General features: G+C 35.5%; 9 protein-coding genes and 2 pseudogenes across 11 annotated transcripts; 6 read left to right on the top strand and 5 right to left on the bottom strand.

The window, feature by feature from the left end:
* The first annotated feature begins 1482 nt into the window (after positions 1 to 1482).
* Positions 1483 to 3137, top strand: LOC145605186 (2-(3-amino-3-carboxypropyl)histidine synthase subunit 1 pseudogene; annotated as a pseudogene).
* Positions 3138 to 20007: 16870 nt separating this feature from the next.
* LOC145606271 (auxin response factor 8-like) lies at positions 20008 to 30374 on the top strand. 2 transcript variants are annotated; one of them, XM_081662297.1, is made up of 14 exons: positions 20008 to 20765; positions 20969 to 21084; positions 21165 to 21263; positions 21401 to 21457; positions 21567 to 21722; positions 21813 to 21897; positions 24798 to 24888; positions 24999 to 25163; positions 25290 to 25412; positions 26095 to 26170; positions 26830 to 26980; positions 28301 to 29298; positions 29386 to 29576; positions 29923 to 30374. In XM_081662297.1, exons 1-14 carry the CDS (start codon positions 20723 to 20725, stop codon positions 30011 to 30013), a joined length of 2442 nt encoding a protein of 813 aa, XP_081518423.1. In that variant the 5' UTR covers positions 20008 to 20722; the 3' UTR covers positions 30014 to 30374. The 2 variants fall into 2 exon arrangements, with proteins under 2 accessions (XP_081518423.1, XP_081518424.1); XM_081662298.1 differs by having other exon boundaries at positions 20009 to 20765; positions 26830 to 26977.
* Positions 30375 to 32335: 1961 nt separating this feature from the next.
* On the top strand, positions 32336 to 33550 carry LOC145605594 (psbQ-like protein 3, chloroplastic). Of its 2 annotated transcripts, XM_081661666.1 has the most exons (3): positions 32336 to 32412; positions 32771 to 33292; positions 33381 to 33550. In XM_081661666.1, the coding sequence occupies exons 2-3, from the start codon at positions 32837 to 32839 to the stop codon at positions 33474 to 33476; spliced, it is 552 nt and encodes a 183-aa protein (XP_081517792.1). In that variant the 5' UTR covers positions 32336 to 32412; positions 32771 to 32836; the 3' UTR covers positions 33477 to 33550. The 2 variants fall into 2 exon arrangements, with proteins under 2 accessions (XP_081517792.1, XP_081517793.1); XM_081661667.1 differs by lacking the exon at positions 32336 to 32412 and having other exon boundaries at positions 32551 to 33292.
* Positions 33551 to 33750: 200 nt separating this feature from the next.
* LOC145605595 (uncharacterized) lies at positions 33751 to 37859 on the bottom strand. The gene is made up of 4 exons (XM_081661668.1): positions 37685 to 37859; positions 37140 to 37215; positions 36860 to 37032; positions 33751 to 34075 (listed from the first exon to the last, which is right to left on the bottom strand). The coding sequence occupies exons 1-4, from the start codon at positions 37813 to 37815 to the stop codon at positions 34000 to 34002; spliced, it is 456 nt and encodes a 151-aa protein (XP_081517794.1). The 5' UTR covers positions 37816 to 37859; the 3' UTR covers positions 33751 to 33999.
* An 8877-nt stretch (positions 37860 to 46736) lies between these two features.
* On the bottom strand, positions 46737 to 62593 carry LOC145605479 (protein EMBRYO SAC DEVELOPMENT ARREST 30-like). The gene is made up of 10 exons (XM_081661538.1): positions 62286 to 62593; positions 62057 to 62141; positions 61400 to 61467; positions 61190 to 61278; positions 60829 to 61072; positions 54337 to 54449; positions 53821 to 53911; positions 53064 to 53192; positions 48130 to 48683; positions 46737 to 47721 (listed from the first exon to the last, which is right to left on the bottom strand). Exons 1-10 carry the CDS (start codon positions 62448 to 62450, stop codon positions 47313 to 47315), a joined length of 1947 nt encoding a protein of 648 aa, XP_081517664.1. The 5' UTR covers positions 62451 to 62593; the 3' UTR covers positions 46737 to 47312.
* Positions 62594 to 64015: 1422 nt separating this feature from the next.
* Positions 64016 to 65149, bottom strand: LOC145605125 (uncharacterized). The gene has a single exon (XM_081661148.1). The coding sequence runs from the start codon at positions 65064 to 65066 to the stop codon at positions 64275 to 64277; it is 792 nt and encodes a 263-aa protein (XP_081517274.1). The 5' UTR covers positions 65067 to 65149; the 3' UTR covers positions 64016 to 64274.
* A 6392-nt stretch (positions 65150 to 71541) lies between these two features.
* On the bottom strand, positions 71542 to 78366 carry LOC145604545 (uncharacterized). The gene is made up of 8 exons (XM_081660432.1): positions 77216 to 78366; positions 75931 to 76015; positions 73964 to 74060; positions 73794 to 73857; positions 73661 to 73717; positions 72589 to 72626; positions 72425 to 72506; positions 71542 to 71907 (listed from the first exon to the last, which is right to left on the bottom strand). The coding sequence occupies exons 1-8, from the start codon at positions 78305 to 78307 to the stop codon at positions 71818 to 71820; spliced, it is 1605 nt and encodes a 534-aa protein (XP_081516558.1). The 5' UTR covers positions 78308 to 78366; the 3' UTR covers positions 71542 to 71817.
* Positions 78367 to 85070: 6704 nt separating this feature from the next.
* On the bottom strand, positions 85071 to 86993 carry LOC145605810 (cytochrome P450 736A117-like). Its single transcript, XM_081661873.1, has 2 exons — positions 86076 to 86993; positions 85071 to 85982 (listed from the first exon to the last, which is right to left on the bottom strand). The coding sequence occupies exons 1-2, from the start codon at positions 86991 to 86993 to the stop codon at positions 85362 to 85364; spliced, it is 1539 nt and encodes a 512-aa protein (XP_081517999.1). The 3' UTR covers positions 85071 to 85361.
* Positions 86994 to 90907: 3914 nt separating this feature from the next.
* Positions 90908 to 95625, top strand: LOC145605376 (protein DJ-1 homolog D-like). Its single transcript, XM_081661421.1, has 5 exons — positions 90908 to 91064; positions 91167 to 91283; positions 92779 to 93219; positions 93808 to 94170; positions 95218 to 95625. Exons 1-5 carry the CDS (start codon positions 90993 to 90995, stop codon positions 95404 to 95406), a joined length of 1182 nt encoding a protein of 393 aa, XP_081517547.1. The 5' UTR covers positions 90908 to 90992; the 3' UTR covers positions 95407 to 95625.
* Positions 95626 to 97007: 1382 nt separating this feature from the next.
* On the top strand, positions 97008 to 97871 carry LOC145603980 (flavonol sulfotransferase-like pseudogene; annotated as a pseudogene).
* A 6993-nt stretch (positions 97872 to 104864) lies between these two features.
* Positions 104865 to 110262, top strand: LOC145605068 (polyamine oxidase 5-like). The gene is made up of 10 exons (XM_081661083.1): positions 104865 to 105337; positions 106558 to 106673; positions 106766 to 106854; positions 107200 to 107313; positions 107654 to 107741; positions 107841 to 107926; positions 108012 to 108114; positions 108368 to 108465; positions 108824 to 109250; positions 109742 to 110262. The coding sequence occupies exons 1-10, from the start codon at positions 105301 to 105303 to the stop codon at positions 110057 to 110059; spliced, it is 1476 nt and encodes a 491-aa protein (XP_081517209.1). The 5' UTR covers positions 104865 to 105300; the 3' UTR covers positions 110060 to 110262.
* The last annotated feature ends 5636 nt before the right edge of the window (positions 110263 to 115898 follow it).

Raw genomic sequence — 115898 nt, 5'->3', positions numbered from 1 at the left:
ACAGTCGTTGGATGAAGTGTCCATGTATCTTAGCTCGCTAGTCATAGCCAATAGCGGATCCAAGGGCGGGATTACTTAGTTCAAGGCTCGCCCCATGCCCAAAACTTTGTATTAGTTTTATACATTAAGTTGATGCACTTGATAAGCATAAAAAAGCTAGTTGAGTTGTTTTTTTTTTAAAAAAAATATATATATATATTTTCTAGTCATAAATTCATAATATCATCCTAGTTTCTTAGGTAATGAGTTCAAATCCCACAACTTGCAATTTTGTTTGTATCTTTTTTTCAAATTCTTTTACTTCATAGTTCATACGGCCCGTATGATATATAGTTCTTGGATCCATCTTTGGTCCAGTATACTATAAGTCAATGATCACATTGGTATAAAGTTAGCACCTTAGTGACACATTGGTACATAAGTTATTGCAGGTAACAAATTAGTTTAAAGATTAAAAGGTTGCAACGAATTGATATAAAAATTAAACAAATTGCGACCTTTAACCTTTTTTTTCCCTTATTAGAGCATCGACAAATTATGTTTTTATTTTAAATTTTTACATCATTTTATGTACATTTTATAAATCTCTCCTTTTTGTTCAAATTTACTACTTATAAGCCAATTTCATTTTTTTTTGAGACATTATAATGTCCTAAGATTTTTTTTTTTCGAGAATTTTGTTTGCTCATATATTTTTTTTTTCTTTTTTGTTAATATTTGTTGATAATCTTGGGTGGGCATGGAGGATAAAAGTATTTGGCCTTAAATGCGTATTAGCAACAAACAAAATTATATTACAAAATAGCGCTTTTGTGCTGACACGCACCAAAATACTAATCGGAAAACTCATGACTGACCAAATAATTCCTGATCGATCCAGTAAACCCTCACCGATCGAGTAATCCTTGATAACATAACCCCGACCACAAATTATTTTTTTTTAGTATTCCAAATCCTTGCACGATACCAAGGTAAGAAATTAATTGCAATGCTTGGATTGGAGGTAATATATTAAGGGGGTAATAAAAGTCAAACTAAGCAAAATGAATGTGAAAATAGGGAGAAGGAGATAGTGATGGTGTGATTGTAAGAAGATTATGTAGTGATGGTATGGTGTGAGGTGAAGAAAGAGGAATCAATAACCTCATCTTCGAGGTAATAGTTACACTAGAGGGAGGGTGGGTAACTATTACCCTCATTATGAGGGTAATAATTCCTCCATCTCTCTCTTTTCCTCGTGGCACAACTAGTTTATTTCATTTGTAAGCAACATGTCTCCTACATTAATACCTTTCTTGTTTTTTCAAGTTTGACTTTTATTACCCACTTAATGTTTTACCCTCAATCAAGCAGGGTACGAGAATTACCCAACTTGTTAGTACGGAGTAGTTGTTTGTGCCCGCAGAAATGCCTGCAAAGTGCAAACTTATAAACAGTTGAACATCTCCCTACCAACGCCAAAACTAAACCTCAAACCAACCAAAAATGGAGAAAAACTCCGACAACCCATCACCGGGAAACCACTCACTACCGGAAAACCACCAACAAATACCACCTTCCGCCATAACCACAACCCAGAAAACCACCCAAAAACCCCAACCAAAACGCTTCATACGCAACCAAATCCCATCCTCAATCCTCAACAATCCCTCCTTAAACGCCGCAATCTCTCTCCTCCCCTCCAATTACAATTTCGAAATCCACAAATCCGTTCATCGAATCCTCTCTCTCTCCTCCTCTTCACCGCGCATCGCGCTTCAACTCCCCGAAGGGTTGCTCATGTACTCCCTCTCTCTCTCCGACATCTTCCGCACCTTCGCTTCTGCTTCCGACGTGTTCGTCCTTGCTGACGTCACTTACGGCGCTTGTTGCGTCGACGACCTCTCTGCTGCTGCGCTTGGGGCTGATCTTCTCATTCATTACGGTCATAGCTGCCTTGTTCCGGTGGATAATACGGTAATCCCTTGTTTGTATGTTTTTGTTGAAATTGGGATTGATGTTTCGAAACTTGTTAAGACGATTGAAATGAATGAATTGGGTAGTAGGAATTTGGCTGTTGCTGGGACTATTCAGTTTGCTGGGGCAATTAGGGGGGTTAAGGTTGAGCTTGAGAGATTAGGGTTTAGGGTTTTGGTTCCGCAATCGAAACCGTTGTCTGCTGGGGAGGTTTTGGGGTGTACTGCACCTAAGGTGTCAATGAAGGATTTTGGGTGTGTTGGGGTTGGTGGGGATGATGGGGATTTGGTGATTGTGTTTGTTGCTGATGGGAGGTTTCATTTAGAGGCGTTTATGATTGCGAATCCCGGGGTTAAGGCGTTTCGATATGATCCCTATTTGGGGAGGTTGTTTTTGGAGGAGTATGATCATAAGGGGATGAAGGATTCGAGAATGAGGGCGGTTTTGAAGGCGAAAGAGGCTAAGAATTGGGGTGTTGTGTTGGGGACACTTGGGAGGCAGGGGAACCCGAAGAGTCTTGAGAGGTTGGAGAGGAAGATGGAGGAGAAAGGGATGTCGTGGACGGTTGTTTTAATGTCGGAGATTTCACCTTCTAGGATTGAGTTGTTTGAGGATTCGATTGATGCTTGGATTCAGATTGCTTGTCCCCGGTTATCGATTGATTGGGGGGAGGCTTTCCATAGGCCTTTGTTGAATCCGTTTGAGGCTGAGATTGCGCTTGGCTTGATTCGTGGTTGGTGGGAGAGAGATGATAGCGTTGTTGGTGTTGATTGTGGGAGTTGTGGTTGTGATAATGAAAATAACAAAGGTGGGGTTGATCATGGAGGTGATTATCCTATGGATTACTATGCTCAGGATGGAGGAGATTGGAATTCAAGTTACATGAAGGGGAAAAATCGCCCTACTAGAAGAAATCTTCGATCAAATGTTGCTGATGGGAGAGTCTCCTGATTTATTATGTTTATATACCATGTGCATTTGTCTCGTGGTTTTGCGGCTTCTAGCGACCGTCCTTCAAGCAGAAGGCTGGGCAATTTTGCAGTCCAAGTGGAAGAGCCAACATGACTTGTAATACTCTTTCTCCTGTCTTTGTTCGTTTATGTGGATCTTCTTGTTCTTAACTGATTGAATGTACGATATTAGTTTACATGAAATGAAAGGGATGTACCACTTTTTCCTTATTTCTTTCCTTTGTTTATTATAATTTTTTTTCTGAACGATTTTTATGATTTTCCATAGGCAAAGATACTATTGTTCTTTGATTGAAATGCAAAATACAATTATACACTTGGTTGTTAAGGAATCCCGTAACCCAAAATTATAAAACTCAAAAGAAGAAATGAGGATTTGGGATGGGAGTAGGGGAAGTAAGGTAAATGAGATGGAAATAGGGGATGGATGATAAATGATAGAATTTGGTGAAACAAAGAGAACGAAGAAAAATAAATGAGAGGGAGAGAATGCAAAAGAAGAACAGCATATACAGAAACAACTGACTAGAACTTTTGGGTTATTGTATACCATACGTTGGTCTCTTGGAAAGTTTTGATTTTCATATGAAGTCAAGGGAAGGATTGATATGCTAGGGTAGCTTGATGTGCTTTCTGATAAACTGATACCTATTGTTAAAAAGTTGTAATAGGAAAAACGGTAATGAAGGACGCCCTAAGTAAATAGAACCCGATGATCTTTGGGTTCACATTTACCATATTAATAGACTGAGGAAAGATCATATGAAGTAATCAGAAGGCTTGCTAGAAGCATTTTGGGGATGGCATTAAATGTCTATTGAATTTACCAGACAACTAAGCATGTAATGGTTCTTTATAGCTGGCAAGAAATATTTTGTGCTGCCCTGCATACATAGTAACAATTATGCATATTATCTTTCTTATGTCATGCTCTATATGAGGCAATTTTTCTAATTTGAATATTCGAAAGGAATCTGTTAGCAACATTGGTTTGAGGTGTGATAAATTGTAGGTGTTGGGTGTAAAAAGGAAGTCTCGTTACAGGAAATTAATATTAAGAGATAGCAAATCAAGGAAATAAATTGAATGATGAGAACAAAATTGAAAGTTTTGTCACACTTGTTAAGTTAATTACTGTATGGAAGAGTAGTATGGAAAATGGACTGGAAGAGATGGTATGAGCATTAACACGTTTTCAGTAGGAAGAGATGTAACCAACTTACCCATGGCTTAAATAGGCGAAGATGTGTATTGAATTTTGGAAAGCAGTGTAGAGCTTTTCCTCTGATTGTATGTGGTCATGTGGCCAATGGAAAAAGGGTTCATTATTGGTGACGCCTGCTGCTAGAGTAAATTGGCCCTCTAGAAATAATTGTGGTCCATTAAGATGAATGACTATGGAGTTAGTTGGAATTAGAATGTGTACAAAGCTGGATTGTCAAGGGTGAAATTCATCAGAACTGAAGTTGGATATCAAGTTAGAAAAAGCTTGGTTAGAGCTTAAAATTCTGTCATCTTGTCTAGGCTACTTAGGTTTTAATAAGCTGAACAATAGGCTTCGAAAAGTTCAAATCAGGGATAATAAGGTCACATATTTTTAGATAAGGTTGTATAATTTTGAATCATTTATACAGTACAATTGTACAAAGTAAAGGTCTTTTAAAGTTTGATACAAATATGGTGTGCTTTGTTAGCATTTGGGTTGGTATGTTTAGATAAGTTGGTCTATGGTGTGCTTTCTTAGCATTTGGGTTGGTATGTTTAGATAAGTTGGTCTATGGTGTGCTTTGTTAGCATTTGGGCTTGTATGTTTAGATAAGTTCAAGTAAGGTCTATCAAGTTCAGCTTAAGATGTGTATGGGGTTTTCCGGTGAAAAGAGCATAGTCGGACTGATGAAGTTCGTGTTCTGGTTTCAGACTCTGGTTTTTTATGGAAGTAATGGGGTGATGTTAGTTCAAATTGAAGTTTCTGTGTCTATAGTTATTACTTAATGTTGAATAACGGGCCCAAATTTTCAAGATAGTTAGGTGAAGAGTTTGGTTGTTCGAGCACCATATTCTGGGCAGCTGCTTGAGTGGATGATAGGCAATCTTGTGCTGCAGTTAGATACTGATTGGTATGAAATATCATGGTAAAAATCCTGTTCCATTTTCTGGCTGAGGCTTGTTCAAACTTTTATTTGATATTGAGCGTATGATGGCAACTGATATTCATCTGGCTTAGACACTTAGATGGAAACAGCTATAGGGGAAGATACTCTGAACAGAAGATTGCTACTGGTCAAATTTTTGTTGTCAAAATAGTAAAATTGATCTGTTCTTTATTACTTGTGTAGCTGTCTATAGGCAGATACAGAATCGGGTGGATTGATTCTGAATTAGGGGGCCATCGGCAGTCAGTTGAGCTGTCAATGAGGTGGGGCCCCATCGAAAGGCCCTGACCCGGCTGGGTATACTAAGACAGGTCCTACTCGGGCTTACCATTTATGTGAAATATAGGTCAGTTTACTCGTGAAAGTTCTTATACCTTCTGTTCTGCTATCTATAATGTATCTGCAGAATTTCCGGCGAACCCTTTCTACTAGATGTCTTGCTTGGTTGTATAGGCAATTAGTCAATTTCTGAATTGATTTACAAGCAAATGTATAGGTTGAGTGGCCTGTTGCTGTCATGAAGCAGAAGATTTGCTCAAAACTTACAATGGAAAAAAAATAGTTGGATCATAAACTTGCATGTGCTTATCCACATCTTTTTTCTATTTTAGGCAGAAGCATAACATGATCTACTGTAGTTTTACTTTTTTCTTCCCTCGAATTTGTTGGATATAAGATCCATTGGTTTTAGTGATAGACTTACATGGGGTATGGCTGGTTAAATGGACCATACCATGAACTTTTTACTTTTTTCTTCAATGAATGGTGCTCGTTTGGTAATTTGGTACACTTGTTGTGATAGTTTGCAGTTCAGTACAGTTTAACACTGATTCGTTAGGTTGTTCTTGCGTTAGGATGCTCTCCTAAAAATAAAATTTAAGTGGTACAGACTCTACAGATTATTCCGGAACAAAATACTTTATGCTTATAAACAGGTGGAATTCAGTGTTCACCTCTGTTCGTGTATCTATGTTCAAAATACTTGAAGCTCTTGAAAATTGGCTAGCTATATAAATGTACAATCCTTTTTTTTTTTTTTGTTGAGCTTTAATTTTCCTTGGTGCCTGCAACAAATCTAACGATTATAATCCCTGGTTCTCTTCCAGAGATAATGACTTTCAAAGGACAGTAACTGTAGTTGCTATTTTGCTAATCACTGTGGAGGTGGCAAATGAGTGGCGTAGGTCAGGTTGAGTAAGTACGGGTCAACTTCTTGGGGCTATAGTGAGGTAGAAGTAGCTTATTATGATAAATCAATCATTATCGTTTATCTTAGTTTTTAAATCAGGTCCAGTTATGTTCGGGTCAAAACCGTGTACTGTCATATGGGGTTAAGTTTGGGTGATGAAAATCTTGCCAGATCTAACTAGTTTAGAAGGTACAGAGTGGCTGATGAGATTGTCATGTACCTGAGTATCAAATATCCCAAATTAAAGACACCAACAAGATTTGGAGATGACCAATTACTTAATTCTTGCTATGGAGAAAAAGCAGATCCTGAGGATAAGCCATGAAGGCATCAACTGTGGACGTGTGGTGTTCCGTACCTTATAAAATCACTGCTATTTTTTCATGTCCTATTGATGTCCATAATGTCAATCAACCTCCTCCTGACAGAGATGGACCTTGATCGAGGGTATTCTCGTCAATTCATATGGATTGGAATTTGGAAACCTACGTCGAGTCTTTTAAGTTGTAACAAAAGAAATACGAAGTACTGTGGATTACTATACTTCAGAAGTAACTCGTCATATGAATTCTTATAGTTAGTGAAATCTACTTGTTAAAACTTACCTAAACTTATTGTAGCTGTAAATCTCTTTTTATGTAACGAGTGTTTTAGATGATTACAAGCTTGATAAACCGAGGAGTCGTCCGATAATTTTACTATAAGGGTCATTCCGAAGGGTCAATATTTAACATGACCCTAAAATCTCTCGAAAATGGGATCAATAAGGACAGAAGGTTACGTGAATAACACAATTCAATCAAAGAAATCTAGAAAATGCAAAAACTTTATATCTTGAGAAATCAGAAAGACGAAAATGGGTGCCCCTATGAGTAAGTAGGGAAAATAATGGTAGTGTAATTGGTAGCAGTAGTTTGTCAGAGCATGTAACACATCTTTGTCATGGAATCTCCTTTTACTTGAATGAAAACGACTGTTTAGAGTGCCATTATAACTCATGCCTATTTTTCTTTCCTTTTTTTTTCAATATTACTCATGACTTTTTTTTTTTTTTTTTTTTTTTCCTTTTTCTTTTAATAATAATATCCTTGTTCCAATTTAAAGTAAATACATTTACTTCTTTCAAAAAAAAAAAAAAAAAAAAAAAGTAAATACATTAACTTGATTAAAATCTACAAAAGAAAATTTTTTATCTCACAAATAATATCTCTTTGTTGCAAATAATAATACATGGAGATAATATAAAAAGGTTAAGTTGTTGATAATAAGCATAAAGATAATCTAAAACGTCTTATAAATAAGCAAACTAAATAACCAACTAAACAACTAATGCATTTATCTTGAAACGGTGGGAGTATAATAATTCACTACTAATGCGAATAATTCGAAAAAAAAAAAAAAAAAGGGAAAAAAGTGAAGCCGTGTGGTACTGTATTGGCAGGTACAGGTTATTAGAGTGGGCACTTGAAGAAAAGAAAGGAAAGGAACCCCAAAAGCCAATAAATATAGGGCCATGTAGGCCATTTAGTCATTAATAGTAGATATTATCAACCTTTGAGGGTCCTTCTTTCAACACTCTTTTTTTCTCATCTCATAAATATTTTGATAGACACATATAATGCAATCATTTTTCTTTTTTTCTTTTTTTTTTTTTTTTTTTGCCTTTAGAAAAATATTTAAAGATTATTGTTACATGTTATACTAACTTGACTCGAAACAACATGGCACCGTCTTGAATATATTTAGTTTTAAGCTTCCAAAATTGATTTGGCACAACTTGATTTTAGCAACTTGAAATAAACCATACAACCATACTTGATTCAAATTGCACATTTGTCAGAATTGTCACCTCAAGGTAAAAATGAGTCATAATTGATTACAAGACCAAAAATTGACCAAACCATCTTTCCAACCTGAATCAGCCGAACTTGAACATTATTATTATTATGGAGTAATGACAGTAATAACCAATGTATGTACTAATTGACAATACAAACTCGAAATAAACCCAAAATCGGCGCAAAATCGACCTTTACATATGACTCATCATCTGAAAATGACCCAAAACTGAACCTAATTCCGATTCGTCAGTAAATAATACCACAATCTCCTTGTAGAGCAAGTGTAATCTTTTTTATTTTGTTATCCAATGGCTCTTTCATATATACATCCTTTAAATTTCTCTCTCTATCTTTCTATTTATGTGTCTTTTAAGGTATAATTTTTCTTTTGCACCAGGGCAGTAACAGTGGTCCTAAATCATGTATAGAAAGGCAACCTTTGAACTTTGAGACATTCTCTGTCGGAGGAAGCATCATACATCAGTCCATCCAACTGTATGTTTCAGCATGCTTCCTTGGGGACACAAAAGCTTCCCAATAACTTACATCATTTTTTTTTTTTTTTTTTTTTTTGGCACTACTTACTCTCTATTCATTAATCATATATATATAATCATGCATATTTATATACTTAATTTGTAACATATTATATTATATAGTTTTATACCATATATTATAACCTTTAATTATTGCATGACTTCATTTGACATAACATAACCTAGTCTTTTTTTCTTCTTCTGTCTAATAATATTATCATGCTAAAACCTTTTCCCTTATATTATTATGATTGTTGGTTGACATTTCTTCATTATTTATTTTATTTTTTACTAAATTTGGACAGTATGATTGGTTTTAAATGATGGGGTTTCAACTCAATTGTCATTGTTTTTAACCAGGAGATTTTATGGTACTAACTGTAGGGCATCAAGTATGTTTAAGATTAATCATTTCCGCGGTTCGATTTCGAGTTTATTTGTTTTTAGGGTTTGAGGATGATCTAAGAAAAAAAGAATATATATGATGAATACTATGTATAAGCAGGTGTAATAATATTTCATAATATATGATGTTTCCTAATACCTTGTTTATGAAGTGGAAGGTGTAATAATTTTGTGGTTCATTAATTATATGATCTTTAACTTTAGTAATCAATCATTAATATTGTCCTTGTGTTGTTTAACATTGTTAAGCATAATTTATTAAGGAGTGACTAAACATCATTATCAATTTGGATCTTAATGAAGCATGGTGATTGGTGCTTTCATTCTCTTATTCTTTCTTGTTTCTTGTGGCTTTAATTTGTTTATCTTTTTTTTTTTTTCTTAGTTAGCTTTTGTGGGTCCTATACTTAACCTGGATAGATGGAATTTTACTGATCATGTTCATGATCCGTCTGTTGTTTTCCAACAGCCACTCCTCACCCTTTACGACTCATTAAATATTGCAATTTTCAGATATGGAATAATACTTGTATATGATTAAGGAAAAATGGAAACGGAGTGGAAAGAAAATTAATAAGGGGAAGGAAAGGAATCACGTAATTATTACTTTAACATTTATTTGGTTTAACTATGCAATGGAATCAATTTATGTTTGAAGAGGGTAAGAGTATTTATTATCTTAGGTTTTAGAGCGGTAACAAATGGATGGAATCCCTTATCCTTAGGTAAAGGTAATTGTTACCAAATCTCCTAAACAAATATTCAATAACGGTAATGGTTTAACCGAATCCGTTTCCATCCTTAAAAATACACTAACCAAACATGCTCTAAAAGTTCATTTTAAGTTAATTCAGGTTCAACCTTCTAGACACCTAACAGTTTAATTGAAATCTAACATCGAGTGAAACTTGCAATACTAATTTGGCCCTTTAAATTTGTCGTATTTTCTTTTTATGTCGCCCTTTTAAGTTTGTCTAACAACTACCCCTTACCCTTTATAACACATCAAATATTGCAATTTTAGGATATTGGATATATAATTAAAAATTCATTTTAGGCTAATCAAACATTTAAGACCTTGTTCACTTCACTTATTTTTGCTGAACTGAAATTATTTTTACTGAAATAAAATTATATTTGCTGAATTGAAATTATTTTTACTGAACTCAAATTATTTCTACTTAATATTATTTTTTTAAGGTGAAGTGAACAGGGCCTAACATTACAGTTTAATTGAAAAATAGCTAGTATTGTGAAAATTATAATATTCATTTATCCCTATAAATTTGTCTTATTTTTCTTGATATGGAGTCTTTTTAAGTTTGTCTTATACTCCTTTCGTTTTTGAATACTTGCTCCACTTTCCTTTTGCGGCCGTTTTTAAATACTTGCTCCATTACCTTATTTGGAAACCTTTTATAATATTTAATTCATTTTTTCTCTGCTAGTGGACCCAATGTTATGACTTTTTAGATTCACTCTCCTCTAATTTACCTTTCACCAACCCCACTATCCCCATATTTTAATACTTTCTCTAATTTCTCCTAAAACTCCGCATATGGAGAAATGGAGCAAGAATTTAAAAACAGAAGGAGTCATACTATAAAGATTTATCAACACTTTACTTTCGTATTCACTATCTTTTACTGGGCGCATAATCTTACATGATTGATGTTTATCCATTCCCTACCATATAGGGGGTGTTGATGGTTGGTAAGAGGCTAGAATATATAGTACCTAACTTCCACTCGATGAGTTAATGTTGACTTAGATCGAAATGTGAAAAGAAGTCATGTGGTTAGGATTTAGGAGCTCATCATCTCTTGATCCCACCATACTAGCTAGGGATCACATACGCATGAGGGGGTAAGCTCTGAGGTTTGCCAAATGTAAAATCTTGCTGCCTATCTCAAAGTCTGCCACACATCAATTTTAGTCTCTGATTAAATAAACGTTGCGTCAACACTCACCGCACATTCCCAAGCACAAAAGATGCAACTACACTTTTGAATGCAAATTGGTAATTTGATTTGAAAAATAATTAATGATCTGATAGAGAGTGTCAAATAGCATGTAAACTTCTTTAGAAGCTTCTTTCTAATGTATAAGTATAGATATAGATATAATTTTGAACATAGATTAAAATTAAACTAGAGAAAGACAGAAAAATAATTAGAAAAATTTGTCATAAACAACCTTTTAAAGTGTCCACTTTACTTAAAACAACCTTTTAAATTTTTTTTGCAACTTCAGACCACATTATAAATTTTTTTTATTAAAGACAACCAAATGCTACTTTCCGGCCTTGATTCTATTTTCCCCGATGTTGACCACTAGTGTGCAACGCACATGACCTCATGTATTGCTTAATACACCAATTTTCCCTCCAATTCACTCGTACTAAAAGAGGGATGAAAGAGAAGCAGGGGTTTTGATAGGAGTTAATTGGAGGGAAAGGGGTGTATTAAGCAATATAGGAGGTCACGTGACTCGCACACTCGTGGTCAACGTAGAGAAAAATAGAGTCGACGCCGGAAAGTAACATTTGGTTGTTTTTGATAAAAAAATTTTAAAATGTGGTCTGAAATTGCAAAAAAAAAAAATAAAAGGTTGTTTTAAATAAAGTAGACACTTTAAAAGGTTGTTTCTGACAAATTTTCCAAATAATTAACATATATTTGATGCTCGCCTATCTTAAAGTCTGCGACGCGATAATTTTAGTGTCACTCACCACACATTTCTAAGAGCATAGAAGATGCAATTAACCTTTGAATGTAAATTAATGGTATGGATTGAGAAATAATAAATAGGGGCTTGTTTGGTTCGCCTTATTTTGCCTATCTAAATTATCTGATCTAATCTGATCTGGTCTTTTCTGATCTAGTGTGATATGATCTTAATGTCAAATTTGACCAAACTTTGACCTTAAATATACGATATCTATATGGAAAAATATAGCAATTGGAGTCTTGTTAAATTTGTAATAATGTATATTTTATTAATATGTGATTTCCATAATTTTTTCACTACGAAATTAAAGATATTTAATTAGATACTCCCTCCGTTTTTTTTATATGCATCACTTGGTGATGCGCGGAGTTTTAGGAGGGTAATACAATATTGTGACTGTAGGGATGGCAATGGGTCGGATCTGGACCGGGTCCGGATGGACCCGGATCCAGATCCGTTTTTGTATCTAGGATCCAGATCCGACCCGGATCCGTCGGGTCCGAAAAATGAAGACCCGGATCCAGATCCGACGGGTCCACGGATCCGGGTCCGGAACCGGGTCCAATATATTTTGCCTAATTTTTTGCAATTAATGTAATGTTTGGTCAAAAAATTTATTTTAAACTTCCGTTGGGGGTTATTAATTTCAACCTTAATTAATGTTATACACCTAATCTAAAAACACAAAGTAAATATATAACTTATACACTTATATTTTGTAATAAAAATTATAAACAACGGACTAAAGTACGATGCTACATATACGATGATATATTCAATATGAGCATCCAAAATTCATCTCTTGAAAGGGCTAATCTTTATCACTACTAACAGCATCAACATTTTAAATAAAGAAACAAACAAATTTTTTTTTTAATATGTAAAATAAAAAACGGGTAAACGGATCTGGATCCGGGTCTGGGGCTAGACCCGGATCCAGATCCGTTTTTTGTCAGCAGGACCCGGATCCGACCCGGATCCGTCGGGTTCAAAATTTGAAGACCCAGATCCGTGAAAAACGGATCTGGATCCACGAATCCGGGTCGGGTCCAGATCCATTGCCATCCCTAATTGTGAGTGGATGAATAATTTATTATAGTATAAGTAAATGGGGACCATGAGAGAGAAAGAATGTGAGGAAGAGTAGATATTTTTATTATATAAGTGGAGACCATAGAGGAGAGAGAAATGATAAAATAATTTAAGTGGGGTTTAAAGTAAGAGATAGAATTGATAAAATTTAGTATGAAGTTTCTAAATAAGGAAGTGATGGATTTAAAAAAAAAACACCCATAAAAGGGAAGTGATGCATATAAAAAAACGGAGGAAGTAAAAAACTAGACATAAAACGATGATCTAATCTGAACTTAATTTTTTTAATCTGATCTGATCTAAACTGAACTTATTTTTTCTGAGCTGAAACGGGTTCAAAAGTTCTCGGTGACTCAAGAAGATATCGCGGTTCGTGATGCTGCTCATATTTATTTTTACTAGGATAGGCTTTTCTAAAGCTAGAGGAGAGAGTGCCCAGATTATATCTCGACTTCCCACTAATTTTCTATAGGTTATATAACTTTATCTGTTTTTGAGATGTAATAATAATATAGGAGTATAACTTATTCATGTGTCTTTTTTTTTTTTTTTTTGCATGTATATGTCAGACATAAATATGGGTCCTTATGATGACTGGAGATTTGACTAGAAATATAACTGCTTATAGAAACAACCAACAATAAGGTTTGCCAAATGTAAACATTTTCCATCTATCTCAACGTCTCGGACGTAGTGTTTGTGACGTTTTATACATACTCACCACACATTTCTAATAGCACAAAACAAGCAACTAAACCTCTGAATATAAATTGGTGATATGAAATGAAAAATAATTAATTATGGAGAGCGTTACATGACACTTAAACTTTCTTTAAAAATCTTTTTAATACAAAATAATAAAGTATATATTGCTATAGATATAGATTACAAACACAAAAAAGACTGTACCAAGAAAGCATATTTTGTATGGTGCAATAATTATAAGTATAAATATATATGAATTGTGTCACACCTAAATACATTTCCTATTTAGGTCAATAAATGCAACAACATTATAAGACTTTTGTATGTGTATGTCACTTTTTAAAAATGTATGTGTCATACATGAATATGGGTTCTAAAGTATGGTTGAAGATTGACCGGAGATATAAAAGTTTACAGAATTACTAACAAATTGATTTGCCAAGTGTTAAAATTAGTTGTCTATCTATCTCAAAATTATCGACACATGCATCAGTTTCAGCATCTGAGCAAATCCACGTTGCGTACATACTTACCACACATTTCTAAAAGCACAAAACATGCAACGAATCTTTTAATGTAACTAGTGTGTGACCCGGATGATGCACCGGGTTTTACTTTGAATGTCAATAAATATTATTTGAGCTATAATACAAATATATAAACTATATATAAATTCTATAAGAAATTGAACAATATTAACAACTAATGAAACTAAATAACTCTTCTGAAGTTGATATTTTATACAAAGTATTAGTCTATTTTAAAATGAAATATAATTAAAAGATGGTACGAATGCGTTTCAAAAAAAAAAAAGATGGTAATTAATGTTGATTCATATTTTATTGATATTGAGTTTAAATCTTGTGATAAACATTTTATTTTTCCATTTACATGAGAAAGGTATTACGGTGAGGTGTCATATTTCTAATACATGTGAAGGGTGTCACATACTCACATTTCATTTTAAGAACACTTTTTCGTGGATATTAAAGTGTAGATTGATGGTATGGTGGTATGGAATGAGAAATAAATAATGATGGGGAGTCTCAACAATGTGGCACATAAACTTTTTTTATAAAAAAAAAAATTATCCCTACCTTATAAAAAGTATTAGATAACTCTTAGGAAGTTTGCTCCAAAAAAAAAAAAAAAAAAAAAAACTCTTAGGAAGAGTGTGTTACTAATAGGGGTGTTCAAAATTTGGTCCGAACTGAAAAAAATGGACATGACTAGTCCGGACCGCCCCTGAACCGGACTGGACCAAACTAATCGGTCCGATTTACGGGTCGCGAAAATTATTTTCCAGCTTTTTTGATTGGTCCAGTCCAAAACACTCTAAAAAAGGGTCTTGGTCCGAATTTTTTTCCTTAAAATTTTACATAAAACTTTTAATATTGATTAAGATTATCCTTAATAAGCTTGAAAAAATTTAATTGTATGAGATTTTTTGTACTAAACATACAAAAAAAAAAGTTAAAATATTGTTTTCCGTTATTTTTTTTTCGAATTTTCCGAAAATTGTTTAAAATTTAGATTTTTTGTTTTATAAAAATTCCAAAATCAGTCCAAAACGGTCTGGTCCGGGTTTTGAACCAAATTTTTCAGTCCGATCCCGGTTTGCTCCTAGCTTAATCAGTTTGGTCTTCGGTTCTTGAACTTCAATTTTTCGGTCTTCGGTCCGGTCTTGGACCAATGAATAATCCTAGTTACTAACTATACCCTCAAAAATGTGTATTAAAAAATCTTGGGAAAATATGTATGCATATCTATGATCATTAATTGCCATTATACTTCTTGTAGTCTAGTGATATGTTATTGTTTATATATATTATTCTCTTTGTTTTCACAAGTAGGTGTAATTTCCTTATTTCCTTTTTTTTTAGAAATAAAACCATTAAAAATATTCAAAACTTTTAATTTAGTGCCCTCTCCATAATAAGGTCCCTTGCTTCCTTCAAAAAAAAAAAAAAAAGGTCCCTTGAAATCCCTTCACCACCACTACCTTTTCTTTCTCTAAATTACCAAGAGATTGTTTATTTGAAATTTCTATCAAAATAATTCGGTCACGATTAACCCATTTATCTTCTGATTGAATTGCCTACAACGAGGTGCCATTTAAGCCAATTGATCTAGGGCTTGAGGCTTGAGGCTTGAGTATCGATGTTCTCCATGCACACCGAGCTATGGCGCATACCAAAACCCCTAGGTTAGTGTTAATTTGATTATGTAAAACATTTCAATAAATTAATTTTTAGTAATTTAGGGGAATTTGATTAATTAATAATACTAATATAAGCAATTACTTAAGTCCTAACACACTATATAATTTTCCTGCTAATTGTGTAAACTAATCAATATTAATTTTAGCAATTTACGGGAATTAGATAAACAATATTAGTGATGTGTTTAATTATGTTTCACTATTAAGCTAACTTGCCGTTTTAATGCTACTTATGTAAGCTAACCAAAACTAATTACGTAATTTAGTCAAATATGGTGTACACCAATACGAAGTATGTTAAATTTTATTGTATTTCATTAGCTTATTAAATGATTCTTTTGGGGAATTTGGTGAACAATGCAATACCTACTGTGTTTAACGAGGTTATGCTTTAATTGCTTGGAAAATTAGCATTTTAGCTACTCATATTAATTGGTCGGTCTTTTTTACAATTGTAACGCATAATTAATCAGGTAACGAAAAGGTAATCGGTGCTTTTGTATTCCAAGGGCCAATGTGGGTGTTTGAGCATTTCATATCAACCCTGGCCTTTTCTCAAGTTCTCAACCTTTAATCATGCTTGGTTCATGATGATACATTTGTTTGATGGCACATAAACGTCATTGAATTGTGATGGAGTCATATTAAATACAATAGTTATATTTGAACAGATGTTATCAAGAGGTATAACGTATGAGGAACTTAAATTTCCTAAAATCAAAGGAAGTCAATAATAGAAAAAAAAATTGTGGTATTGATTTTTGGATGGAAAATGAAGGAAAAATATCTATATTAGATGGTAGCAGCACATTAAAGAATTTACATCATTAAGTTTTTAGCTGCAGCATTTCACATATTATTACTCCGTATGACCTAAGTTCACGAACAATCATCTGAAAAAAAACCACGCTAGAAATATTATACGAAGTACTATTCAAAGATGCAAATAAATTAAGAGTTCATTCTAAACTGACAATTGGTCCTTAATATATGAAAAGGAAAATAATATGATATGAAAGGATGCAAATCAATTAAAGATTATACAATAATAATGTTGGAATAATACTGTCAAACTTTAGAAAGTTCTAAAAAATAATCGTCATAGAAGATTTTGGTGACTGATTTTTAATCCCTACTACAAAGCCACCACATAGACATATAAACCAATAGTACGTATTAAAACTACCATGCAAACCAAGGGTTTAAAGACAAGCCAATAACTTCTACACAAGAGCTAGTATTGCGCGCGTAGCCACCCTAATTTGATATATAAGTATTGATAAATAAAGATATAGACATGAATTAAACTAAAAGACCAAAAAAAGAAAATAAAAATTTTGAATGGTGCATTTATAAGATATATGAGTTATGGCATTCCTAAATAGCTAATACAACACCTATTTGGGTCAACAAATTCAAAAACATTGTAAGAGTTTAATTCTTTCATGTGTTTGCCACGTGTCTATGCTTGTAAATGTCGGACTTGAATATGGGTTATAAACTATGAATAAAAATTTGACTAGAGATATAACTGTTTACAGAAGCACCAACAAATTAGTTTGCCAAATGTAAAGTGTTGCCTCTCAAAGTCTGCGACGTGTCTGTTTTAGTGTCTAGTTAAATACACGTTGCGTAAACATTGACCAGACATTTCTAAAAGCACGGTACAAAACATGCATGTAACTAACCTTTGTAGTATGTAAAATTATAAATTGGTAATTTGAAATGAAAAATAATTAATGATGTAGAGTGTCACATGTCATATAAACTTTTATTTTTATATATAAATATGTTAAATATATATAAGTATATGTATAGATAAAGATGTAAAGAGCATCCCCTCAAAAAAAAAAAAAGAAAAATAAAAGATGTAAATAGCAAATTAGGAAAAAAGTCCAATCAAATGATTTTTTTTTTTTTTTTTTTTATTTATTTCATATTGTGTGTTTATAGGGAATATGGATTGTGGCATTCCTAAATACAATCCCTAGGCCAACAAATGCATAATCATTACTCCCTTTGTTTTTGTTAAATTATTAACATAGATATTAGTACATTTTTTATCATAAAATATGTTACTAGATATAGATGTTGATATAAAATTTTATAATATAAATTTTTCTATAATTTTTCCATTAATATTTACTAAAAATAAAGTGAAACTAGTTGTTTAAATTATTATGGGACAAATGAAGTATTAATTTGTTATTGTTATAGCTTATATGGAATACATAGTTATTAATAATAATAAAATATTACGATGTATTAGTTTAAAATTTGTAGCTAGCACCATATTTTCCTAGCCTGGAGAAATAGAGAACTTTATTTTTTTAAAAAAAAAAAAAAAAACAGAAGAGGCGAGTATATAATTTTTGTTTTTTTTTTTTTATCATGTGTTTGTCACAATTCGGTGCATGTAAGTGTCAAACATGAATATGAGTTCTAAAGTATGACTGGACATTGACTTGAAATATAATTATTTATAAAATTACCAACAAATTGATTTGCCAAATGTAAAAGTTAGTGGTCAATAATCTCAAATCATCCAATATGTCAGTTTCAGCGTCTGGTCAAATCCACGTTGCGTACATACTCACCACACATTTAAAAAAAGAAAAAAAACCCACAAAAGCATACAATTAAGCATACATTAGACCACTAAATTGAATCTTTCCCATCATCATTAACATAATCTTTCTTTAGATTTATAGAATCTGGTGAAGGAAGAATATAAATTTAGAAATAATTTAAGATGGAAAGACAAAAAATGTAGTACTAGTTACTAGGAAATAAAGGGGGAAAATGCTTAAAAACAAAGGAAGGTTTGGGATAGCTTTCAAATTGAAAATGACAACAGTAAAAGGGATTGATAAAAGGAAAATATAAAAAAAGTAAAGAAAAGAATGCAATATGGAGGGGAGGAGGGAAAGGTTTAGACTAATGAAGACCATCTTTTCTTTCTTTCTCTTTCATACACTCATTCAATTCAACCAATTATTACTTTATTTTTTGTCATTCTAATTTCAATTTTTTTTTTTTTTTTTAATATAATGTACACAATACAAGTAGGAAGGGCTTTAAAGAGAAGTGTCATCAACCTATGGAGCCCCATACGGCCATACGAGTCAAGAAGAATTAGGATCCGTTCCATGTCTTAATTTCCAATGTCAAATACTAAACTGACCTATAATAACCCAACTTAGTCTAATTCAAAATTTAATCTTTATGGGCATACTAATACAACATGTCCCACATTCAAAGTAATCCGTTCTAATCCGGATAAATAACCATAAATAACACTCGTAATTCTTAAGATACAAACCCTGATCACAACTGACACAATAATATTAGGATTGTCCCACCTCCCAAGTAATCCGACCTAATCCTGACAATTGACAATAACAGACACTCGTAACTCTTAAGAAACTCTGACCATAACTAATAAATATCCCACATTCAAAATAATCCGGCGAGAAACATGACAATACCATAACACAGTCACTCATAAATCTCAAGAAACCTTGAGCACAACTGATGACAGATGTCCCACAAACATGACAATACCATAACAGACACTCACAACTTTTAAGAAACTCTGACCACAACTAACATATTTCCAACATCCAAAACAATCTGATGAGAAACATGACAATACCATAAATAGTCACTCGTAAATCTTAAGAAACCTTGAGCACAACTAACGACAGATGTCCCACATCCAAAACAATCCAGCGAGAAACATGACAATACCATAATAGACACCCGTAACTCATAATTCTGAAGATACAAAACCTTGTCCGCCAGATCGAGCAGGTGAATACATGTATACTCGATATAAATTAAATACTCCATAGAGCTCATTTAATTAATCAAACAAACAATTCTTAATTATGTGTGTATTTCTCTTTATTATACTCATCTAAACACAATCTACCTTTAAGAAGAAGAGGGGTTCAATAATTTGATAATATTTTGATGGGCAAAAATCCGTACCCTCATTCTGACAACGACCACTGAAGGATGGGGGCACATGCCTGCTGTCATATCAGTGCGGAAGCATCAGCAACCCAACGCACGGTCACGATTTACTGCGTACGGCTTTTCCTACGGTTCTGATTTCCCCTTTTTCCATAAACATGCACCCTCTCTTTCTCTCTCTTCTTCATTTTTTTTCAAATGAATTTGTGAAAATCTATTTATTTTTGTTAATTATTACATAAAATTAAAATTAAATACTACCAAAAATATCCTCCTCTTCTTCTCTCTTTCTTTTCCTGCTTCTTCTTCATACCCAATTTTCTCTCTCCTCTGCTCATACTACTGCCTGCTCAGGTCGACTTCTGGTCGGGTGGTTGCTCTGTAATATTGTTCTTGGTTTATTAATTAATAAAAAACCCAAAAAAATTAGGAAAAACCCAGAAAAATAAAAAAAAAGAGGGAGGTTTTTGGTTTCTGTTTGATGGGGTTTTAAGTTCATCATGCCTTGAAACTCGAGCTTTCATTGTATTAAGCTAGTTAACAAGGAAAAAAATAAATAAAATAAAATACCCTGTTTATTTAATAAGAAAAAGTGAAGAAAAATTGTTTAGTTTTGGTGATTGTTACTAATTTGATGAAGTGGGTTTTTGGTAAAAAGAGGTTTAATTAGTGGGTTTTGTAAAATTTGATGTGGGTTTGGTTTAGTTTGGTGAAATGTGGGGTTTTTGACCCAAATTTGGGGGATTTATGTAGTTTTAGGGTAGTGAAATTTGAAGTGTACTAATGAAGGAATGGAATGTGGTTGTAATTAGAAGAAAAAGGGTTTTTATGGGAAGTAAGGGTTTTGAATTATTGGATATGTTGAAGTGGGAGATTATTAAGTTATTGCATATTAGTACAGATTGTTTGAGTTAGCTTTTTACCCAGATTAGTATTAAGTGGGATATGAAGCTTTCAACTTCAGGTTTGGGTCAGCAAGGTCATGAAGGTATTGTCATAATCTGTTCTCAATTTATTAAATGTATTTTTTGTTTAATCTGAAATTTATGCATGTTTTTATGTAACTTTATTAGATTTTAGTGATTTCTAGATGTATTTATGGTTGCATAGAGATCTTTATAGGGGATATAGAAAGTGTTATTATTGTTACTGTATTTGTATTGATCATGTGTTTGAATGGGACTGTGATAGGGGGTGAGAAGAAGTGTTTGAATTCAGAACTATGGCATGCTTGTGCGGGCCCTCTTGTGTGCCTACCGACTGCCGGAAGCCGTGTTGTGTACTTCCCACAGGGTCATAGTGAGCAGGTTTGGCTGCAACCATTTATGTGGGTTTTGTGTTTGAGATAATTTGTTTGCTGCTTGTAACTTTGGTTATTGAAATTTAGGTTGCTGCTACTACCAACAGAGATGTTGATGGGCAGATACCGAATTACCCGAGTTTGCCTGCACAGTTGATCTGCCAACTTCACAATGTCACAATGCATGTTTGTCCTTCACTCCTGAACTTGAATTTTATGTTTTACTCTGATCAAAGAAGAATGTATTGCCTTTGTGGCGGAGCAAGAAGCTCTGTGTTGGAAAACAAGAGCTAGACTGAAGTTTTAAATGTTTGGGATTTCAGGCTGATGTCGAGACAGATGAAGTCTATGCTCAAATGACTTTACAGCCATTGAGTCCGGTAATTCTTGTATTATGATGGTTAAATTTGATTGAGTTGCAATGTTGCTTGATCTGCTTAATCATCTGTTTAGCAAAGCCATTAATCTCTTTATGGTTCATGTGTGCAGCAAGAGCAAAAGGACATTTATCTTCCTGCAGATTTTGGGATCCCTAGCAGGCAGCCCACCAATTACTTTTGCAAAACATTGACAGCTAGTGACACAAGTACACATGGAGGATTTTCTGTTCCTCGTCGTGCGGCTGAGAAAGTTTTCCCCCCACTGGTAACGTCTTCGGTTCCTATTATGCTCTATTTATTAAAATTTTGTCCCCTTCTTTTATCTTATAGATTTTGCTTTTAAAAATTCCTGCAGGACTATTCTCAGCAGCCACCTGCTCAAGAGCTGATTGCTAGGGATCTGCATGATGTTGAGTGGAAGTTTCGGCATATTTTTCGAGGTATATGCTTCCTGATTTTATTTAGTGTCTATAACTTGTAAGTTTGATATTTTAATAATAATTATTATCATTCAAGATGTACGGTGAGCTTCTTGTATTGTGCTTTTGAACCAAACTGTGCCAAAATCAGCAGAGAACTGTTAGCCCATTTCAACTCTTTCTTTCCTTAGAAAAGGAAATTTGAGAATTTCAATCAGTACTTCCTATAACTGACCTTAATCAACTATCTGTAAATGATATCTTAATTAGATTGTTGCTGTTTTCAATCAAGGGAAGACGGATAGAGAAAAGTGCTCATAGCCTCTTTCTTGTCCCCTGTAATTCATCAAATGAATTTCAGAAGTATAGAAACCTTTCATCATGCTTTAGCATACATGTATCTGTTAGAATAAAATTTTTTTGACGCAGTTTTGTTATGCTGCCTGAAACATTAGTCATTGCTATGTTGTGCCAGACATTGTGTTCAGCATCTGAATTGTGGGAAGGAAGAGTGGTGTATGGGTACAAGGTGTTAGACTGATAGTAGAACCGAGTAATCATGCTCTATGACGGAGCTCTAGCATAAGATCTTCGTTTGTAGCAGTTGACCTGGGATTCCTTTCATTCCTTGGGCTACAACTATATAGTGACCTGCAGTTGGAAAAATAAATAATATGTATCTTCTTTCCAAGATTAGGGCTATACTTGTGGGATTAAAATTGTCAATTTGTACCAGGGATGAAGCCAGAAAATTATTTCAACTGGGGCCAATTTTGCAAAAAGAATATGGAAGAAAAAAGTAGTTCTATGAAAAAAAAGCAAATGCTGCTTGTGAAAAATAATAAAGATAGCTAAAAATATATGTTGGTGTTGATATAACTAATAACTATTGAGATTTGATCACTAGACTCTAGTCCCCTTACATTCATAAGAGGTTCCAAAAATACACTTAACAGTTAACACTGAAGCAAAGCCCAAATTTTAGTGGTAGTATTGAAAATAATCTTATACAAATAGTGACAAGGCCTCCTTAGGCCCGAGGCAGCTCCTCCCCTTCTTGTAACTGTGATATCTGTAAAGTAGATGCCATTTTCCTGTAATTTTTGGTTGCTCCTGGCATAAGAAGGTTCTCTGATATAGGAGCAGAAAATTTATAATTACATATGTGAGTGCTTCATGTGTTAGCTATCAGCCTATCACCAGTATTGAGTGTCTCGTACATATCCACAAATGATGTGATGCTTATCTAGCCATGTTTCAATGACTTCTGCTGAACTAAATTTGATTATCATAAATGCCTCTAAGGACAAATAGTTTTTAATGGATTCTTTGTGGCGAGATCTGGTTAAGTTTTCAGATCTTCAGAGTGTGAATTTCTTCCACAAGTTTCAACTTGTTTTTTTAATTTATTTTTTTATTCAACATGTTGCTTATATGAGCATGAGTTCAAAGTTGGGGTCCAGTTTTTAATGCAAGGGGTAATATATGCAGAACTAGTATTACGACTGGTCTAGCCAGATTTGATTAGTTGAATTGATATTGGGTGGAATGTGGAATCATGCTAACAAAGTAACAAGTATATGTTAGGTGATTGGGTGCTGAATATCTTCCATTCTTTTTGGTTGTACCATCTTAATTTTCATTTTTGCCAAATGACAGTTTTGACCATCAGTATAATAGTACCTTTTAAGTATATTAATAAAATTTGTTTAAAATGATGATTTGGAAATATATATAGACATAAATGCAATGACCTTTTACTTGAAAGCTTTTGTTTTTATATACAAGTAAAAACAATATGGTCAAAGTGTGGTTTGGGAATAGTGCAGAAGTCGTGGTAAATGCTGTGTATTTAGGTCCGGCCTGAAAATTACGTGATAGTTTCATTATACATGCAAAAGCTGTTTTTCTAAGTCAAAAATCAGGTTCTTTCTTGTGTAATCACTTGGTTTTTAGGGAGATGATTATGAAACTCTCTCCTAAAGGCTAATACTTTGGGTACATCGATAACTTGATAAGTCTTGTTCTCCTATACAACTGTTACTTAGAAAAATGAAACATTGTCTTGTTCTCCTATACAGCTTCAGATTCTAATTGTACATGTAAACAGCTACCTTTTATTTTTTCTCAGAATCTGCCTTTTGTTTCCTTGTTACCATACTTATCCCATGGGATCTTATGCCTTGTCCAGTATATATAATGAACTCTCTATGTAGGATTGCTATCCATGATGTTTTCTGAGCATGTACAATATTTTTTTTCTTAAATTTTTTTTTTTTTTATGTCTATGTCATCCCATAGGCATGTTTATGTTAGCTTCCTTTAGTTTGCTAGTCTTGGCAATTTGTTCAACAACCGTTGCCAAGCAACACAATGCTTTGCTGGAGTAATTTGGAAGATCGTGATAATATTTGCTTCTACCTTTATTGAGAAAATAGTTGAGAGACTATTTCTGGAAGAACTTTCAATAATTTTACCTAGTTTGAGAAAATAGTTGAGAGACTGTTTCTGATAGAACATTCAGTAATTTGTTAAGTTATGTTCTCCAAGATTGGAGGACAGGAATGCACATCTAGTTGGTGCTTGAATTGTATATATGGTATCTGTTTCCATTTGGGTTTATTATAGTTATATTTGCTGATGCTTAATTCATCTCATGACATACCAAAAATAATTTTGTGTGTGTGTGCGTGCGTGCGTGTGTGTGTGTGTGTGTGTGTGTGTGTGTGTGTGTGTGTGTGTTTGTGTGTGTGTGTTTGTGTGTGTGTGTTTGTGTGTGTCCAGTATTCTGATACCTTGTTTGTCTTATTTGTATGACCTTCTAGTTATATCTTTATTTAACAATTCACTCTTTATTTGTCTTATTTGTATGACCTTCTAGTTATATCTTTATTTAACAATTCACTCTTTATCTTATGCAGGACAGCCCAAAAGGCACCTTCTTACTACAGGGTGGAGTGTCTTTGTCAGTGCTAAAAGGCTAGTTGCTGGAGATTCTGTTCTGTTTATATGGTAATCTAATTTTTTTTTTTTAATTCTTTTATTTTCCTTGGAGAATTCATGATTGATTAGTTGAATGCCTTAATTTTATCTGGAATTCATGGATTTACATCTGAACTTAGGAATGAGAAGAACCAACTGCTTCTGGGAATTCGCCGGGCCACTCGACCTCAAACTGTGATGCCTTCATCTGTTTTATCAAGTGACAGTATGCATATAGGACTTCTGGCAGCTGCAGCTCATGCTGCTAATACTAATAGTTGTTTTACTGTCTTCTTTAACCCAAGGTCAGTACCTTATTGTAATTGTCTTGTTCTCCTTACTCTTGGTTTTCCATGGTTGGTTTCTTGGATTTCTTTGACTATTTGGTTTTCTTTCCCCTTCTAACTCATTGTGTTTATTGTTGTTTTCAGGGCAAGCCCATCTGAGTTCATCATACCTTTGTCAAAATATGTTAAAGCTGTGTATCACACACGTGTTTCTGTGGGGATGAGATTTCGTATGCTGTTTGAGACTGAAGAATCAAGTGTTCGTCGGTATAATCCCCATACAAATTACTGATAGCTGTTGTTCTTTCCCATGAATATATGTGGATTAATCTATGGCTAGAATGAATACCTAGGGTTCTATCATCTGTGACACACCTTCCCCCGTTCTTTTATAATTGACCTGTTTCATATATCTTTTCTTGTGTGTATATCTTTAAAACGGTCAAAAGAGAGTCTGTTCAAACTGTGTGTATATCAAGTATAATAGATCGTAAGAAGTATTAAGTTCCTTGATGGTATCTTAGAATACCTCTGACATGCCTTCATTCTGAATCACTGTCACCTGGGTCATGCTTACAACAATTCAACATGTTTTTGAAATGAATAGTCTCATTTCCTGCACTTTGTGCTTTCTATGACTTGCACAAGCATCGGTTCATCCTTCCCCCCGCCACCCCCCCCCCCCCCTCTTTTTTTTTCCCTATGTGATTACTTTCAATCTCCATTCTAAAGTTCTTTATTACAATACTGTGATTATGAATTGCAAATATGTCATGATGTCTTTATGGAGAAGTATTTTCCACTGCGATTCTAAAGTATTTGTGAATCTAAACTCTATCATCTTATCTGTAGAACCATATGGCTACTTCGCTGAAAATTTGACTCCTATCATTTTATTATATGTTTGTGTTGCTCATTATAGTAATTGCTTCACTCTCATAATTTGCAGATACATGGGCACCATCACTGGTATTAGTGACTTAGATTCTGTTCGTTGGCCAAATTCTCACTGGAGATCTGTGAAGGTATCATCGATATGCAGTTTTATTCATTAGTTAATATTCTGCATCTTAACCTTGTGTTAGATTTTTACTTCCCATCCATTCATGCCCACTTCAAATATTTTTGATTGAGGAGTGAGGAAAAAAATAATTCTGCAAATTATCAAAATTGCTTGTCTCATGAAATTGATATTCTGAGTAGTTTTATACTGATTGTTGCATGCTAATGCAGAAAAGCCCCCACATCGTAACATTTTGTTGGATAGTTAAAATGGGTTTTTCCCTGTTTTTCTATATTTCAGCATCACTGTAAAAAAAAAAAAAAGTTAAATGAATTGTGCATATGGGTCTGGCAGATGACTAAACCTACTTATCTAGAGTTCATGCAAATCCTGAATTACAGTTGTGTTTGTCAACCTTTATCATAGCTCTAGCTCTCCTCATAATTTTATTAGATGATTTTTCTTTGTGCTGTCACCCTTTCTGTTACAGTTCTCAAAATCTATTGCCACTTTACCATACTTACTCTCAAAATTGACTTAGTTCTAAGTCAAAAGCTCAATTTTATTAAAAAAAAAAAAGAAAAAAAAATAGTAAAAAGCTCAATAAAACATGGTATTACCTTTCACATACAACTTGTATTAGATTATCTTATTGTGTTTCAATTCGATGATTTTGTGCAGGTTGGTTGGGATGAATCAACTGCTGGTGAGAGACAACCACGAGTGTCGTTATGGGAGATTGAGCCGTTGACAACCTTCCCCATGTATCCATCTCTTTTTCCATTAAGGCTCAAAAGACCTTGGCATGCTGGCACTTCATCATTGTCAGGTAGTAGTATTGATTTCTCTTTAACTCTTTCTTTCTAGTGTTATTTTCTCTTTTTCATTATTTGTGTGGCAACAAGAAACCTAAACAAATTTAAGTATACTACTATACTAGTAGAAGTTAGCAATGGCTGGCAGGCTGGTGGTTACAATTGATAAGAGAAAGGAAAATGGACAGACACAATTTACAAATTCTATTTGTCTTGTTTGGTGTAAGGTAATAATAGTTTAAGGACATAGTAATAAATTTTGTGTATAATGCAGAAGAAAATACTCCATTCGAATGTTCATGTTAATGTATCTCCATTTACAAGTATGCATATATCTTCTTTAGTTTTCATTATCATTCATGCCTACATATCTTTGAAGTTATGAATGGTATTGACAATTGTAAAAGAAAAATACATGTTTTACTGGTGGTGATGCATTTTTCTGACAAAATCTTACAAAATTAGCATTCCATAATTTATTACTCCTCTCACACTTCCTTGATATGGAGTATGGATGCACCAAATTGCTTTTTAAAAACACCTATTTCGTTCCCTACAATACCTTTTTGGGCACAAATTGCAGATGATGCTTTCATCATTCTTCTCTTTAGAACTTTATGTTTATGTCTGACCTAAATTCTAGATTTCTAGCCTTAATTTATTTGCTACCTTATTGTCAAAAATAACAAGGGATGGAAGGTCTAGGTGTATGGTATACCCAACTTGGCCTTAGAATTGATTTTTTTTTATAAACTTCAGAGATCTGCTGGGGAAAGAAACTAAATGCAAATACTTTCTTTAAAGTTTTCATTGGTTAATTAAAAAATCAAGTATTGTGTGTTCTTTATTGTATATTTGTAGGCTTGAAGCTAATTCTCAAGCTCATATAATGTCAAATGTAGCCTCATTGGTGCAATAGCATCAAAGTTTTACAGTTCAATGTTTTCGTATCTGGCAGTGTAAGGTTTTAGTTACAGATATCTTGATACTTTGTACTTGATATGGGCAATTAAATATTTTAAAATGAGGCATGTGGGATTGAATCCACCATTCTGAAAAGTTTATGCTACTGATCTTTCTCACACCTTTATTCGCATATAACCTATAGATATTCAGAATTCCAAACAATTTGCCTTGTGCTTCCCTTCGAATTATCTTTGGGCTTTATGGCTCTTATCCATTCCTCTTGAAGGGGAAATTATTTTTGCTAGGGTTATGGTATCTCTTCCTGTTTTAACATGGGTGGTTTTCTTCATAACTATCATAGGATCTACTGACTAATGAAAAGGCTTTGGTTAAATATTTGCCAAATTTATCTGTTTAATTTCATGTTGCAGATAATATAGATGATGCTGCGAACAGCTTAATGTGGTTGAGAGGACAAGGTGGAGAACAAGGTCTTAATTCCATGAATTTCCAATCCCTTGGAATGTTTCCTTGGATGCAGACAAGAGTTGACAATATGCTTCCACTTGGCAATCAGAACCAGCAATATCAAGCCTTGTTGTCATCCAATTTTCAAAATTTAAGAGGTGGTGGTGACGTTCTAAATCCCCAGATGATGCAATTTCAACAGCCTATGCAATACCTTCCGCAATCAACCAGTCAACTTCCCATGTTGCAACAGCAGCAACAAATGATTCATCCGTCAATTGCCCAACAGTTCATGCAAGGGCAGTCCCAAGTTTCCAAGGATAACCTTCCTCAGCGTGTTCTCCCACAGGAGTACTTCAAACATAATGAGGGACTAGCAAATCAGCAGTTATGTGGCCCTGAAGCATTTTCACTTTCGAATAATGGAATGCAAAGCAGGCAGCAACATACTATGTCATCATCACTTGGAAAAGCAGACACTAGCACTGCAAATGCTGAGCTATCCACTCATTCTCCTGTACAAAACATTATGTCGTCCACATGTACTGAAGGGATTAGTAATTTGTCTGACATGTCGAATGTAAATCATACGATGTTAAATGAACAGACATCCCAACATCCCTTAGTATCATTGAATTCGTATACACCCACTAACGCCTTTGGGGATACTGTCTCACTACCTCCATACCCTGGAAAAGAGGCTTCCTTGGAGACAGGAAATTGTAGCTTAGATGTGCAGAATCACAACGTATTTGGTGCTAATCTTGATTCTTCTGGGCTGGTGTTGCCGATGACAATGCCGACCACTTATCGTACTTCTTCAAATGATACAGATCTGTGTTCAATACCATCTGGTGCTTCAGGGTTTCAACTCTCAATGTATGGTTGTAATAGCAACTCCCCTGAGTTGCACAGTGAAGGGCAGGGTGACCTGTCAACCCCAACAAGAACATTTGTCAAGGTACATGCTCTGGATATTACAAAGAATAACTGTTTTTGCCATTTATCCATAGTATCATAGAGTAATAATAGTATTTCTTGGATTCAGGTGTATAAATCTGGATCAGTTGGGCGTTCGTTAGACATCTCCCGGTTCAGCAGTTATCATGAGCTGCGCGAGGAGCTGGGTCAGATGTTTGGAATTGAGGGAAAGCTCGATGACCCTCTGAGATCAGGCTGGCAGCTTGTATTTGTCGACAGGGAGAACGATGTGCTTCTCCTTGGAGACGATCCATGGGAGTAAGTAATCATTGTTTCCACTTATTTGATGAACACACATTTTGCTGCTAACTTCATTTATTCTAGTATTGTTGAGTCTGTTCTTTGTTGCATGCCTTATATTATGCATGATTTTTGTTGAGTTGTTCCTTGGTCTCTTGTATACCTCTATCCACCCTCGTCTTTGGTGTTAGCTTGCCGCCCTTGTTCTGCTTTCGTTTCTGTGTATTCTATTGGAATTTTTTTCATACTTTATCTGTTGAATTACTTTTCTTTTTTTATTTTCCCTGCTCTTGCTTGCTATAGATATTTGCTTCTTTCCCTTCCTGGATTTTTGTAACAAGCTACTTATAATTTTCTCTTACAGGGCATTTGTGTACAATGTCTCCTATATTAAAATACTTTCACCTGAGGATGTTCAGAAGTTGGGGAAGCACGGGACTGAGACGTACTCATAGATTTGCCGTAAGAAAGATGCAGATTGAAGTTACAGTATAGTCCTCGCTCCATGTCTACCCTCTTCCATATATCAAGCAAGTGAAGATAAAATCTTTTTATTAATTTACTACAGCATGTCCTGAGTACTACTAACTCAGCTTCTGAGAGGCATCATGCCGTAAATTCTAAACATCAAATTAGTAGCTTTTGTTCAGATACACATTTTGTAGCTCACCTGAAGTTTATATTCTGAGCTCTCGCAGGATCTATGTAGAAACTGTTATAATTCGTAGCCATTTTGGGTGAGTAAGATTTCCATGGCCAGGTTCTTAAACAACCGGTCATGAAATTGTTGTTATGATAGTAGAATTTGAGAATCTATTGCTATAATGTCGCTTTTTTTTTATGTTTCTTCCTCTAATTTCTTAAATTGTTGCGAAATATGAGTTTCATTTGCCTGCAAATTCTTACTAGCTTGAAGATGAATATATTCATCAGAAAAGTCTGCTGTTTATGTTATTTTTGATTTACTGCAGATGACAGAAAAAGATTTGGACATAATCCAGTAATTTAGGATATTGAACAGGAACTTGTCGGTATGATATCTAAAATCCTGTCCAGAATATCCAGAAAACAAGCAAATGATTACAACTAACCTTATCCAAATTTGTAATTAACTTATGCAAAGGTTGACCAATCCATTTGATAAGTCTAATTAATAGAATTATCTTAATCAATGTCATGAGTCAATATTGCTTTGACTATTGGTTGAACCAGTGCTGAAGTGTTTTCTGGTTTGCATTCAACCTAAAGATTTTTGAAATGATAGAAAAATATCAATAAAATCCTTGTGTTTGATTAATTAAGATTCATTACTATCAATTTATTTTTGTTGAGCTAAAAGTTTTATTTTTTCTGATAGGACTTCCAAATTGTGATAGTTCTCAAAATTATTTCTTTGACCAATATTAGTGTTGATGATGGATCTTAAAATTCAATTGAAAGTACTGGCATAAATAAACTTATCAATATTATTCAACAAACAATACTCTTACCCTTTTTTACTATTGATATTTTTAAATTCTTTTGAAAACTTTGTTCATTTACTCCCTCCGTGTTTTTTTAAGTGTTACACTTTCTAATTTCAGCCGTGTTTTTTAAGTGTTACACTTCCTTTTTAGGCAAAAAGCTACATTAAAATATTATATCTCTCTCCTCTCATGGTCCCCACCCAAACCCACTACTACTTTTTTTATTATATCTTTCTACTCACATTCATTACTTTTCAATAAATTATTAACCATACTATCTTTCTTTTACAATTTTTTATTACTCCAACTACCCCACTTACCTCTTATTTTATTTACTAGGGCAGCTAACCATATCTTGAAGGTTTTTTTGTTTGACTTTTAAATCACAAATTTAGTTAAATTAACAATAAGAGAAAATTTTCCTTAAAAAAAAACAATAAGAGAAAATATATAAATAACTATATTTAGGTGGTATAAAATATAAATGTTCAAGACAACTAACATTAATGAAAGCATAAAAGTACATAAATATTTTAGAGGGTATAGTTGTCTAAAAACTATTTATTAAAAATAGCATGTACATATTAATGAGGGTATGCATGTAAATACACATTTTAAAGGGTATAATTGGTATTACACTATTTATAAGAGTAGCTTTCTACTTTTTATAAGGTAGGGAAGTCAATTAAATTGCCTAAAATTATGTGTCAGTCAAACTGTAACACTTAAAAAAACACGGAGGGAGTACCTTTCTCAAAATGTGTGTCATAACAAACCTTGACCATAATTGACACAACAAACAGATGTCCCACATCCAAACTAATCTAACGAGAACATGACAATACCATAAACTAACACTCGTAAATCTTAAGAAACCCTGACCACAAACGACAGATGTCTCACATCCAAAATAATCCGGCGAGAAACATGACAATATCATAACATACACTCACAACTCTTAATTCTTAAGATACAAAACCTTCACCACCAAATCGAGCAAGTGAATACATTTATACTCGATATAAAAACTCCATAAAATTCACTTAATCAATTAAACATTCCTTGATTATGACTGTATTTCTCTTTATAATATGAATCTAAACACAACCTATTTTTAAGAAGAAGAGGGTTCAATAATTTGAGTTCAATAATAATTAGAAAATTCCGAAAAAAAGAGAGAAAATAATTAGTCATGATTATAATGTACACATATAGTAATTGAACATAGTAATAGTAGTAGATAATTTGGGTTGAAAAAGGACAAGCTGACAATATGAAATTGGGTCCCTATTATCTCACCACATATTATCACTTTCTCTGTTTTTCTTCATCACCAAAATTTGAGGAGCTCCAGCTCTCAACTCTCACTCTTCTCCCAATTTTCTAAGGTAATACTCTCACTTTCTCTCTGCTCAATACGCCACTGCTCGGTGACAACTGGTTTGGTTGGTTGTTTCGTCGATTTGGATTCTTTATAATGTTCCATAACCCCATTAGTTTCCACTTTCTTGTACTTGCTGTAATTGAAGAAACTATATATGAAATGGGGTTATGTAACAGTCAATGTATTCACACTGATATTCTATCCCATTTGTGCTCGGACCGTGTTATTATTTGTATCTTGACATATGCTTTTATACGTGCTACTGCATCCACTGTTATACTTCAGTTTATGATTTCATGTAATCAAATGTAATGAAAAGTCAAGTTATCCTGACAATAACAAATGTTCTGTGGTTTTTTCAGAGGGAAAGGAAGCATGAATGAACTGGTAGTTTAGTGTAGTCTGATCATCAGATATCTTTCTACTCTATGGCGCTTGCATCGTTGGTCATCGGAGCACGTATGCAATATGTTACTCCTGTATTCACCTGCTGCACAATGTCCTCTCCGATTGTCAAGGTGAACCCTCCAAAACTTGTGCCCTGTATTAGCAGAAGAGTGGGAGCTGTAGCAGTAATGACTTCATTATTCTTAACAACAGAAGCAATTATGAATGATAAAACTGCAAAGAGTCTTGACTTCAGAATAACAGTCCCTGACCAAACAGTTGAGGAGGCTCAGAGCGTAGTCAGAGAACACGCACAAGCGTTATTAGATGTCAAGTTGCTTTTAGACTCGGAATATTGGAGAGATGCACAACAAGAATTACGAAAGAATTCATCATACTTGAAACAAGACTTCTACACGATTATCCAGAGCAAAGAGGGCAGCGCCAGGCCTCTTCTGAGGAGGCTCTATGCTAACTTATTCAATAATGTTACCAAGGTACCGTGTTAGCAGCCTATTTGAACTTATCTAAACTTGTTGGGTCTGATTTTAATCTGTCCGAACTTATTATGTATGCATAATGCAGTTGGATTATGCTGCAAGAGACAAGGATGTTGCACGAGTCCAGGAATATTACAACAATGTTGCAGCTGCTCTGAAAGACTTTATGTCTAGAATATGAAAATTATTGCTGTAATTCTACAACCCCTTTTCTTGATATGAGTAATGGCATTTTAACCCTGTAGCTATTCTCAATCTTCCTGTGAAAGAGAGCAGAAGCACATATACTGACGTTGGAGATTATGGTGGCCTCGAAAATGTGTTCAAGTTTACATCACAAATTAATGCTTGTAAATCCGACAATTGTTAATACTACGTACATTACATTTGAGGAATGTGCAAAGATGCAATCTAATAAAGGAGAATTGCAATGGTTTGACAGCACAAATTCTATCTGTTGCTCAAAGAGATACGAATATTGAATTAGTTCTCTCATATGTTTTTTTTCACTTTAAACAACTGCTCAAGTGCGACTAGTATCACAGGGGATTTATTAGAAGCCTTAGTCTGTAAACTCATAAAGTTAACTAATGTTTACTCAAAAGTTCTGCAAGGTACAACAGAAATCTATCAAAAAGAAGATGCAAGGAAAAAGCATTGGAGTGTGTGTGTGTGCTTCGAAGCTTGCATGAAAGACCAACTTCTCAAGCAATAAGAAGCTTGACTCCGAAAGAAATTGAGCAGATCATCAGACCCAACATGGCAAAGAAACCATATTTCCTGCAAGCAAAATATAGAAACAGTTAGTTTCTAGCAGTACAATTTACTTGGAAGCAAGTCAAGCAACAGTCTCCTTTTGAAAGGAAGGGGAAATAAAACAAATATAAGATCTGACAGTTTATGAAGAAATTTGAACTCGAGACCTAAAGGAAGGCCTAGCTAATTTTTTTTACATGTAATCATCAGTTAACATACTAGGAAGTAGGAACATGACAATATTGTACTATACTACTCAGATTATGATATTTGTATTGGACAAATGCCAGCTTAAGTAAGCTAAACAAAATCAACACCAATAAGGCAACAATTAATGCCTAATATTTTTCATGATGATCTTTATCAAATGCAATTCAGAGTGGTCAGCCAATTCATGAGAATTTCTATGTTGGCTCAAAATACAGGATCAGATATCCAAATCCTCATACCTGTATGAGAATGTGGAGAGCATAATGAGTACTTGAGATATAGATATTCTCAATGCAGACTAAAAGTCTTAAATGTCATGTTCAAGTAACATACATATCCTCAATGCAGTCCTCTCACGGTAAAATAGTTCAGACCAATTTTTGACACTGAAAGTTATCCCTAGATATAGTGAAAATCAACCCTTAACATAGCAATAGTCACCCCAATCTCATAATCAGTTATTGTGCATTTGTGCGACTGTCTCACATACAAGGTGTACCCCATAAATAAACCATTGTACTTGCAGCCATGCAGAAAGATTATTTCTGTTATGCAGCTGAATATTTGAATGTGGAAACTTTAACTACCCTGACAATTCTTCACAAACATGGAGTTTAAGACATTTCAATAATTTTTTTAACAAATCAGGATGAAGAATTCCTCTTCCATTCATTTTTGGTTCTTATCTAAAACTACGTTGTCTCCAACAGAACGGTCCATAAGCCAGCCATTAAATATGGTTCAAAATTTTCAAGCCTAAAACTCGTCTCCACAAAATTCCCTACAATCTACTTCATGCAATCTAAACTTTATAAGGTGAAATTATATGGAAAGAAACAGGATAACACAGGATTAGACTATTTATCATTTTTCGATAGAACTGTTCAATAGTAAAACGTCTGATTTTTTTTTGGTACTTCATAAGGTGACATAAAGGATAATAATGTGAAAATAAATAAATAAATAAAATCAAAACTGCACCCATGTTATGAGTAACACCACATAGAGACCAACTAAGCTAACTGATATCTGCCAATTGGCTAATCAATGAGTTGCAAGCTCCTTCCTTAAGCGTGGTCACAATAAGACTTGAAACAAATCTAAAGCTTCATATAAATCAATCATACAATTGCCACATGAGTAAGCTAAATTGGTTGAACAATCAACACAAGGATCAAAACTTAAGATAAAGGACATCATAAACAAAAATCTTTTGTCTAATTGCAAATGAGCAGGCCAAAAATAAAAAAAGGTCTTCGCCAACATTATATTCATCAGCTAGCAGTGTCACATGGTAAAAGCCCTCAAATACTACCCAAACAATTCTGGCTATTCAGTTCCAAAAGTGAATTAAATAAATAGGTTGTGGTCTTGTGGAAGGTTTGAAGATCCTGCCGTTTTCTTTCTTAATTATATATATATATATATGGAAGTGCAATCGCTACACTTTTTGTCCCAAAAAGACAAAAACAAAAAATATAAATATATTTAAACAAATGTCACAATACATCCAATAAATAAATAAAATAAGCCAAGGAGATATATTGTAACCTCGTAATATAAACAATATGATGATAAAGACGGCAACGTATGCTCATAAGAATTGATATATAGTCACGTGCCATACTAGTATCCCAGACAAGCATGGATAGAGGTTATAAATTATTAAGGAGCACAAATAGTTGTGGCAAAACACATTTGATGGTTCAAAAATCCAAGTTCATGACCCAAAAGGAGTGGAACTTCTTGGGAAGAGTTGTGGAGGAAAGAAGCAAATTTTAAGGAAAGCCTAAACGAAAACAAATAAAGGTAGTGAAGAAAAATACTCGTTGACTCAAAAAGCTACTGTTACAGCAAGGGCTAATGTGAAGGCTAAGGTCAAGGCTAGTGCTCTTTGGTTTATTCTGTATCATCATTGATAAAAACAGAGCATCTTCATCTTTGAGGGGGTATATAATCAGGAGAGCTAACTTCAGTCTCACATATCTCAACAACGAAAGGTTAAAGCTCCCCTATGAAAGACTATATGAGATCAATTTGTCAAGATGTACCAACAATTCAACATACAATCAGAAAATTGAGTACAAAGCCAGTGGCAATATAGGAATTAGGAAAACTAGCAAAACTAATCGTTCCATTGTCAAATTAATGAATTGTCCTATACTTTTCCCTAGAATGGTTACCATATTACCATCGATATGTGCTTCCAAATTTACTTAGTAAATTCTTTACAAAACTGTATACAAAGGGTCAATTTTTACAAAGACACATACAACATGACTTAATACAATAATCAAAATGCATTAAAATTAAAAAAAAAAATAAAAAAAAATTGACATGATATCTGTGGAGCATGACATGTGCTTCTTTTTTCGGGCAATTATAGTGTGATCCTGAACCAAAACTCTTCTCATTCACATGTTCACCAATATCAATTTATAATGGGTTAGTTCCTAATTGTTATATCGTTACGAGTAGTTGTCTTGCCCGAGACCATACAATAATACTCCCATCCGCTAAACCATGACTTGCCCAAAAGGCTTCTACCTCAATCTCAAAATGAGACACACATGAAATGGCAAAAGAAAAGAGACATACCCAACAGTTAGACGTTTCTCAGGATCACCAGATGAGTAGCCAGTGAAGTAGAAATAGCGAGAAATAATGTAAACAACACCAAGCCCAGCACAAATACAAGGATGCCTCATTCCACCCAAAATCATCAATATGAAAAACATTGGCATCATTTCCAATGAATTCTGGTGCCCTCTCTGCAATAATCATCATTTATTTACACAGATTATGATTAATTTCTTTCTAAATAGTAGTTGATCAACATTAACACAAAACCAAAAATTCAATATTTTGTAAGAAATACCTGGACACAGTTGAAGAGTTTGGCATCCTTGCTCTCAGATTCTAATGCATATAGAGTTGGATAAAAAACCTTATACCTGGAAAAAAAAAACATAATTTTTTAAAAACAGCAAAATCCCAGAATAATTGATGTCAAAATAATCAAGATTAAAGAGCATATACTGTTAAAACACAAAATCATAATAATAAAAATTACCACAAAAATTAAGGAAAAATTAATCAAAATGCAGACGAATACTATATAACCATTAGAAAATACAAACAATATCATAGAATTAAAAACAACAAAAACCCATAATAACAGTCAAAAAAAAACATCATAAATTTAATAAAAACAAAAACCCACAACAATTGAGGTCAGAATAATCAAAATGTTAATTAGAAACAACAAAACATCACATGCAATTAAAGTCAAAATATTTAAAATGTTAATGAGCATATACTATTAATTAAAATAACAAATAGAACCCGAATCATAAAATTTAAAACAAAAAAAATCCCACAAAAAACTAATCTCAAATATTATAAAATTAAAAATGGGTGTACTTTTTTCTTGCTTTGCCGACTTGAAAAGCCATCCAAAAATTGAAGAAGCAATAGAAAACCAAAACTAAAACAACATATCCATATTCTTTAGCAAGAAATCCTTCTCCTGTTGCACCCATTTTTTCACTCATTTGACCAACAAATTTTACAATTTGACTATCTTCAAGTTTTTTTTTTTTCTGGGTTGTCGAAGATTTTCAGAGTTTCTAGTTGTATTTTTATAAGAACAATGAATTTTATGATTCCTTATATGATTGATTGAAAATTCAATAGGTGATGTAAGGGATGACGTATGGATTAGCTTTGTTTGAGATTGTAATTTTTTTTTTTTAGGTAAGGAGAAGGGCTATACCGGGCCGAAACCTCTTACAGATCCAACCCGACCCGGGTTAGCGGGCTAGACAAGGTCTACTGTAGACCCTGGTCCATATAGAATAAGTGGACCGCCAGCATAAATACAATACAAATAACGCGGCCCAAACTCGTTTCTTTCTTTCCACTCCAACAAAACTAACAGAAGATTATATATGAACATTTACTCTTTCAAAGAATAATTACAACTCAATATGCTCTCTCAAAATTCTCTCAGCGCTCGCAACTCTGACCCCCAAATACAATCAAAAAATCAATATGATCACTCAACTAAGAAGACCAAACGCAAAATTACCCACTTAATCTTTTCAAAAGACAATGGAGAAATTGTTCTTGATTCACAGGAGCAACAACAATTTCCTCCTCTGCCAAACAAGAATGGGAATTCTGCGATCCCTAACAACTTCTCCTTTAAGGATATGGTTAATTCTACCCATATGCTAGGCAATGTAGGCATTAATCAGTCAATAGAAGAAGAAGATGAGTTATCTGATGATGATGAAATGCCAGAGGGAATGGTTGATGATCCAAAATGCCCTGTTATTTTACTATCAAAAGAAGAAAAACAAAGACTAAGGCGCCCCTGGAAACACACTCTTATTATTAAGATGTTTAATAGCAAAATTGGATACATGTCTCTCATGAAAAGACTCAAGAAGAAATGGGAATTAGCTGGAGGTCTAGTCCTAACTGATATTGGACATGATTACTTCATAGCTAGGTTCTCCAATATTGCTGATTACAATCATGTCCTTACACAAGGCCCTTGGATGTTAGATGATAACTATCTCACTATCCGCAAATGGATTCCTAACTTCATCCCAGATGATGCCCCTTTGAGGTACCTCACTGCTTGGATTCGTATCCCTCACCTATCAGTAGAATATTTCGACAAGGAATTTCTACATAGTCTGGGAAGTAAGATTGGAAAGGTGGTAAGAGTAGACAATAACACTGCTCTAGCTCAACGGGGACAATTCACTAGATTGAGTGTGGAACTTGATCTCACAAAACCTCTGCTTTCGAAGTTTTGGCTGAAAGGTCATGTGTGGCGAATTCAATATGAAGGAATCCGAATGATATGCTTTCATTGCGGGAAAATTGGTCACCAGGATGACAAGTGCCCGAGCAAGGAAAAGGAATACATGGACCTTTCTGACTCTACTATCCATGAAAATCCTCAAGAGAATGCCAATGTAAAAATCATGTCAACAGTAGAGAAATAGGACTATGGGGATTGGATGGTTGTCCAGAAACCACCACCAAGGAAACGACCGCCGAGGCCGGAAAAAGGAGTACAGGCTGCGGGAAAGGATCACCAGGGAAAAAATTCAAAAATTGACCAAGGTCAAAACGGGAAAACTGGAGGTTCAAGATTTGCAATCTTGGAAACAGAGGAAAATCAGGGAAATTTTGCTAAGGATTATACTCCGTTGATAGATTTGGAAGGAAACAATTTGGAAATTTCCGCATCTCATGTGGAAACTGTTGACTTGGGAAAATCTTCCCAAAATCCAGAGGGAGTTACCAGAATTTTGAAATTCAATTCTGGAAAAGATATGATCAATTCAAAAAAGATTTCGCAATCTTTTGGAGCTAAACAAGGTCGTGATCAAAGGAAACAGAATAATTCCCTTCCCAAATCCATCCTAAAAGATAAATCAAATGAGCTGGAAATTAGTACACCTCCTAGAATTGTGCAAACTGACATAATAGGCAAAGAGAATATTCCTGGAAGTTTCCAAGCCGTAAACCAAGCTACTAATCAAGCCGTACCCCAAGCATCCAACCAAGCCAATTCTACGACCTTTCTCACTGACCTCTCCAAGCAAAAATCACTAAGCCAAATTTCTAGCTCACTCAACCATGTCTCACCTGATCCCATCACCAATCATGTTGCTAATCCCACCGGAGAAGATCATATGTGCCAACTATCCGATGGAGGATCCATACTTAGGCACAGCAAACCCCCTGACACACAAGATGATAATGGAGATTCACTCATGGCTAGCTCCGAGGATGGAAACACCAGAGCTAGTGATCACATTGAAGTTACCACATGAAATTATGCAATTGCTGAGGATCATCTCAAGTGCATATGAAGCAATTTATCCAACCTTTACTGATTTTATGAATAATACACAAAATCTCAACCTCAATACATTCCCCATTACTTGCATGGTTTGGAATGCTCAAGGTGCAGGAAGTAATGATTTCTTATCTGTTTTGAAGGAAATTATCAGAATTCACAAACCTTGTGTGTTTGCACTTGTTGAGACACATATGGGGGGAGATCAAGCCTAGAAAATTGCTTCGATCTTATCCTATAATGGTCATGTTCGAGTAGATGCCCAAGGATTTAGTGGTGGGATATGGGTGTATTGGAAACCCGAGTTAGTTACAATCGATCCGGTTGTAAAATCTAACCAATACATTACTATGACGATCTCTCGAGTGGGAGAGGTTCCTTGGTATTTTACTACAGTCTATGCTAGCCCGACCCTTCCAAACGTCAAGAACTTTGGAGAGATCTCACCAATTTTGCTGCAAACAACAACAAACCCTGGTTGCTAGCAGGGGATTTTAATGAAACAAGGTTTAATTGGGAGCGTAGTTCAAGTTGTAATGTCACTAGAAGAAGAAGTGAGAAATTCAATGACTGGGTGGAAAGCAACCAACTCATAGAAGTGGAATTCTCGGGACCTTCTCATACTTGGGCTAGGGGAAATTCTGTTGCAACTAGGAGAAGTGCAAGACTTGATCGTGCTCTCTGTAACTCGGATTGGAGTTTAAACTTTGACAAGGCTAGAGTTAAACACCTCCCTGCTCTTCAATCGGATCACTGCCCTATTCTTATCTCCTCTAATGGGTTTGCTCCTTTGGACTCCTTGGATCGTCCCTTTCGCTTCCAAGCTGCTTGGTTATCCCACGAAAAATTTTCTGAGTTCCTCCATGATAAATGGGATTCGAACACTCCTCTCATTCCTCTGCTGCACTCTTTCTCTGAAGACCTTCAATCTTGGAATAGGGAGGTTTTTCACAACATCTTTCGTGAAAAAAGGAGATTGATGGCTCGAATCAATGGTGTCCAGACTTCGCTCTCAACTAGACGTGACTCGGGGTTGATTAAATTGGAAGCGAAATTGCGCAAAGAGCTTGATGTAGTACTTCAACAAGAAGAATTACTCTGGTATCAAAAAGCCAGAGTAGATTGGCTGCAACATGGTGATAGGAACACAACGTTTTTCCATCTTAGTACTATTGTTCGGAGGTGGAAGAATAGAATTGTGGCAATAAAACAGCAAGATGGTCAATGGACTCATGATAAGGAGCAAGTCAAGACTTTGGTATCAGGTTACTTCCAAAATTTATTCACTGATGATGGTATTGAGTGTGAATATGACATCCCTTCGGGGGTTTGCACTGTATTGTCTATTGCTGATCGAAATAAACTGAGCAGACCCTACACTCGCAGTGACATTGATCTGGTGATAAAGATATGGGGTCCCTCAAAGCCCCAGGTCCCGATGGTTTTCAAGCACTATTCTACCAGAAAAATTGGGAGGTAGTTGCTCCTAAGGTATATGAGATGGTGCTTTCGGTGCTAGAAGGTAAAGGCTTACCTGATTCTTTGAATGAAACTTACTTAGTTCTCATCCCTAAAATTGATAATCCAGAACTCCCATCTCAATTCCGACCCATAGGATTGTGCAATGTTTCATATAAAATAATCACTAAGGCTATAGTAAATCGTCTCAAGCCTTTACTGCCTTTGGTTATTTCGCAATCCCAGTCAAGTTTTGTTCCAGGCCGGCAAATAACTGACAATATAGTTATTGTGCAAGAAGTGCTACACACAATGAAGAGAAAAAGGAGTGGCAAGGGGTATATGACTATTAAGATCGACTTCGAAAAGGCGTATGATCGCCTCAAGTGGAACTTTATACGAGATACCCTCCTAGAGATGAATTTCCCAGATTTGATGATTGAAGTGATAATGCAATGTGTCACCTCTCCCACAATGCAAGTCCTATGGAATGGGGAAAAGACGACACCTTTCTCTCCCTCTCGTGGCATTCGACAAGGAGACCCCCTATCACCATATTTGTTCGTTCTTTGCATGGAGCGTTTAAATCAAGTAATTGAGGAGGCAATCTTTAATGGGAGGTGGAAACCAATTTATGCTAGTAGAGGTGGACCGCTACTATCAAATTTATTTTTCGCCGACGATTTGATTCTATTTGCAGAGGCTTCCCTAGAACAAGCCACGGTGGTCAGAGATTGCTTGGAGCGTTTTTGTGCAGCTTCGGGTCAGAAAGTTTCTCTACAAAAATCAAGAGTATATTATTCTTCCAATGTGACAGAACAACGTCAGCTTGATATCAATGCAGTGCTGGGAATGGAGTCAACTCAGGACTTGGGGTTATACTTAGGGATGCCTACAATTACAAGCCGAGTCACAAAGGAAACCTATGCTCACCTTTGTGAGAAAATTGACAGGAGGCTTACGGGGTGGAAAACCAAGTATCTCTCACTTGCGGGTAGAATAACTTTGGCAAAATCCACTCTTACTTCTATTGCTAATTACTCTATGCAGACAGCAAAGATCCCTCGTCTGATATGTGACAATATTGATAGAAAGGCAAGGCGTTTCATTTGGGGAGGGGATGAGGAGAGAGCTCGAATTCATCTTATCTCTTGGGAAACACTGCAACTTCCTAGAAATAAGGGTGGCATTGGAATTAGATCGGCTCGTCAAGCCAATTCGGCTTTCCTTACAAAGTTGGGGTGGAGGGTGCTTACGGAGCCAAATTCTTTGTGGTCTCGTGTTCTTCGATACAAGTATTGTAAGGGAAGGTGTGATATCGACATGTTTGAACCATCCTCAAACATGTCGAATGTTTGGAGGGGAATTACAGAAAATGCTAAGTGGGTTGCAAAGGGGTCTGCTGTTGCTATTGGAGATGGGAAGCGCACGCTTTTTTGGGATCATTGCTGGGCTTCTGAGGTGCCACTTCGAGAGCTCACAATCAGCAACATTCCTGAAGTGTTAGATGGAGCAACTGTCGAGGAACTTTGGGAACCAGGGGCAGGGTGGAAATGGGATAGCTTTGCAGATTTGCTCCCACCAAATGCCCTTCAACTCATAGCAGCTCACAAGGTAATGGAAAATTCTAATTTGGGGGATCTCCGCTACTAGAAAGGATCAAAAACAGGGGGCTTCTCTATCAAATATGCTCTGTCTATAATGAAAAATGATGAGCATATTGAAAAGGACCCCAAATGGGACTTAGCATGGACTGCTCCAGTTCAGCAACGAATCCGTGTCTTTCTTTGGCTAATGCTGCACAACAGGGTTCTCTGTAATGCTAATAAGCTTCTAAGGCACCTCACTGATGACCCTAGATGCTTGAGATGTACACAAAATCATGAAGAAACGCTGCTGCATTTATTTCGTGACTGCCCCATAGCAAGAAGCATCTGGAGAAGTGTAGGTGGGACTGCATTTTATCCATCTTTTTACCAGGGAGATTTGCAGAGATGGATCACTCGTAATCTCAAAGCTGATGGCCTGATTTTTTCTGAAAAATGGTCGACTACTTTTGCTGTCACATTATGGTGGATATGGAAATGGCGAAACTTTGCAACATTTGGTAGAAATGCTGAAATCCCAGTTGACACTGGTGGGTACTTGAAAGCCAAAGTTGAAGAAACTTGGAAGGCATTTATGGGGGAAGATGAATCTGATGTGCTTAACTCCCACATTTCTGCCAGAAGGGAAGTGCTTATTTGCTGGAAAGCCCCCCCATTTGGATGGGTTGCCTTGAATACGGATGTTGCAGCACGTGGATCACCCGGGCTGGCTGGTGGAGGAGGGGTATTAAGAGACTGCAGAGGTGTTTTCATCAGGGGATTTGCTGCAAACTTTGGTCGCTGCAATGCTTACAGAGCTGAGGTTTTAGCTCTGGAACTGGGACTTCGACTAGCACAACAGCAAGGCATAACCAAGCTAGTACTTCAGATGGATAACAAGGCCTGTATTGAAGCTCTTCTAAATGATCAACTTCTAGGTGGAGAATGTGTCCACTTGCTGAGTGTTTGCAGAAACATCATCAGCTCCTTTGGTAGTAATATTAGTATTTTTCATTGTTATAGAGAGGGTAATAAAGTAGCCGATAGGTTGGCTAATGTAGGTGTCGTCCGAATTGAGGGAACCATGTATTTTGATACCCCCCGATCGAAATACGTGAGACCCTTAGGGAGGACTATTTAGGAGTTACTACTCCTCGTTTTATTATTTAATTTTAGTTTGTATTGGGCTTGGCCCTCCTTTGCACCAAAAAAAAAACATTTACTCTTTCAAATGCTGAAAAACTCTCGTTTCTCTCTCCTCTGCAAATTCGAGAATAGCCATGGATGAAATTAAAAGCAAGAAACCAATGCAGAAAGGTAAATAAAATTTCTGAACTTAAAATTTCTTTAAAATTCTTTGAATTTGCAATCAACCATTAACTAAATTTCTTCATTAGTTAAATTTTTGCAATTTGTATATAATTTAAAACATTTTTCACATTTTTTAGAGACCCAAACATTTTTCTACTAGTAGAGATGAAGATGAATTGTTGAAGCCAATCAAATCAATTTCAAGGCGTGCAGTGGTACATTGCAATTGTTCGGATATTTTTACTAAATGTTTAAAATTTGCGATGTTCAGATTTTTTTTACTAAATGTTCAAAAGTAAATGCGTGATATATTGCGATTGTTCATATATTTTTAATAAATGTTCAAAATTTTCGAAGTTCAGTTCGGATATTTTTACTAAATGTTCAAAATTTGCATTCGTCCAGATTATTTTACCATATGTTCAAAAGTATAGGCATGGTAAATGCAATTTTTTTTCGATATTTTTACTAATAGATGTTTAAAATTTTCGATGTTCAGTTCGGATTTTTTTTTACTAAATGTTCAAAATTTGCAATCGTTCAGATTTTTTTACTAAATGTTCAAAAGTATAGGCGTGGCACATTGCGTTTGTTCAGATACTTTTACTAAATGTTCAAAAATTTTAATGTTCAGTTCAAATTTTTTTACTAAATGTTCAAAATTTGCAATCTTTCAGATTTATTTTACTAGATGTTCAAAATTATGGGCGCAGTACATTGCAATTGTTCAAATATTTTTAGTAAATGCTCAAAATTTTCAATGTTCAGTTCGGATTATTTTACTAAATGTTCAAAATTTGCAATCATTCAGATTTTTTTACCAAATGTTCAAAAGTATAGACGTGGTACATATAACTAATTTTGAAACAATCAATTAATACAAATTAATAAAATGATCAAATTAATCGATCAAATTAATGAGAACAATCAAATACATCAATTAATCGATCATAATGGCTTGAAATCGATCATAATCGGTTGAAATCGATAGGATTAGCTTCAACAATTTCAAATAAATTTAAAACAAGGATTAAATCCACGAATTCATCTCAAATACAAAAACTAAATCAATATTGATCACAATGAATTCAGAAACCTTGATTGATCTCTTTGGAAATTTCGACGATCTCCATCAGGTTAAGTACAACAAATCAATGGAAAAAATTAAGGAAAAAAAATAAAGAACAGAGGAGAGAGAAGAATAAGAATTTGTAAAAAATATTATAATAGAGAAAGAAATTAACAGAATCAGATTAAATTTCTTTCAAAAAAAAAAAAAAAAAAAAAGAAAAGAATCAGATTTAAATGGGAAAGAGAAGTAAAGAAGGAAAAAAAAAAAAAAAAAAAAAGAAGAAGAAGAAGGAAAATGGCGGGTTGAGGAGAAGAAAGTGAAGCTGCATAGAGTAGGCCGCGTAAAATTGAGTGGTCCATATAGAATAGGTGGACCAGGGTCCATAGAAGAATTTGTAAATTTGAGAGTGGGGGGGAAGGGTAAGGGAATCCCCACCCCAAATTGCCTCTAGTGGGGTTTGATCCCACAACCTTTTGGTTGTAAGGTGACAAACTTACCACTAGACCAAGCTTAATTTGGTAAAAACCTCTTGTGTTTGAGATTGTAATTGTTCTTCAATTTCTGCCTTATTTCTAAATACGAGTGCTGATTAACAGAAGCTTAGACAGAGCGGGTCTTTGTACGGGTTCTAGAACTTTCCTATGAACTTGGTCTATTTTTTCAATGTTGGAGTACTTTTGTGGAGAAAATCAAAGTTTGTGTACTTGATTTACAATAAACATTGACAATTTCGTAAATAAATGAATAATTTTCATTAAATGTGGACGCTATCATTAATTCATGATTGATTTATTACGAATTTGTTATGTTGACAAAAATTAGTTTTATGAAATAATTACAAAATTGTCTTATGATAACCAAATCATCAACTAAATACCCTTGGGAATTCTCTACTTTTCTTCCATTCCCTTTATTTGCGATTTTTCTTTTTTCATGAGCTCTTATGTTTGCAATTGAGTACAAACTAATGTGATTATTTAAAAAATTAGTTTGCGCAAATGATATTTTAACTTATTTTATCTAATAAGAGACATTAAAATAAATGATTATAGTGTGAACTTATATGATTAAATTGTGGATGATCGACTAGGTTAGGTGGTTTAAGACTTGAGTGGTAGTACTCAAGACTCGTGATCAAATTTCGTCTATAATATGTAATACAAATGATAGAATACACGCAGCTACGAAAGAAATGCAGGAAAACTTTAAGCTAGAATTTTTCTCTAAGAAATAATGACTAATAGTAATAACTCAACAAATCATACATTCTTTTATTAATAGCCGTGAGTAAAAAATAGAATACATTTTGATATACAGAACGAACAATAATCTAGCCCTTCCTATAGGTATAAAAATTTCTACCAAAAAACTTAGAACTATAAAAAGAAAATAAAAATGTAACTTATAGTATGGGAAAAAAAATATAATAAATAAAAAAAATTTGATCAGCTTCCAAAACTTGCAGCTTTCCTGAAGAAAATTTCCGTCGAATGTTATGCATATGCTTACAATGACAAGGAGGCAACCACTTGATGAAGATATCTGGCCTTTAGTACCTCAAAGTGCAGCCTCAATACAATGGGGGCAGTTAAAAAACACATCATAACTTTGGTTAGCCTTTGGTGCATCAGCATTCTCCAAACTAGCACCCGAGGGAGATCGACGTTGTCGAAAGCAGATTGCTTAGTTTTTCCAATGGAAATGATGCAAAAGAATGTGGACATATTTGCAAAACTACATCTAGTCGTCAGGATCCATTTCCTCATCCTGTTCCAATGATGGTTTTGTCTCTGTTGAATTGTCTTCATCAGGTTCCATCTGCTTATCTAATTCAGCATCATCATCTTGTGAGTCACTCCCGCTTAAAAGTGTCTCTTGGCTGACTTTGAGACCTTTCTCCATCCATTTAGGGCACTCGTCGATATCTTTGTATATTGAACCAAGAATCTCAGCAGAGTTTGATGTCTGACATGAGCACTCTGGGATGGGGTAAGAAAGGAATGAAGCAGGTTTTGACAATTGTAATTCTCTTAGAAGGCCCTCCACAACAATACTCTTGTTCAAATGCTCTCTCACTGAAGAAATCCAGCTGCGTTTGGGATGGTATAGATTCTCACTGCTGCTATTGAATAGTTCTGCCAGTATTTTCCTGATGAACACAATTTAGGCCTCCTGTCAGAACTTTAATATAATAAAGTGAAGCAATTTTAACTAAAGGGGGTTCATTTCTCCTAGATCTATTTTTAACAGATATGCATTGGTCTTCATCTGACATGAAGAGCCGTGTTTTTTATTTAACAAAGTTACCATCATATCTCCAATGTCTGAGTTCTGAAAAGAACACACACAAATATACCACATGAAAATGTGGTACCTTGAAAAAAATGCATTTAGAGCAGAAGAAGATTCCATTATTCATAGATGAGGTGAGTAATCAAGTATGAAGTAGTGCCTACTTGCCATGATAATAAGTCCTCCCCAAACAGAAAAGCAAAAGGCAGACAGAATAATACTAGAAACATGAAGTGCAATCATAGAGTACTCAGTTAAAAAATACCTATCTGGTCTGTATGTTCTTAATGCTGCAACTTCATAAAGCCGGTGCCCCATAACCAAATTTGAGAAATCTGGCCATCCACTGCCGTCATTATGAAAACCAGGAAAAAAAACATCTGCTTCAACTGACACTATATAATCAATAGCAGCCCACAAGAGTCTATGTGCCTGATTCCTCAAATCTGTTGGTGAGGGATCTGGCTCTACATCCTTCTCAGCAACCCAACCATACCATCCTTCCTTCTCATGACGGTAAATAGGTCTGTCAGGAGGAGGAGGAAGGGGCCTAGGTCGGGGACCAGCCTTGTCCCAATCTTCTTTGGACTTCTGTGGGCTTTTAGATGGAAGCGTTTCAAGAAAACTATCCTCAAGAGGCTTTTCAGGGCCAAACAAGTTTAACAACTCCTGCTTGTTGCACAATGAGGTGCGGTCTACCAAGTTGGTGTACATGGCCCGGAGAGGGATCAGTATCCTTTGACCACCAAAGATTTCTGAGCCAGCCACATATATTCTGGTGAGCGGAGGATATCCCATGGCTCGAAGCAGCAAACCTACCTGTAGTACAACAAAACTGAAGTGCATTACAAACAAAGAACTTAAGGAACCATAACCAAATTTCAGATGGATAACTGGACTCCAGATAATGGCAAGGATATGTCCAAAAACTACCACTCAACTCAAAGTGGAAAGATGAAAGTCTGAGCCTAGGGGAGCACAAATTCATAGATGTGGCAAATAGTAATTAAATGTCTACAAAAACAATCAAGCATGCAAAATAAAAATTATCAAAAGTAAAAAAAGTATCCAAGTTCAGCCATGATAAGCAGACAAAACTTCCCAATTATTAAAAAAAATACAAAGTCTCAAACAAAGCTTTAGTATGCACTGTCAATTCATGGTTACTGTCAAGAAGATTATCGGAAAGGATGAAGGACATGCATATACATAGTCCAAAATAGCCAATTTGCGACAGCGTGTTATTATTTTCTATTAGGCAATAATGATGTTGGTTTCAGGTAGTGAGAGATGCAATAGGCAATGCATTTCGGCTTTGCAAATACTGACATACTATTTATCACCAAGAGCAACTTGATTAGGAAGGATACATTCAACCAAGTACATTTTGGAATTTGGGCGAAGTCCTAAGATAATTGATTTTGTGAGCATATTTCTAGTATTGTGTAATATGTAATCTCAGCGGAGAGTCGGTGGCACATACTTTAGATGGAGAAGCTTTTTAAGTTAAACCAATCATAGCAATTTCAGTTTCCAGCATGTTTCTTACTTTTATGGCAAATTTGTCAAAAAAAACCTTTTAAATGCATCATTTTGAAAAAAAAATAAATAAATAAAACCTTTTAAAAGCTTTATCGTAAAAAAAAACCCGAAGTTAAAAATTTTTTGTTGAAGAAAACCTAGTACCACTAATTCACTTGATTAATCTCTAATATCTTCTAATTACTCTCTAATTCTTAATTAACTATTTAATAATTGAATTAATTTACAAATAAAAAAAAAAAAACACAATCACCACTCAAACCACCAGCCCATCCACCCTCTAACCACCAACCCATCCTCCCTCTTCCCTGGCACCAGCTCCCACCACCGGCGACCCAACTCCACGTAACCCTCCCCCTTCCCTAAACCTTGACAACTCACCTACTCACCTACTCACCTCCTCCTCCGTTCTGCCATCACCACATCGAGTTCCAATTTCCTCCTCTTCCTCCGCCATAACCGCCGTTGGATCCCGCTCCGCCGTCTCCGCCATTAGAGGCGACGCAGAGGTGAGGGAGATTAGGGATTTGATTAAGAGGGTAAGATCGAGAAGGAATAGAGAGAATAAAGGTAACTGGAGGAGAAAAGGGAGGATTGACGAGGGGGACAAGAAAGAGGGGAACAACAGATCGAGAGTTGTGATAGATGCTTTTGAAGATGATGCCATTGATGGACCTTCGAGATCGATCAATGGTGGCTAGGTGAGTTGTCGGGTTTAAGGAAGGGGGAGAGTTGCGGTGGAGTTGGGTTGCTGGTGGTGGGAGTTGGTGCCAGGGGAAGGGGAAAGGTAGGAGTGTGGCTAGGCTGGTGGTTAGAGTGCTGGTGATGGATTTTTTTTTTTTTTTTTTGTAATTTATAAATTAATATAATTATTAACCTGTTAAGTGAGAGTTAGGGGGTGATTAGGAGAGATTAGTGGTTAATTACATGGATTAGTGGTAGAAGGTTTCTTTGAACAATTTTTTTTTAACTTCGGGTTTTTTTTTACGATAAAGCTTTTAAAAGGGTTTTTTTTTCGCAAAATGGTGCATTTAAAAGGTTTTTTTTGACAAATTTGCCTTTTACAAATTTATGGAACATCATCATTTCAGTCCATAACTAAGCAATGTATGAATTGATTTGAATCCCTCAACTACTTCAATAAATGTAAAATAAAAATATGCACAAGGTGCTTCTTATTATTTAGGGAAGTCCACAACAATAAGATGGAAATTCTGGTCTGAAGTAGTACCTTGGTATACACTAGGACGAGCAGAGGTATCCAAGACTCCAAGAGCAATTTGGTTTTAAGTTAGGTAACGTGACTGAACAAAAAGAATATGAATTTTTTGAACTTTTAATTCAATGTATCCAAAACAATCTCCAAAATACACATCTTTGTCCACTTTCTTAGTTATCCCTCTAAACTTTTTTCACTCCCCTCACCATGCAAGAAGCCAAGTATAAGAATGAAACAGTTCAGGATTCTAAAAACTTGCTTGGTCTGATACTGTAACACAATTGAAGCTAATATAAAGATCTTGGTTGACACCAATGTCCTCTTCTCAGACTTTAGTAGTTACACTTAGCATTTCATATCAAAATTCACTAATTCATGTGCCAGACATAATGGGGACAGACGTTAGTGGGCTAGTCACAGAGTTTTTCAGTAAAGACCAACGTAAAGGAGGTAAGAATTACTTTATGACTTTATGTAAACAAGGTAGATTACACAGAATATGATAGTATTACTAAGAAAGGTGTAATACAAGAGTTCATAGGATAAGAGAGACCGTGATGGGCACGATAGCAAGTACTTCCGTATCTTGGTAGGTAGAGACACCCTTCTCTAACAAGGGGTGGAGTATCAAGAAGAATTTTCCTTCTAAAAATCAATTCACTGCAATATATCCATTAGTTTCCAAAAAGTACTACTATACTGAAGTTTTAACAAAGATAATCAACATGCTCCAGGAGGAGCCCAATAAAGGCTTTAAAGTTTTCATGTGGTCCTGTTTTATTCCCCTCTTCCAGTCCCTCTAATTAATTTCCCACAAACCCAGCCATGCCCCCAACAAGCCACATGCTCCCATCTCATTACACAATGGCACCTAATCACATGCCAACAGAATCCAATCTTCTTTCTCTTCTGATGTCTTTCTCTCATATGAATCATATCTCTCCATCCAGCCCCTGCAACACCATGCCTCCAACAAGCTCACATCCTCTTCTCAACAATGATCTCTCCCAGAACCTGATTTTTTTTTCCAAACTATTACACAATAATAGCTTTTTTTAGATAGAAGGTTTAGGAGGGAAAGGGAGAGATCAGTTTCATCTGGATAGCAAATTAGGAGGTTGATTGAAATGAAGGAAAGGGAGATGGAGGAATTTTATTACCTTCATTGGTTTAACAGAAATTTTAGGGATAACAATAAAGAAATAACTTATTTACCGTTATCCTCTGTTCCTCACTTCCTCTACTTCTATATCTCACTTTCTCATCCATGATCCATCTCGGTTTTTGTTCTACATATTCAGGGCAGGGTGGTGTGGTATGTGGCATAGTGATGGTGTTGCGTGAAGGTAGCTATTGCCACTGAAGAGTCCTTGTTGGTGTTAAGTGGCATGGCCAAAGGGGGTGCTAGGGAAGGGATGGTAGGTGTATAGACAGAGGTTCTGGAGACATGGAAGAAATAAAAAGGGCACAGTAGAAAAATAAAATCATAGGAGCGACATCTCTTTTACTTTTTTGAAAGTTCTGATTTACTGAAATGCATTGACAATGAAGGCAAGTCAACATTTATCTTCATTTGTGTGCGAGTCGGTGAATGAGTGGGGGATTGAGGAGGCCGCGGGGGGAAGAAGGTGAAGCGAAGCAAGGAAGTGCACTTGAGTGAGTCCTCGAAATCAATCTAATTACACATCTCCCTCTGATCTTGAATACCATAAGAACTGGGTTTGAATGATACAAACTCATTCTCAAATTCATATGAAGGTGAACCAAAGACCACCTTTGGCTGAGAATCATGTTGTATAAAAGATTTTACTCAATGAAGCTCAATCAGATCAATGTCCATCATTCAAATGTGTGGAGCTCAGCATCAAATCTTAGTGTTAAAGATAGCAGAACGACAAAACAGCCTTTAAAGCTTTCTACACATCATAGGATTTCAGTCTCTTGTTTCCATCAATAAAAAATTTGAAACAACTGTCTTTTAATAAGGATCAACACAGTGATATGTTCTAATAAACTTTTCTCACAGCTGGAACAGGTCAAAGTCACAGAAGACACTGTTTATGAAAATAAAAATCTCAAAGGTACTGAGAAACCAGAGATGTGCAGCAAAAATAAGCTCTTAGTTCAGGTTTCATATGAAATTCCAGAAACAATTTTCTTGTTACATATAATTAAGATGAGATCAGGAAAACATTGGTTACATGATAAGTAGGCTGCAACAGGTTTATGTTTCATATATTGTAACAATAAGATCAACCAGAATAAAAAAATCTCATTCACTGTGTATTTCCGACCCCCCCCCCCCCCCCCCTCCCAAAAGGAAAAAAAAAAAAACACACATACACACACACACACAATTCTGTGCAGGAGTTGAGCCCTTTTGTGTCAAGAGTGGACTAAATAATACAGATAAATACAGATATTAATCTGATAAATACCTCTTCAGGCATAAGGGGGCAAGAGCCATTTATCTTACGAGCATGTGAATCAACACTTAGCTCTTCTCTGATAATGCGTTGCTTGATCATCTGTCCTCTCCTATACTGTATGAGTTCAGTATGAATATCCTGAAATGCAGAGTAATAGTCAGCACATAATAACAATTAACCTTGTAATGGAATAAAAAATTGTTCCACAACCAAACGAGGTGGCCTAAATACTTTTCTTACTGAGGAGCATGTTATGTTGCTACTTAGTCCTATGCATATGCATAATCCAACTAGAGGAAAAAGCTAGCAGCATTTTCAATCTTCAACAATTTGATTTGTCATCTAAAACCTTTGACAAACAAGAATTTCAAATTCTATATGGACCAATCCATCACCCTTTTCATGAAGACTTGAATAATGTGGAGGTACATAACCTAATAGCCTATGCCCATTATATAACAGAAAAGGTAAAGCTGATGCATAGACATGCATTGACTTACTCGTCCTCTATATTAAAGCCCTTCATAGATTCTTTCTATACACAAATCCAAACATCTAGAGGTACATAACCTGATAGCCACCAGGTGCAATAATACATAATCAATAATATATAATCTTGTGGATATCCTGATGCACGTCATTACTATACAGCAATTCCTACCCCATCTCACAGGAGTTGAAGGCATCAACGAGCACCTTTCATCACAAGTTATTCTCTTTACAAATTAGAATTTAAAACTCAAAAAGTGAGTCTGTAAAAGTAAACCTGAAAAAGCTCTGCACAACCATGATAAGCTAATGCATCTCTCACAAGCCCCGGATGATAAGCAATGTACGGTTGGCCAGAAGCCCTTAACCTGAATAGAAAAAGCACTCTTTAGATCATATGTTTTGTAACTATTGATGCAATAGAGTAACAATTTGCAATCATGGAATTTTTATCATTCTCTAAAACCAGAAAATACTTTAAACATGAACCAATTCATCAGAAAGCATTCAAGAAGTATTCTCTTCTCAGCTGAAGGGGCTGAACATCTAAAGGAATCAGAGGTGAAGGCAAAATCTTTGATACATGTTACTCTCTCTTCCATTATCAACAGCATAAGATCCAAAACCAATCCAATCAGGCATTGCACTGAGCTAGGATAAATTTATTTTCTCAATTACTCAGTTCAGATACTAAATTAACCATTAACAAATGCCGATAATTATAACTTTTTTCCAATTACATCACTTTCGATGTTGCTACGAAATGGTGGCTATCTATACATGCATTATTTACCTCTTCACAATTTCATGCCCAAGTGCCAGAATTTCCGCTCTAAAGTGCAGTGCATGATAAGCAACCCTACACCTAAGCCTTTGATACTCCGCCAAGCTAGGAATAAGGTCATCCTGGAGGAATAACCATGAGCAAAAAGTTCATAAAACAAGTCTTTGAACCAATCTGATATACTGCATTGAATTAGATAGGCTGACACCATGTTTTTGTTGATTAGCAATTAGTTCTATATACAATTCATAATTGCACAGGTTACAACTATACACACAGGACTTCCTTAGTCTTCTTCGAATCAATGCATTATCATTACTGCTTAACCATCCAAATAAAACACTAAAACAGGAGTAGGCATATAACAGAACACATAAGTAATAAGGATAAGATAACAAACAAGACAAATATTTTTACATTTGAAAGTGTAAACAAACAATAGAGATAATCACGCAGTTAAGATTGTTGAAGTTTGCAATAGAATTTCCATTCTGTATAGGCCCAAGTGAATCTATTGACTTGAGTGTTGGACAAATCTCTCCCGACTTTTTAAAAGAAAAATCAAACTGAGGTCTCCCACAATCCATGAATCAAAACTTGTTAAAGAGAAACAGGATGTAACGGACTCAATGCTCAACAAGGGTCATGATTGGATTACCTATTCTAGAAGGAGAAGGAGGGGTCAGCAGCAGCAAAATGGAATGTCAGGAAATGCACAGCAAGCACAGGGCAGTCACCAAGCACAGCAGCATCATCCAATCAGGGGGGAGCCTTGACAGCTGCCATAACAACTTTTGTTGTTTTCTCTTTTTTGGCAGATTATGTATATATAAGAAAGGGAGAGTGGGATGTGCTAGGTAGGCAAGATCATAGTAATTCATAGGCTAGAGAGTGGTGCCCTAAAGGTACTAAAATCAGAGATTAGTAGCCTCAAGCTACCCTTGTCTTGTTACTGCCATTTTCATATTAATCAAAGAGCTGCCCATTTTCCTCAAAAATCACATCTTTATTGCATAACTTAATATTAATACAAGTAAGTAACCACTAGAGTGTTACAAGTGGTATCAGAGCGGCGGTCCTGCGACCACCGGCGCCAGAAACCACCACTCCGTACTCTGCTTTCAAAAAAAAAAAAAAAAAAAAAAAAAAAAAAAAAAAAAAAAAAAATGGTCACATCTGCAACACAGAGGTGTGATAACCTGGATGAGCAAATGGCTGGAGTTCAAACTCGATTGCAAGCCCTGGAAACGGCAATGAAAACACAGGAAGAGACACTTAAGAAAACCTTGAGTGAGGCCAATGAGAAGCTAGATAATCAAATTGAGCTACTCCGGCAGCAGCAGGAAGCTCAGACCGCTGCGAATGCCACCACACAAGCACAGTTCTTTGAAGAGCTGCGAAATTTGGTGAGTCAGAGGCATCACGAACAGGGGCCAGGCTATAACCATGAGAATCGCCACCTGAACGGCGGTGGTGATTACCATTGGAAGCCGAGGAAGCTTGATATGCCCATATTCGAAGGCATGGACCCGGATGGGTGGATCTTAAAAGGGGAGAAATATTTTCTCCACTACCATCTCACGGAGGAACAGAAAATGCAGGCGGCCGTCTCGGCGTTGGAGGGGGACGCGCTTAGGTGGTTTCAGTGGGAAAATCGAAGGAGGCCTATTGCTACGTGGGAGAGCCTGAAGGCGCGGGTCTTGCGTCAATTCCGGCCAACTCACGCCGGAAGTTTACACGAGCAGTGGCTCGCCGCAAGCCAGGAGACGACGGTCATGGAGTATCGGAAGAAATTCATCGAACTTTCAGCGCCGTTGGAAGATATTCCCGAAACAATTATGATGGGTCATTTTATACAAGGACTTAAAGACGACATTAAGGCTGACGTCAGACTCATGAATCCGTTTAACCTAGAACAAGCCATGGAGATTGCGGGTCGGGTCGAAGAGAGAAATCGGGTCGGCGGGTTTAGGAAACCACCCGGTTACTTCGGATCGGGTCGACCCACTACCAGCGCAGCTGAGTCATCTGGATCCAAATCACCCGTCGGATCTGGCCTCATTAACACCTTTGGAACCCCTGCTCAACAAGCCACAACCTTCAAGGGATGGCCAAAAGCCCCGATCATCACCCCGGAGTCTCAGGGCTCCGTTAATCTTCCCCGATCTACCGCCAGTTCAACGGCGCGATCCGGGGAGCCGCGGCGACTGACGGATTTCGAGCACCAAGAACGCAAGGCCAGGGGCCTTTGCTTTAGGTGCGATGAGCGTTGGAGCGTGGGCCACCGCTGCAAGAATCGCGAGCTTAGTGTGCTGCTGCTCGGCGGCGAAGAAGACGACGGTGCTGGGCCGTCCAAACCACCTGAACTAGACTCCAGCGACGACGAGGTGGTGGCCGGAGCCACCCTCTGCTCTTTGGTGGGAATTTCGAGGCCGAAAACCATGAAATTGGAGGGGAGGGTCGGTCCGAAGTCGGTGGTGGTATTGGTGGACCCCGGTGCCACACATAACTTCGTGTCAGAGGTTCTAGTGGCGGAGGTGGGTATTCCGGTGAGCGGGGACCGCGAATTTGGAGTATCTCTTGGGAATGGTGATGTAATTGGGGGAAAAGGGAGATGTACATTTGTGGTGGTGGAAAACTTCCTGCCTCTGAAATTGGGGAGTGCTGACATGATTTTGGGAATTGAGTGGTTGGAGAAGTTGGGTTCGGTCACGCATAATTGGAGGACACATATCATGAGTTTTATGATGGGTGAACGGAGGGTGACCTTGGTGGGCAATCCCGCGCTAGAGCACTCTAAGGTGTCGCTTAGGGCCATGTTGAGGGCTTTAAGACATGAAGGGGAGGGCTTATGGGTAGAAATCAACCACGTGGAGATAAAACCGAGGGCAGGAGGAACCGAGCCACTGGTGGCAGCACCACCCCCGTGGTTAAGGGAGGTAATGGAGGAATACCGGAGTGTTTTTGCTGAACCTAAAGGATTACCACCGAAGAGGGGACATGAACACTCAATTGTGTTGAAAGAGGGGAGCAATCCGGTGAGTGTAAGACCCTACCGGTACCCCCAATTTCAAAAAGATGAGATTGAAAGGATGATTAGGGAGATGTTGATGGCCGGAATCATCAAGCCTTCGGTGAGCCCCTTTTCAAGCCCGGTTTTGTTGGTTAAAAAAAAAGATGGCTCGTGACGTTTTTGTGTAGACTCTCGTGCCTTGAATCGGGAAACAATTCCGGACAAGTACCCCATTCCCATCATCGATGAGCTCTTGGATGAGTTACATGGGGCGGCCATTTTTTCCAAGCTCGACCTCAAGTCGGGCTATCATCAAATCTTGGTGAAGGAGGAGGATACTCCCAAGACCGCTTTCCGGACCCATGAGGGCCACTATGAGTTTTTGGTAATGCCCTTTGGGCTTACAAATGCTCCCGCCACTTTTCAAGCTTTGATGAATGAAGTGTTCCGACCACACTTGAGGAAATTCGTGTTGGTTTTCTTCGATGACATCTTGATTTATAGCCCCGACATAGAGAGTCATCGTGAGCACATGAGGGTGGTGTTAGGGTTACTCAAGGAACATCACTTGGTGGTGAATTTCAAGAAATGCGAGTTTGGGCAGCAGCAAGTAGCTTATTTGGGGCACGTGGTGTCCAACAGTGGGGTGGCGGTGGACATGGAAAAAGTCAAGGCCATGGTGGAGTGGCCTACTCCGAGAAATTTGAAGGAGTTGCGGGGTTTTTTGGGGTTAACCGGCTACTACCGGAAGTTCATTAAGGGGTATGCTCAAATAGCTAGACCCTTGACCGAACAACTTAAGAAAGATAATTTTGGGTGGTCAACCGAAGCAACCAAGGCATTTGATCAGCTCAAGGCTGCTATGGTGGCTGCCCCTGTGCTAACGATGCCAAATTTCAGCAAGTTGTTTGTGGTAGAGGCCGATGCCTCGGGCTATGGCTTAGGGGCGGTGTTAATGCAAGACTCTAGGCCTATAGCATTTTACAGCAAGTTATTGGGCCCTAAATCGCAAGCAAAGGCCACCTATGAGAAGGAACTAATGGCGATTTGCTTAGCCATTGTTAAGTGGCGCCACTATCTCTTAGGCCGTCATTTTGTGGTGAGGACGGATCAACAAAGTTTGAAATATTTGATGGAGCAAAGGGAAGTGGGAGGAGATTATCAAAAGTGGGTGCGCAAACTGTTGGGTTTCGACTTTGAAATTCAATTTAAGCCGGGGGCTAGCAATAGAGTGGCGGATGCCCTCTCTAGGAGGGGTGGTTCGGAGTTGGAAATGGCAGCCATGGTCTCTGTCCAAGGTGTTAAGTGGGAGGAGCTGGAAAAAGAAATTGAAGAGGACGACCTCTTGGGAAAAATAGCAGCAGCAGTGCAGCAGGGAGGGGGGCCGTATGTGGGGTACTCCATGGAGAATGGCAGGTTGTTGTTTAAGGGAAGGGTGGCAATTCCAAAGTCATCCACCTTGATTCCCAAGCTCTTGCGAGAGTACCATGATAGCCCTATTGGAGGACATCAAGGAGAGACTAAAACCTACTTGAGGATTGCTTCGGAGTGGTATTGGATTGGGATGAGGAAGGATGTAGGGGAGCATGTGCAACGCTGCCCCATCTGTCAACAAGCAAAGCACTCTCAAATGCAACCCGCGGGACTCTTGCAACCCTTACCCATTCCCGAAGCCATATGGGAGGACATCTCCATGGACTTCATTGAGGGCCTACCCAAGTCAATAGGGATGAATTCTATCTTGGTTGTGGTAGATAGACTCTCCAAGTATGCTCATTTTATCGGGCTAAAACACCCATATAGTGCTGCCACTATAGCTGCCATTTTTGTGAAGGAAGTAGTCAAGCTTCATGGGTTTCCTAGTTCCATAGTCTCGGATCGGGATCGCATTTTCATGAGTATTTTTTGGCGAGAGTTGTTCAAGCTACAAGGCACGGACCTCAAGAGAAGCACCTCATATCACCCACAAACCGATGGTCAAACGGAAATAGTCAATAAGACCTTGGAAACTTATCTAAGGTGCTTCGTGAATGGACAGCCGAAATCTTGGGGAAAGTGGTTGCATTGGGCTGAATTTGCTTATAACACCGCTCATCATGAATCAATCGGGTTTACCCCATTTCGAGTGGTCTATGGAAGGGATCCTCCGAAGCTAATTAAGGTGGGGAAGGGTCAAACTCCGGTGGATAGCTTGGAGGTTTGGCTACAAGAAAGGGACTGGGTGCTTGAAGACCTGAAGATGAACTTGCTTCGTGCACAGCAAAGAATGAAGGCAAATGCTGATTTGAAGAGACGAGAGGTCGAATTTCAAGTGGGAGATTATGTCTACCTTAAGCTACAGCCATATAGACAAAAATCTCTTGCTAAGAGACCTAACGAGAAGCTCTCTCCGCGTTTTTACGGGCCATTTCTGGTGGAGCAACGCGTGGGAAATGTGGCCTATAAGCTGAGTTTGCCTGACTCTTGTCGCGTACACCCTGTGTTCCATGTCTCCCAATTGAAGAAGGCACTTGGCAGCCAAGAAGTGAGCCCCACCATACCACCCCAGCTGACAGCAGAGCTGGAGCTGCTGGCAGAACCAGAGCAGGTGCTGGCTGTCAGAAAATCCAGCAGCTCTCCTTCTCATCTGGAGGTGTTGGTTAAGTGGGAACATTTGCCCGTGATGGAAGCCACTTGGGAAGAAGCTTCTCTCTTAAACGAGCGTTTTCCTTCCTTCCACCTTGAGGACAAGGTGAGTCTTCTAGGAGGAGGGAATGTAACGGACTCAATGCTCAACAAGGGTCATGATTGGATTACCTATTCTAGAAGGAGAAGGAGGGGTCAGCAGCAGCAAAATGGAATGTCAGGAAATGCACAGCAAGCACAGGGCAGTCACCAAGCACAGCAGCATCATCCAATCAGGGGGGAGCCTTGACAGCTGCCATAACAACTTTTGTTGTTTTCTCTTTTTTGGCAGATTATGTATATATAAGAAAGGGAGAGTGGGATGTGCTAGGTAGGCAAGATCATAGTAATTCATAGGCTAGAGAGTGGTGCCCTAAAGGTACTAAAATCAGAGATTAGTAGCCTCAAGCTACCCTTGTCTTGTTACTGCCATTTTCATATTAATCAAAGAGCTGCCCATTTTCCTCAAAAATCACATCTTTATTGCATAACTTAATATTAATACAAGTAAGTAACCACTAGAGTGTTACACAGGAAAGGGGAATATTGCAACAATGTAATTCAAAAATGATCTACATTACAATGTTCATTGTAAGAGGCTAAAGTTCTTTTATCTAGCATAGGAAGTCATACATTGCATTGAAAGAACAAAGTCATTTAAAGACCAAATACACAGTACACACTGTATTATGCGCTCAATTAATTACATGCTACCACTGAAATTCATATTTTCCATCCAGTAGCATCAATACCAATCATAGTGAGCAAGATGCCACTAGCAAGTAACAGGAATACAAGATACTAAAGTAAGGAGAAAACAATACCTGTAAACATCCGCCATCATATAACACTAAGCCAATAACCTTTGTTTTTTTCAACACTGGTAAAACTTCTGTAGTATAGTAACTTGCCAAGGCAGACCGTGTAGGCTTAAAAGTTGGAAACTGTTTCTTCTTTCTAGCTTCTTTCAACTTAGAAGGCAAGGTTTTTACAATTTTAATATCATTTTGCAAAGCTGCTAGGAACTGCTCCTCATTGTATATGTAAGAAAAGCTACTGTACTTTGAGCTGGAACAACATGCAACAAAAAAATATTTTCATCATTTGGATTGCTTGATGAAACTGTAGGCATCACCATATTTAGCAAGGAAACTAACGAAACTAAAAGACAAAATAAGTGAGAACCTGATGCCTTTAGACTGGAGACTTTCTTGAATCTCTGGGATGACCAAAGTCGCATTCAAAAGTCTAGCTACGGCAACAAGATCAGCAATCTTGCAAACAAAAAACATATAAACCTTAGAAGAAAAGGTCGAGAAAATGTACTAAATACCATAATATCTGTAAGAAAAAAAATGCAGCCCAAGAATACTAGAAAACTTCAACAATGTATACCGAATTTCTTATCTTCTCAAATCCACCAAATATTTTCGCATATATAAAACCATTGCTTCGTACAGGCTCTACAACAAGAAATTAAAGATATTTTAAGATCAATATAAAATTTAAGAAATTGAATGCAGAAAGTTTCACATTAGAGGGAAGTGGCAAATGTAGTAACCAAACCCTTCCAAAAAAAATTCACAATGGGAAAGAAATGTTCATCATCATCAATAACAATAAGTAGTGCATAGAAACGAACAATAATTAGCGTATATCAAACTATAAATTCCTTTACATATTATACAAAATTCGACATTTGCCCACGAAAAAAGGTCACTAATTAGTGGATAGATAAAAACAATAATTAGTGCATGTCAAACTATGAATTCCTTTACATATATACAAAATTCGACATTTGCCCACGAAAAAAGGCCACTAATAAGTGCATAGATAAAAACAATAATTAGTGCATATCAAACTATGAATTCCTTTACATGATATACAAAATTCGACACTTGCCCATAAAAATAGACCATTAATTATAGCATGAATAACACCAAAAATACCAAATGCTACCAAAATCTGAAGAACCACTTGAGCAACATATTCGAAACTTCTTCACATCAACTCAAACAAATACAAAATAAAATGCCCATCAAAATACTTTACCAGGAAATGAAGTTCTAGGATTAGAATAAGGCTGTAATGACTGAAGAAATCTCACATTTGCCCACAATTTCTTGTACCCCAAAACCTGCATCAATAAAAAAAAATCATCAAAATTAATTTTTTTTCATAATACCCATCAATTATAAACTAATTCTAATGCAAGAACATTAAAAATTATCCAAAATTAAAAACCCATAATTAAGTTTCAAAGCAAGAAAAACGATCTTACCGGGCCAACCCCAACAGATAAATCATCAGGAGAAACAGTGAAAGTAGCAGAATGAACAATATCAACAGTAGAATATTTGGCAAGAAATAAATGAACAACTAATGAAACAATGGATAAGATCAATCCTCCTAAAGCAGCCCATTTGATTTTGGATCTGAATATCATAATTATTTTCTCAAATTTGAGATCTGTAAAAACATTTGAGTGAAGAGAGAGAGTGTTTGTGGGAGTGTGTCGATGTTTTTCTTGCCGACTCTCTCTCTCTCTTTCAGAGTGTGGAAGGAAGCAAAGAAGAAAGCAATATTCTTGAATTGTTAATGTTAATTTTTCTGGAAGATTTGATTTGACTAATTAATCACTGTTTTAGATGACTGGGTTTGTAAGCAACAGATTAAAATTTAAGAGAAAAGGGTATACATGAATATACAAACACAATACACTCGTGAATTGTGAATGTGCTGCGAGCTGTGGGCATTCAAATTTCAGCAATAAATGAAACTATGGATGGATGGGGAGAGCTACTTTGAGTTCGTATGTTTTCTTTTGGGGCGAAAAGAGTTATAAAGGTGAAGGATATATTCGGGATTTGGTTCTAAGTTTGCATTAATAATAGGGTTCTCTAAATAAGTACTCGTATTTCATAGATTATATTAAAACAAAATAGTGTAAAATCTTTGGGTAATCTTTTAAAAAATTTGGCAAGTTATTTTTTACAGGATAACATTTTGTTTTAGTCATATTTTACCACCACTTTTTAATATTAATATACTACATAGGTGAGATCATAATGCTAGAATAGTGTTTCATTCAACACTTGATAACTTATGGTAGAGGTGATCAAATTAACTAACTTCACTCACAAACTATAAACATAAGTTACGGAGTAAACAATAATAATTTAGGCGAGGGCAATCAATTTTAAACATGAACTGTGTGAAGCCCAATGCAAGCCAATTTTCGACTAAATACAGTTAAGATTACGACGTTAGACCAATGCTTGAATGTTTCTATTAACACTTGTTCTCTTACGTTGAAATTCAGTTCAGTTCAGCTTAGTTCAGCTCAGTTCAGTTGAGCTCCTAATTTCCTTCTCTTATAAAATATTCATTTCAGTTCAGTCCAACTAAGTTCAGTTCAGCTGAGTTCAGTCAATGAGAACAGGCCCTTACTATCACTCAATAACTACTACCCTTTGACAATAATAATGATTTAGGCAAAAGCAACCGGGTATAAACTTCATTTGAGTAAACCCAATGCAAATCTAGTATTGAGGGTGTCTCCAAAAATTATAGTTTGATAAATTATAGCTCTGACTTTTGCATGTCTCCAAAAATTCATTCATACAAGCATACAATTGTTGTGCTAACTGGTAACTGCAAGTGCATGTACAACCCTTTGACAACCCCCTGATAAGTAAAAACTACGCGGTCTCAGTTTCGTATCATGAATAATGTCGCATCTCAGAAGCCGCCCAAAAAATCTTTGGAGTCTAAGCATTTTAAGAGAAAATGTTCAGCCGAGGTCATCACCTTGGCTTCTTTGGCGTCTAAGCAGTTTAAGAGAAATCTTCAAGCAAAACCTGAATCCTCCAATCATATTAACACAATTGAAGAAACCTGTTCCAAAAAATATATACAAAGGGTTTAAAGGCAAAGGGGCAAGCACCGTATGGACGAAGAGTTCCTGGAACTTGTCTGCAATCTTAAACAAACAGCTACAATTCATAAGCATCACATCCAAGTATAGCTAAATCAAAGAGAGTTATTAATACAACTCATCAGTACAATGCATGGCTCAAAATCCAAAGTAGATTCAACATGAGGAAGAATTTAAAGATACAAATTCCAACACACGGAGTATATGTATTCTGTAATTGCTCTCCAGGAAACCGGTAAGAAGTAGATGCATGATAGCAAAGCTCTCAAAGGGCTTGAAAAAAACATGGGACAGAGTCCAGCACTATCCAAAAACAGCTACCTATCATCATCTCTAGCGTCTGCGGCTGTGCTTCTTCTTACTCTTTCGGTTCTTACCTGAATCAGAATCTGAGCTAGAGTCAGGATCTGATGATTCGGATGAAGAACTGTACTTCTTACGTCGCCCCTTCTGCTTTTTATTTCTCCTCCTCCTACTCCTCTCATCTTCTGAATCTGATGAGGAGCTGTAGTCCGAAGCACTCTCTGATGAGTAATCCGACCCAGAAGCTGAAGACCTGCTATCGGAATCAGAGTCTGAAGCATCACTACTAGATTCTGTATCTGACTTATGTTTCCGTTTACTCGTCTTCTTTCGCTTGTCTTTCTTCTCTACTTTCTCCTCTTCCTCCGCCATCTCTTCACGTTTAATATCAGGGTTATCCTCATTATGAGAATCCATCAACTTCTGTCTTAGTTTAGGGTTCTTGAGGATCTGACTCCTGGAAGGGCGTGAGATATACACCCTCTCATTTTTGCATTCATAAGTCCAATGCCCTGGTTGGAAACATTTTTGACATTGAGAAGCAGCCCCTCCTACAGCAGAGACATTGGACTTCAGGTCCTTCCTCTCACCCAATCTCACTGCCTTCTCAGTACTCATCAAGTACATCTGTCTTTTAGCTTCTTTCCTCTCTTGCCATCTGCTAGGCCCCTCTTCCTTCTGTCCATAAGCATTTACATTTCTGGCGGCAGCAGTCGCTGCTCTCTCAGCTTGGGCTCGGCTGAGACCTTTTGCAGCAGACAAGGCTGCAGCTTTTATTCTGTCAGCTGCAGCTTGTGCTTTCTCTTCCTTTTTACTTGACATAGTAAACTCTCTTTTCTCCTATGTATCACAAGTAGCAATAAGTTTCTTATACCAAATAACAGCAAAAACAAAGTACAGTCCTTGAACCTGGAAAATCTAAACAACAATTTTTTAAAATGAATAGCAAGATAATCAGTAATATGTAATTCACACTAGGTGTACATAAATAATCCAACCAAAGAAGAGAAAAAATTAAAGGGAATTCTAGCAGTATTTACAACAATCAAAATATCAATGTTCCAGTCACAAACATAAAATATCTTCACATAGAGACGCGTTGAAAAAAATTAAGGACTCAATTTTCAAAGTGCAAATACAAGAAATTCATTTAGCAAGATTCTGATATGACATATGTTAACAGAATAACATATCCAGGAGGAAATTAGTTGAACATCCCATTAGTTCTCTGATGGCAAGAAAAAGTTCATAAAGAATGACACACCACATGACTCTTAGAAGGTTGCATGTAAGATGATTATGCTACCTTTTCCTGACCGAAAGGGGTCTACAAGGACTAAAGTCTATAACATGAAAAATAAGCATTCCTTCAGCCAGAGGTGAACAAACTAGAAGAAAAATCTATAATCTGCACTAATGAAGAAAATAAATTTTTAGTTACTCTGGCCATTTCCATTAATTAAACTTAAAAGGTAATCAGCTATATACTCCGTGACTAAGTATACACAGCAATTATGAGTCCTAATGAAATCTCAAATAGTTCTTTCATTAATATTAGTTATTTTTAAGAAAGAATATCTTCCATGTAAAGCCAGTATTCTGTATGGATCATAAAAATTTCCTACACCGCACCCTAAACTATAGAAACTTTCGGCATATGTCCTTTTATTAATCTGCTGCAAAGACTTTTCAAGGAATAACAAATACACAATAGGGATTCCATTAAAGGGTAAAATCTGTTGCTGGACCATTTGAGCTTTAGTGGGAAGAAAAGCCATTTTTTATTTCCTTCTCATGGTTTCCATTAATCTTGCAACTGTTTGACTTATTTTACTTTCAACTACAAACTTACCCCAAATTAAAGTGCTTATGTGCCATCAATAATGAACAGCATCTAGCTAGCTTCAAGCTCTAGAGCAGTTTAAGTTTAAATATTTTGTCAACATTAACGCAAGGAACCACTTTAAATTTTCTTGTGATGTTTTCATTATCTTGCAACAGTTAAGTTCTTCTACTTTCAACTATAAACTTAACCCAAAATCGAAATGCTTGTGCGTCATCGAAATTGAACTGCCTTAAGCGTTCTCTAAGCTCTAGAGCAGTATTATTAAATTTGGCAACATTTTATGCAAGGTGAGCAAAGCCTAATAATACATAGACATTGTCAGATTTGTCACTTTACTCACTTAGTAGCTTTTCATTTCTGACGAAAAGATATCAGTCTATATGCAGGAGTTCAAGGTATTCGAGACAAATCCCCCCCCCCCCCCACCCCAACTTAATTTGACCATAGGTGAGTTCCAATTACACGAAGTCAATCCCAGGAATCAAAAACAAAAGTGTTCCCAATTCCCAGCCACAGTTCATCCTCTAATAATCAAATCTGTGCAGACGCGCAGCCTTTAAGCTGGAACTATTATTCAATTGAAAATTAAATGAACCAAACAAATTGATCAAATCAGTGAAATGGGGTAAATCAGAGAGAGAGGGGCAGCCGCATGAGAAATTGTCAATTTTCATAGCTCTATCCTAACATTAAAGGGTTATAAACAAAAGTCTGCAACACATTATAACCAAAGTCAATTCAATTACCAAAATCAGGGTCAAAAAATCTCATAAATTTCTCCAAATTCAAAATAAATTGCACACAGAAAAAATCGAACTACAAAATCAAACGTTAGATTGTTTCATAACTTGAGTAACTAGAACTAAAAGTTCAATAGTCCACCTTAGATAAACCCTAAATCGACTCCAATACTAAAATTGACGACAGTGTGAAAATAAACCCTAGATTGTTAAAATTGATATGCAATGATTTAAAAAATAAAGGAAAAAACCCTTACCTCAGAAGTTGTATCAATGGAGGAGAGAAAGCTCAGAAGCCGCTTCAATGGAGAATTTAGAGTACGCTTACAATGGGGAAAAAAAGAAAGGGGGTGCAGCGCAAAAGTAAAAAGCTCAACAGAAAAGAAAATTTAAATCAAAAGAGGAAGATTAAGGACACGCATTGACGGCTTGACTCATATAATCTCGACTTTCAGATCTAAAATACAAGCACCCCCGCGCATTTTTTGTAAATAAATCAACAATAATACGAAATACAATCTATACGGTCATATTTAATAGGAAAATTTGTAAATTACCACCCAAAAATAAAACCATTTTCGAAATAACCACCCATTAAAAATTTTATTTTAAATTACCACCCCTTAAATTAATTAATCACGCAAATTACCACCTTTTTAAAATTTCCGACTAAATTCAGATGTGTGGGTCCCACAACTGTGACTTCCCTCCTAGTTTTTGTTCCTTTTTGTTGATTTCACTATTCTACGCTATTGAAACTACTCCTCTCTCAATTCTCTCTTTAAATTCTCTCTGCAAATCCACCTATCTCCATAAATTCTCACCCATTTTTCAAATTAGGATCCTAAATTGCAGATTAAAACCCTAAATTCGTTTTAGTTTATCCTAAAAAGTTGCTCCTGTCTGATTGGGGTTTTGCTTGAAGCTTGATTGCAAAAGTCGCCATTATTAGGGCGTTTGCTAGGGACCAGTTGCTGAGTTCATTCACCTGACAATTGCTTGTTGTCAATGGCGACGTCAGAGGTAAGTACTTAAGTACACAAATTGCAAACACAATTTTCCCAGAATTAGCAGCAATTCAATGACTGAAAACCAAAATTGACCGAAGAACATGAACCCTAATTAACTAAACACCCAATTACCCCCAATTACGATACAATAAGAACCCTAAATTTAAAGAATGAAAAACTTTACCTGATGCGAATTCACCTATGAAGTTTCTTGAGGACGCTTCTGCAATTACAAGCAAATATGTTTGGGGTGAAATTTGTGGAATTTGGGGAGAATTTGGAGTATAAATTGCAAAGTAGGGTGGGAGATGTGTTATATAGGACAAAATCGAGGGGGAATTCATTTGGGAAGCAAGAACTAGCCGTTATTTGCCGTTAGGAGGGCCCCACACATCTGAATTTAGTCGGAAATTCAAAAAAGGTGGTAATCTGCATAATTAATTAATTTAAGGGGTGGTAATTTAAAATAAAAATTTTAATGGGTGGTTACTTCGAAAATGGTTCTATTTTTGGGTGGTAATTTACAAATTTTCCTATTTAATAAAACGTTTTTCCTCAAAAAAAAATTAAATAAATAAAAAATTTGTTAAATAATTTACAATTTTACGATAAACTTGTATTTTTTTTCGCCCTAGTTTATTTTAATGAAAAACAAACGAATTTTAGTTTCCTAAAGGCATGTCGTAAATAAATAGTATTGGAAATTATGTATGAGATTGAAGATATGAGTTTCTTTTGTTTAATGGAGCATAACATGGGTGAATTAACGTCGTTAACGGAGTTACATTGATTGTATTAACTTGGAGCTTGAGCTTTCATCTTCTTCAACCCCACCCCACCTTCCACCGACACCACTATTTATGTTTTAACTCCGTTGAAGGAGCTCGAGCTTTCATCTTCTTCATTCCCAGTTTCCCACCCACCTTCCACCGATACCACTATTTCCAACATTATCTTCTTCATCTCCACCTTCTACGACACCATCTTCTTTGTCTCCACTGACAACACCACCATGTTTTTCAGCTTCGGCGCCAAGTTAAACGAAAAACCGTATCAAAAAGGGTGAAATTGTTCATATGGACCTTGTGGTGAGGTTTGAAATGATACAAATTGAACATAAATGAGTTAATATTTAAAAATATTTTGGTTATCTTTCATAGATATAATTCATATCTTAAAAAGGAGCTTATGCAAGTTTTGAACAAGCAAACAAGCTGCTAATAAGTATTCTATCGTTTGAGCATTGGTTTATAGAGTTGATTTCGAGTTTAGAAGGTCTAAGGATTGGAAGGGTTTAGCTTCTTTGGTTTGCGTTCTTTGGGCTATTTGGCTAACTCAAAATGTGATCATTTTAACACATGCCCTTCACTCTCCGGTTACGATTTTCCACATATCGAAGGTCTAGATGACGCGTTGCTAGAAAGCTGGGGTTTTTACTAAACAACATATTGTTCCACATCAGCTTCGCTTTTCTCTTTAGTTCCTAACTTTGGGTGCTTGTGTGGGTCTACTACTCATTCTCTTTATTTCTACTTAATTTTCGATGATGCATGGATTCTCAAGTTAAAGCTACAGGGACAGGCTGAATTTTCCGTGGTATTCAGTTTGCAAAGATTTTAGAGGGTGGTTCAAGAGCTTGTTGATCTTCTCTTCAAGCGTGTTTTATGAGCTCTTCAAGCTGCAAGACGACGGGGGTACCTCCGTCTTCTTATTTACACAAACAACACTATCCTTGTTTTCCATCGGTGTCGCTCTCACTCGGATGATATCTCGTGCACTAGGCTATTGCGGGATATTCGCACTGCTCATTTACCTTTAATTTTTTAGATTGCCAAATTAGGATGGTTCCTCGGGATTTGGTTTCTCTTGCTCATTGGTTGGCTGTGGAAGCTCGTCATCTTAGATTTCTCTTTTGGTCATTCCAGTTTTCTTTCAATTGTTGCTTTTGTTTTTGTATTTCTTGTCAAAAAAAAGTATTAAATTGTTCAAGCCAACCTCGATTGATAAACAAGCTTAAGCTTTTTTCCGAGCTCATTTGATTATCAACAAACTAGCATTAATCGCACTTTGTACAAGTTTTTTTCTGAGGTCATTTGACTATTAACAAACTAGCATTAATCACACTCTATACAAGTTTTTTTCATTTTTTTTTGAAGGGAAGCCGAGCTAATGCATTTCAATCAATGGACAATTTGTCCGAGAGTACATAAGGGGAGATCATCACAGGACAATGATTCACCCATATTTGTTCGACACCAAAAGGCATTAGCTTCGCGAGGTGATGAGCTACAATGTTGCCATCCCTCTTGAAGTTTTATGGAAAAGGTCCAGATTGCATCCCGCACCAAGCATATAAGAAGTTTTTGTTGAATACAAACCATCATTTGAAAATGCCCATGTGATGATGTCCTTTGAAGCAGTCACACTTAAAGGAATAGAAAGAATACATTTAGTATCTCTCTCATTAAAAACCGAAGTGATGAACTCCTCATTCCATTCCATCCTCGAGAAGTCCACAAGATCACTCACACGGTTCAAGCCATCCACCTCCGCACTTGTCACAAACCTTCCTTCCTCATCAGAGACCCAAGGGTCCCTCCAAATATTCACCATGGTACCGTTACCTATACGCCAAATCAGACCTTCTTTCAATAGGGCTTTAGAGCTCCAAATACTTCTCCATGAGAAGCTCCCAGAGGTGCCCAAATATGAATCAAGGAAGGAGCTATTAGGATAGTATTTTGCTTTCATAACTTTACCGAGAAGAGAGTCCTCCCTATGCACTAGTCGCCATGCTTGTTTACCAAGCAAAGCAACATTAAAAATCTCCAAATCCTTGAAACCCATACCCCCTAAACATTTTGGCGTACACATCACATCCCATGATTTCCAATGAATTTTCCTTTTAACACCCGAGTGACCCCAAAAGAATTTTGCCATAGCCGATCGAATACTCTGAATTACTGAAGAAGGAAATTTGTACACACCCATTAAATATGTCGGAATTGCTTGAATAACTGATTTCAACAAAACTTCTTTCCCAGCTCTCGAAAGTAACTTCTCTTTCCACCCCTGCAATTTCTTCCAAATTCTGTCCAGTAACGCTCCAAAAACGACTCTCTTTGATCTCCCTACTATCGTCGGGATTCCCAAATATTTGCTATGACGATCAACCATACGCATATTTAGGATCCCTAACAACTTCTCTTACATCTCCATGCTTACCCCTCGACTGAACGACACTTCCGACTTCTCAAAATTAATTTTTTGACCAGATGCTACTTCATATCTGTTGAGTATATCAACTATAGCTTCACATTCCTGTCGAGTCGCCCGAGTAAAAAGTATATCAACTATGCTACAAGTTTTTTTTCATGAGTGCATCATACAAACATAGCCCAACGCAAATTTAGACATAACCTTTCCATGCATCTGTTGTAATAACTAGAAGGTCAACAATAGATTGTATTACTCTTCTATCTCAATTCACTTACCTCATAACCCATTTGCACATGTTTGTATGCAAGTAAAAAGTAACATCAAATTGCCAAATTGGTGGATGTGCATAGGTCTTTAACAATCAAAGAAAAAATCTTTGTCAAAAAAAAAATAAATTAAAAAAAATCAAAGAAAAATAAAAAACTTTGCAATAAGAAAATGAAACAAACAATTTGGAATGAAGTTTAGGAAAGAGGCCCAAGGAAGCTCAATACTCAATAAATGAAGTAACAATTTTGTAATTCCGAGAAAAGATTTGCTTACATTGAACACTTTAATAAGGGCCAAAATTTTACATGGAAAATGAACAGTGACCGAACCGACAATTCACAGGACAACACTATGCTAGTATTGTTATGCATATGGCATGGTTTACATTAAAGGCCGTCATATGTTACAACTTCTTTCTATGGGTTTTTTAGCAGACTCGATCATTATACTACTCCGTATTTCAGTTCCTTCAGCCAGGAAGAGAATTCTCAAAAGGCAGATATAAACTTCTGAATTTTTGACTGCGCCCGTTCTTTCTCCTCTGGTCCATCAAGGTCTCCAATGTTGTCGTGATATTCCTGATGTTAAGGAAGATGAAATGAGTTTTATTGATGATAAAAGAATATTGCAAAGCTAAAAGCAAAGAGGAAAATTAATAAAACATTTTTTAGCCAAAGGGGCAGGTAAATCATTGACAGTATAGCCATTCGCCAGTACAGTCAATGAACCAATTCAACAAAACATTTTTTAGCCAAAAGGACAGGTAAGTCAATGACAGTATTGCCATTAGCCAGCACAGTCAATGAAGCAATTCAATAGTGTGTACAAGAGGAGGGGGGGGGGGGGGTGATGAATGAGGGAGCAAAGTTTTCTGATCATTCTTGAAAATTTCAAGTAATAGAGATTGTTAAATCCTCTCTCGATCTTTGGTTGCACTGTTTTAGCGTAACAAATTCTGAGTACAAAGCAAGTTGTCGAGAACAGTTTTGGAGATACAACCTATTAAAACTGATTTGTTTTCCTAGCCTGTTTGAACAAATTAAAACAAAGATTGTAATTAGACAAATCCAGAAAGCTAAAAGATCAAATATTTACCTGAAGTATATCCTTAACATCATTTTTTGTGAGCTTATGCTGCTTAAGTAAAAGTTCAATTCTTCCTCTTATCCGTGAGTTCCTGTACAGAGTAAACAGTCAACAACAGAGGTCCCAAACACATGCGCTACTTTAAAGTAACAAAGACTACGACGAGGACTTACTCAGAGGTCCACAGATGACCCAATATAACAGCAATCAGCTGCAAGCAAGGCACAGAGAAGAGCATCAGTAACAAAAAAGAAAGTATGTTAAAAAAACATCACAAGAACCACAACTGATGCCATGTAACAATAAACCCAATCCAGTAAGAAACACTAGTTGATAAAGCAGTTCAAGCTCTTGACAAGATAGCACTTTACAGGAAATGACACCAATCAAATCTAAAGCGTATGCTTAAGGGGAAGTTTTCTAATATCATACTATAGGACATTCTGATGCTGACCCAAATACCCAATTACCCCACCCCCTTGCAAGAAAAGAGCAGGTGCACCAAAACAGAAGCTAAGTTGACACATTCAACACTTACAACCTCAAAACTAATGCCAAAGAATCTAACAAGCTCACAATTTCAAAATAAGTGACAAACTTTATTTACAATCGACATTTAGCAGCACACATATTAAGAAAAAAGGTTTTACACTTTTAACTACTCTCCAATTTTATGTATTATAGGGAGTGGGTACTCCTTGAAGATAATTCCCCGCTACGACTCTATGATCTTGAGAATCCAACAAAGATCAAGATCCTTTTCCAAATCCTGATCATAGGATTTCTAATTTTCCAGGAGATGAAATCACCCTCTATTCATAAGAGAGAGAGAGTGTGTGTGTGTGTGTTGCGCACATGTGTGCCAGGAATGAAGCCAGGGAAGATTAGTAGGGTATACCCCACAATAGAAAACAAGAAAATTGAAAATAACATATACCAGAAAATGAAACGAACTTTCAATGTGCCTCCACCCCAAATGATGATGTGACTAACAAGGATTAAACCTAGCATATCGTGATGCATGGAGCCAACATGACAGGAAGCACTAACCTTGTGACCACCTTTCCATTTGCATTGACTATTGTATTGTATCCGATTGAGAAAGCTGCCCCCCTCCCCGGTCAAATAAATTTAACAAGTCCTTTCATATTACTATTTTTACTCCATATCAAATTAAGATAGATGTCATATCTCACTATATTTGACAAACCAGCACAGTTAAAAATAAATAATAATCTTTCTTACCTGGAGTGTGTAGAGACCAGAATCCAACTTCCTATTGTACTTCTCCTCCTCGTTCATCTACAAGATTTCATGTGGTTGCAATATCAATATTTGATAACAAGTTATTTCTAAAGAGATAAGTCAGTAAACTGACCTCAAAATCATCAAGTTCCATATGGTCCAAGCGTTCAGCCTCAGCCTTCACTCTATCAGCGTACCTATTGAAATAAAATTTTTTGACATGAATACATAAAACTACTTCTAGTCAAGTTGACAGCACCACATATATGCATATAGCAATCAATTGCTAAGCAAGAAAATTACCTCACATAAAGCTCCATAAGCCTGTCAATCTTCTCACACTCACTTTCCACAAATTTGCTTAACAATCTCTCTCTTCTAGATCCTCTCAAGATCCCAGCTAGAAAAGGCACAAGAAAAGAATCATTATGTTGTCCATGCAATAGGGGAGTAAGGTACTTGAGTATTACAATTTGGTTTATTGAATTAATTTTAGCAACATTCTTTAGCCCTTTGCATTATTTAGGCCTTTGTATTCACCATACAATAGTAGTTTCAGAAAGATAGGTGCAAATATGTTCAATCAATGGTCAATGAGTTCAGATAAGGGCAACCAGATAATTTAATAGTAAGTAGAGTAGCTGAGTAGGTTCAGACCATAGAAAACAGAAAAGGACAAAGCCTTGATCATTATGGAAAACAAATTCTTGTTAGAAAGCTACAGTATAATCAAAATCTATAATTCATAGTTAAAGTTCTTCCTCTCAACACATATCTTCTTCTACCTGGAAATGGGAATGGGCCCACCCTCGGCATTAATGAAATAAATTATGTGGCACTTGCATGATACAATGGAAGTTTATGAAAACCAAGGGGAATGCTTATTTTAAACGTACAATTGTAGGATAGAGAGGAATGAGCAGCACTTTCCAACTTTCATTGTTACCTAAACACCTGTGCATTTCAGATTCCTATAGGACCCATCTTCAATTACTACAGGGTGCAATGCTCAAAGAACGATACAAGCCATCTCCACCTCCCATGCCCCCAACACACAAGCACAAATGAAAATTCTACACGTTGCGACCTGCTTATTATCATTTTCCGCCGTCACTCAAATTCACTTCAAAGCAGATTTCTCAACTCTATAGTGACAATGGGTCATTTTTTAATAATAAAAAAAATGTGATACACTAACAGGGATATTGGTAAGACATCTTCACAGCTTCATTAAAATACTTATCCACTACCGCAACATGTGTGGGACAAGAGCTTGCCAATTAAATCAAAGATGATTTCTATGTAAAATCCAGGAATCCACATAAATAAAAATATTTGCAGGATTCATTACACCAAATTATCACCAATTGGATTGCAGAAACAAACTGGATCGAATCACAAAGAATTACAGAAAACTTTGTAAATGTCAAAATTAATCCTAGATAACAAGAAACTAAAACTTTCTAGGGTCTACACTTCTTTGGTTAGCAGCTAAACTCCAGCGCCTACTATAAAATACTACAGATTACAACATTCATGATTGCTAAAAAAGTTCAGCACATCAGGATTTTTATTCTTATATATATGACAGTTAGCACAGGCAGGCAATAGATTGACCAGCTACTAGCCAATTAGCAGAGGAAGGGCAGCAGCTGCTTGCTTTACCATTACTAGCGTTGCATTGAAGAGAAAGACTAGAGAATGAAGTAGCCCGTAAATTCAGGTCAGTGCTGATATTAATCTGAAAATCCCATATAACATTGAATCACAGACTCAAACTAGTCAAACAGAGCTAGTTTCACTCACTGGTCTGAGGATACAGAAACCGATGTCATATTGTCATCCCGTTTTTCTGCTGAAAGAAAAATGGCTCATGCAACACAGTGCAACCAAGAAACACCTCAATCCTAAAGTATACGCCATGGTGGCACAATAAAACCACACACTTTCCCGCTGCATACAAGCACACAAACACATACAAAGAGAGAGAGAGAAGAAAATGGTCATTGAAAAGATTGTTAAAAATCCATTACCACAAAAGATATCATCTTTCACAAAGACAAAGAGTTATAATTTTAAAAGACAAGACAGAAATAGCAGATCTACAGTGTTCACTGATTGAACTCAACCTGACAAGGTCATGCCAGAGCTTATTCAGTTCCCTGGAAAAAGTTTAACCCACCATTTACAAATTACAAAAAAATTAATTAAGGCATAAAGCAGGAGAATTTGACATGTAGCTAATGTAAGCAATTAAGTTGCCATCTTACCAAATAATGATGAAATCAGCGATATTACTCGCTCCTCTAACTCCTCCCGAAATCTCTCTTTCTTATGCTTCTTGCTGATTGGTATCTGAAGAATTAAAGAAAAAACAAAATAAGATCAAGACAATGCTCCTTGTTAATTGGTATCTGGAGAATTAGAAGAAAAAACACAATAAAATCATGACACACATCACCAGAGGAAAGCAGAATTCAAAATCACCACTTAAGCAACTCATAAAATTCAATTCTTCAGTTCAGTTGTAATCTGTGTTTTCTTTTTTGAAGACAAATTGTCCACTTATTGTTGAGCTAACAGTTTTAGACATTAATTTAGATAGTATATGACTTTCTCTACCAGGCTAATTCATTATACCAGAAGAAGCAATCTCAACAAAACGAGGAGAAATTACATGGTTCCACATCCTTTAGCCATTCTCCTAAGGCTGAAAATGAGCCAAAGTATGAGCTAAATTATTGCCCTCCATGTTTAACAAAAGCCCAAATAACATGATTAAAGCTAAAACAAAGACTTAAAATATCTTTCCTAATCAAATAAAAGGAGGTAGTACCAGAAGCTTTCTCACGCAAAGCTTGTATGACTGACAAACAGTCACTCCCCAGTCCCCACCTCCACTCTACTAAGACCCAACTCCAGAGAAATCTTCAACCCCATTATCACGCCCCTCACTTCAGCCACCATCGGATCCCATTTACCATGGGATATCATCTCTATGCTTTAGAGTTTAAAGATAATCATAGTAATAGATAAAACTAGAGATCTATGGCATTATGGTTCTCTACAAACATCATTCCAAGGGATGACAAGCATCACCATCCATGTGAAAGACAAATAGACACAAACAGGTTCTAGTTCAAGTTCAAGACTAGCATCTGGAAATCACTCCCCAACACCAAGCTTCTTCAAAGGATACTCAAAACAATAATATCCACATATAATAGAAATTTACAGATCTTTAGCCCAAATAGCAGACCATATTGCACCTCACAGCACTAAAATATAAAACTCCAACAGTAGTCAAACTAAAAACATATACTTTATATAAAATTCCCTCTTATCAGCAAGTATAGCAACAACTCAACCATCATCACAAGCTATGTAAATGAATTGCTCGATAAACAACAGGGTGCAATTATGAGGCTTTACCAATGAATTTGACTACATATATATAAATATCATCTGAACAACCATGCATACTACAACAATTATTGTACTTTTTGTGAAAGAGAGCTAATTTGATTATAAAACATAAGGGAGAATGAAACTTGCCTTACCCATAAAAGCAGCAAAAGCGGTTTTCAACCCCAAAACATCCACAAACCGCTCGCAAGCCGGAGGATACTTGGTCATTGCAAAATCAAGAGCCCTAATAGCAGACCCATATGCCAATTTCTTTTGCTTCATAATAATAATCATCAATTCCACCCCTTCAGCCTTCACAAACCTCTCCTTGTTCTCCAATGGCATCAACAAACAACACAAACAATCAAACAAATTCTCAAGCATCTCCTCCTCCTCGGAACTTTTCGGGTCCTTAGACTTATACATAGCTACCGCCTGCAACATCACATCCACCCCATTCATCTGCCCCAACCTCTTCTGATTCGCCGTGCTATTCTGCAGCAAAATCGCCAATATCTCCGACGCATACTCCTTATTCCCATCAAATTCCTTCACCTTAATCTTCCCTAACAACCACCTCAACAACTTTGTCTTCTCACAAACAATTTCCGACACCTGGGGCTTAACCTCGATCAAATTCTCAAGCGTATCCAACGTCGTATGAATCGCAGCCGCCTCATCAGGATCACTCTCATTCATCCGCAACAAATTCTGCACAAGCAATTCCAAAACATTGTTCTCAACCAAATTATCAACCAAAACCCTAGCTGGTTCATCATTATCCTCCAAAACATCCTCCTCAGTCAAATCCTGAAGCAGCGAAACAACATCAACTGCAATATCCGTATTATCATGGTTCAACAACCCAAGAATCGATGAAATTGTATTGAGATTGACTAGCTCAGGGTAAAGCTCGGGTGCGGCAGCAAGAACTTTGAGCTTCTGGAGTTCCTCGTGAAGTTCAACCTCGGAATCGGCGAACTTCTCGGGTTGGTCGGCGTATTTGAGGCGAGCTTCGATGTTGTCGCGAAGACGACGCTCGAAGGAGAGGACGAGTTTTTTTAGGGTTTTGAGGTCGAGAGTTTCGACGGTTGAATGGGAGTTTTCAATGGCGTCGAGGAGGGAGAGGTCGACGCCATTGTCGACGGCGGTGGTGGGGTGGTTGTCGTCGGAGATGGAGTCTTCTCGCCGGCGTTTGAGGGAAGATGAATTGGTTTTCCGAGGATTTGTTGGCTCCATTTTTGCAGGGTTTTTGAGAATTTTGTAAGTGACACTGTTTTAAGAGTAAATAAACCTTCATCAAATCATCAACAAAGAATCAAAGATACTTCATTTTTTTTTCTTTTTTGGGTTTTTTCTCATTTGTACCCATGTGGTTTTACGTTTTCTCACTTGTACCCATGTTTTTTGAAATTTCTCATTTGTACCCATGAGGTTACAACAATTTATCACACATAACCAATTTTATTAACTAAAATGATAATCCTCTTTTAAGTGATTAATTATAAATAAAATTATTTTATTAAAGGATATAAAAAATAAAACAGAAAAAAAACCCATCACCAGCCACCAGCCCCTGCACCACCCCAGCCACCTTCCCCATTCCCCGACAACTTCCCCCCATCCGCAACCAGCCCACCATCGAGGTCGTCGGCTTCCGGCTATCTCCCCCCACCCCTTGCCGCAACCTCCCCAACCACCAAAACCCTCTACGAATCTAAACCCTAACCTATATAACCACCACACCAAACACCCTATTCGACCCTCCCAAACCAACCCGACCCCTCCTCGAACCTCTCCACCGCCCGCCGACCACAAACCGACAACCCCCGTGACCCTCCCCGACCCGTTTCCACCCCTCCCCACCCTAAATCCGACCCAAATTAGCCCCCTTCCACCCAAATCTAACGACCCCCGCCCCTTCCCGGCCACTCCCCGTCCACTGGCGACCAATCCCCAGCCCTCCCCGCCCAACCCGATCCCCACTCCACCTCAATCACCTGAAGCAGTTGCAACTTTTTTTTTATTTTGTTTTTTTATTAATTTTATTAATTTTATTAATTTTATTAATTTTATTAATTTTTTTTATTATATTAACCATAGTTAGTTATTTTTTATTTTTAATTGATCATTTAATAGAGGATTATCATTTTAATTAATGAAATAGGTTATGTGTGATAAATTATTGTAACCTCATGGGTACAAATGAGAAATTTATAGGTGAGAAAACGTAAAACCACAAGGGTACAAATAAGAAAAACCCTTTTTTTTTTGGTAGATCTTGGGGGTACAACAGTCTTTTCAATCATTTATTATGGGTATAAGCGTCATTTCATTTTTTTTCTCTTACCTCTTCGTTTCTATTTAATTAATGCGTTTAATTTAGACACACGAGACATGAGAGTAGAGCGAATGATAAAACAAGCGGGGTACACTAAAAAAAAGGAGGATGCCAAGCTAATCTATGTGATAAACAAATTTCAGTATAATTGGAGGTTGTCCCAGTTTTGGTAAAATCCGCTACTTCAGGATTTGTTTGACATTGTTTTTTATTTTCAGTTTATATATATTTTTTTAAACAGAAAACCAAAAACTAGAAACAACACTTTTTTGTTGTCAGTTTTTTAAAATTATCACGATTTTAATAACTTAGACTAATTTTTTATTCATTATATGACATATATGATTGTAATCATATTTTTAATTTTTTCAAATAAAAACCAAAAAACAAAAATTATGCCAAACAAACCCTCAAGTAGCGGTTTCACCCATTTTCACCATAAAAATTACATTTTTACAATTTTATCCTAAAGGCTAAAGCTCATAGATAAACTTGTATTTCCTCCCAAAAAAGCAAAGTACTCCGTATAAAACTTATACAAAAATGAAACGTGTGAAGTAAAAAAAAAAAAAAAAAAAGGAAAAATTAGAAATAATAAACCCAACTTTCATGAATTTTTCCTTTGGATTCTGGAATAATCCAAACTTTGGGGGTTGTTGATTTTCTAAAATCCCAAATACCGGTTACCGGTTGAATGGGTTATATTTAATTTTTTTTTGTTAAAGTGACACGTGTCACATATATATTGGTTTTAAGAAAATAAAAACCAAAATTTAAAAAAAAAAAAAAGACAAAACCACCCGGCCAAAACCCCAACCACCCTAAGAGATCCGGTAACCCGCCCATCCAGCCACCTCCCTCGATGGACCGCCGACCCTCCCTCAACTAAAGTCGCTGCTCCGGCAGCTACCTTCTAAACCACCATCCCCCCTTCCCGAAACCCCCACGCAACCACCAACAATAAAACCCCTCGCAATTCCGCCCACCAGCCAAACCCTAAAAACCATTGGCTTACCCCAAATTCCGGCCGCTGCTATATCCCCCTCCCCCTGCGTCGGCTTTTCCCCTCCCCCCGCGACGATGCTGCGATCCACCCCCACCCCTTAATCTTTCCTTTCTCTTCCCCTACTTTGAGATCATAGCGTTGGCGCGATGAAATCGGTGTTGTTGGAGTCGGGGTTGTACTGTGTTGTGGGGCAGATGTTGATGGGGAAATACTTTGTGGTAGGCGATGTTGGTCGAATTTGGCTACTTGGGGGTTTTGGGGAGTAAGGGATGGATTACCTTGGTGGTTGTGTGGGGTGGTTATGTTGCGTGGAATGGGAATGACGCGACGATTCGACAAACTGGACAATGGTGGTGGAGGTAAGGGTGAGCTGGTGGTGGAAGGACAGTGGTGGACCTGGTGGTGAGGTAAGGGTGGCACCGTGGCAGTGGTTTATCTTATTTTTTTTTTTGTTTTTTTTTATTATTTTTGTAAAATATTTGGACCAATCAGGACTTGATACGTGTCAAGTGTATTGACTCCTGATATAATAGGTCATTGAGTTTTGTTGACCGGTTAGGGATTGAAGAAAATCAACAACCCCTAAAGTTCGGATTATATTCCAGAATAATCTAAAGTTGGGATATTGAAACAAATTGTGTGAAAAGTTGGGATTATTATTTCTAAAATTTTCGAAAAAAGGAGAATTCTCTTTGGTAAACTCATACTTTTTAATTTTCTCGGTGGTAAATGTTAAAAAAAAATATTATCATTGGTAAACTTAAATTATTGATTACCATTGATAAGTGTTAATTTAATAAAAATCGTTAACCATAATTAGCCTTTTATTTTTTTAATAATTACATTATATTAAAAATATTTAACAATTTTTTTTTTAAAAAAAAACACCTCTCCCCACCAGCTATCTTCTCCCTGCCAGTGCCGCCGCCGGTGTCGTAGCACAGTTCCCTCCCTCGCTGGCGCGTCGCCCCCCTCCCCCATCTTTCTCTCTCCGCTGTTTTCCCCCTTTCTCTTTCTCTAGTTTCCATACATGGATCTTGTAAAATCCTTAACCTTCATTCTGAAACCCAATTTCTTCAATTTCCTTAACCTTAGCTTCAACCCAATTCCTTATGAAATCTCACTCCTTGATGATGTCGTGTTCTGATAATTCCACAACATCCTAGAGTGAAAAAGAACGTAAGTTGAGATGAAACAAATCCTTAATTTTGTTCGAAAATTTTCAAAGCAAAGCAAAATGAAGGATTGAAGGGAAGAAGAAGAAGAAAAACCTAATGGTGGCAAGTTGGAGGTGGGGGGATGGCTGGTTGGGGGTTTTGCGGGAGTGGGTGAGGAGCTTTTAGGGATTTTCGGGGGAGGAGGGGAGAGCTGGTCGCCGTTGGGTGCCAGCGCTGGGAGAAGGGGTGGTAGCGCCAGCGAAGGCGAGAGGGTTTGGGGTTGCTAATGGATTAGGGAAGGTGGGGCGGGGGAGGCTGTTGTCGGCTGGGGTTGGGGGAGGTCGGCGTCACCAGGGGGTGGGGGAGTACGGCGCACCGGCAAAGGTGGGGTCGGGCGCCATCGTGGGTGGGATAGGGGTGGCGCATAGGTGGCTTGCTGTTGTGTTAGTTCTTTATTACAAAAAATATTTCTAAAATAAATGCACAAAAAAAAACAAACTATCTATGATTAAATATCTAGTTAAAATATAGGAAAATTTGTTAATTACTACCAAAAAAAGAAAGGCCTTGTCACTTACTACCCATAAAAACAAAAAAGTTTTTAATTACTACCCAAATTCACCTAAATTGCACCGATTACTACCCGAGTGTACTTTCCGGTGATTTAACTCACCTTATGACGTCATAACCCACATTTAACCACACTTAAACCTAACTCTAGTACAATTAACCTACCAACCCAAATTTTAACCTTAATGAACCTAATTAACCTTAATTAACACAAATTAACTAACACAATTTATCCCAACCACTCATCTGATATAAATCAAAAAAGCAAACCCAAATCAACTTCTCCAACGGTGTCCTTCACCATTATCAACCCAAATCTTTTCATCCTATCCTTTGTAAATCACAAATTCGTTCTTCCTTCTGTCACATCGCACGCTTTAGGTCGCAAAAGGAAGGCTTTTGAGAAGGTAATTGATTAATTTCCTTCAATGTTGTGATAAATTGACAAATTTTTTAGGGTTTATTGTAAAGTTTGGGTTTTTTTCATAATTGAAGAGTTGAGCAGAATTAAACCTTCAATAGCAATTGGTTTTGGTTGCAGATGAGTATGCAAATTGCTTGGGCAAGTAGAAGGCATTGCAGGCGCCATTTTCTTTACTCCTCCAATGGCAACTCCTTTGTTCTTTCGCATTTTTGGCAAATTACAATTCGAATGTTGTTTATAAGCAAATTACTTTGTTAGTTAGGGCAAATTGTGAGCTTTCAATGGGATTAATTAGAGCGCACACGAATTGCAATTCTGGGTTTTATGGGGGTTTTGCTAAGGAAGAAGGAGTTCAGATGAGAAAGAGAGATAAGAGAGAAATTAGAATTACCCTTTTAATAAATGGGGGTAATTAGTTTGGGGTAATTTTCTAAAATTTGGGTTGGTTAGGTTAATTATACTAGAGTTAGGTTTAAGTGTGGTTAAATGTGGGTTATGACGTCATAAGGTGAGGTTAATCACCGGAAAGTATACTCGTGTAGCAATCGGTGCAATTTAAGTGAATTTGGTGTAGTAATTAGAAACTTTTTTTTTATGGGTAGTAAGTGACAAGGCCTCTCTTTTTGAGGTAGTAATTAACAAATTTTCCTAAAATTTATCATTAATGTTATAGTTGATTAATATAAAAAATTTAGATTTATAAAAAATAATTAATTTTTTTAATGTTTACCTCTGGAAAAAATTTCAAAGTTCGAGTTTATTAAAGAGAATTTTCCAAAAAAGAAAAAAGAAAAAAAAATCCTAGGAAAGTATTAGTTTCCTTCCTTCTCTTAGAGCATCTCTAATGGTGTTTTTTAATGACTTGCTTGCAAATATGAAAATAATAAAATTGTTGCTTAACCATTATTGGAGCACTATTGAATTACCTGCTCTCTTGAGCAATACTGCTGAGTTAAGCTACACTGCTTGAAAATTTTAAACATTTAAAAATTTAATTAAAAATATCATTTTTTATCTTTTTCTTAAAAAATACATATTACAATATTATTTTCATCATTATCAACTAACATATAGGTAGGTGATATTAATTGATCTTAATCCTAGCATATAGCTGTAGACTTTTTTTTTTTTCCCCTCCTGAATAGTAGTTTACAAATAATAGGTTTTTTTTGAATAGTAGTTTACAGATAATAGAGTAAGTATTACCCACTACCAGGTATGGGTAATACTACCCAATACCACTATTATTTTATTTTATTTTTTCTTTTCCCCCTTTTTTTTTTCCTTTCCTCTTCATCTTCTTCCTCCCTTAAACCCTTTCCCCACCTCCATGGATAACTCTCATTGTTGGCCAAACCTCCACCCACCACATAGGCACATACCTTCACCTCCTACACCAAGAAACCCTCCCCACTAGCTACTACCTTGGTCGAAATCTTAAAACACGCAACTATCTCCGTTAAAAATCACCGGAAACCACCCAAAAAATCATAACCTAAAAATGAGAGACACAAACTTATGACTCTAGCCATTAAAATCGGTGAGTTCTATGCTGAAAATCGTTGAGTTTGGTCGAAATTGACGATGGTACTTGTTTGTCGGTGCTCAGTTATTATTAATTTCTATACTGTTATTTTTGGCTTGTGTACTGTTATTATTGGTTTATATACTGTTATTTTTAATTTGTATACTGTTATTAAGAGGAGAGAGACTGCACTTTTACAATATGGGTAAATAATACATGAAATTACATTTTTGCCTCTGGTATGGGCCCAACGAGCCCATACCTGGTAGTGGTCTATCACTACTCTGCTTTGCCATATCAACTTTTAGAGCTACAACCTTTTTAAGGTACAAAGTACTCCAATGATAAGCTACAAAAAATTGTAGCTTGATTTGTAATTCTTTATTTACTACAATATAAAGTGGTCTATCACTACTCAAGATGAGTAGGATTACACATAACACATTCATTCACTCGTAATGTATGTTGTATGTTTCACTTTTCATTTTTTTTTTTTTTTTACAATATCTAAATTTTAAATTCCACTTTATATTGTAGTAAATAAAGAATTACAAATCAAGCTACAATTTTTTGCAGGACTTTTGTGAAAAATTAGCTAAGAAGCCCCGAAATGAAAGTTGTAGGGAATTCTGCAACAAATGTTGGTGGCATTACATCGTAGATTTTGAAGTGGAGAGCTTTCCCGCGATTAATCCCCCAATTAAATACATAAAGGAGAATCTGCCAACGTTTGTAAAGATGTACCGAAAATATCGAACAAGGCAAACGTGTACTTTCAAATTGTATTGGCGCCGCAATGAGGGTCGCCAAAATTGTCTCGAAGATGTGCAACAAATAAGAGTTGCTCAGCTTACTCCCTAGTAATGCACATGCACTGAAGCATGCAATATTCACCAAGTGAGTATCAGATTCTGCAGCTTTTACCTTTTTTTTATTTTTTTTTATTTTATTAATTAAGACTAGTATGGAGTATTTATTATTGTGCCTTTGTTATCTAAAATTATAAAAAATATATATTGGTTTATGATGGTTGAGGCCCATGCTGCATCCACACTTCTAGCCCAACGGGCTCTCGTGAGGGGGCGTGATAGAGTATAAAACATATTCCTGGGCCTCAACCATCAGCTTAAGCTTTTGGTTGAGTTGGTCCTCTAACAGTTTAGTTTTGAGGATCATAAATTCATAATTTAGATCATCCATTAGATTTGAATTTATCTAGTAACCCTTTAATCCAAGATTGGATCAGCATAAATATACTCAAGAACATCTATCAGAAAGCATAAGGTGTTGCAATGACCATAAGAGGATCTCGTCTGCGTACTGTAAGACCTGCAATTTCTGTCATGTCCATCTTCTCAATCTGCACATCACCAGGAAGTTTCAATTCGAACTCGTTGATAAGAGTTGCGATCATGAGCTCAGCATTAGCCACGGCAAATGATATCCCTGGACAACCTCTTCTGCCTGCTCCAAAAGGAATGTATCTGAAATCTTGCCCTCTGAAATCAACTAAATTGCTGCTGTTCAGGAATCTTTCAGGACGAAATTGCTCTGGTTCTTCCCAGTATATTGGGTCTGTCTGAATTGCCCACGCGTTGATGATCACTAGTGTTCTTGCATTGATGTCGAAACCATTTACTTTGCCATCTTGCAATGACTCCCGAATCACCAACAAAGGACCTGGTGGATGTAGCCTAAGTGCTTCCTTGATCACAGCTTTTAGGTAAGTTAGTTTCTCCAAATCGTCCTCACTTACCTTTCGACCTTTCCCTCCGACAATTTTTCTTAACTCTTCTTGTAGTTCTTTCATCACTCTAGGATGTCTAATCAACTCGATAACCACCCATTCTACCAGGGTGTAAGTTGTGTCAGTCCCTGCCGCGAACATATCCTACATAGTTGATACATATTTTAGTAATGTAATTTAAAGTACTCTGTAAATTATTATACTAGTGTGTAGAAAATAATTACAACAATTTCTCACCAATATAACGGCTTTGGTGCTGTCTAGTGACATATCATGGTTGTTGTCCATATGAACTCTAAGCAAAATGTCCACAAAACTATCTGAAACAATCTTTTTGTTAGTGCTTAGATGAGATTGATGTTCTTTTATTACCTTATGAACAAATGCATCCAACTCTTGTGCCACTTTTTCCAATCGACTTTCCAAACCTTTAACTCGATCGATCAAACTAAGCCAAGGTACAAAATCTCCCAAAAAGAATGTCCCAATCAATTTCATGACTTCCTCTAAACAATCCTTAAATTTGATGCCACCCTCATTATCGCGATATTTCCTTCCAAATGATGCCCTGCATATCACATCATATGTGAATGACACAATAACTTCCGCCAAATTCACCACTGAACAACCTGAATTATTCAGCTTATCAACCATTACAGCAACCTCCTCTTCTCTTATGTTTCGGAAAGACTGAACTTTCTTGTTACTTAACAGCTGCATAACGCAAATACTCCTCATTTGTCGCCAGTATTCTCCATAAGGAGCAAAAGCCACATCTTTACCATCGAATAATCTAGTGACATTACGCAAACTAGGCCTGTTGTAGAAGATCAAGTCACTAGTTTTCATAATTTCTTCAGCTGCATCTGCTGATGATACGACAAGGGTTGGTCTGCTGCCCAAGTAGAGCAACATAACCTTGCCATATCGTCGAGACAGTGACTGAAGTGAGCGATGAGGTAATAAACCAAGCTGATGGAGGTTCCCTATGACTGGCAGCCTTGGTGGCGAAGGCGGAAAGTTTTTGCCAGTACTAGGATTTGAAGAGAGACTTTTGTATAACAAGATTGCAAAGAGCATGAATGGAAGGAAGTAAGGGTGGAAAATGAGTTTTTGCAGGAAGTTTATTAGATATAAACTACTTAGAGTTTCCATTTGTTTAAATATTTGGATGTATTTCTGCAAGAACTTTTTAAGTGCTGAAACAAGAACTTTTTGAGTGCTGAAAAAATGAATACATGAACACCACAGAGAAATTGGAATTCTCTTATCTATTTAATAATGCTGTACTATGAGAGTGATGTCTAGTTGTCTACATGTTGATTTACTTTTTTTTTTTTTTTTTTTTTTTTTTTTTTTTTTTTTTTTTTTTTTTGAGAAACATGTTGAATTACTACGCATAATATTTCATAGTGTCAGATACTGTAAACTCCTTGATTAGAGTGATTTCCATTGATCAATATTTATAGGGTTACAATGAGAAACCTAATCAAATTAGGTAATTATAAGATATGTACAGATATAAAGATAATCTTATACAAAATATATCCTAAGCCTAAGATGAGAATATTCTATGGATATTCTCTATCACACCCCCGCAGTCAGAGCGGGAGAAAATCGGATGCTCAGACTAGATCTGAATCACGCATCGAGTGGTAAGGATAGTATGGTAACCCATGATCAAAAGAGAAGTAGTAGACATGTGCCGGTGATGACGATGAGAAGCAACAGCCACGACCTACATAGAGTAGAGGTAAGCACTGCTAAGCCGGAGGAGAAGGAGAAGAGCCGCACACAGACTTGGGCTAAGTTGCAGATCCATAGAAGAAGAAGCTAAGGAATCAAACCATCATCGGGATAAGACACTACACTACTACGTGAAATCACAGTTGAATAAAAACAAATAAAATAGCGCAAAAAAAGATTAAATTCCACTGCTTGAAATTAATCTCAAAAGAGAAACCCAGGTAGCAAGAATCAATACTCCACAAAGATTCCAAGTGCTGCAACAATAAGAGGAGCCAACTTGATAGCAAAAGAGATGTGCAAAAGTAGTTGACCTTATTCTGATATACCACCACCAAAACAAAATCTATGTGATTATGTGTAAAAAAACCAATGGGGCAATGTAAGAATCATTGTTGGTCATGAGGAGGTGGAAATAGAGTGCGGCACATGGAGAAGGTTGGCAGATGTGGTTACTGCCAGTAGTAGGAGGCGGTAGTGTATGCGATTGCCACCAATGATGGAGGCGGCTTTCGCGGTTGCTACTGTCGGTGGGAGGCGCAAGGTTACATAAAGATTCTAAAAAAAACTTTGAGAAAAGGAAAAAAAAAATCTATATGTGTGTGTTTGCGGAAGCATAAAAAATATATTTGTGTATATCCCGCCGGTGGGTTTAATTTTCCAACCCACCGGTAGGGTGAAAATTTTTATATATGATCCCAAGATCTCACCTAAGCTGTGATACCATGTTAGATACTGTAAACTCCTTGATTAGAGTGATTTCCATTGATCAATATTTATAGGGTTACAATGAGAAACCTAATCATATTAGGTAATTATAAGATATGTACAGATATAAAGATAATCTTATACAAAATATATCCTAAACCTAAGATGAGAATATTCTATGGATATTCTCTATCACATAGTACAAGTATTACAGAGACAACAAATTTTCATATCACGTCAAAAAAATTATACTCCCTCCGTTTTTAAATACTTGCTAAATTTCTACATGTGCGGAGTTTTAGGAGAAATTGGAGAAAGTAATAAAATATGGAGGTAGTAGGGTTGGTGGAAGAATAAAAAAATGTAAAGGCAAAAGTAGTGAAGAGAATTATATTGGAGGAGAGAGAATATATGTTGAGTCCACTAGGTGAGAGGAATTAATTAAATGAGATAAAGTTTTCCAAATAAGGAAATGGAGCAAATATCTAAAAACGGCCGAAAAAGAAAAGTGGAACAAGTATTTAAAACAGAGGGAGTATATTGCGGCCAATGCTTAGGGCATATTCTCTTATGTTGAAATTCAGTTCAGCCCAGCTCAGTTCAGTACAGTTCAGTTCATAAATTCCTTCTCTTATAAAATATTCAGTTCAGTTCAGTCAGTTCAGTCAATGAGAACCGGCCCTTAATGTCTCTTCTCGTGTTAGATGTTCCTTTGGGTCCGATTTGGGAAGTTGCTGCTTGTTTAATTTGTATAATTACCTCTTGTTTTTCTATTTGAAGTTTTGAACTCTAGCACTCTTGGTTTGATTTGGTTGTTGAAGATTACCTTCATCAAATTTTCTTGTAACATTTATGATGTACGGATAATCTTTTGATCTATATATTTCCTCTAGTTGTGTTAAAAAAAAAAAACATCAGTTTTTTTCTTTCAAGATCGTTTTTTTTCCATACATTTTTATGTGGTCGGAGTAACTTATTCAGGGGTTACTCAGTCGGTCAAAGGCTGCTTATTCTAGAGTTACTCAGTTGATTAGCGCGATTTTTGTATAAGATTAAGGGCTTATTCTGATTTACTGAGCTGCACTGAACAAAACTGAACTGTAGTTATTAGAGCTGAACTGTTTGCCTATTGATTAGTGATTTTTAACTACGGATTAATGATCTTTGATTATTTATTATTATATATATAAGTATATATACAAAAATATACATTAAAATATTTACTTCCTCCGTTAACTATAATTTGCAACAAAGGGGGTGTTTGCGGACTCATAGGCAAAATTTGTTTGTAAGTGTAAAATGGAGAGAGAAAAAGTTAGGTGCATGTGATGAGGAGAGAGATAGAGAGAAATGATAACTTAAAAAGGAAAGAAAACATTTTGTTGCACATAATAGTTAGCATCCATTTATAGTATATATTGCAAATAATAGTTAACGGATGAATTAAGAAAATAATTATAATAATATATGCTAAAAAGTATGAAATTTGGTTTAAATTATCATTAGCAATATTATTAGACATAAAGATAAACTGAAGTAAATTGAACTGGACTTATTAGAGCTGAACTGAACTAAACTGATTGGAGCTGAATTGAACTTAAGCTGAAGATAACAAACCCCAAATCCTGAGTAACCCCCTAGTAATCCCAAAATAAAAATTGCAAACTTGTAGTTGTTACCAATTGTTTCTTTTTATCAAGTCTCAACAATTAAACCACCATATGTCCACAAGGACCACAACTCCACATTACCTCCATTCGCACTTCCAACAACATTTCCTAAAACAATGTACAACATATCAAACTCTAAATTTTGAATAATAGGATTGGGTAAGTACGTTAAACTATCGGAGTTGCTCTTAAAATAAATCACACACTAAGGGGTCGTTTGGTTGCATAAAAGAAATGAGGAAATAGAAAATCATGGAAATTTGGATAGTGAGGTTTTGTTTGGCCGATCACAAAACATAAAAATGTGGGAATTTCAAATTCATGGGAATTTTCAATTCCCTCAAAATATGAGAATTAAATTACCAAGTACCCCCTTGGTAACTTAAAATTCCCATGATTTGCAAATTTCTCGATGAATAACAAACAACTTTCAACAATTCATGGGATTTCTAATGTGGGAAGTTAATTCCCATAATTTGTCAATTCCTATGGGAAGTTATTTCCCTTGTCAACCAAACGACCCCTGAGTGTTTGGTTCGGAAAATGAAACGTGGTGAAAAGGAAACAAATAAGAGGGAGGAAAGGAGTCATTTAGCTACTACCTTTTCATTTATTTAGTTTAAAAGGGTATTTGTTACCCCAAATTTTTGAGAAGTAATAAATGAAGGAAACCAATACCCTTTAATATTGGTAATTGTTATCATGTCTTCATACAAAACTTACGGTAACGATATTGAATTATCGGTTTAATCGAATCCGTTTCCAATTCGAAAAATACACTAACCAAACGCCGCTAACTAAGTGGATTAGTGTAGTCGTCCATCACGTACCGCAGATCTTGCCACACAATCTGGTATCCATGTGTCCAGGTGTCTTCTCCAACTCCCTCCACTATTAATCCACTTTAAAACAAGTACGAAGTATATAAATAATCTCCCACATTTTTAATTCATCCTTACATCAACCCACAACTCCAGAACACCAGAACACTCTCTCAACTCTTCTCAAGCTCCACCTTCTTCTAACAAAAATGGCGGAATCCAAATCAAAATCTGAGAAAAAAGTCCTCATTATTTGCGGTGATTACATGGAAGATTATGAGGTTATTTAATACTCATCTTTCATAGTATATTCAAATAATATCATATGTTAAATTTGATTAAAATTGGTATGTTTGTTGACTTTTATTGTTTTTTATAATTAGGTGATGGTACCATTTCAAGCACTTTTAGCTTATGGTGTAGCAGTTGATGCTGTTTGTCCTGATAAAAAAGCTGGGGATGTTTGTCGCACTGCTATTCATCAACTTTCTACTCATCAGGTTTCTGGGTTTTCATAAAAAAGCTGAGTATTTTTATGGGATTTATATTATTCATCTTAATTTAATTTATCTAGTTGTTCTTTATTTACTCTTGTTTGATGATTATTGATTATTGAAATGAGTATTTGTTAAGAGATATCTTGATGATATTTTTTCATAATTTCTCTGGAATTTAGTGACATAAAAGTCTCTTGCTAATGTTTAGATTATTGTTGTAACTATTGTAATGTGAAAACGAAATCAAATTTATTGATTTTGAGGAGAAAAAAAAAAAAACTGATGACAAAATTAGGCTAATTTAAGGAATAATGAAAGATTGATTCAAGGTGCATTACATATCTCTGCCAATTACAATTTCTTTTGATTAGTTGTTTCTCTTCAAAGAAATGCTAATACTGTATTTAAATTTAGCTTCATGTATATAGTTAGCTGGGAATCGAATGCATGGCATACAAGTTCAAGCCGTTTAGTGAATAGAAAGTTACAGATAATTAGCCCCTCAAATACTTAATTAAGCCACCCTTAGAAGCATTTCAAGTAAATCTAGAACTGATCACAAGACATGTCATAGTAAGAACAAGGGATCCTATAATAGCATACTCTTACTAGTTACAGTTGCTTCAATCCAATGAGAAGATATCTATTAATTCTGTAAAGCCATAACACCTCACAACAATTATTATTGCGCGATTCTTTTAGTTGTTCTAATAGCCATGCTTTGGCTTCAACATATGCTTGAGAATTTGAGATGCACATGGAGGCATTGACCTCGTACCCACATGACAAAATTTCTAGTTGACAATATAATGTCATTATTTCAAGCATGTCTCAATTCCAAACGAGTGTTACATTTATTTTAACATAGGATAAATATTAATAGTAGGACTTTATACATCCTTCTTTTGCAATTAACGAAGAAAATGGATTGCTAGTTGAGAATTGAGACATGATGGTATATGACAGCTAACACTTTGACTTAATGAAGCATCAACTTCCAAGATTATTTCCGAAAATAGTGAAGTTGCTACCAGTACTTCACTGTACCTGCTTAGGGAAGCTTAGGATGTTAGATATATTTAAAATTTATTGTTAACTACATGTTCAGGTGAAATAACTTTGATGAAATTTTAATGTGGTTGGTTTACGTGTCTGGTTTGGATTTTTTTGTACCTTAGTCTATTGATGTCTAGTCCCTCCCTATCTTCCTTTTTAATTTTCCATGTTCAATCTTCTTAATATGGTATCAGCACCATTGCATCAACATGATTAGCCTCACCCTTCCTAAAAGGGACAAGGCCACATACATCCAACCCTACCCACTTTGCCTAGGCAGGAGCCTCTTACTCTCTAAGAGGCATTATGGTAATGTAAATGACTTAATATCGATGTATATTTATTTTTGTATCCAAGGCTTTCATTAAATGAATTTTAAGTTATTCACCAATGCAGACTTCAATTTGGTTTGTCTTTTCATGACTTTTTATCTTGCTTGCAGACTTACTCTGAAACTCGTGGACACAACTTCACCCTTAATGCAACCTTTGATGAGATTGATGCAAGTGTATATGATGGTTTGGTTCTTCCAGGGGGAAGGGCCCCTGAATATCTTGCAATGAATGGGTCTGTTTTGGATGTGGTGCGCAAGTTTCATTCATCTGGGAAGCCAATTGCTTCTATATGCCATGGGCAATTGATCCTGGCTGCTGCTGATTGTGTTAAAGGTCGTAAATGTACAGCATTTCCTGCTGTGAAGCCTGTGCTCACTGCAGCTGGGGCTCATTGGGTAGAACCAACGGACATGGGAGCTTGTGTAGTTGACCAAAATATAGTAACAGGCGCTACCTATGCCGGTCATCCTGAGTTCATTCAGCTGTTTGTAAAAGCACTAGGAGGCATCATAAGTGGGTCAGATAAAAGGATCCTGTTCCTTTGTGGGGTAAGTATTGCTCCACACTTGATTATGTTACTCAGACTCAGGTACCCATGTCCGATACGAATATGTGTCCAAGTGTCGGACTCGGCTATTTTGTTAAAAAATTCTATAATTTTGAACTAAAATGAAGTGTCCACATGTCATACCCATGTCCGAGTGTCAAGGGTCCGACACAGGTACTTGAGATAAAATGAAGAGTCTGAGTAACACAGGATTAATGAGATAGATGTTCATTTGGATATCTGGCAATGACTTAGCAAAGTGAAAGTCTTTACAGGATCAATTTTGCTGATGTAAAAGCAGCTTATGAATCTTTTTTTTTTTCCTTCTAATTCTTTATTATTATAAGGCAGAGGAGAAGGGATGAGAGGGAAGAGAAGAATAGAAGGGGACTGAGGGTAGCAAGACTAAACATATCAGGCAACATAGAGATGTACAATATGATTATATTTCTTCTTGAGATTCTAATTGCAAGTGCAAAGAGAAACTATTTTGACACAATACACATATATCCACATGATATGGTTGTAGGTTATTAATATATGGATAGCTGTTTATCATCCTCATATTATTTCCTTTTTGTTGGAGTAGGATTTCATGGAAGATTATGAGGTTATGGTCCCTTTTCAGTCCCTTCAAGCCCTGGGGTGTCATGTCGATGCTGTGTGTCCAAAGAAGCAGCAAGGAGATACTTGCCCAACTGCTGTACATGATTTCGAAGGTGATCAAACATACAGTGAAAAGCCTGGACATGATTTTACATTGACTGCTACCTTTGAAGGTATAGATGCTTCAAGTTATGATGGTCTTGTGATTCCCGGAGGCCGAGCACCAGAGTACCTTGCTTTAGACGAGAATGTTATTACCATGGTGAAGAGTTTCATGGAGGCTGGAAAACCAGTTGCATCCATTTGCCATGGCCAACAGATTTTATCTGCAGCTGGTGTTCTCAAGGTAATTTCTTTTTCTCCTCTAATAACATTATCCTTTTCTCTGTTAGTTCATCACCTCGAAAGCTAGGAGGGTTTTCTATCTTTATCTTTTAAAACCTGACACATACATGCACTTACCAGTTACCATTAGAAAGATCTGGTTTTTAGAAGCTTTTACATTTCTAGATTTGTTAGTTGAAACTTGACTACGGACTTGTTTTTGATTTTTAAATGGCTTATGCTTGTTCCCATTGTAATCTGTTTAGTTGTAATACTACCAGTTTCAATGCCATTTCTTTTTTATTGCTAAAAGTTTCTACTAACTTAGTTCCAACACAATTGGGTGTAGTCTATATTCCTAATCTAGTGTGTCCCAAAAAATTTGGCCAATTCTTTAATTTAACAAGTTCAATGTCCTAAAAGGTTTAGTAGTGAAGGATAGTTAAGGTATTTTAGCTAATATTTCCTATTAAAATTTTGATATAAAGTAGCCTTATTGTTAGGGGCGGCACATAGATATTGGAGTTTGATATTTGTACTTTTTAGTGTTAAGTTAAAGAGCTTGTAAACTGAAGATTTACAAGAACCTCATGCTAATTAAGCAGCTATTTTCTACTGAAATTCCTCTCACATGCTGTGATTCTGTGAGTATATAAATTACCTTGCAGAGCAGTTTCATGATAAATAAACAGAAAAAAAATTGAAATAAGGAAGCAGAAGAGGTGCGGAGTGATTGATAGTCGACTGTATTTGATGTGATCAAATCACCATATAGAGCATACAATATTACCATCCCAGCTTAAGTGGCTGGACATTTTCACTTAGAAAAAGCTAAAATTAAAGAATTATGACGAGCAATTTTGGCTGTTACAATCCTTGTATGCTTCTGATTGTCTTGCAATTTTGTCTAAGTCATCTGGCCTGCTAAAATGAGATAAAATGTGATGCAGCTGCCAATTGTTTCACCGTGTCACCTTTAATGACGAGCTACTGTAATGTGACTTGGTTTTGCTAAGAATTTCTTGCTACCTTGGTGAAGAATCTGATTCCTTAGTGATTTTATCTGCAGGGGAAGAAATGTACTGCATACCCTGCTGTGAAGCTCAATGTGGTATTAGGAGGGGGAACTTGGTTGGAGCCTGAACCAATAAATCGTTGCTTCACGGATGGGAACTTGGTGACAGGAGCTGCTTGGCCAGGACACCCTGAATTCGTTTCACAGTTCATGGCACTTCTTGGTATTCGTGTATCATTTTGAATGCTTCTAAGATCCAAAATACAGCTGCACGATGTCTGAAATATCTGTAAGTTGTGTGAATTCTAGTAATGTTATGGTGAATAATTGTCTTAAGAGTGTTTCTAGGCTTTTTAAGAGGTAGTTTTGCTATTTCTGAGGTATGGTGGTTAATGTATTTTCTGTATCATATGATAATACATGAAGATTAAATGATAAATGGCAAATGCAGAGTTGCTCTAATGATAGAAGCACCACGCATCCATGCACAAAAGGCCCCAGCTTATTGTTTTCCCTCCTCTCTATCGATTCTAAGCTCCCAAGTTTTGTTCCATCATATCTTTGACTTGTCCACCATAAGAGTGAAATGATTGATTCAATCGCCCACCTCGCCTTTCCTAAAGAACGTCGCCTTCTCCACCAACTTGTCATATTCCTAAGATCCTAGTCTTGTTGAGTTCCAGCTCTTTAAGACTCTCGATGCTGCATACACCATCAATTTCCTCTCTTGGAGAGAAAGGGCAAGGCTACTTAAATTCAGCCAACGACTTCAAATGAAATGTGGGATCATTCTTCAAATCCTTGTACTTTCAAAACAATACCCTGTTCAATTGCTCAAGACCTTGCCTCCAATATCCAATTTCATGCTCCAATTAAGGCTCATCTTGAAATCTAACTTTGACAAAATTTGTTAAAATCTCAGTATGAAGTTGAAACTTTTGGCATCGCGCCCCAATGAATTCTTTAAAATTTTGGAGTACAAGTATGCCAATGTAAAGCAGAAGTCTCTAAACTCTGAAGGGTTATTTGGAGCACTAATATTCAAGATCTTACATGATGGAACTTTGAAAGATTTGGGAAGAGAGGCGTATGCAAAAGCCTCGGCGATGGGAGATCTTGTAGTTGGTGAGGCGCAGTAGAATGGGTTTACCACACATTGTTGAGAACCTCGTAAATCTGTGTGCGTTGCTTTGTTGATTTCATCATCTTTCTTGCATCTGTTATAACATAAAGCTCTAAGAGTTGCATATATGGAGCTAAAAGTGGATATAATATGTTAAATAAAACATTAGTTACACTATTTGACGCATAATTTTGTCATGTATGTTAAAATTAATACCAATTTAGAAAATATATTATATGATTATTTAAAGCTCTAAAGGACTACATATACTTTAATTAATCCTTGTGATAAAGTAAATAAATTAATTCTCGTCAAAAAAAAAGTAAATAAATTAATTTTCAACCATTAAATTAACATGATAAAGGGTCAATGTGACTCGAAGATTATGGGTATGAGGAGACCCATGTTGTATCCCATTACGAGTCTAAAGGGCTCTCTTGTAAGAGAACATGATAAAATATAAGAACTTCTACAGCTGAAAATTACATACAAAAACGTCATCTGAAACATTATTATCTATGACAAAATCAACACTACACATGTAACACATCCATGCATGCATGCAATAATACGGCAGAATTTCGCTTCCCTAGACTTGTCTCCATGCAAGTGAGACGTAACAGAGGAGAACTACTAAATAAATGAACAAATTATATATATAGATCAAACATTGTATTCTACTTCAATTCCATAAACCATAAACATCAACTTATAATCCAAAATGAGTGAAATCCAAAAAGAGGAAATTTACATCAAGGAAGAAGAAGTTGAAAAGCTAATGCAATGCCTTCCAAAAACTAAATTGAGGAATAGCCAAAACATTCAAATGGTCTTGTATGAAGATTTTTGGTACTTTGTCAATAATTCTTCATTTAGAAATGCTCTTACCTTTCAAAAACACTTTGTTGCTCGAGATAGTGATATAGTCATTACAAGTCTCCCTAAAACAGGTTCAACTTGGTTAAAATCTCTATTGTTCATGACAATTAATCGCGCAAATTATCCTATTGATCATAGCCCTTTGCTCACCCATCATCCCCAAGAACTTGTGTATAACTTAGAGACTGATGTCTATAACAAAGCCTTCGATTATCCTCACCCACACCACCTTAATGAGCTTCCGTCGCCTAGGCTTCTTAGCACTCATGTTCCTTACACATCCCTTCCTGAGTCTATTAGGACTTCTGGGTGTCGGATTTTGTACATTTGTCGAAACCCTTTAGACACTATAGTGTCAAAATATTACTTTGTCTATGACGGTATGAAAAATAAAGAAAATTTCGTAAAACCTTCTTTAGAGGATTTCTTTGAAGATTTTTGTGATGGGAAAGTCGCATATGGGCCTTTTTTCGAACATGTTCTTGGGTATTGGAAGAGATGTTTAGAGCAACCTGATAAGGTGTTATTTCTTAAATACGAAGACTTGAAAGATGATCCTGTACTTCACTTGAAGAGATTGGCGGAATTTATAGGTATGCCCTTTTCCACTCAAGAGGAAAATGAAGGTGTCATACAACAAGTCATAGAGTTTTGTAGCATTAAAAATATGAAGGAGTTGGAATTACACGTGTCACATTTACATTAAAAAATTTCCCTCCAAAAACTTTTAATTTTTTTAAAAATTATTTTCCTTAGAAATAAAAAGATACTCAAAAAAATAATAAACAATCTTTTTCAAAAAAATAATAAACCTAAATAATAGAACAATAACAACAAATTAAAATAATTAAAATATTTAAAATATACACAATCTATAAACAAATACAAACTTATTATAATATATAAATATAATTTTTTTTCCTGTGAATATCCGAGCGTTGCTCGGGCAAAGAACTAGTATATATATATATATGAAGGCTCATGTAAGAACCCTCCTTTATATAAGAACCCAATCTTATATAAGAACCAATCTCAACCCTTTATTAGTTTTGATCTAACCATCTAAAATGATCCTTTAGTAATGACATTTCTGTAATTTTGACAATTTCGTATTTAGAACATAGAAAAAAATTTAGAACATAAGCTGAAAAAATTTAGAACATGAGCAGAAAATTTTAGATCATAGCAAAAATTTAGAACATAAACAACTAAAATGTTAGAACATAAGAAAAATAATTTAGAACATAAGTTGAAAAAATAATTTAGAACATAAGTTGAAAAATAGTTTAGAACATAAGTTCAAAAAATAATTTAGATTATACGAAATATTTAGAACATAAGCTGAAAAAATAATTTAAAACATAGGAACAAATTTAGAACATAATTTAAAAAACAATTAGAACATTATTAAAAATAATTTTAAACATAAGTAGAACAAACTTAGAAAATAGGAAAAGCTTTAGAAATAAGCAGAAAAAAAAATTTAGAACATAGAAAAAAAATTTAGAACATAATCTTAAAAAAAAAAAAATTTAGAACATTATTGGAAAAAAATTTAGAACATAAGTAACAAAATTTTTAGAATATAGGAAAAACTTTAGAACATAAGTTGAAAAAAATTTAGAACATAGGAAAAAGTTTAGGAAATAATTAGTGTTCTTACATAAGAAAGGGTTCTTATCTAAGGTGGGGTTTTTACGGGATCCCTCCCCGAGTTTTAAGAAAGTGGATTATAAATTTTAGTTGTAGCCAATTAAATAAGAGATTATTAATTTCTTTTAGGATTTAATAATTCAAATGCCATGTAAGCAAAATTGGCTAATGAAATTTTTAAGTTTAAATTAATTAAATATTATATATTATCTTTTAATATTAGGAATTTTATCTAAATATATAACAAATTTTAGCACATTAATTCAAAAAAAAAATATTTTAAAAAAATGAAAACAAACCGTGTATCGCATGGGCTTCATATAGTAATACTCTATGTTAGTTGATATATATATTTACTTCTTTTTTTTTTGTTAGATTTTGGAAAAACTCCTCAAATTGGAGTGTGTAGTTGTGTACCATTGATCAGTACATATAGCGTTTACAAGACTACTCTTAATCCTGTTAAAAATTCTAGTAAGATAAGGGTACAAAATGTATGGAAATTACACAAGTCTTATATGTGGCTGGCCAGACGGTGTGACCATCCATTATGAGGGTTACTTCGTTAGTGTTATAGGAGGTACTCGTTCAGTTTTACAGGGGTTACTTCAACAATGTTATAGAGGATACTTGGTCAATATTACAGGGGTTACCGTGTTAGTGTTATAGGGGTTAATTTGTTCATGTACAAATGATCACATGGTGTAGCCAGCCGCACACAAGACGCATTGTAAGCAACCTTTTTTGAACAAATTAAATGGAATGTCCATCTCCACATGCTTAGCGCGTTAGTGTTGAACGGGTTGCTAGAAAGGTAGATAGCTCTGACATTACACGATATGATATTAGCCTAACGAAGAAGACAATGTAGCTCTCTTAAGTGATTACGAAGCCAACAAGCGTCAAAGACAACATTTGCGACGCCTCGATATTCTGCTTCTGTGGCACTCGAACAAAGTAATGTAGGTTAACGCTTAAATGACATGGAAATGAGGTTGTCCCAAAAATATGTATCATAAATTTGTAATAATAGAATTGAACAGTATATGAGCTTGTTCATGAATTTTAATAAATGAATAGCTCGTGGACATAAATAAACGAGTAGTTCGTGAAACTAAATGAGTAGTTCTTGAATATAAATAAACGAGTTGTTTATGAACTTATTGAACGAGCATATTTATATTTGTGTTCAAGCTCATTTATTAAACGAGCTTAAAAGTTGTTCAAGCTCGACTCAATTATTAAATAAGTGAACATGAACAAGGCTAAAGCCCAAAACCGAGCTAGAATGCGAGTAATTTATAAATCGGCTCTGTTCATTTACACTCCTAAAAGTCCTACCTATATGTGTATTCTAATTTGAATGATCGATCATTTACTCTTGTCTTTAAGTCTGTGTTGCTTTATTAAACATAAATTACTCCTACACTAGCAAAACCTCTAACTCAAAGGTCAATATTTTTTTGTAAGGTTACACACTCACACTGATAGAGTATATAATATATTTGTCGACCTTAACCAACAATTTAAGTCTTTAGTTGAGATGATCTTTTAACATGATATCGTCACTAACGTGACACAAATGCCATGAGTTCGAATCTCATTCACCTTTTCTATAAAGTGGAATTAATTCGCGCCGGGTATGAAAGGGCCTGTGCAGCTGTGCTGCATCCACATTAGTATTATTAGCTATTTTGCATTTTTGCACCAATACAAGTTGATTCGTGTTTATCGTCATATCGAATTCAAATTTCTCTTTTAAAAAAATAATTGGGTCAAGTTTGTAAGGCGAAAAAATGAGTGAGCTTCAAGTAATTACAAATTGGACATTTTAACAAATTGTCCAAATAAACGTAACTCATAAATAAAAATTAATAAATAAACAGATTAAAATGGTGGATCTGTAACCATGTCCACGAATTGTGAGGAAATTCCAGACATACTTCGTACTCCGTATAAATTAATTATTGTTACGACAATGAACAAGTAGTCAATTAAATGGTCTTCACTTTTCAAGTTGTCTCAACAAATAAACCCCACACTCACCTTTATTTTCTTACTGTATTTTTGTGTACTTCTTGCCAATTGGCCTCAACTTGATCGAAATCTTTTACGACCATAATATAGCTTCGGAGAAGTATAAATGGCAAAAATGGGCCTATTTGTTATGAATTTTTATAGTAAATATATTCATAACAATTTCGTAACAAATAAATATGTTAGTAAATAAATGAGAATCTAGGAGATTGATGGATGGTTAATTGGTTAGTCCCTCCATCTCCCTCCCATAATCGCATGTGACGGGGTTTCGAACATCATCCCCCTCTCCTGTGATGGAAGGGGGCTCCCCGTACACCTTATCTATTAAAAAAAATGTTAGTAAATAAATAGGTATATATATACTTCCTCGATGCAGGATGGGTCATATTTTATTGGGTCGGGTTAATGTTATTAAGTATATACGAATACAAATTTATCTATGTAATTATTTTTACATTATTTATTTTCTTTATTAATTAAATTGAAAAATCACTTTGACCCTATATTTTACCCTATTAAGAAGTTTGTCTATTAAAGACCCTTCTCATTACAAACCCTTTAAGCTTGACTCTAACCCTATAAATCATTGGAGTACGCTACCCAATAACCAGCTCTAGTTGCAAACAACAACAGTCAAAGGACAAAGGAAGGAGTAATCTCTTTGTACCACAATTGGGTTTTGTTGCGTCATTATCAATAGTTGGAATCAAATCTTAGAATTTTGGTTACTTTGGACTCTTTGGTCATACACTTCTACTCCGTAGAAGATTCATAAGGCTTAAAAGCAACCTCTAGATAATATCATAACACTACTTCGTGATTCATGAACAACTACAATACTTTAGAATAAAATAAAAATATGATTAGATATTATGGATTTGGTAGTACTTTTATAAGCTTGATTGATATTTGCAATAATTAAGCTATTTGTCGCGTCACATATGAATTGCATGTGACTGCTTTACCAGATTTTGTACGCAATTGTAACATTGTATTGTGCACTTACATGATACCCTCTCGAATATTCTTTTTTTTGCAATAAGCAGCCATTAATCTCTTCTTGTCTTCATTTAGCTATGCATAATCTTTAATTTTTTTAAAGGAAAAGCACTTTTAATAGTATAAATTAGAATAAATTAGGACAAATAATTTTAGGTAGACCCTCACTGATATGATTTTTTTAGTCATAATTTAACTTTATTAGCGTTTGTTAATCATGCTTAGTGAGTTGTTACACCTATTAAAAATTCAATTTAGCAACATCATATAACTAATATATAAAGCTAAATTTTTTAGCGTACGTTGCCCGGGTTGTTTATTGAAATTTAAGATTAATTTTTAATCTATGTGCTTTTGTGACAATTTAAACTATGTAGTAAATATGTAATGACTAATAATAATATTGGTGAAAATGTTCAATTAAATACATAAAAAAATTATTTATGTGTATGAAATATTAGAAATTTCTAATAACAACAAACAATAAATTAAATTAAAAAAATTGTTCGAATTCTAAGCCCATTGGGACGACCCGAACCCAAAATTAAACTTTGGGTTAGGGTTGAACATATTATAATCTAATAAATTTTTTGAATAAAACTAAAATTCAATTTGTACATCTGAAATATTGGTATTTTATCAAAAATAAAACTCTAAACTAACATAGTCTATTTAAATCTATCCAACGTGGCGCGACACTTGGCGAAAAGTTAGGACACCAAGTGTCGCTGCCTCGTGACCTGGCTAAAAGTTTAGCTTTATATATTATATATATTTTATCAAAAATAAAACTCTAAACTAACATAGTCTATTTAAATTTATCCAACGTGGCGCGACACTTGGCGAAAAGTTAGGACACCAAGTGTCGCTGCCTCGTGACCTGGCTAAAAGTTTAGCTTTATATATTATATATATATGATTTATATGATATAATTTAATTTGTAGGATAAAAAAGTTAGTTTAAAGTTCTATTTTCAATTAATTTAAATTTGGATAGAATTTTAGGATAAAATTGTTAATATAGAGTTTTATTTTGATGTAGTACCAATATTTCATAGGTACAAATTGAATTATAATTTTATTCATAAAATAATTAGATTTTAACTCTCATAAATTTATCATATAAATTTATTTTTTGTATCATAATATTTTTTAAGAGCGTATGAATTAGTTCAAAATGTACCACATCCATTATTTATAATATATTCTAATCAATTAAAATAATATACTTTACAATCTAATATAATTTTATTAGACCTGTCAATCGGGTCGGGCACGAGTTTTTTCGAACATGGTCATTATTTCAAGTTACGAGTCAAGAAATGTTTTTCACCAATATTATTATTAGTCATTATATGCCTACTACATAGTTTAAATCGTCACATAAACACGTCAAATCCTAACTAATTTTGTATTATTGATATGTATTAAAATTTGACGTATAGATTAAAAATTAATCTTAAAATTCAATAAACAACCCGGGCATCACACGGGCACAAAACTAGTTATTAAAATAAAATAACTATCCAGCAACATTTGTATGAATATGCACTAACATGTTTAGTATATGTTTTAGATATATTAGATATCAATAATATATTATTTGTGTAATAAACTCAATTGTGTAAATACTACCTTTTTTTTATTTTTTATTTTTTTAATTGTAACAAAGAACGAAATATTTTATGTCTCATAAACAATACCCTTTTTGCATGGTTGCAAATAATAAGAAATAGAGGTAGATTTTGTCAATAATTTTTGTGAAATAAGGAGTATTTCATCTGTTTCTTACTATAAACCAATATTTGTTCATTCATGATTAACTAAAATTGAACATGTCTTTTTTCTCTATATTTTTAGGAACATTAAATTTACTTTACCTTGCACTTTATACGATTATATATTATACAGATATATTTAGATCTAGTTCTATCAATTTATTAATTTTGGGGAATTCAAATCATATTTTGTACCTTTAATTTAACCCCTATTTTAACGAATCATTTAAGATGGGAATATGTGTTCAAATTACATTTCTTTTTAAAATATTGATCTACATACAAATGAACAAAGAAGTATTTCATGTGCTCATATACTAAATGAGCACCACACAAAAAAGAGTAAAAAGTATGTGCTCATTTAGTATATGAGCACATGAAATACTTCTTTGTTTACCTGGCCTAAAATCAGCAGAGCGAAGTAGCTCTAAAGAACGTGGCCTAACTATGGCACTTAGGGGCGAGAATGCATTACACTAATACACTTCCCCCTCCCTTCCAACTTCCAACTTCCAAGTTCCTCATTTGATTCGGCACAATTTTATGAAATTGGGCCTTTCCTCAATTGATAGATACTTTGTATTATTTTTAGGTTATCTATTTTAGGTAAAAATCGAGTCTTGGGTCGGATTTAATTTTAAAGCTCTTACGGTCATTCAACTTGCACATGCTCAAAACCACCCTTAAATTTTACTTCAATTCAAAAATCTTACCCTAAATCTAACATTTTACATTTTACATTTTAATTATATCAAATTTTATTATTTAAACATATCAAGTCGGGATTCAACGGATAAGAATCCTCCCAAAGACCCCATCAGACTACATTCAACTACAGCTATACAACTATACAAGTACAACTATACAACCGTACATGATACATGTGATATACAATACGTCTACACCCTAACCAAAAGCTATCAAAAAAATATTCAAAGATATTTTGATGGCAAATTGGCAATAAAGTCGGTACTACTCATACACCAAAAAATAATCACATACCTAACTCAAATAATTTTACTATTTGAAACGAATTAATTTTATATTTTAATCTACCTTCCCCGTCAAAAAAAAAAAAAAAAAAAAAAAATCTACCTTCAATTTTTTTTTTATTATTTTTTTTATTTTTATTTTTATAAATATTATTAAAAAAAAAAACGATTATTAGTTCGGTAACCTCATTTACGGCGGCCCTTATTATAAAATCCAAAGAACACCCTATTCATTCAACCACAACAAAATATAATACCAGAAAAAGAAAAAGAAAAACAAAAAAACACTTTGAACAAACAAAGAAATATCAAAAAACCAAGAACAAAATAGATCAAATCAATTCAATTTCTATGCCATCAAAAACAGATCAATTGTTTGTAATTTTCATCTTCGAATTCAACTCCGAATGAGCTTGTTTGATAAACTTCGTTCTTCTCCTCCTAATATTCATAATTGCCGCCTTATTGCTGGCATTCTTCTTTTTCTTCTTTTTCATTCTTCTCAATTAATTTCCAATTTCTTGCTTCCTATAAAACCCTAATCTTACCTTCTTTTTTGTTTTCATTTCTTTTTTCTTAATCTAATCTAAGCTAAACAAATTCAATCCAATCTTTTTTCTTGCTGTTTTTTTTTTCTTGGATTTTAATTTGTGGTTGAATTGAATTTTGTTCAATGGAGCATAATCAACCCGTCGATCATATTTTCAATGGTTTGTTTTCTCTCTCTTAATTTTTTTTACGTTAGATTTTGTTATTTTTTATTGATTTATTTGTTTTTGGATGATTAGTTGCTGATTATGACTTTTTCTAGTTTTTTGATTAATTTATTTGGTAATTTGTGATTTTGATGGAGCAAATCATGATTCTGTAATGCTGGTGATGATTTTGATTTGTGATTTAGTATATCGAATAATATGATATTTTGAAATTCATGCAGAAATATTTTGGATGAATTTGGCAATGGATTAATTAATATTTAAAAAATATTTTTATCAGTTGAATATAATATTAGCTAAATGTTGATCAACTAGCTGGAATTTGTATTACTGAGAATCTGAAACTATGATTGGAGTAGCTGATTTTATATGCAATTGATTTATTTCCTTATATCTTGTGAATTTTATACTAATTTGGTTTTCTAACCATTTATTTTTATTATATAGTATGTTTTATATTGTTTCTAATTATGTCCATTTATGGAATTTGGAGGTGGATGGGGTGTTTTGACATTGAAGCCAGTCGATTTCGAAATTCTGTTATCGCTTAGTCGATTGCGATTCTTCTTTAGGGAGTAGATGATTGTGTCAGCTCTGTTTATTTGGGAGTAAAAGATTGAGTCAACTAAGCCAATCTTGGTATTAGATGATCAACTCAGCTAAGCTTATTTTGATAGAAGATGATTGACATTGCTAGCTAAGCTAAAAATGATTGGCTTAGCTAAGATGAGGGGCGTTTTTTTATAGTTAATTTTTTTTTCTACATGTAAATCAATGATAAAAAGAGTTATATAACGTTGAGTTTGATTTTTCGTTATGATATACAGAACTTTCGGGATTGGTCATAACTAATAAATGTAGAAGATTTTTTTTTTCTCCTTGTAATATATTGATGAGAAGAGTAAAATCAGTATGTTTGATTATTCGTTATGATATACAAAACGTTCGGGATTGGTCATAAGTCATAACTAATAAATGTAGAAGAATGTCAGAAAGTTTGGAATGTGGTCATAACCAAAGCATTTGGAGATAAATATTGGGAGTGATAGGTTTATGGGCAGTATTTCTAATAATCATAAACTTGAGTTAGGATACATGCTGTTGTATTTGCTTGTCGTAGAAAGAATAATTTTTCTTGGATTGCTTATTATATAGTCACTCAGAGCTACAACAGAAGTGTAACTTTATTTTTTTCTTGCTTAATTTACCTGCAGCTGCGAGTGCTCGATGCATTGAGAGGCGGACCTGTGCAACTCCTACTGTCATTGTCATTGGTGGTGGTATCTCTGGAGTTGCTGCTGCCCGCTTTCTCACAAATGCGTCATTTAAGGTAACTTATTCTGTGCTTAGTCTGTCATGCGTTTACTCTGGTGTCCTCCCTCGGTTCTTTTGCTTACATTGTTTCCTGATATTTTTTTTCAGGTGATTCTGTTGGAATCACGCGATAGACTTGGTGGTCGAATTCATACTGATTACTCGTTTGGCTGTCCTGTTGACATGGGGGCTTCATGGTTAGTTCCTTTTCTCCTCCACTCTTCAGAATCTAATTTATTGTTCACTCCCCATAAATTATAATGACAGTACTTATTATAAGCACCACAACTCTGAGCAGCAGATATATAAGTTAAAGTTCCTGTATGCATGTTTAATATTTTACTGTATTTTGCTAGTCTTATTTTTCTGTCTTCCATATAGGTGTATATTTGTTCTTAATTCATACTGTATTTTTTTCGCAATGGGTTTTGTGCATTGCTTTAGCTGTGCATCTTCTAACCATCTAAGGGAAAAAGTTATGAGCTTGTTATATGTACAAATGAGTTTATGACAACCTTTTTTTTTTTTCAATGTCCTTTCAGGCTACATGGTGTTTGCAATGAGAATCCACTGGCTCCATTAATACGTTCTTTGGGGCTTAAATTATATCGTACCAGTGGTGACAACTCTGTAATTTATGACCATGACCTCGACAGGTACTTTTTCCTTAGATAACTTTTGCCCTCAGCAAATGGGCAATTTACTTTGACATGTTGCTATGCCCACATTATTTTGGGCGTAGGTCTTATTAGCAGTGCTATTTCAGAACACTGGGTTGGCCTTATTAGCAGTGCTATATCAGAACACTGGGTTGGCCTTCTTAGCAGTGCTATTTCAGAACACTTAGTTGCTTATTTGGATAAATGGCATTTTAATGCAATGCTGCAAGCATTGAGAATATTGCTGCATTATGTGGCCCCTAGTTTTTATTGCATTTTTGTGTCTATCTAGTTTTGTATTATAATATGTTCTGATGATGTGAACTTGTCTTCTCAGCTGTAGCCTCTTCACTAAGGATGGACAGCAGATTCCTCAGCAGTTGGTCATTGAAGTTGGTGAAATATTTAAAAATATTCTCAAGGAGGTTAGTTGCAAAGTGATTGAATTTATGTTGATAATAGTTCTTTCCTGTCTATTTTATATAACTGCAAGGCACTGATTAAATGTTGTGTTGTATCTATAGACTGAGAAAATTAGGGATGCCCACAGTACTGATATGTCTGTTCTTCAAGCTATTTCAATTGTACTGGACTCGCATCCACATTTGAGGTAGGATTTAAAGAAATTAATTGAAATACACATATTATTTTCCATGTTTGAATTTTGTTCATGTATGTGAGCTCTATTTTTGCAGACAAGAAGGGCTGGCTCATGAAGTATTGCAGTGGTTCTTGTGTAGATTGGAAGCTTGGTTTGCTGCTGATGCAGATATGATATCCTTGAAAACTTGGGATCAGGTAATCTATTTTTCTGCATGGGCCATGCAGTCGTGTATATAACTGCAGACTAGTGGAAGGACTATCCACATTTTTATGTGACATTAAAGCTTAGTTTAACTCATAGTCAATTAAATCCGCTTAACTTGGGTCCTCTAATCTTGGTATAACTTGTCAATAGCACCTAGGCTCTTTAGGACTTTTAAATGCTTAGTTGTTATTCTCATATGGACGTTTCTTTTCTGTCATGTGTTGATTTGTTTGTTATGAGCAGGAGCAAGTTCTTTCTGGTGGTCATGGACTAATGACGCAAGGTTACTACCCATTGATAGATGCACTTGCGAAGGACATTGACATACGGTTGAATCACAGGTATCTTTTTTTTTTTTTGTACAATTAGTAACTTCTTAAAGGGGCATAGTTAAATCAATCAGCATAACGTATTTTATATGAAACCTGTATATAGGCTACTAAAGCTTATTTACTGATCACCAGCGCCAGTTTTATTTTCCTTCAGCCCTCTTGCTCATCTTCTACCCCCTTCCCCTCCTATCTCTCGATTTCTTTCCAACATCTATTCGTACTCTTCTACTCCTGCCCAAAAACATAAGTATTGGACTGTATCCTTGATACTAATCATTTGAGATTAAATGTTGAATTAAGGAACTCTATTTAGGTAAAAATCTATACTGAATTACTCACAATTTTTATCTTATGAACTGCCAACTAGGGTTACAAAGATATCTAGTGGGCTTGATACGGTGAAGGTGACAGTGGGTGATACTGAAATCATTGCTGATGCTGCAATCATTACAGTTCCTCTTGGTGTTCTGAAAGCCAACTTGATTAATTTTGAACCAAAGTTGCCAGATTGGAAGACGTCTGCAATTTCAGATCTCGGCGTGGGAAATGAGAACAAGATTGCTTTGAGATTTTCTGATGTGTTTTGGCCGGATGTTGAATTGTTAGGAATGGTCGCTCCTAATTCTTTTACATGCGGTTATTTTCTTAATTTGCACAAGGCAACTGGACGCCCTGTGCTTGTCTATATGATTGCGGGAAGGTGTGCTTATGATCTTGAGAAGCTTTCAGATGAGGCAGCAGTAAATTTTGTGATGTTACAGCTCAAGAAAATGTTTCCGGATGCCACTGAGCCAGTAAGTTATTTTTCATTCTGCTTTATTCACTGATTTCTAACTCCTTTCACACCTAAAGGTTCTTTGTTTGTGTATCATCTAGTGCTTGTCAAATCGAGTACCTTTTGGCCGTTATTAGTATTTGAATGATCTGACTCTAATTCTGCCAAGCATGGCCAGTTGATATTCAAACATCATCTATTTTCACACCTGCAATATTTAATCAGGATAGATGTTCAGAGGGGAGGGGAGGGTATGAGTAAGGATATGGTTTATCGAAGGGGAATGGAATATGGTCTTGCAATGCTGCAATATATTTTCCCTTTTATCCAAACAAGAACTTCGTAAATTATGCAATGAATTTGTTATTTCCGTTCTTGATGCAATAACTTGATTATTGCTCGTACCAAATTTTAGACCTTGGATTTTACTGCCTTTGCTGATTTAACTTCCAGATGATATGAATGAAATTTTGCTGAGTGTTCTTACTTGGGGTTTATTGATATATTCAGGTCCAGTATCTTGTATCTCGTTGGGGAACAGACCCTCACTCTCTTGGTTGTTATTCGTATGACTTGGTGGGAAAGCCTACAGATGTATACGACAGACTAAGAGCACCAGTTGGTAGCCTCTTCTTTGGTGGTGAAGCAGTTAGTATGGAAGATCACCAAGGTTCCGTGCATGGAGCTTACTCTGCAGGAATAATGGCCGCTCAAAATTGTCAGAGCCATCTCTTAGAAAGACTTGGCAACATGGAAAAGTTCCACCTTATCCCTTGGAGGGAAGAAATTCATGATGCTTCTATTCCTCTACAAATTTCTAGAATGTAAACAACTAAACATTAGTATGACAAACTTGACGGGGAGTTTTGATGTTTTGTTGTTATGTTAACTTCGTTATAGACGTTCAAAAAAAAAAAACTTCGTTATAGACGTTCAGCAAATTGTTGAACTTTGTATGTGTCTGTTCTCTTACTGATGTGATCATTTCATGCTCACATATACTACAGTTTTAATTGCACATCTGAAGATCTAGTTTCCATCATCATATGTTTCAAGATCCAGCAACTTTAGTTATTCCGGTAAGTATCATGTTAAACCGCATAAAAATCTGGCCGTTGCAAAGTTGATTTTTGTACAATATGCCATACACAAGTTGTACAACTTGTACAAGTACAGTTGATTAAATTAAAAGCAGAGTGCAATTTGGTCTTGATGAGAGATTCTAGACCTTGAGAATTCTATGAACTGGCGTCTACAATGGGTAATTCTTAACCAAGCTTTGTCTACGAATTAAATAGACATTTTTTGAAGACCAAGAAAGCCAAAAAGGGGTCAACAATCAATTGTGTACTTTAGCCTACATACAATCATTAGCATTAACTTGACACTTAATACATCTTATACTTGACAAGTTTATACTACCAGTAGCAAAATGAATATCAGACTTGAACAAACGTATCAAAGTAGATTTATGTTCCTTTGAAACAATCTTGAATTCTCTTTATCAACAATAAGATATACTCCCTCTTTCTTTTTTTCCTTTTTTTTTTCTTTTTCTTTTTTTTTTTTTTTGCATTATTTTGAATTGCACAAAATTTTAGAGGAGTAATATAATATAGTGAGTGGGTGAATAAATTATTATAGTAAAAGTAAAATAGGGACCATAAAAGAAAAAGTATGTGAGAGGATATATATTTTTATTATTTTAGTGGGGACCATGGAAGAGAGAGAAATGATAATATAAGTTGAGTGGAGTTTAAAGTACTCCCTCCGTGTTTTTTTAAGTGATACATATTGACCAGCACATAGTTTTAGGCAATTTAATTGACTTAAATAAAATAAGAGGTAAGTGGGGTAGTGGAGTATTAAAAAATTGTTAAAGAAAGATAGTGGGGTTAAAGAAAGATAGTGGGGTTAATAGTTTATTGAAAAGTAATGAATGTGAGAGGAAAGATATAATAAAAAAGTAGTAGTGGGTATGGGTGGGGACCATGAGAGTAGCTAGAGAGATATAATATTTTAATGTATTGTTTTGCCAAAAAAGGAAATGTATCACTTAAAAAAACACGGTCGGAAATGAAAAATGTATCACTTAAAAAAACACGGAGGGAGTAAGAGAGATAAATGATAAAATATTGTATAAAGTTACCAAATACAGAAGTGATGCATTTAAAAAAACACCTCAAAAAGGAAAGTGATGCAAAAAAAAAACGAAGGGAGTAATATGTTCTCTTCAGATTATTTTCAGTTCAATTCAGTTCTTAAGTTCCTCCTCTCATAAAATATTCAATTCAGTTCAGTTCAGCTCTAATAAGTTCAATTTAGTTCAATTCAGTTCAATCAATCAAAACAGGCCCTAATTATCTCTCATCAACTTTTTCTTAACCGGTCACATTTCCGATTGCTTTTCTAACTTTTTAAAAATACTAGGACAGCTAACGCGCGCGATAAACAACAAACAACCACCGCTACTACCACGTTACAAAGGATATATAACCACAGTGAAGATTGGACCAATATACTAACCACAATAAACAACAAACAACCACCGCTACCACCACCATTTCCTTTTGCATTGAACCTCTTTGCGAATGAGGTGACACTAGAAAGAAACTTGGATAACACTAAGTTGCACCAGTCATACTTATCATGATCTGTTGCACATGTTAAAGCAGGCAACAGATTAGAAGATATATGCGGGGACTGTGTAGGACAAAGAACCATATTCAGCGAAAGGATGAGAAATAATGTCTTAAATTCAACTTCCTCATTATCTTCCCATTGACCTTCTACCCTATCCATTATAGTTGAATTGACATGGATGCCCTTGACACCGTAAACACGACCTTCATATCTTGTGCATTAGTTTCCCAAGAATCATAATTTTTTTTCCTCAACCTGTCCCTTAACATTAAGGCTCATAATTTTTTTTTCAAAGGGACACACTCGCCACCATTCGGTATCCCTAGTATCCAATACACTTGGTTATGTGACACTTTAAAATCTGTCCCATCGGAAGAGATGAAGTTCTTCCTAATTGGATCTACTCGACGCAGCAGCCAGTAAGCCAACTGCCTAGGCATATGTATGCCAGAAGCTAAATGAAGAATGCCACCAAACCCCATTTTAGACACCCACCTCTTCCTTTTGTCATCGAACGTTTGACATATTCTTCCAAAAGACTCAACACGACGAGTCAAATTTGGTGCCTGATACCATCACAACACCTGATTACAACATGTAATGCAATGCACGCCAAAATAAGCAATTATGACACTTACCTTTATTCTACTTGAATCCCTTTTTTCATTCACTTGACCCCCAGGCTCAACACATTGTCATGTATCACCGCAAAAGCATTATATCATTATATCACCAAGGAACAGAATGAATAACAAAACTGAAAAACCATCATACTAGATGCACGTATTCAACTTTAGACAGTATTGTAATGCAAATAGCATACCTTATCTTCCAACTTCCTTCTCGAGCTTGCACATGCAGCCTACAATGATCTGTGGCTCAATGAGTGCGCATTTGTCCATAAATTACACACTAATAACATAATGTAAATATGAAATCATACCTTCACCTCCAATTTCCATTTCAACATTCCCAAACTTTTTCCTGACATTGAAATGGAAAACTCATCACACTGATGACTAATTGGGGAAACAACAGGGATACAGAGGGGTAGTCAAAGACCTCTCTTCTCAATTCTACTAAAATGCATAATACATCGCATAAATGAAAACACCATTGTCTTCCAATATTAACACTAATTATAACTCAATTCCATAGAATATTATCACCAATTAAAACTTATTTATGTATACAGTAGAACTAACCATATATCACCATTGAATAATGAATTGATTGAAAATTTAGCAAGAGCCATACTGAAACACATAATTCATTTACAAATTCAGCTACTAACAATTGATACATGCGAATAACATTCAGGAAACCATATCGACATATATGCAAATTAATATAAGTTCAATCGCAATAAATTGAAGTTCAATTACAGTCATAACAACATAAATGCATAACACAAACCAATTCTAATTGAAATACGTACCATAATCCTCCACGAAACCCTAGCTTTAGATCAACGGACCACCGACGACAAGAATACCTCTAAGACGACAAGGATAAAGCACGCGGAACTACTTAAATCAAACAAATTGAGTAGTAAAAAATTACAAATCGCCGAAAGAAGTTTAAAGAAGAAACATGAATTGGAAGAAAATTGCACCAGGAGTTTGAAGAAGAAACCATAAATTGCGAAGAAAATTGCAGTAGAAGTTTGAACAAGAAAATCACACACGTGTCGTTATAAGTAATAAATTGGGAACGTGTCGTTAAAAGTAATAAATTGGGCAGGTGAGAGGAGTAAACCATGGGTAACTTTGGCCTCTTAACGCCAGTGTAATTGAGGAAATCCGTCCAACATTTGTTACCCAAATTGCCCTTACTTTTCCAAGCGAAAAGATGAACGTACCCTGATATAAACACTCTTAGTTTCTATTAGATATTAACTTGGATTTCCTCATATTATTGTGTTTTGTTTATTTGTACAGCATGCTGCACTCATTACTCATTATGTACGAGTGTTGAAGCTTGATCGCGCCTTCTGTGGATAGACGAGGGGATTTACGACACTACAAAGGTCTACTGAGCATGTCCACACGACCTCGTACGACGATAACCCAGCCATTTATTAATTTTGACTTAATAAACTGATGCTTTAGATTATTATTTAAATTTTTTTTTATATAAAGGATAATTGACCTAAATAAAAAAAAGATGTTCTTTGATTTAATTTCTCTTTCAATATTTTGATCCATTTTCCTCTCTCTTTTGGGATTCTTCTCTATTCATTTAAATTTCAAAGGATTATTACAAATTAAAAATTCATTATGTAAATTGTTAATTTTTTATTTTATTTTATTTTTGTTCATTGGGATAATTTTCTTAATTTAAATTTTAAGTTATAATTTTTTATTGTCTTCTGGCCCAATTTTGGGGACATTTCACCCGATAGACCAATACGAGCCTTCAACTGGAAGAGTTTTCGCTAAACAAGACCGTGAAGTTCAAATTTTATTGTTCATTATGTAAATTGTTAATTTTTTATTTTATTTTATTTTATTTTATTTTTTGTTCATTGGGATAATTTTCTTAATTCAAATTTTATGTTATAATTTTATTTATTGTCTTTTTAACAACCCATTGGTTTGGTCGATTATGTGTATTATGGGTCTTCGTCTGTTCAAGAGGCTATCAACCACCTCCGCACTTCTGACCCAATTTTGGGGACATTTTACCTGATAGACCAATACGAGCCTTCAACTAGAAGATTATTCGCTGAACAAGACCGTGAAGTTCAAATTTTATTGTTCATTATGTAAATTGTTAATTTTTTATTTTATTTTATTTATTTATTTTTTCATTGGGATAATTTTCTTAATTCAAATTTTATGTTATTTTTTTTTTTATTTTGAAAACCAAATTTTATGTTATAATTTTATTTATTGTCTTTTTAACAACCCATTGGTTTGGTCGATTATGTGTATTATGGGCCATCATCTGTTCAAGAGGCTATCAACCACCTCCGCACTTCTGGCCCAATTTTGGGGACATTTCACCTGATAGACCAATACGAGCCTTTAACTGGAAGAGTATTCGTTGAACAAGACCGTGAAGTTCAAATTGGTCATAATAGAACGAGCCTGCGATTAAGGTTAAACTTAGCACAATTCAATTTTAAATTCTACATTGCAAACTTTATCTAAGTTGAAAACGCCAATTATACAAAGTACATAATTTTATATTTGGTTGCATGAAATTACCTAGCTAGCCTTTTTCAATAAGTATATAGGGGTTTGATGCTAAGGTTTCAGTTTTCCTTGTGCAATTCAAAGCCTAATATAAACAAATAGAATAATCGAACAACACTAACTCACCTATCTCTACAATAATATAAGTAATCAAATAAAGAGAAAGAATTGTTATTTCAAACTAACAAAACATATCCAAACGAAGATCTAATAGACTAATCGAACACATCAAGTCTATCATCATGAGGTCAAAAGCAAGTAAAAACTTATATGACAAGTTGGTACGAATGAGGGAGACATCCATGAACATTTTGTTGGTTGTTAAAACATCTACAAACATCTACACTTCCAATAATAAAATCTTAATCCTTGTTGTCTTAGAATAAAACAAAGATAGAATGATATTAAATGAAACACATGTCACCAATCCTCTTTAAAAAAATAAAAAGACCAATCACATTTTTTTGTGAAAAATAAAATGAACAATCATATTTCAGTATAGTGTTGCACATGAATTCAGAATGTTTAAAAGGGTGAGTGCCAAAATTATGGTTTTTGTGCCATTAATTGCAAAACAGAAAAATAATAAAAGTAATGCCAAATCACAACTATTTAGGGATAATTTGGGGATATTTGGCAAAAATGTTCTTACTAAAAAGAGAAAGTAAGAATGTAATTTGGAAACACCCAAAATAGAAAGTAGGTTTGTAAATAAGGGCAAAGGCTACACATAAACTTGGTCTCTGTGGCGCAAGTATAAACCAATGATGTCGCATCTTCTGAGTTCTAATAGGTATTTACTATGGGGCCCAAAAAAACTATTT

The sequence above is a fragment of the Chenopodium album genome, chromosome 22 (assembly GCF_948465745.1).
Source record: "Chenopodium album chromosome 22, dcCheAlbu1.1, whole genome shotgun sequence".
Lineage (NCBI taxonomy): Eukaryota > Viridiplantae > Streptophyta > Magnoliopsida > Caryophyllales > Amaranthaceae > Chenopodium > Chenopodium album.
Note: the sequence above shows the minus strand (reverse complement) of the source record. Positions and strands in the feature narration are given on the sequence as shown.

What these genes read in the sequence shown, in the direction of transcription:
- LOC145606271 (XM_081662297.1), top strand. Translation starts at nt 20,723, where the DNA reads ATGAAGCTTTCAACTTCAGGTTTGGGTCAGCAAGGTCATGAAG. An exon ending in TTCACAATGTCACAATGCAT is followed by an intron (nt 21,264 to 21,400) that starts GTTTGTCCTTCA and finishes TTGGGATTTCAG; the next exon opens with GCTGATGTCGAGACAGATGA. An exon ending in CTTTACAGCCATTGAGTCCG is followed by an intron (nt 21,458 to 21,566) that starts GTAATTCTTGTA and finishes TCATGTGTGCAG; the next exon opens with CAAGAGCAAAAGGACATTTA.
- LOC145605594 (XM_081661666.1), top strand. Translation starts at nt 32,837, where the DNA reads ATGGCGCTTGCATCGTTGGTCATCGGAGCACGTATGCAATATGTTACT. An exon ending in TATTCAATAATGTTACCAAG is followed by an intron (nt 33,293 to 33,380) that starts GTACCGTGTTAG and finishes TGCATAATGCAG; the next exon opens with TTGGATTATGCTGCAAGAGA.
- LOC145605595 (XM_081661668.1), bottom strand. Translation starts at nt 37,815, where the DNA reads ATGAGTGAAAAAATGGGTGCAACAGGAGAAGGATTTCTTGCTAAAGAA. An exon ending in GTCGGCAAAGCAAGAAAAAA is followed by an intron (nt 37,216 to 37,684) that starts GTACACCCATTT and finishes TTTTTTTTCCAG; the next exon opens with GTATAAGGTTTTTTATCCAA. An exon ending in AACTCTTCAACTGTGTCCAG is followed by an intron (nt 37,033 to 37,139) that starts GTATTTCTTACA and finishes TGATTATTGCAG; the next exon opens with AGAGGGCACCAGAATTCATT.
- LOC145605479 (XM_081661538.1), bottom strand. Translation starts at nt 62,450, where the DNA reads ATGATATTCAGATCCAAAATCAAATGGGCTGCTTTAGGAGGATTGATC. An exon ending in TATCTGTTGGGGTTGGCCCG is followed by an intron (nt 62,142 to 62,285) that starts GTAAGATCGTTT and finishes TTATTGATGCAG; the next exon opens with GTTTTGGGGTACAAGAAATT. An exon ending in TTGAGAAGATAAGAAATTCG is followed by an intron (nt 61,279 to 61,399) that starts GTATACATTGTT and finishes TTTGTTTGCAAG; the next exon opens with ATTGCTGATCTTGTTGCCGT.
- LOC145605125 (XM_081661148.1), bottom strand. Translation starts at nt 65,066, where the DNA reads ATGTCAAGTAAAAAGGAAGAGAAAGCACAAGCTGCAGCTGACAGAATA.
- LOC145604545 (XM_081660432.1), bottom strand. Translation starts at nt 78,307, where the DNA reads ATGGAGCCAACAAATCCTCGGAAAACCAATTCATCTTCCCTCAAACGC. An exon ending in CTTATGGAGCTTTATGTGAG is followed by an intron (nt 73,858 to 73,963) that starts GTAATTTTCTTG and finishes TTATTTCAATAG; the next exon opens with GTACGCTGATAGAGTGAAGG. An exon ending in TGGAACTTGATGATTTTGAG is followed by an intron (nt 73,718 to 73,793) that starts GTCAGTTTACTG and finishes GAAATCTTGTAG; the next exon opens with ATGAACGAGGAGGAGAAGTA.
- LOC145605810 (XM_081661873.1), bottom strand. Translation starts at nt 86,993, where the DNA reads ATGGAAACTCTAAGTAGTTTATATCTAATAAACTTCCTGCAAAAACTC. An exon ending in GCACCAAAGCCGTTATATTG is followed by an intron (nt 85,983 to 86,075) that starts GTGAGAAATTGT and finishes TCAACTATGTAG; the next exon opens with GATATGTTCGCGGCAGGGAC.
- LOC145605376 (XM_081661421.1), top strand. Translation starts at nt 90,993, where the DNA reads ATGGCGGAATCCAAATCAAAATCTGAGAAAAAAGTCCTCATTATTTGC. An exon ending in ATTACATGGAAGATTATGAG is followed by an intron (nt 91,065 to 91,166) that starts GTTATTTAATAC and finishes TTTTATAATTAG; the next exon opens with GTGATGGTACCATTTCAAGC. An exon ending in GGATCCTGTTCCTTTGTGGG is followed by an intron (nt 93,220 to 93,807) that starts GTAAGTATTGCT and finishes TTGTTGGAGTAG; the next exon opens with GATTTCATGGAAGATTATGA.
- LOC145605068 (XM_081661083.1), top strand. Translation starts at nt 105,301, where the DNA reads ATGGAGCATAATCAACCCGTCGATCATATTTTCAATG. An exon ending in CGTCGATCATATTTTCAATG is followed by an intron (nt 105,338 to 106,557) that starts GTTTGTTTTCTC and finishes ATTTACCTGCAG; the next exon opens with CTGCGAGTGCTCGATGCATT. An exon ending in TCACAAATGCGTCATTTAAG is followed by an intron (nt 106,674 to 106,765) that starts GTAACTTATTCT and finishes ATTTTTTTTCAG; the next exon opens with GTGATTCTGTTGGAATCACG.